At 46.9% G+C, this 143,414-nt stretch overlaps 2 protein-coding genes across 11 annotated transcripts; one reads left to right on the top strand and one right to left on the bottom strand.

Annotated features, from left to right (window-relative positions):
- The first annotated feature begins 56,551 nt into the window (after nucleotides 1-56,551).
- On the top strand, nucleotides 56,552-76,951 carry TUB (TUB bipartite transcription factor). Of its 2 annotated transcripts, XM_081240005.1 has the most exons (12): nucleotides 56,552-56,962; nucleotides 65,973-66,024; nucleotides 66,481-66,643; nucleotides 69,715-69,858; nucleotides 71,038-71,205; nucleotides 72,171-72,298; nucleotides 72,764-72,961; nucleotides 73,232-73,344; nucleotides 74,217-74,334; nucleotides 75,841-75,939; nucleotides 76,163-76,334; nucleotides 76,816-76,951. In XM_081240005.1, exons 1-12 carry the CDS (start codon nucleotides 56,925-56,927, stop codon nucleotides 76,947-76,949), a joined length of 1,527 nt encoding a protein of 508 aa, XP_081096131.1. In that variant the 5' UTR covers nucleotides 56,552-56,924; the 3' UTR covers nucleotides 76,950-76,951. The 2 variants fall into 2 exon arrangements, with proteins under 2 accessions (XP_081096131.1, XP_081096132.1); XM_081240006.1 differs by lacking the exon at nucleotides 71,038-71,205.
- Nucleotides 76,952-81,655: 4,704 nt separating this feature from the next.
- RIC3 (RIC3 acetylcholine receptor chaperone) lies at nucleotides 81,656-141,891 on the bottom strand. 9 transcript variants are annotated; one of them, XM_081240009.1, is made up of 9 exons: nucleotides 141,485-141,891; nucleotides 105,081-105,307; nucleotides 103,565-103,640; nucleotides 101,568-101,661; nucleotides 92,335-92,483; nucleotides 84,184-86,412; nucleotides 83,044-83,256; nucleotides 82,620-82,678; nucleotides 81,656-81,733 (listed from the first exon to the last, which is right to left on the bottom strand). In XM_081240009.1, the coding sequence occupies exons 1-6, from the start codon at nucleotides 141,606-141,608 to the stop codon at nucleotides 85,958-85,960; spliced, it is 1,125 nt and encodes a 374-aa protein (XP_081096135.1). In that variant the 5' UTR covers nucleotides 141,609-141,891; the 3' UTR covers nucleotides 81,656-81,733; nucleotides 82,620-82,678; nucleotides 83,044-83,256; nucleotides 84,184-85,957. The 9 variants fall into 9 exon arrangements, with proteins under 9 accessions (XP_081096135.1, XP_081096136.1, XP_081096138.1 ...); XM_081240010.1 differs by having other exon boundaries at nucleotides 82,620-82,675; XM_081240012.1 differs by having other exon boundaries at nucleotides 82,620-83,256; nucleotides 84,184-85,681; nucleotides 85,962-86,412.
- Between the last annotated feature and the right edge of the window lie 1,523 nt (nucleotides 141,892-143,414).

Genomic DNA, 143,414 nt, shown 5'->3' with positions numbered 1-143,414 from the left:
ATAGGTATGTAGTGGTATCTCATTGTAATTTTAATTTGCATTTCTTTAATGACTAATGATACTGAGCATCTTTCCACGTGCTTATTTGTCATCCATATATCTTCTTTGGTGAAGTGTCTGTTAAAATCTTTTTTCCCATTTTTTAAATTGGGTTGTTTCCTTATTATTGAATTTTGAGAGTTCTTTGCATATTCTGGATACATGTCCTTTATCAGATAAGTCAGTGGTCCCCAACCTTTTTTGTGGAAGACAACTTTTTCACGGGGGGTAGGGGCTTGGGGATGGTTCAGGCGATAATGCGAGTGATGGGGAGCGATGGGGAGCGACGGGGAGCGATGGGGAGCAGCAGATGAAGCTTTGCTCGCTCGCCCGCCGCTCACCTCCTGCTGTGAAGCCCAGTTCCTAACAGGCTTCAGACCAGTACCAGTCTGCAGCCCAGGGGTTGGGAACCCCTGAGATAAGTGACTTGCAAATATTTTCTCCAAGTCTGTGGCTTTTTTTTCCCATTCTTTTACGTATTTTGAAGAGCAAAAGTTTTACCTTCAATGCAGTTCAATTTATCAGTTTCTTCTTTTATGGATTGTGCTTCTGGTGTCATAGCTAAGAAATCATTGCCTAACTAAAGATGCCAGAGGTTTTCTCCTAGGAATTTTCTAATTTTAGGTTTAACATTTTAGGTCTGTGCTCCATCTTGAGTTAACTTTTGTATATGGTATGAAGTTCATTTTTTAAAATGGATATCCAATTGTTCCATCACTATTCGCTGAAAGGACTTTACTCTTTTTGCACCTTTATCACTTGTCCTTATATTTATTTCTATACTCTCTATTCTGTTCCATCGATCTTGTCTTTCTTGATGCCAATATCACACTGTCTTGATTACTACAACTTTATAATAAGTCTTGAAACCAAGTAGTTTAGGACCTTCAACTTTGTTCGTTTTCTTCTTCTTTTTCTTTTTCAAACCGCAGTACTCATTTATTACTCCACAGTTGTGAAGATCCCTTTCCAGTTATTACAGTGTTTGTGGTCCTGCCTGGGGCTCATCCCCAACCCAGAATCAAGCTACATGGCAAATAAAATTAGGAGGTTTCTTGGTGAATGTGGAGTCAAAACAAAATGAAAGGGATGATTTGGAGAGGCCCTTTCACCCAAGCCCTGGAGATACCAGGATGTTCTTCTTTTTCAAAGTTTTGGCTATTCTGGGTCCTTTTAAATTTCACATTAATTTTACAATGAGATTTTCAAGTTCTGCAAAAAACAAAATGAAATGAAACAATACGCCTAATGGGATTTTGATTAGAATTATAGATCAATTGAGGGAGATTTGACTCTTAGTAATACTGGGCCTTCTGATGACCTAGGAAAATGATATATCTTTCTGTTTATTTAGATCATCTTTAATTTCTCTCAGGCATATTTTATAGTTTTCAGAGCGCAAGTCTTTAACCTCTTTTGGAAGATTTATCCCTAAGTATTGTATATTTTTCAATGAAATTGTAAATGACATTTTAAAAATTCAATTCCAAGTTTCATTGTTAGGGTTTAGCAGTACAGTTTTTTTTCTGTGTGGTAAAATATACAGTTTTTTTCTGTGTGGTCACAATTTTGTGTAACCATCACCACTGTAGATTTCTGAAACTTTTCATCACCCCAAACAAAAACTTTGTGCTCATTAACAACAAACTCCTCATTACCTCTCCTCTCAGCATCTGGTAAACACTAATTTACTTTCTGTCTCTATGAATTTGCCTATTCTAGATATTGTATATAAGTGGAACCATACAATATTTTTTCTTTTGTCTCTTGCTTAGTTCACTTAGGATAATGTATCCAAGGTTCATCCATGTTGTAGCATGTATGAGAACTTCATTCCTTTTTTGACTGAACAATATTCCATTGTATGGATATACCACGTTTGTTTATCCATTCATCTGTTGATGGACGCTTGGGCTGTCTCCACATTTTGGCTACTGTGAAAATGCTGCTGTGAACATTTGTGTGCAAGTTTTTGTTTCAGTCCCTGTTTTCAGATCTTTTGGATATATACCTAGGAATGGAATTGCCCAATCATATGATAATTCTATGTTTAGCTTTTTTTTCTATAAATTTATTTATTTTATTTATTTATTTTTGGCCACATTGGGTCTTCGTTGCTGGGTGCGGGCTTTCTCTAGTTGTGGCGAGTGGGAGCTACTCTTCATTGCGATGCACAGGCTTCTCATTGCTGTGGCTTCTCTTGTTGCGGAGCACGGGCTCTAGGCATGCGGGCTTCAGTAGTTGTGGCACGTGGGCTCAGTAGTTGTGGCGCATGGGCTTAGTTGCTCCGTGGCATGTGGGATCTTCCTGGACCAGGGCTCAAACCCATGTCCCGAGCATTGGCAGGCAGATTCTTAACCACTGTGCCACCAGGGAAGCCCTATGTTTAGCTTTTTGAAGAACCACCAAACTGCTTTTCACAGTGACTGCACCATTTTACATTCCCACCAGCAGTATATGAGGATTCCCATTCCTCCAGATCCTCGCCAACACTGGTTATTTTCTGTTTTAAAAAATATTATTATTATAGCCATCCTAGGATGAGTGAAATGGTTTCTTGTTGTGGTTTTGATTTGCATTTTCCTAATGACTAATGACGTTGAGCATCTTTTTATGTGCCTATTGGCCATCTGTATATCTTCTTTGGAGAAATATCTATTCAAGTCATTTGCCATCTTTTTTGTTTGTTTTTCTAATACTTTTTATTGAAGTATAACCTGCATAGGAAAATAATTCACAAGTCATAAGTGAAGAGTTTGGTGAATTTTCACAAAGTGAATGCACTCTTATAATCAGAAACCCTCCTTGCCACCGCCCCTGACACAAGGGTGACCACCATCCTGACTTCCATTGGGCTGACTTCTAATAGAAAAGATTAGTTTTGCTGATTTTTGCCTTAAGAGTACCAGCTATAGTCTTGTGTCTTCCTTCTGTAGTTCAACAGCAGATTCATCTGAGTTTTTGCATCAAGTTGCAGTTTGTTCATTCTCTTGGCTATGCAATATTCTACTGTATGAACTTACCACAATTCTTCCAATGCACTGTGACCAACACTTGAAATGTTTCCAGGTTTTGGCTGTTATTAATAGTGGACATTTTAATGCATGTCTTTTGGTAGATTTTCTTTGGTTGTTTGATTTTTTCAGCTTGAGATATAATTGATGCCTAGGAATTATTTATATTTAACGTGTACAACTTGATGTTTTGATATACATGTTTATTGTGAAATGATGACCACAGTCAAGCTAATTAACAAATCCATCGCCTCACATAGTTACCATTTTCTTTCTTTCTTTCTTTCTTTCTCTCTTTCTTTCTCTCTCTCTCTCTCCCTCCCTCTCTCTCTCTCCCTCCCTCCCTCTCTCTCTCTCTCTCTCTCTCTCTCTCTCTCTCTCTCTCTCTCTCTCTGTCTCTCTCGGTGAGAGCACTTAAGATGTATCCTCGTAGCAAATTCAAGAATACAATACAGTGTTGATAACTGTAGTCCCCATGCTGTATATTAGAGCATCGGCATTTGTTCTTGCATAACTGAAACTTTTTACTCTTTGACCAACATCCTCCCATTTTCCCCCATCCTTCCAGCCCCTGGCAACCACCATTCTACTCTCTGCTTCTATGACTTTGACTATTTTATTTTATTTTTTTGGCTGCACTGCGCTGGCATGCGGGATCTTATTTCCCCAACCAGAGATCAAACCTGTGCCCCCTGCAGTGGATGTACAGAGTTCTAACCACTGGACCACCAGGGAATTCTGACTTTGACCATTTTAGATTCCACATGTAAGTGATACCATACAGTATTTATCTTTCTGTATCTGGCTTATTTCACTTAACATAATGTCCTCCAGGTTCATCCATATTGCCCCAAATGGCAGAATTTTATTCTTTTTTAAGGCTGAATACTCTTCCATTATATTTATGTGTGTGTGTGTATATATATATACACACATACATATATATATACACATATACATATATATAATCTATTTTCTTTATCCATTTATCAGCCAACAGACATTTAGGTTGTTTCCATATCTTGGCTGTTGTGAATAATGCTGCAGTGAACATGGGAGTGGAGATATCCCTTCAAGAGCCAGATTTCATTTTTTTCCTGGGTATACCCTGAAGTGGGATTGCTAGATCATATGATAGTTCTATTTTTAATTTTTTGAGGAACCTCCATACTGTTTTCCTCAATGGCTATACCAATTTATAGTCCCATCAACAGTATACAAAGGTTCATTTTTTTGATAATGTCCTTTGAAGCACATCAGTTTTTAATTTGGACAAAGTTGAATTTATCTTTGTTTTTGTTTATGCTTTAGGTGTCATTATTTATAATCTATTGCCAAATTCAAGGTCATGAAGATTTACCACTGATTCCTTCTAAGTGTTTTGTGGTTTTAGAACTTACATTTAGGTCATTGATTTATTTTGAGTTGCTTTTTGTACATGGTGTGAGGTGGGGGTACAACTTCAATCTATCGAGTGTGGAAACTAAGTTGTCCCAGCACCATTTGTTAAAGAGACTATCCTTTCCCCATTAAATGAACTTAGCGCTCTTGTGAAAAATCAATTGGCCATATCTCAATTTTAAAAATTAAACAATTTAATTGCCCATAGATATATGGATTTATTTCTGGACTTTCAATTCTATTCCATTGGTCTACATGTCTATCCTTATGCCAGTACCTCACTGTTTTGATTACTGCAGCTTTGTAATAAGTTTTGAATAGGAGAGAAAGGCAAGGAAACAAGATGTAACCTGTACTAAACATGTCTAAGGAGGGCTGTGACTTCCAAGAGACTGGGTCACTGGGATGGCACAAAAGGGGCAGTAGAAAGAACTTGAGGTTTAGTATTAAACAGACCTAGTTCAAATCGCAGCTCCACCTCTTACTAGCTGTGTAAATGTAGGACAGTAAGGGAAAATCCTTATTGTTTTGGTTGATTATAGATGTCGTATCTGCCGCTTGTAAAAATAACAGTTCAGAAATGTATCAAGTATCAAGTAATCTCCTTTAGTCTCAGTTTCCCCATCTGTAAAATGGGGTGATGGTTTCCTTATAGGGAAGGGTCATTGTGAGAACTGGATGAGGTAATGCTTGTGTACCCTTTCAAGTGGGCTGTGGATTAACAGAAACAGGCCACACACATATCCACTATAGGACTAGGTAAAGCGAATTTCCTAATTGGCCTGGATCTTATTGGTGACAAGGGACCACACTGGCCAGGGGTCTCTACAACATATTTGGATCCTTGGTTCCCACACAGGGCACAAAGCTTCTGTTGATAATCTTTGCCCAGGTAGGTTTCTGTCAAGTTGAGAAAGTAGCTAAGTTCTTACTGTAAAAGTAACCCTTTCGTATTTAAGGCTTACTAACCATTCCAAGAGAACGTGATACTAACAAAATATGTGCTTCTGTTTTCAAAAAGTAGGTCTCCTGTCACAAGAAAAAAAAAATTAGTCTATCCTGGTTCTTGAATCTAACTTGATGTCAGCAAAACCACAGACTTTTGATGGGTTGGGGGGTGGGGCTCGGGTGGGAGGGGCAGCTAGAGTCATGTCTGGATGTTCCTGAACATTGGATTTGTTCTTTCACAGTATTCAAATCATGCACAGTATGTGTGTGACCTTGGGAAAGCTACTTAACTGCTATGAGCCTCCATTTCCTCATCTTTATAAAGGATGTAATAATAGTATTTATCTCTCATAGGGTTGTTGCGAGGATGAAATGAATTAATATATGTAAAGCTTAATAAATGCTGAGTGCTTGGGATAGTGTCTGGTGCATAACATGTGCTATTTAAGTGTTAGTTGTTGTCGTTATGAACTGGCACATAGCAGGGCTCCTCCAGTAATATTAGGACTTTTCTGTCCAGTGGAATCTGAAAGTTGGGCCATTCCTAGGGAGAGGGACAGGTGTGGTGACCCAGGCAGGAGGAGCTCTGTGAGGAGAGTGGGCAGGAAAGGGGAAGAGGTGGAGATGGGTCAGACCTGCACGGAGGGAGGCTGTCCGGGGGTTGCAGAGGCTAATGAAGACTATCCAGTGGGCACCATTTGGGACCAGTTGAGTGAGAGGGCACGTTCTAGGACCTCTAGGCCAGTGCTGAGAAGCGGAGTAAGATGGAGACTTGAGGGCTGGGGACCTGAGCCAGTGCCTGAGGCGTGGTGGCAAGGTTCAGCTTCCCGGGAAGGACTGGGCCTTTAGCTCCCGTGGAGAATTCACGATTAGCTCAGGACACTGAAACAGACCCCTGTCTTAGGGCTTGGACCCATGCCCCAGCTGGTGAGAGACCACTGCAGAGGGATCTGTAGGGATGAGCCAGCTGACTCCAGTCCCCACTGCTGGTGGGTCAGAATCAGCAGAGAAGCTGGAAGGAACTGGGCGGGAGCAGGGCAGCCCAGGCCCTGGGGCAGCCAGGGCAATCACTGTGGCCTGTAAGTTCACAGGCAGCTTATTCTGAGCTAAGGAAGGGATGCTTTTGCTATCTGTACACTGGGTTTTATGAAGCAGGAAGACGTGTTGCACAGAGCACTGTGAAGGGGCTTGGAGTCCGGGATTTGATTCCGGCTGCCCCCATTCATTCCCATTCTGGCTCTGGGTGAGTCCCTTGGCTCTCGGGGCCTGTTTCCTCTGAAGGTGAAGAGGCTGGACTAGGTGACGAAGCACTCTTGTAGTTCTGTGAATGCATGACCTATGGCCTCAGTGTGTCCTGTGATTGGAAAGGCTGGGATGGAGAGAGGAGAATGGTGTGGGAGGGCTTGGGGGTCCTGGCCATGGCTGTGCCACCTTAGGTGCTGCTGGGCAGGGGAGGCTTCTTGGCCACCAGAGGCAGGTGACTGGAGGCCTGCTTTGTTCTAGAGCTTTGGGAGTATAGCTACTTTTCTTTTGATGGATTTGTGGCAGTACAAGACCTAGACAGCTGGACTGGGTGGGGCAAAGGGGAGAGGTGGTCCAGGGGTCAGTGGAGGGATAGCTCTGGAGGAGGGTGGTGAGTGGGTTGGTATGTCTCCCATGTAGCTGGGATGATGGAGGCTCTGGGTGATTAGTGGATGGGGAAAGGAGCCAGTCATGGTTGTGAGGCAAGCACTTCTGTTTTTGTTTCTTTTTTTAAATTTTTTTTTAAATTGGGATATAGTTATTTTACAATGTTGTGTTAGTTTCTACCGTACAGATAAGTGAAGTAGAGTTCCCTGTGCTGTACAGCAGGTTCTCATTAGTTATCTATACATATTAGTATATGTATGTCAATCCCAATCTCCCAATTCATCCCACCCCAGCTTTCCCCGCTTTGGTGTCCATACATTTGTTCTCTACATCTCTGTCGCTATTTCTGCCTCGGAAACCGGTTCATCTGTACCATTTTTCTAGATTCCACATATATGCATTAATATATGCTATTTCTTTTTCTATTTCTGACTTACTTCTGTATAACAGTCTCTAGATCCATCCACATCTGTACAAATGACCCAATTTTGTTCCTTTTGATGGCTGAGTAATACTCCATTGTATATATGTACCACATCTTCTTTATCCATTCGTCTGTCGATGGGCATTTAGGTTGCTTCCATGTCCTGGCTATTGTAAATAGTGCTGCAATGAACATTGGAGTGCATGTGTCTTTTTGAATTATGGTTTTCTCCAGGTATATGCCCAGTAGTGGGATTGCTGGGTCATATGGTAATTCTATTTTTAGTTCTTTTTTTTTTTTTTTTTTTTTTGCGGTATGCAGGCCTCTCACTGTTGTGGCCTCTCCCGTTGCAGAGCACAGGCTCCGGACACGCAGGGTCAGCGGCCATGGCTCACGGGCCCAGACGCTCCACGGCATATGGGATCCTCCCGGACCGGGGCACGAACCTGTATCCCCTGCATCGGCAGGCGGACTCTCAACCACTGCGCCACCAGGGAGGCCCTATTTTTAGTTCTTTAAGGAACCTCCATACTGTTCTCCATAGTGGCTATATCAATTTACATTCCCACCAACAGTGCAAGAAGTTTCCCTTTTCTCCACACCCTCTCCAGCATTTATTGTTTGTAGATTTTCTGATGATGCCCATTCTAACTGGTGTGAGGTTATACCTGATACCTCATTGTAGTTTTGATTTGCATTTCTCTAATGATTAGTGATGTTGAGCATCCTTTCATGGAGGCAAGCACTCCCTGAGTCCCTTAGGACTTGTCCCCACTGAGGTGTGAAGTCATCAGTCACTGCGGTTTCCCAGGTAGGGTCACTGGATGCATTCAAGCAAAAGCAGAAAGACCCTGGGACAGGGACATCTTATCTGTGACCAAAGGAGAAAGGAAGAACCAGCTATGCCCACAGTCTGGAGAACGATTGCCAAGTAGGGGCTTATGGGCACCTGTTGATATCTAATCCCTTCATCCTGGAGAATCCTGTGGTTTGTCGATAGATAAATGCCAGCTGAGCTTGGGTCCCATCTGGGAGATTCCGGCCCCGCATGTGCTTGGGAGAGATGCCCACCTGTGCTCTCCATCCTGAGCCAGGTGTGTGTTCCGAGTCAGGCCTCCTCTGAGGTCTTGGGCAGATGATCTGGTCTTCTAATCTGAAGATGGACAAAGAAAACCCAGCATGTGTGTGTATGTGTGTGGGTGGGGTGGGGTGGGGGGAGTCAGCAGGCTTTAGGGGACAGGCTGTCCATGCTGTTGCCATGGAGGCATATTTCCACAGGTGGACGATGCTAGAGCACCGTGCCAGCCCGAATGGAAGCCAGGGTCGGAATGAGGGGCAGAGTTCAGGTCAGGGAACCTTGGGAGTCAGGGAGGGCCTGCAGCAGGGTAATGGGGACCTAGGATTATCTTCTAACAAGGGCACATTCCTCGGCAAAGACTTCATCCCAACCTGGCTCTGCCTCCTCTGTGCCCTCTCCAGCACTGCAGACCAACTAAACCAGGAATGCACAGGGCACAGAGAGGGCACTGCCCTCGTGTTGGCCTTTCCCTCCAGTCTGGTTTACCCTGGGTGGGACATTCTGGGTGGGATTCCCTCCTCTCCAACACCAAGTGGCAGAGAGCAGATGCAGTGATGGGTCTGGCTCCTCTGGGAGAAGGCTTCTGTGGGTGTGTGCACCAGTAAGAGTATATCTGGTGGGTGTGCCTGTTGTGCCGGGGAGTGTGTGCACCACTGTGTGTATTGATGAGTTTGTGCATCTTTGCAGGGAGGGGTGTGTGCAGCCACCAGGAGTGGCTCTGTGTGGATGTGCATTTGAGTGGAGGCGGTGTGCTGGACAGAATTGACTCTGTGTGTGCCGGGGGTGGACTGGCCAGCTCCCTCCCTGCCTTCCCTCCTCCCTCACCATCTTTTGTCCCTGCCCCTGGCAGGGAGGTTTGGGAAGTGGAGGGTCCACTGCTCTTTCCCACGGCCCAAGACTAGGCGTGGTTGGGCCAGGAGCCTGCTCTGACAGCCGCCTTGCCTGGGCACTTTCTGGGGGCTGGTGAGCTGTAGAAGTGCCCGGGACCCAGCAAGGCCCCGCGGCGCTGGAGGGGCTCCACTTAGATAGCTGGCCTGAAAGGTGCAGGTGTGACCTTGGGTGGTGAGAGGCGGGGAGGAACCTCTCCCGCCCACCTGGCCCTCCCAAAGGAGTTAGGAGCGGGGACCCTGCATCCCCCACGCCACGAGGGGCTCTGGGGCAATGCGGGGCCGCATCAATGTTGGATGAGGCCGCACTGCCTCTGCGCGGCCTCGATAGCATCTTGCTCGGTCTCACTTTTAGTGTAACTGGAGCGCCTAGGCACCTGCCCGAGCCGGCGATTCGCGATCTTCTCACAACGGCGCCACCTGCGGGGGGACCGGGGCTGGGGTGGGGAGGCTGGCGCAGGCTCCGGTGCTGTGTCCCGGGACCGGGACCGGGTGGGGGCCCGCCCGGCCCGGCCTCTCGGGGCGGGGGTCGGTTCCAGCCTGGCCTCTCCTAGGCCCTTGGGGCCCGGTGCCGGGTTACACCTCCTCCCCGCCTCGGGCCACCTCGCCCTCCCTGGGGTGTCATCTGTCCAGCGGCGGCAGTGTGTCCTTGGGCCGGTTCAGTCCCATCCCCCTGCCTGGCTTTGGGGGTTTCCTGCTCGGGAAGGGGCTGGAGGGACATCAGCTAGACGGAGAGAGATCCCCTAGGGGACGGAGGGGGAGTAGCCGCCACTACGGAGAGCCTCTCCCTGCAGGTGAGTGTCAGGGGCCCTGAGTGCTTGGGGGAAAGGGAGAGGAGGGCAGGACTGAGATCTGGGGGGTCCTGACTGGCCAAGCGTCTCACCACCCTGACCTTTTCTACAGCCCCTGCACTTTAACCTTTCTGACGCCACCCCCAGCCTCACCCTGGGAGGTAGGGGCGAGGTGGACTGGTAGTCCACTGAGCACCTGGTACTTGCTGGCAGCCTTTGGGGTGAATTTATTACTGGGTTGAGTCCTGGGCGGTGGAGAGTGGACAGCCCCTCTGGTGGGCAGCAAGTTTGGATTGGTTGTGCAAACCATGGCTGGCAGACTGGCAGCCTGTTTTTGTAGATAGTAAGATGGTCCCCAGGCACGCCTGTTTGTTTACATATCGGCTGTGGCTGCTTTCACACTACAACCTCAGAGTTGCACACAGCTCGGCTTGCAAGCCTAAAATATTTACTATCTGGCCCTTTAAGAAAAGGTTTACCCACCTGATCTATCCCCCAGTACACACTCCCCTTCACCCTCCACACCTCTCTTCCTCTCCCCCTACACCTGCACGTCCATACTCTGGGGACCGCTCACCTCACGTCTCCTCACTACTAGTTTCTCTGGCAAGAGAGGAAAATGACTGGGGGCAACAGGCATTCCAGAATCAACAGGATATCTGAGAGCTGAGGGTTGAGTGCCTGCAGCACCCTTGCCTGACCCCAAGCAGAAAGTGAGCCCCTTCCTAGGCCACAGGAGCAAGGTGAGTTAGCTGATGATGGACACAGCTTCTCTGGGAGCCCCCCATCTATCACGGCAGCTGAGAGGATGAACAAGCCCGTTCTAGGTGTGGGCTTCCTGTCACCTCTCCCTGTGGGCCAGGCCAGGAGTAGGTGACAGAACTGAGGTCCCAGTGGAGCAGTGGGGAGACACTACTGAGTGAGCAGGTAATTATAGGGCGCAAGTATGCCCTGGAGGGAGACTGGGAGCTCCAGAGTTTCAGCCCCTCCCCTGCCTGCTACCCTATGGCAGACCCTGGGGCCCATTGTTCTCTCTTTTCTCTAAGCCTCAAGCCTTTGAGAACAAAACTAACCCCCTTTCCTTGGTTCCCCTTTGCACACCTGAGTTCAGGGGTCTGTTTTAGGGAAAGGACAGGAGCAGAGGGAAACGCCAGGGCCTGAAGACAGAGCTGCATTCCCGCCGCGCTGCCACTAGGTGGCACCCTTGAGGTGTCGGCTCCCTCTGGGGAGGGCCCTGTGTGTTTTGCCTCTTGCCCCCTGTTCAAGGTCCAGTTCCAACCTGAAAGGCTGTGGTCACACACACTCTGAATCCCACTAGGCCTGACCAGCTCCGTCTGCCCCGTGAGGCAGCTCATCGACACCTCCAGACTGTAGTTCAGGGCATTTTACTTGGGTCATGGGGAGGGACCATCAGGGACAACCTGCAGTTGTGATGATCGGTCATCACCTGCCTTCTTATTCTCCTCTCCGGCAGGGCAACTTGAGGGCAGTTGTTTTATTCTCTGGGCCACGGGGCCTGGCACAGCGGAGGGGGCGGAAGGTGTTTGGTGGTGTATGATGTGCAAACAGGAGGGAGACTTCCTGTCACTCTTTATCACTGTGGTGTGTCTAGCGCTTCTTTAGTATCCAGCTACCCTGCTGAAAAGCTGGGGCAGGGGGAAGGAGCCAGGCACGAGTGCACCCCGGGAGGCAAGCTGGTTCAGCATCAGGGGAGTCTTTCTCCCTCTGTCCTGTTCTGGCTGGTGCCAGCATTCTAGGTGTCCTCTAGATAGGATGAGGGGTGCTAAGGAGACACAGGCTAGGGCTGGAGAGCTGCTTCTTTCCAGGGAGAGCTTCCAGGCATACCTGGCTCTTGCCTGGCACTTGGAGCAAGAACACACTCATCAGGGATGGAGACAGGCTGTGGTGGGCTCTAGCACCTGTGATGGCCTTGCCCTTCTCACTTGGCCCCAGCTCAGCCCATTCCAAGAGCCACCCAGTCTAACAGGGAACAACTGTGTGGCCACCCAGGGGTCCCAGACAGAGGCCTAGAGAGCTGCATCAGTGTTGGGGAGGACTGCCATCCACCAAGCAATTCCTTCTGACAGTTAGGGAAGACGTCCGCAGGGACCGCCACCCAGCCCAAGGGGGCGGACAGTGCCAGTGAGGTCTGAGGTCTGGATTCTGCTTAGAAGCAGTGGATGATGAGTGGGTGTTTCTTGGAAGAAGGGTGGATATTTCTGTTGATTCTGTCCCATTGAGTCAGTGGAGGCCAGGCCAGCCTGTGCTCTTGGGAAAGGGCCACTTGCAGAATCTTCTCCCTGAAGGGCTGACACCGACATGCAGGTGCCATTTCCCTGCCTAGAACCGTCTCCAGAGTGAGACTGGCATCACTCACCAGGGTAATTACTGGTTTGGGTTCAATTTCCATTCAAAACAGTAATCCCAGTCTGAGCTGGTGTCAGATCTGAAGGTTGATTATTAGTAACATTTATCAACAGCCTCTCAGCTTCAGGCAATTACAGCTAATCCGCCGTTCCTGCTCCCAGCCGTGCAAAACTGCCAGCCTCTTCCCTGCCCGCCCCCTCCGTTCCCCTCTCCTCTTCTTCTCCCCTCCTCTCCCCTTAGCAGCCAGCCTGAGGGAGGGCAAGAGATGGGAGCCACCTCCTGAGTCACCGTCCCCCCCGAATGTAGGAGACCCATGTGCCTGCCAGGCACCTGTGATCCCCAGCAGCAATCTTCAGGCTGCAGATTCTTGTAAAAGCTGAATCTGGTTCTATCAGAACTGAGAGGAATCCCCACAGTTTAGTGAACCCGTGTCTCCTGGTGACTTGTCACACAATGGCGTTTTCAACTGCATCCGGGTCCCTCCTGCCCTGACTCAGTCTGTTCTCCCCTCCGGGCCTGAGACTAGGGTGAAGCAAGCGAGGCCTTTACCTCAGGTACAAAATTTAAAGGACCGCCGAAAAGCTTAGTGACCAGATAAATGATATTTTAATGCAATAATTTTTAAAAACCCAAATGAATGCAAAAACATCCATAATGAACAAAATCAAAATTTTAGTAAAGACAGGATTCAACCCTGGATAGCAGGACTTGGCTTCACTTGCCTCGCTGTAATTCCAGCTTTCTAGGACCCTGTCTTTGTTTACAATTTTGATATGTTATCGAGGATATTTTTGCATTCATTTTGACTTAAATATGATTTACCTTGATCACGGTTGTTTTGGTACTTCCGTAAATTTTGCGCCCAGGCGAGTGCCTCCTTCAGCTCACCCCAGTCCCGGCTGTGCTCCCCCACTTCCTGTTGGGCCCTCCGTCCCTGCTCCCTCAGTTCTCACTGTCCACTGCTTCAGGTGCAGGGAATTCAGTTTATCTCTGAGCAGTCCTTCCCGGTGCCCATCCTCCACTCCGTCCCTCTGGACCCTGCCTCAACCTTCAGGCATCTTCAAGACAACCTGCAGGTTGCCATGGTAACTGCTGTGGTAACCGGAGGACAGAGCACGCTGGTCTTGCCCCACTCCTGTAATCACGTCCAGCCAGGACTGGATAGGTGCAGGCGTGCCTGACAGCGTCCCTGGTGCACCAGTCTCAAAAGAAGCTAAAACATTGCTGGACATGTGTGGAGATGGAGAGAATTACATTTACCTGACTCCTTCCGGGGTGGGGTTGGGTTGAGAACGGCATGTGGCTAAAGGAAGACTGTGATGACCTGTTTGTGACAGGGAAGCGTGGATGCTGACTAACCAGCCTTCTGCTGGGGGTAGATCTAATTCACTGAAGGGCTTTTGTTTTGCTGAGCAGGGCCTCTAAGCCGAGGGACACTTGTCCCCACCAGCCCCGCCCTCCAGCAGCTTGTCTAAGGGTTAAACAAACGTTGCAGAAAGGTCGATGTTGAAGCGGTGTCCAGGACACCAAATTATTTCTGGACTTGAGGCACTGTCATGTCCAGGCCTAGGTCACTCAGCCACTCAGTGTCCCAATGCTGCCCCAGTGGGAAATCTGAGGGTCTCAGGTGAAATGCATGGGGAGCACTTCCACCTTTGCTGTTCTGGTGCAGCATGTCCCTGCTGAGGCTCCACAGCCCTGCTGAGCTGCACGCTCTCGAGTCACCCAGCCTGGCAGTAGGTCGCCCAGTGCCTGCTCCGCCACTTACTGGGCAAGTCACTCCCCCTCTGAGCCTCAGTTTCCTCTTCTGGGAAGTAATCAGTAACACCTCCCCCCTTTGAGGGTTGTGCTCACCATTAAAAGAGCTAATGTATGTAAAAGAGATCAGAAATCCAGCCCTGAGGTTCTGTGGCTCCTTTTGTCCGTCCTTCTCCAGTCCTCCCCCAGGGCGTCATGCAGCTGGGCGACACCGCCAGCCTCAAGGTGAGGATGGGCTTCCTTGGAGGAAGCTGGCTTCATCTACAGTTGATGCATTTCTTCCTGGTCCACATTCCTATGGACCAATACATAAACCTGAGAGCCTGGGCAGGAAGGGGACCGGGGGGGATGCTGTGCTTGAGAAAGTGCTGGCCTGAGCGTCAGCTTTGAGATGCCCTTTGACTCTGGCTGCAAAGTTCCATTCTGCCTGAAGCAGGACAGAAGGCACCTGAAAGAAGTTCATGAGATGTGGAGGGATGTGATTTCCGGTTTCAGGTGGCTACACACGTATACTCACCCACGTGGAAGCCGCCGCGTGCAGCATGTCTGCTCACTACACTTTGTGCTGTCTTCCCTGCACTAACTTTGGAGCTTTGAGGCATGTGTCAAAGTAGAGATAACAGCAAACTGAGAGCTGGGGAACTTGGCTCTGACCCCTCCACCTTCTGAGCCATGGGTGACGCAAAGGGCAGGGGCTGAGATGCCCTTTCAGCTGACAATCTGTGTTCCATTCTCTAGAGGCTGCGAAAGTTGACAGAATGGGCTCACCTTTGCACTCTCCTCCCCGGCCACTTACAGTCTCCCCACAAGTCCTTCTCTGTCTGTTTGGCAGACTTAGAGGCCAAGGGCTCGGGGGTGCCGTCAGGGTGGGGTCAGCAATGTCTGGTTTTGTAACTAGGCATCATTTTCCGCTCAGAAATTTGAAACTGAATCCCAAAGATTCCTAATTATTATTCTAAGCTCTCACTGAAAATCTGAGGATAACTTTTAGAAGAGTGTGGCTGAGGATGAGTAAGAAAGGGAACAAGCAGGGCTGGACGGAGGAAAGAGAGAGGCAGAAGCTGACGTGGGAAGGAGCCAGATTGAGACCTGGGAGTGGAGGGCTGGCAGGACTCGGGCAGAGGAAAGCAGCTTAGATTCTGCCCTGAGGCAGCGGGGAGCTTCTGAAGGGTTTAAGCAGGGTCGGGAGGCATGATCAGATTTGCATTTAGAATGCTTAATCTGGTGCCCGTTGGAGGACGGATGGATTTGAGAGGGGCAAGTTGGAAGCAGACACCAACCTGATGCCGAACTCTGGGCAACAGACGAGGAGGCCCCACAGAGGATAGGGGTCCAGGGAAGGGGGAGGGGGCAGCTAAGGGATGCTTGCTTGGTAGATAACCTCAGAACGGCTTGATGGTTGTCTGCATTGGCTGAGGAAGGTGGACAGGGAAAAGAGGGAGCAGTGATGGCACCTGGGGGGCTGTATGTGTCACTCACAGAGACAGGATACATAGAACAAGTGCTCAGAGTCACAGAAAGTCCCAAGCTGTGTACCTCAGTGTGAGGTTTTGCAGGACATCCAGGGGGATGTGTCCAGAGAGCAAGTAGATGGAAGGGGATCTAGAGTTTAGGAGGGGAGTGAGCCCATGATACAAGTATGGATGTTCTCTATGCAAAGGCTCTGGGAGTTGAAGCCCTGTGAGGGGATAAGATCACTCGGGACGCTTGAGGTTGAGTGAGAGGACAAGAGGCTGAGGACACAGACAAGGAAGCACAGTGTGTGTGTCCCCCAGCACAGAGTCTGCCACTGGCCCCTAGCCCAGGGCTGGCCACAGAGAGGGCATCAGTGAATGTGTTTGGCTGTGATTCTTCTAGATGAGGCCTTTGTCCTCAATGTACCTGACTCTGCCAGGGTTGTCATAGTAACCACAGATGCAGGGATACTTGGTCTCTGTGTTGCCATGGAAACAAGCACTTGGGTGTCCCTGAGTGGCATGGCCACTGAGGACTTGGAGATTCACTCTGTACTGAAGGGTTTGGGAGTGAGACTGTGACTGGCAGAGAGGGTTTCCATGTCCTAATGAATCAGTGATGGTGGTGGTTAGTCTGACTGTTGCCACGGAGATGGAGGAAGACACCCAGGTGGCTTGTGCTAGCTTCAGTACTGAGCTGGTGAGACAAGGCATTGCAACGGGCTCCAGGTCTTTGTGTGCAGCCTGAACAGGACCAGCCTCCAAATTCACCCCATCCTCTGGCTGCCATGGGGCCCAGGACCCCTTTGCTTTCTTCTTGGGTTTGCACCCTTTTGCCAAGACAGGGGTTTTGTTCCCAGGAGGCACTCCCCGGCCCATGGGATCTCAGCATTCAAAGCAACACAGGAAACCTGGGCCCCTGAAACGGGGCCACCGAAGAGATCGGTAAGCACTCAACACCCCCGCCTTTAGCCCATGGACCCCACCCTGTGTCCACTGCATTCTCCCTCTGCAGTCCCAAGGCCCTCCCTTCCCCTACCACATGGGGTCCCACTGCGTATCCCTCCCAAAGCCTCAGGCTCTAGACAGGTGAACAGGGGGCCTTTGCTCCCCTGCCTGCCCGGGATCTTGGGGGAACCCTCCACCACGGGAGGGAGGCCTCTGCCCCTGGCGGCTTCTGCCCTCTGCCTCTGCTGGTGGGCTCCTCCTGCAGCCTCCACCCCGCCCCTGTGCTCTGTTCCTCTGGCTTCAGCCATTACTGCCCTCACTCTGAGCTGCCTGCCTGCTGTCCTGCGCCCCACAGAGCCAGCACCTGCGGGAAGTCCCTCACCTGATCCCACTTAACTCCCACTGGAAGTGGCTGGGGCCGAGGCCCTGGAGGAGGCCTTGAGCGGCACGGTCCGGCCAGGCAAGGGGCAGGAATGACAAGGTGAGGCACAAGGCCGTGGAGTCACCCCTGCTTTTTGTCCTCAGGAGAACAACCAGGAGGAAGTACTGGAAGGAAGGAAGGGAGATCGCTCGGTGAGCTGACAGGGGAGGAGGGTGTGCTGCCCGGGGAAGGGCTCTGCACAGGAGCCTGTGGGGGGAGGGTGTGGGCAGGAGAGGGCGGCTCAGCAGCGGTGGACGCGGTTTGCGCTCAGCCGTGTGCATGGGAAGTGGGATCCGCTGGAGTGTGTGACCCCTAAGTGGAGTCTTCCCTCACTGTGGCTGTTGTGGCTGGTGGCCTGGGTTTGTTCCTCCTGGACCCTTCTGTGGTCCTTTTGCCCAACTCCAGCCAGGTGATGCTGCTGAGAGGGCCCAGAGTTCGGGACTCTGCTGCCCAGCCTGTCCTGGGTCCCTCAGCCAGGCCTTCCCAGGCCCACTAAGAGCCTTCAGATCCCCAGACCCACATTCTCCCTGCCCTAGGCTGGCATCCCCAAGGCCTGCTTCTACAGTCAGGAGATGGGTCTTTTCTAGGACTCCTGACCGGAGCCTCATTTGTGCTTTATTGATGGCAGGGTCCCTAGGATATATTTCTTGGCCCAGAGGATGGGCAGGAACAGCTGCCCTCTGAAGGAGTGGGCTTGCCTTATAGATGAGGCAAGATGTCGGACCCCGTTCCCAGGTGCAGTGTGGGCTGAGGGCTCCCAGTACCTGCGGAATCTGCCTCCCCTTTCAGGGACCAGGCAAAAGACATAGGGGGGTATCAGGGGCTCTGGTTTGCGCCCTCAGGGATGTTGGTCCTGGGTTTCTGCTGAGGTCTCTGATGAAGTGTCCTAAAAGGGGGCTCTGTGGAGAACCATGGGTCTCAGGTATGGCCCTGTGTTCTCCTTTTCTACAGCCTCAAACCAGGTTGACTTTTTAGCCTAAAGAAAAGTTCATGAAGAGAAAGATGGGGAGCGGGGGTGGGGAGGTGGTATATATCCCTTGAGGCTACTTCAGAGGCTCTTGGGAAGGAGGAGGAGGGGGAGGGGTGTAAGGATTGAACCCCAGGGGGTGGACTCTGCTGTATGACTCTAATGAGGTTTGAAGACTTCAGCTCATTTGTCCTCTGCAGCTGGTGCATTTTGAGTGATGTGAGCTGATGAGTCTCCTGCTGGCACCTGCCACCCACATGCTGTCAAGGCCGAGAGAATCTCTAAGATCCATCTAACCCTTTGATTAGCAGGCAAAACTGAGGCGTCAGAGCAGGGTCACACTGCAAGTTCACAGCAGAGTCAGGACCAGAACCCAGGCCCCCTGCTCATGGCTCTCTCTATGCACTACAGGCCTGGGAGCCAGCCTCGCTGTGTGGGAGTCACGTTGCCTACTGGGAGTGCACAGTCCTCAGGTTTTGACCCTGCCTCCTGTGAATGGAGGCCCTGAGCATACTGTGGGCTATATACCCACCGCTGATGCCTGGCTGGCAGAGACACCTGGCTATACCAGCTTTCCGGGATGACTCTTTCCGGGATTTGGTGCCTCTCTATTTTACCCAGGGTCCCCCACACCACTCTGGCTCTTCCATGTTGAAAGGCTCTGCCAGTATCCCTTTAAAAGTGTGTAATTCAAGATGGTGCCAACAAGCATGACATTTTCCTCACGGTAGCCAGTCCTGTATGGGCTCACAGGGCTGTGAGTAGAGGGACAAGGGAGTTGAGGGGCCAGGCAGCCTCAGGGTTAAGGCTGAGTTCTAGGGACATATCTCTGTAAGCTGGGAATAGTCATAATTTATGGCAAAGTTACATGGTCCAGCCATGGAAGGACAGAGCCAGAGTAAAAGAATCTTGTCACAGTGTTTTTATTGTAGGTTCTACCAGTCATACTGGCAGCTTCCATGTCCATGAGGACAGTTCCTCTGTACCCTGGCCTCTGAGATTTTTGTCGTCGTCAACTCACTGAATGTCACCTTTACTTCAGTCACCCATTACTGGGATCTTGTCATCGTTTGAAACTGTTCCACCTCTGAAGTCTTAATCTCTCTGTACCTCCTATGCATTCTGTTTCCCTCGGCTCCACTATGTCTGTTCATAGAGACCTTCAGGCCCCTGCCTCCTAGTTTTTCTCCTTGCCCTGAATCAACCCTTGATCCTATGCAGTCTGGACCCCATGACCTGTTACTTCAACTGTTCACCAGTCACCACCTGGCCCCTTAGTCTCCCACACCACCCCTAGAACATGGTAACCACCTGCCTTCTCTAGTCCTTACTTACAGGGATGGGGAGGAGGGTGGGGGATGGGAATCCCTTCACGAATTGACACTAGTCCAGATTCATGGTCCACAGCCTCAGCTGAGCCCCTGGTATGGCCCAGCAGTCCTGCTGCCTAGGCCCACTCCAGTTCTGCTTCAGCTTTTTCAAAGCTCTCACATAATCCCTCTAATTTCTTTCTTTTTTAAAAAAATATTTATTTATTTATTTGGTTGCTCTGGGTCTTAATTGCGGCAGGCAGGCTCCTTAGTTGTGGCACGTGAACTCTTAGTTGAGGCACGCATGTGGGATCTAGTTCCTCGGCCAGGGATCGGACCCAGGCCCCGTGCATTGGGAATGTGGAGTCTTAACCACTGCACCACCAGGGAAGTCCCAATCCCTCTACTTTTCTATTCCACAGTTTCCCTACTCATTCCCAGCAGTCTACCTAGGCTCTCTCTTTATAGAGTAAAGAAAATTTGCCAAGAGGAAATTTCTTTAACCTCTGCCCTGGGCTACATCCATGCCCATCCACGCTTCTGGCCCCCATCATACTGAGAGATAGGTGTTCCTCTTCCAGCTAACCTCTCTACCAGAGATCTGGGGACCCTCCCCTCTGCCCCTCCACCCGAGATCCCCCCTCTGTTGCTTCTCCCCTCTTCATCTTCATCGGCTCCCCTCTCCTGGCTCCTTCATTCGTAAGCCAGTTAAGAAATAAAACAAAAATACCTTGACTTTACAACCTCCTCTCTCTCCTGCCCTTCTCAGCCAAGCCTGTTAAAATCAAAGCCAGTGTTTATTATCTCCATTTCCTCACCTCCTGCTGAGTCCTTAATCCACTATGACCTGGCTGCTGCCCTCACTTTACCACCTGAGCTTCTCATCCTGTGTCTCCAGTGAGGCTTACTGTAAATCCAGCTGAAGCCTTTCAGTTCCCAGTTGACCTCTCAGCAGCATTTGATGCAACTGAGTGCGCTCTGCCTTTCGAAGCCCTCTTCCTTGCATTCCGTGACCCCTCACTCTCCTTTTCCACCTGCCATCCTGATAATTATTTCTCAGTGTTCTTCATGAGATTTTCTTCCTCTGTTCACCCTGGAAGTGCTGATGTGGCCCAGGATTCTGTCCTGGTCTCTTTTCTCCCTTCTTGTTTCTGGTGGTCTCATGGATTACCATGGCTTTAATTTCCATCTCTAATTGATGGCTAGAGCTGTTCCCTAGACCCTTCTCCTTACTTTTACTTTTTCTTTTTAGTTCTATCAGATTTTCCTCATGTGTATTGAAGTTCTGTTCATAGGTACAGAAACATTTAAGACTGTTGTGTCCTCTCAAGAACTTAACCCCTTCATCAACAAGAAATGTCCTTCTTTATCTATGGTAACATTTCTTGTTCTAAAGTCCAATTGGTCTGATAATAATATAATCACTCCAGCTTTCTGTTCATTAGTGTTTGCATGGCATATCTTTTTCCATCCTTTTACTTTTAACCTCTCTGACTTTATTATTTTTTTAAATTAATTAATTTATTCATTCATCTTAGGCCACGCTGGGTCTTCGTTGCTGTGATGGGTTTTCTCTAGTTGCAGCGAGCGGGGGCTACTCTTCGTTGCGGTGCGCGGGCTTTTCATTGCGGTGGCTTCTCTTGTTGCGGAGCATGGGCTCCAGGTGCACACGCTCAGCAGTTGTAGCTCATGGACTCTAGAGCGCAGGCTCAGTAGTTGTGGCACACAGGTTTAGTTGCTTCATGGCATGTGGGATCTTCCTGGACAGGGCTCAAACCTGTGTCCCCTGCATTGGCAGGCGGATTCTTAACCACTGTGCCACCAGGGAAGTCCCTCTGACTTTAAAGTGGGTTTCTTTTAGAAATTGTATCATTGTGATTTAAAAATTTTTATTTATTTATTTATTTATTTTTGGCTGAGTTGGGTCTTCGTTGCTGTGTGTGGGCTTTCACTAGTTGCAGCGAGCAGGGGCTACTCTTCGTTGCGGTGCGTGGACTTCTCATTGCAGTGGCTTCTCGTTGCAGAGCACAGGCTCTAGGTGCGCGGGGCTCAGTAGTTGTGGCACACGGGCTTAGTTGCTCTGAGGCATGTGGGATCTTTCCAGACCAGGGATCGAACCTGTGTCCCCTGCATCAGCAGGGGGATTCCTAACCACTGTGCCACCAGGGAAGTCCCTCATTGTCATTTTTATGCAGTCTGACAAGTATGGCCTTTTTTTTTTTTTTGTGGTACGCTGGCCTCTCACTGTTGTGGCCTCTCCCGGTGAGGAGCACAGGCTCCAGACGCACGGGCTCAGCGGCCATGGCTCACGGGCCCAGCCGCTCTGCAGCATGTGGGATCTTCCCGGACCGGGGCACGAACCCGTGTCCCCTGCAACGGCAGGCGGAGTCTCAACCACTGCGCCACCTGGGAAGCCCGAGTTTGGCTTTTTAATTGGAATGTTTAGACCATTTACATTTAACGTTATCATCAATATGGTTGATTTAAAATCTACCATCTTGCTATTAGTATTCTATTTGTCCCACTTGTTCTTTGTTTTCTTTTTCTTCTTTTCCTACTTTCTTTGAGAGTGGGTGTCCTTTATGATTCTGTTTTATCTCTCTTCTTAGCTTATTAGTTATTAGCTTGTGTGTCTTTTATGATTCTACTTTATCTCTATTCTTACCTTATTTTTGTTTATGTTTTTGTTTTTCTTAGTGGTTACTCTGGGGTTTACAAGGTACATCTTAAACTTACCACAGTCTACCTTAAAACATTATACCACTTCATGAATATCATAAGAAACTTACAACAGTGTACTTCCATTCCCCCTTCTTGTCTTTTAGCTGTTGTCATGCATTTTGCTTTTACTTTTGATATAAACCCAGCTATACATTGTCATTATTTTTGCTTTAAACAGTCAGTTATCTTTAAAAAAAATACCTTTATTGGGATATAATTTATATACCGTGTAATTCACCTATTTATAGTGTACAGTTCAATGTGTTTTAAGTTGTGCAGCCAACACTACAATCAATTTTAGAACATTTTCATTTACCCCACACACCCCCAAAAAAACCCATGCCCATTAGTAGTCACTCCTCTTTCCTCTCCCCACCCCCATCCATACACAACTGCTAATTTACTTTCTGTCTCTGTAGATTTGCCTATTTTGGACATATCATGTAAGTGGAATCACACAATATGTGGTCCTTTGTGACTGAGTTCTTTCCTATCATAATGTTTTCAAGGTTCATTCATGTTGTAGCATGTCTCAATACTTCATTTCTTTTCATTGCCAAATAATATTCAATTATATGGATATATCACATTTGTTTATTCATTCGTCAGTTGATGGACGTTCACATTGTTTCCACTTTTTAGCTATTATAAATGATGCTTCAGTGGTCCCAGCACAATTTGCTGAAAAAAACTGTTTTTTCTACAATCAAATGGTCTTGGCATCCTTGCCAAAAATCAATTGACTGTAAATGTGAGTTTATTTCTGGACTCTCAATTCTACTATGTTGATTTATGAATCTGTCCTTGTACCAGTACCATACTCTCTTGATTACTATAACTGTAGTAAGTTTTGAAATCAGGAAGAGTGAGCTCTCCAAATTTGTCCTTTTTTTTTTTTTTTTTTTTTTGGTACGCGGGCCTCTCACTGTTGTGGCCTCTCCTGTTGCAGAGCACAGGCTCTGGACGTGCAGGCTCAGCGGCCATGGCTCACGGGCCCAGCCGCTCTGTGGCATGTAGGATCTTCCCGGACCGGGGCATGAACCCGTGTCCCCTGCATCGGCAGGCGGACTCTCAACCACTGCGCCACCAGGGAAGCCCCAAATTTGTCCTTTTTCAAGACTGCTTTGGCTATGCTGGGCCCCTTGAATTTCCATATGAATTTTAGGACCAGATTGTCAATTTCTGCAAAGAAACCAGCTGGTATTCTGATGGGGACTGTGTTGAATCTGTAGATCAATTTGAGGAGTATTGCCATCTTAACAACATTTAATCTTCTGATCCATAAACACAGGATATCTTTTAATTTATTTAGGTCTTCTTTAATTTCTTTGAAAGAAGTTTGTCGTTTTCAATGAACAGTCTATACTTCTTTTTAAAAAATTCATTCCGAAGTATTTTTTGATGCTTTTGTAAATTGAATTGTTTTCCTAATTTCATTTTTGGATTGTTCCCTGCAAGTATATAGAAATATAACTGATTTTATATATCGATCTTGTATCCTGCAAGTTTGCTGAACTCGTTCATTAGTTCTAATAGCTTTTAGTGGACACTTAGGTGTAATTTATACAAAATCATGTCATCTATGAATAGAGATCATTTTACTTCTTCCTTTCTAATCTGGATGCCTTTTATTTCATCTTCTTGCCTGTTCCTCTTGGCTAGAACCTCCAGTACAATGTTGAATAGATTTGTTTTGATCCTAATGGGTATGCATTCTGCCTTTCACTTTTACGTATGATGTTAGTTTTTGTTTTTTCATAGATGCCCCTTGTCAGGTTGAGGAAATCCCCTTCTATTTCTAATTTGTTGAATGATTTTATCATGAAGTGGTGTCAAATGCTTTTTCTGCGTTTATTGAGATGATTGTGTGATTTTGTCCTTTATTCTACTGATATTGTGTATTATATTAATTGATTTTTGGATGATAAGCCAACTCTGCACCCCTGGGATAAATCCTACTTGGTCAGGATGTATAATCCTTCTTATATGTTGCTGAATTCAGTTTGTTTGTTTGTTTGTTTAATGAGGAAAAATATTTTACATATACCTACATATTTACCATTTCCAGTGGTTTTTTTGTTTTTTTTTTTTTTTTTCTTTTTGCGGTATGCGGGCCTCTCACTGTTGTGGCCTCTCCCGTTGCGGAGCACAGGCTCCGGACGCGCAGGCCCAGCGGCCATGGCTCACGGGCCCAGCCGCTCCGCGGCATATGGGATCCTCCCAGACCGGGGCACAAACCCGCATCCCCTGCATCGGCAGGCGGACTCTCAACCACTGCGCCACCAGGGAGGCCCCAGTGTTTTTCATATATGTATTCAAATTGTCATCTAGTATCATTTTCCTTTTACTGTAATCATGGGTTACATGTGAATCTGCTACTGGACTGTGACCTCTCTGAGGGTAAAGCCCCATCTTGCTTGGCTCTGTACTCTTGGCGGAGGGCAGGAGTAGGTGCTCAGTGTGAGTGCACTGAATGAATGAAAGCTGGGTATGGAGGCATGGCTGGTGGAAACAAGGAGACCCAAGACCAGCTGCCCTTCACTGGCCTGGTTGTCTCAGAGCAGAAGAGCTCAGTGCAGCAGAGCCTTCCTTCCAGAGCTGGGCAACACTGGGCTTGAGGGTTTGTGCTCTACTGCACAGGGGCTAGACTTGCATGAGCCTTCATGTGGCTGCGTTTATACCTGCTTCAGAGGGAGCCCTGCTGTATCATCATCCTGGCCTGCATGGGCCTGAGCCCCAGGGAGGGTCTTGGGGTAGCTGGGTTTTAGGCTTCTCGGCAGAGCTATCTCCTACACGAAAGTCAGAAACTGTGCCACAAGGAGCCTGATGTGTCACAGGAAATTCTTATTGAAAAGAGATTCTAGAATAGGATGTGGTGAAGGGCTTTGATGATTGGGACATGCCACCATGCAATGGAACTCTGCTAGGAAAGTTCCCATTTGCTCATCCATTTTAAAAGTGGTTTATATATATTACTGTCATTCGATTACAAGCTCCATGAAGGCAGGGGCCATGTCTGTCTTTTTCATTGTTGGGTCCTCAGCCTACAGTTCATGTAAACAGTAAGCACAGAATAAATGTTGAATGGACAATAATAGCCAAAATTTCCTGAGGACTTACAGTGTACCACACAGTGCTAAGCCATTTACACGTATTAACTCATGTAACAGTCACGACCACCATATTCATTCTCAATATGAGATGAAGAAACTGGGACACATAGTGGTTAAGTAAATTGGTCAAAGTCACATTGTCACATAAGTGGTGAGGCAAGCTTTCAAAGGCTTGTGCACTTAACCTTTATTGAATGAATGAATGAATGAATGAATTCGTACATATGAGTATTTTGATATATAGTGTCTACAAAGGGGACCATACCATAATAGATAAAGATATATTTCTTAAAACAATCATCAGAACATCAGACTTTCCATTGTTTGGACTGTCCATACTCAATATCAATTAATGTCTCTCTCTATAATATATATAATGTTAAATACAACATTCAATTAAATGTAGTAATTCTCTAAGTATTAAGTATTAAGTAATGCTCACATATAGTATATATCATCACTATTAACATTGTGATCTTACTGCATGCCAGGCTTTGTGTTAAGTCTTTTACATAAATTGTCTTATTTAACATTCATAATTCTGTGAAATAGGTGTTAGAATCCCTGTGCATTCCTGTGATATAACTAAAGCTCAGAGAGGCTAAGCCCTGAGAGGTCACAGAGCTTATCACAAAGCCGGCTTTGAGCCCATGTCTATTTGACTCCATATCTGTGCTCTTAAGGGCTTTGCTGTACTCCCTCTCCTGTAGTCTGGCTGAAGCAGGGGCTGCCTTGGGTCTTCCAAGCTCTCACTCTCCCAGAAAGCTCCCAAATTCTAGGGCGTGGTCCCCACTTCACAGCCCTACCCAAGGGGGATGATCAGCGCCCCAGGCAGGTTTTCCCAGCCCCTGTCCAGCAGGGAGAGATGAAGCTTCAACAGTTCAGACACTGTGTTGTGTAATCCTAGTATCTTAGAACTTGAGGAATGCCATATTAGAGCCCATCCTAGACCAACTAAATCAGAATCTCTGGGAGTAAGCCCAAGAATCTGAATTTTTAAATAGCTCCCCAGGAGACTCTGATGTCTAGAAAGATTTGGGAACCACTGGCCCAGGCTCAGGAAAGAGGAAATGGATACTCCTCAGGAAAAAAAATAAGGGCTCTTGCCCAGGCCAACTTCACAACACCTTTTAGAAACATGGTGGCATCATGTGGTATGAACATATATTGTAAAATAATATTAAAATTTTTAAAAGAACATATGTTCATTGTGGTAAATTTGGGATACATAAAACAATATAAGGAAGAAACGTAAGATTACCTATAATCCTAACACCCAGAGGCAACTCCTGTTAACATTTTGATTTATTTCTATTTTTTTAACTTTTCTTTATAGTATAGTACACATAAAAATGCACAAATATATATATATATTTTAAATAAATTTATTTATTTATTTTTGGCTGTGTTGGGTCTTCGTTTCTGTGCGTGGGCTTTCTCTAGTTGTGGCAAGCAGGGGCCACTCTACATCGCGGTGCGCGGGCCTCTCACTGTCGCGGCCTCTCTTGTTGCGGAGCACAGGCTCCAGACGCGCAGGCTCGGTAGTTGTGGTGCACGGGCTTAGTTGCTCCGCGGGCATGTGGGATCTTCCCAGACCAGGGCTAGAACCCGTGTCCCCTGCATTGGCAGGCGGATTCTCAACCACTGCGCCACCAGGGAAGCCCCATAAAATGCACAGATATCGAGTACACAGATTATAATGAATTTTCACAGCTGAGCATGGTTATCTTAACAAAACTCAGACCAAGAAACAAAACATTGCCAGCACCCTAGAAACCCTTTGAACTCCTTTCTGGTAACTTCTCCCTCCAAAGCAGTTAAACCGACTTCTAACATATTGGTTAATTTTGCCTGTGTTTGACATTTATATAAATGGAATAATTTGTTATCTCCTCTTGGGGTCTGGCTTATTTTGCCAATATTATATCTGTGAGATTAGGCAAGTACAGTAGTTCATTTACTGTCACTGTATAGTATTTGTGTGACTATAGCATAGTTTATATGTCCATTTTACTGTTGATGGCATTTGGGGAGTTTAAAGTGTTTGGCAACTGTGACTAGTGCCGTTATGAACATTCTTGTACCTGTCTCTTGCTGCATGTGTGTATGCATATCTGCGAGCTACGTACCTAGGAGTGGAATTGCTGAGTTTTATGTTCAGCTCCAGCAGGTGTTGCCAAAGTTCTCCAAAATGGTTCTACAAATGCACTTTTGCCAGCAGTATATGAGTCCTGGTTGTTTCACATCCTCACCAAAAGTGTTTTTATTTTAGCCATCCTGGTGAGTGTGTGGTATTGTTGTTTTGCTTTGCATTTCCCTGATGAATAGTGAAGTTGAGCACCTTTTCCTTCATGTTTTGTTTTGTTTTGTTTTGTTTTTATGGTTCCACCTCACGGATTACTGAATCTTAATTCCCTGACCAGGGATTGAACCCGGGCCCACAGCAATGAAAGCACTGAGTCCTAACCACTGGACCATCAGGGAATTCCCACCCTTCATGTATTATTATATTTTTTTAAATAAATGTATTTATTTTATTTATTTATTTTTGGCTGCGTTGGGTCTTTGTTGCTGTGCGTGGGCTTTTCTCTAGTTGTGGTGAGCGGGGGCTACTCTTCGTTGTGGTGCACAGGCTTTTCATCGTGGTGGCTTCTCTCGTTGCAGAGCACGGACTCTAGGTGCACGGGCTTCAGTAGTTGTGGCACGGGGGCTTAGTTGCTCCGAGGCATGTTGGATCTTCCCGGACCAGGGCTTGAACCCGTGTCCCCTGCATTGGCAGGTGTATTCTTAACCACTGCACCACCAGGGAAGCCCCATGTATTTCTTTTTAATCTTTTGCTAAGTGCCCACTCCTGGCAACCCTTAGTTCATACAAAAAGAAAACAAGAAAGAGAGAGAGGGAGGGAGGGAGGAAGGAAGGAAAGAAGGTCGGCCAAACCATAAAGCAAAAAACATCTGATAAAATAAGAAAAAAAAAATCAGGGTAAAGTCCTATGTTCTTTTTCCCTTCAGTGAAGTCTGTCATCTTAAAAATAAACTGTCTGACTGTAAGACCTTAAAGAAAATACATGGTCTGCTGTTTTTCTGCCTCTTAGCTCTTTCTTCCTGTGCTTTTCTCAACCACTTAATTTTCACTTACCCTACCAACAGCATTTGGACCTTTTGGGGGATGCATTTTTATAAACTTTGCACAATATTCTTCAAAGAAAGGCTGTTGTGACATAGGAAAAGCTTAAACTCAGGGTGAGAGAAGAAGTCTTGTATAGCCAATGCCCAGAACTAGTTACTGTCATGCCCCTGGGAACAGTAAAGCTTTGCAGAGTGGAGTGGAGTCAAGTTGCGGACATTGCAGAGTGAATTCTAAAAATAAGTTTGTTTTGTTTTGTGCTGCTATTGCCGAAAATTGTTTGTTAATCAAGAAAATGGATTTAATTCTCTTTAGGTACTATTTTGGAAAAAAAATCTTCTTAGGCATTATCCAAAAAAATATGCAGTTTAAGTTCATTCATAAAGCAATTATATATGTTTGTGTGTGCATATATCCTTTTTGCAAAGTTGTGTAGACTGTCATCTAAGTTTTTGTTTTTTTTTTTCGGTACGCGGGCCTCTCACTGTTGTGGCGGAGCACAGGCTCCGGATGTGCAGACTCAGCGGCCATGGCTCACAGGCCCAGCCGCTCCGCGGCATGTGGGATCTTCCCAGACCAGGGCACGAACTCGTGTCCCCTGCATTGACAGGCAGACTCTCAACCAGTGCGCCACCAGGGAAGCCCTGTCATCTAAGTTTTTCATGTAACATGTTTTCCCATATCATTTAATATTTAAAACTTTTAGTGGCTCTATAATAGCTCTTTTTATGGACTTACTGAAATTTATTTAATCACTCTCCTATTTTGGTTATTTCAATAATTTCTAAATTCTCAGTGATGAACATCTTTGTGCATAAATTTCCATGCTCACCTGATTACTTTCTTAGAATAGCTTCAGAGAAGTGAAATTAATGGCTCAAAAAGAGTGAATGCCTTTAAAGGTCTTTGATACATTAGTATTAGACATTCCTTGCAGAAAGACCATCATTCAGCACTCTCCCCAGCAACATATGACGTGCCATCCCATTGCACGTTTGCCAACTTTGCACTCACTTCAATTACAGTGTCTGTTGCCATATAGAAGACTGTCGTTTTGAACCTAATAAAATCTGTAGACTTCTGGATTCAGGAGCACGCTTAGAAAACCTCCCCTACTCCCTATGCGTGATTAGAACAGTATTGTCTAATATTTTCTCCTTGTAGAAATGTTTTCTTTTTTACAATAAATCTTAATCCATCTGTTATTTGTTTTTGTGTCTGATATGAAGTAGGGATATAACTTTTTTTCCCCAAATGGATAGCAAGTTGATCTGTAAACCATTTGGTAAATAGTACATTTCTTCAGTCTTTTGAAAGGCCATCTTTATCATAAGCCAATTTCCTCTACAGACATGAGTCCCTTTCCACACTACATTGGTCTGTTTGGGCATTCTCGAGCCAGTTCCACTGTTTTGGTTATTTCAGTCTTAGTACAGTTTGAGAGCTGATGTGGCAAGTGCCTCCTTATCTTTCTCTTTTATAAAATTTTCTTGGCTGTCTTGGAAAATTGGCTTATTTTTCCAGATGAATTTTGGAATAAATTTATCCAGTTAAAAAAATCCTACTGCACTTTTGATTAGAATGGCATCAAATCTATAAATTCATTTGTAGAAATGCATACCAAAATTATAATACCAGATAGGAACAGAGTATGCATCTCCTTAAATAGGGGTGTTTGTATAGGTAAGATTTCTTGAGTTGTTTTTTTAGAATTTTAGTACGTTTTCATGTATGTCTGAGACATTTCTTGTGAAGTTTTTCGGGATATGTTATCTCTTCTATTGCTTTTGTGAAAAAGATAGGATCTCTTGTTTTATATATTTTTTTTTTTTTTTTTTTTTTTTTTGCGGTACGCGGGCCTCTCACTGTTGTGGCCTCTCCCGTGGCGGAGCACAGGCTCTGGATGAGCAGGCTCAGCGGCCATGGCTCATGGGCCCAGCCGTCCGCGGCACATGGGATCTTCCCGGACCGGGGCGTGAACCCGCGTCCCCTGCATCGGCAGGCGGACTCTCAACCACTGCGCCACCAGGGAAGCCCTTGTTTTATATTTTTAACTAGATATTTCTGATATGTAAGAAAATGATTAATTGTACTGTCACCAGCTCATCCTCACTGAGCCCCTGGGACACTGAGGCCTGAGGGTTAGGGACTTGCCTCTGGCCACAAGGTGAGTCTGGAGCCCAGGCCTAGATGCCCAGCCTGGGTCCCCTGGAAGCCTCCTAAGTTAGGCAGACAGAAGGGCTTGTTGTAACTCAGTAGTCAGGGAGCCCAACTACTGTTTCCATGGAAACCTGTAGGCAGCATCTTCTGGGAAGACCAGGATGTGGAGTCCAGAGAGAACAGGCTGCACTAGGGTAGGGCCAGTCTAGGGTGTGTGTGTGTGAGAGAGAGAGATGGGGGCGGGGGAGGGAGGGAGAGAGAGAGAGAGAAACAGTTTCTAAAGAGAGAGGTGGGTACCTCACCATCATCCACTAAGGCCTGGTGCAATATTCTGTATTGATGCTGGGCGATGGCTGTAAGGAGGGGTGATGTGCCATTGAGATGACTTTCCTGTGTCCATCAGACCCAGTCTGAGGCTGCTCTTAGAGTGAGCTGGAGGTGCTCTAGGCAGAAGTGTTGGCATCTGCCCATCATGGGACCTGGAGCCCAGCTGGTATCTGCTGGACACTGAGGCCCAGGAGGGAGGCCCTCACTCAGGCCACACAAATGCTGGGGTGATGGAAGCAGAGATAGTCCTCTCACCCCAGGACCCACCTCCGCCCATAATGGGCCGGGTGTCCAGGACAGTAAAGGAGTACAGGGTGGTGGTCGGGGGGACTGGGCAGGGCCTGGCCTTTAGGTGGGTCTGAGGGTTGGGACTGCCAAGGACAGGGTGTGCCTCTGCCACAGCCTCAGTCTGGCAAGACAGGAAGGGGATGCCCCCTGCGTCCTACGAGCATCTGTGGAGCTTGTAGCTGGGGGCCCTGACTTCCCTGCTCACCTTCCCACCAGCCCAGGAGAGCCTGAGCTCAGCACTCACTGTGCCTGAGCGAGGCCTGCAGACCCCAGGGAGACCTGCTCTGGCCAGGCATGGGAGGACCTTCTGGAAGCAGGTGGGGCATCTTTGTTTGGGGGGTGGGGCGCTGGGGAGAGCAGGAAGGAGGTGGGCTGCTGGAGCCACCCAAGGTGCCTGAGGCTGGGTCCGAAGGACACAAAAGTATCACCCAGCAGTGTTTGTCCCATCCCTTGTCCGATCCTGTGCCATCCTCCCTGGGCCTCAAGCCGGGGCCTGACCTCCAGGAATTGAGCTGTGACCCCAGGGAAGCTCACTCCAGCTTTCTCAGCTCTTGCTGCCAGGATCCCCTCACAGTCCTTGATCCAGGAGGTGGGCTTAGAGTTCTGGAAGGGGGATGGGCGGAGTCTCCTGCCTTGGAAAGGGGGCGTGATACGAAGATGCCTGGAGCGTGAGTTCGCATGCGGGGTGGCACGTGTGAACACCTGTGCTAGGTGAGCGTGGAGAGATGAGGCGGGTGATGGGATACATGCGTGCACGGTGTATGTGGGTACGTGCTGGAGGTGTGTGTGGTACGTCTGGAGTGGGGCAGGTGCGTGGTGGGCAGGGTACGGCACCCACTGATGTGTGAGATGCCTTGAGTCGGGGGTAACAGGTATTTGGTGGGGGAGATGTGCATATGAAGTATGTGAAGGCGTTTCGGGTACACGTGCTTGTGTGTATATTGTGGTGTAGGGTATGCGGATAGTGGTGAGTATAAGATATAGCTGCAGGAAGAATATATATGTGGCGCGTCTGAGGTGATGTCTGGGAGGCAGCTGTACACGTGCTTGCTCGTCTGCACCTGGAGGAGGGGCTGGCACATTACTGTATGTGGTGTGGCTTGGGAGGGGGAGGGCTACATGAAGTTACATGCGTCCAAGGTGTGTCCAAGGTCATGTGTGCGCGCGCGCATGTGTGTGTGTGTGTTGGGGGAGGGATGGAAATGAACTAGCACATGAGTGTGCAGAGTGTGTTTGGAGAAGGGACAGGCATTGGTGGCCGTAGTCTTTCCTCTCCAAGTTGAGGAACCTGAGGCTCATGTGGGGAAACGAGCGTGATCCCATCCCCGGCAGCTCACAACCTAGACTCTAGAGGGTTGGGGAGAGGACCGGCCCCTCTGGTGGCCTGGTGGGTTACAGCCGGTCATGTTCAGTCCCTTAGGATTCCTGTCCTGCAGCCGGCTCCCATCGCCCCACAAGAATCAGTTGCACAATAAAGGAAGAGTTTTGTAAGCCAGTTGCTAAATATAGCCAGTTGCTAAATATAGTTGCTAATATACAAACGTAAAATTAAATAATGTTAAAAACAAAGGTGATAAATACTCAGACTCCCCACCTGTTAATTGTTTTACTACATTGGACCGCATCTGTGCTCTTGAGGTGATGTGTGTCCCTTGTATCCGTGTGGCGGCTGGTCTGTTGTGAGGCACTGCTGTGCATCTGTTCCCGACTCCGCATTCAGTCACGTCTCAAAATCGAAGTATTTCTTCCCTGGAAGTCAGCAGATGCTACAAGTTAAGACTTGATTTATTCTTTTGTTGATGGTCTAGACTTAAGACAGGGATGGAAAACAATTTTAGGAGTGCAGATTAAACTTTCAAGCTTGTCATGTCTGTGGCTGCTTTTTTGTGAATAGCACAAACTATTGAAGAATTATTTTTCCAGTGTTCAAAAACTGTTAACCGATTCAGCAAAGAAGTCACTCAAATCACTGATGAATGAGTGATGTTTTGACACATCATTGTTGTTTCACCTTCATCTTGTTAAATGAAAATATCAACCAACACGCAAGTTAGAACTACACCCATTCGTCACTGCAGCCATAGGTTGGCTCCAGCTAGAGCATAAAGCAAAAATCAATGAATACATTGATTTGGGGGACAATCAACTGGCTATGTGGAATTTTATTTGTAAATTATGTGCTATACAACCTTTACATCAGCAAAATTTATAATAAACTTATGTATATATGCATGCAAACGTTGTTTGGAGACCTGGGTATTAAGCATCGCTGTGTGAAGCTCTCAGGAGGTCCTAGTTACCTACCCCCCACCACACATCTCCTTTATTGTGCATGGGGTGAGGGGAAGGGGGCAGGTGCAACCTCAGAGACACTAGGAGCCGCTTCTCAGATTTCCAGACAAGCTGCAGCGGGTCACCAGCTCAGCTGGGACCTCCTCCCGGTCCTGGGCTTTGGGGCTCACCTGGAGGCCCCATTCATTCAGCACTAGCTACCTAAGCCCCTTCTCTGTGCCAGGTGCTGGGGATTCCCAAGTAGGAGGAAGACAAGGTCCCTGCCTGCATGGAGCTCACAGCCCAGAGGAGGAAACACCCAGTCCCAGCCAGCCACTCCCTTGAGAGCGTGGGGCAGAAAGGAGACCCCTCGCCCAGCTGGAGAAGGAGGGAGGCCAGGACAAGGGCAGCTGGCCTGATACAGTTGTTCCTCAGCACTGGGTGCGCAGAACCCACGGGCTCTCTGTTAAACACGCAGAGACTCTCTTTTGGTCAGTCTGGGCGGTGCATTGCCCAGGAGTCTGCAGTGTGCTTGGGGATAGTGAAGCGGGCGACCCTCAGGCCACCCTTGCAGGAATTGTGATCTGGGGAGAGATGAGGGTGTGTGCAGAGGCAGAGAGATGAGAAAGATGAAGTCGCTTGGGGAGATCTGGAAGGAGACTTGAAGGGGGACTGGAGCAAAGCAGAGGTGGGCCAGCCTGGAGGGGAGGGCAGGGAGAAGCAGGAGACAGAGGGTGGCAGCTCACACAGCCTCATGAGGGGGTTGGGTTCTGTCCTGTGGAATGAGCGGCTGTCGAAAAATCCTTGTTAGCAGAAAGGTGATGTGCTCAGATTGACTTTGGAAAGTGTGATGCTCTTGGAGCGGGCAGAACTGGAGGTCAGGAGACTGGAAGGAGGCTGGAGACACGTGAGGCCTAAACCCAGAGAGAGCCATGGGGGACAGAGGAGAGGGACTGATAGGAGGGCGCTGAAGGTCGAACCCGCAGGGCTAGGTGAAGGACAGAGGAGTTAGGGTGGCATCTGGGTTTCTGGGGTGATTGGGTAGATGTTGCCAGAAAACATAGGAGGAGGGGCAGGTCTGGAGTGAGATGAGTTCAGTTTTGGACCTGGGGAGTCGGGGTTCTTCTGGAGGGACTCTGAGGCATTTGGAGCTCAGGGGAGCCATCAGGAAGTAGAGTTGGGAGTCCCAGCAGGTTGGCAGGGGGTTGGGGGGTGGGAGTGGAGAGGCTCCCCGGGAGAAAAGAATGAGAAGGTTTTCAGAACAGGTGTCCAGATCCGGTCCTGAAGGGCCAGGTACTCAGGTGCCTGACTTGGCCTCATTTCTAGAGAAGTGGCCCAGACGCCAGGTCCCTGCATTTGTGAGAGCCAGATGGTGGGCGGGAGAAGGCTGGAGGAGTTCAGAACCATGGGCCGGGTGGCTGGCTGCCTTCGGTAGGAGCTGGAGGTCACAGTGCTTAGGAGTCTTGGGGCCTCAGTTCTAGCTCCAGTCCTGGCTTTGCTACCAACTTGCTGTGTGACCTTTGGCAGATCACTACCCACTCTGGGCCTCAGCTTCTTTTTTTGAAAATGGGAAGGTTGGACCAGACCAGTGACTTTCAAATGACATTTGGAGCCCCAGGGTCACCCAGAACTAACTCCAGGGAATCATTGGAGGTGGAGGGAGAAGCTGAGGGTGTGGTGCTCCAGTCCCCGCCCTCCCCCAGCTTCGTCCAGAGCCACTTGCTTTTATGTTTTCTATGTTGGTTGCCAACTAGAACCACTGGGTCAGAGAATCCCAAGTCTGTGAAGCCTTGTCCACAAAGGCACTATGGAGACTGAAGGGTAATAAGCCACGATGAGAAAACTGAATATCCTCAGACAGATACTGTGTGAGCCTTGATGCCCATTTCCCATGTAGCACAGTCGCGGTCATGCCCTTGGTTACCCAGGATTTGGCTCTGCCTAGTTGCGGGCTATCTCAGCAGTTGATGCAGCTCAACTTGCTGTCTCCTCCTGGCTGGTGGGTCACCAGCCTCAGCCATCAGTGCACCCTCATGGGGGTCTGTGTGACATCGACCCTTCCCCACGGCTCCCAGGGACAACACAGTGTGAGGTTGGCTGTGAAACAGCAAGGGGCCTCCCTGTCCCTTGATGTTCTCTGTCCATTGTTGCTATAAAAGCAGAACAAAGATTCTCTGAACAGGATGCAAAACACTTGAGTTCTTCCTAAAGTCTGACCTCCGTGATGACGCCCACCGAGTGCTGAGGCCTCAGTCGGTAACCCTGGCTTCCTCCAGCCCCACCGAGCTGCCCCCAAACACCCCTCCTAGTTGGACACTCTCAGCAAACCGGAGGGAGGCTGGGTGTAGACCAGGGTGCGGGAGGGTGATGAGAGGGGGGCCCAAGATGCGAGCGGAAATGTCCTTCCAGTGCCCCCAGGGAAAACTTGGCCCCTTCAAGTCTGTGTGACCTCACGTCCCCGAGAAGCCCAGGCCTGGCTTCCCTCCCTCAGGGCATGGCCCCCGAGCTAGGGAGGGGTGCTGCCCACACCCTTGCTCCAGGATCCTGCCGTGAGGCGGTCAGCTCAGTGGGGCCAGCCATTATACCTGTTTGTCCCGCGCGCCTTCAGCCCAAGCTCATTCCCAGCGTGTACAGCCCTGCCATTGCTGGGAAGGTGGTGCTGCCCCTGCCCCTACCCCCAAAGGCATCCAGATCCCCCAAGTCAGGCCACACAGGCTTGAAGACTGTGCCTTTGGGGAGCTCCGGGGTCCCCAGGTCTCTTGCTACCTCGGGAACAGTTTGGAAGAAGATCTCAGCAGAAGTGGCCTCCGCCCTGTCACTCCTCAACATCCTAGATAGGGCTCAGAAACTTGCTCCGGCACCCCTGGGACGAGCCCCCCAATCCAGAGTCCCTCCCCATCCTTCCCCTTGCTCTCTCAGTTCCCCAGGACCACAGAGGCCACTGCAGCGGTTGTCACGTGGCAGGGTGGTTGGATGGGGGCAGGGGTGATGAATCTCGGTGTTTCCTGACAACAGGCTGGGGGACTCAAGCACCAATGTGAAGCTGAAGAGAGTCCTGGAGACAGGGGGCGGTGAGACCGAGTCTGCCCAGGCCACTCCCGTGGCCGGGGTGTGGCCCTGGGCCTGGGGAGGGTCGCTGTTTGAGAGGAGGACGCAGCTTTATAAAATGACTCCGTAAGTATGGCCTGGGCGGGAGGGGCCGCAGGCCCCGATGCCCTCCCCTGGGACGTGGGCGTGGACTAGGCGCAGCTCCAGCTGGTGGCCCTGCAGCAGGCAGTGGGGGGACCAGACATCTGGGAGGAGGCCTGTGTCAGGGACATACAATGCTGGGGCCAAGGCAGGGGCTGGGAAGCTAGGTCTCTGGGGACCTAAGGAGGCTGGTTCCCATTTCAGGGACCTGTAGAAGACCTTCCCCGATGTTCTAGGCTACTGGGCTGGGGCCTTCCCTTGAGGGTTATGTGTGTATCTGCGTGTGTGTGTGTGTGTGTGTGTGTGTGTGTGTGTGTGTGTGTGTGAGGGGCTATGGTCTCTGCCATGACTGCTGACTGCAAGCTGGCCTTTGGTCCAAATAAGAGCCCTCTGAACCCAGGAACCCAGGAAGACAGACCCATGGCTTCTTTCTTAGGCAAGAGAGGCTCTAGGACAGTGATTTGCCTTGTGCAAACCTCCGGAGATTTGAAAAACACATGTTCCCAGCCCCTACCCCCAAAGAGTTTAGGATGGGGCCCAATAATCTCTATTTTGCAAGCCGCTCAGGTGATTCTGATGGAGCGCTGTAGCTGGGTGAGGACTCATACCCCGGGCTAGTCCTACTGTAGGCATGTGGAAGCCCAGGCCTCTGCCTGCAGTGCCACAAATAGACGCTCATGCTTTGACTCTTGGAGATGTTCTAGTCCCCCAGAATCTCATGTGAGGGGAAGCCCTCTTTAATAACCTCTTCCTGAGACACAGAGGAGAAAGAATGGTGCCCAGGTTGGTCCCTTGAGGGAGAAAGACTCAGGAAGAGAAGAATGAAGCCTGAAAGGATGGGGTTCTTGCACCACCACAGTGTCTGGGGCCTCACGCACAGGCCTGTGGTCATCACAGCCATCTCAGGGCCCAGGGCCCCCAGGTCCACACCAGCCCCTGCACTGCCCCCATCTGGTCCCGCGGGTGAGCCTGGCTCCTTCTGCACAGACACAAGAGAACAGAGGTTCAAGAGAGGACATCTTGGAAGGCAAGCGTGCCCAAGGATCATGACGGAATTTTGTCAATGGAGTTCCTTTTTTTTAAAACATTTTTAATGTCTTTTGAAAAACGACCTTTAAAGCTCTCCTAATTCACACGAAGTTTACTGACTTAACTGAATCAACATGAAGGTAACGTGAACTGACTGAACGTTTACATGGTGGAGCTAGAGTCTGTGGGGCTCTGAGCTGGGTCACTTCCTGTCTGGCCTGCCCAGGGACGCATGTCCATTCCCCCGACCCTGTGCACATCCATACCTCCTGGCTGCAGAGCATCTGAGGTGCTCTCTCGACCCAGTTTGCTGAGTCAGTCCCCAAGTGCTGAACCTTTGGGCCCTTTCCAATTTCTTGCTGTTATAAATATCACTGCTATGAATATCTCTGTAGAAATTACTTTCTTAACATTTCACTGGGAAGCAATCCCCGAGCGGGATCACTGGGTCAAAGGATGTGCACAGTTTTATATTGTCACATATTACTAGATAGTTCTCTGGCAATATTGAACCCATTTACCATGGCACCAATTATGTATGGCCAGTCCACACAGCCCTCCAGTAGTAAGGTTCATCGTTTTTATTTGTTTGGAGCTGTTTTATTTTATTTTATTTTATTTTATTTTTTAAAAGATTATTTTATTGAAGTATAGTTGATTTACAATGTTGTGTTAATTTCTGCTCTACAGCAAAGTGATTCAGTTTTATATATATATATATATATATATATATATACACATATATATATATGTTCTTTTTCATATTCTTTTCCATTATGGTTGACTGCAGGATATTGAATATGGTTCCCTGTGCTCTACAGTAGGACCTTGTTGTTTATCCATCCTATATATAATAGCTTGCATCTGCTAATCCCAAACTCCCAAACCATCCCTCCCCCCTCCCCCTTCCCCTTAGCAACCACAAGTCCGTTTTATTTTGTTTTGATTTTTTTCCTGTCTTGCCATAGTGGTCAGGAGTGGTGCTGTGAAGCTGTTTCAATATGTATTCCCATAATGACTGGTGGAGTTGGGCATTCTCTGAAGGACCCAGAGAACCTGATGGTCAGGGATTATGATGGGACCAGTCCTGAGTCAAAGAGCTAGACCAGGGCTGAGAAGTGGAAAATGTTGGTTTTCTAGACTTAGTCCTTCTGCCCCCAGCAGTAGGGCAGCGTGCACATCAGAACCGCAGTTCTACTTGCTCTGAGGCTGAGCCATGAGTGACTCACAGCCGCCTGTACCAGCTGTGGCCTCCTGGGTGCATATATTACCATGCTGTGCTTGTGGCTGTTGTCATGGGGATAAACCGTGTTTGGGCTTTGTAGTCTACTTGCCTGTTGTTTGACCCTGACCACCACTGGGGAGCTATACCAAGAGTCTGTCCACTGCCTGTCAAGCCAGGGCTTGGACGGTGGCCAGAGAGGCCCTCTGGGTAAGGCCAGGAACATTTATAAGGTCTGGGCTCTCATGTCGTGGCTGAGGTCCAAGCTTGAAGAGCTTGGGACAAGGAGGGCCTTAGGGAACATTGACCCACATCAGGGTCTAGGACTGTGGCCTGCAGATAATGAAGGGAGGGCTCACCAGTGACATGAGGGACTCAAGACAGAGACAGTGAGGTTCGGGGGCATGAAACCCGGTGACGGAAACTGGATGCCTTGGTCATTGCAGGCAGGGCCACGGGGCACCCTGGGATCTCAGAGCAGACAAGCCGTATGAAGGAGGAGAGTAAGTCCAGGCAGCCATGGCTGGTGGGTAGAGGGAACTAAGGTGTGAGGTTGACAGTCACAGTTTCAAAGCAGTCAGAAAATTTGAAAACAAAGAGTCAGATATGGACATTCAAGGATATTCTGGGTAAGATGGAGCCATAGAGCTGTATGTGAGCCAAAGGGGTCTGGGAGTCCCCATACCAAGGGCCTGTCCATGATGAAGCAGGACATTGTGGGAGGGGAGGACACAGGGCCAGTGTGTGATACAGAAAACAGGGACCAGCCTCTTGGAGGGGAACTGACAGAAGCTGGCCAGGGATCGGCATTCCAGCCCAGCACCTGGATTTGGGTCTGTGGAGGGCAGGCCCAGATCATGGACATGGGGCTGAGGGGGCAGCCAGGAGCTGTCCTGGGCTCCAAGGTCCTCCAGCCTTTGAGCAGGAAGCGAATTCCCTTTCCCTCTCATCCCTGGCCTGCTGCTCACGGACCCAGGGCTTGGGTGGGGCAGGGGCAGGTGGTCATGGACAGAGGAGACGTGGCAGGTATGCCAGGACCCTCAAATGGCAGCTAGACAGAGCTGAGGAGTGGTTTGGTGCAGCAGAAGCGTGGATTTAGATTCAGATAACCTGGTCTAATCCTGGCACTGTACGTTACTGTGTGACCTCAGTTTACCATCTCCAAGCCTCCGCTTCCTCTTCTGTAAAATGGGGATATTCACTATAGGGTGGTTGAAGAGATTAAATTAGAAAAGAATATATGAAAGTGCTCAGCACAGGTTGTGGCTCAACGGATGCCAGTTTCCCTCCTTTTACCTCTTTTAGCTCCTAGAGCAGGGTCACGTGTGTCTCAGGTGGGCTTCTGGGGAGTGGGAAGGTGGGGGGCGGGGCCTGGGGGGAGAGGTGGGGGAGGGGTAGCATATGTGTTGGTAAAGGCCAGGAGCAGAGCTGGAATAGAACCTCAGCTTCTGGGTTAATCTGACTTGCACTTCATGGTGAATTTAGCCCAGTGGATGCACAATGTGGGAAGTAGCAAGTGGGAGGGTTAAATCCTGGCAAGTTTCTGAGCCTCTGTTTCCTTGTCTGAAAAACGGGTTTATTAACACCTTACATCCGGAGTTGTGTGAGGAGTAGCGATAATGCATGGAGAGCATTGCACCACTCGTGCACATAGTAGGTCCATTCATATATGACAGTATGGTTGCTGTGGCCGCTGACACCTCTTCTGACCTCAGAATCATATCACCATAAGGGGTTTCTCTCTGTGACCCTGGGGTCACAGAGAGAACGGGGAATATACATGGTAGTTAGTGCTCCGGCGTCCTAGGGTTGGCTGAGGAGGGAGGGTGCAGCGGGAAGCTGCCCTGAGGCCCCGGGACACTGCCAGGGGCAGAACAGGCACTCAGCAGTTCTCTCCCACATGTAGGGTGTTCCCAGGCAGGGGCCAGCCGGTTTGCTCAGGACGGGGCTGAGGTCTTGCTTGGCGTGGGGTGGGCGGCCTTTTCCCTGCAGGAGCATTGCCAGAGGCAGGCAGCACAGAAGTGCAGGGAGTCAGGAGGGGCCCAGCATGGGTCAGGAGTTGGGGGTGATGGGGTGCCAAGCAGCTCTGTGCAGTCCAGAGGGAGCTGGCCCTGGGTTCGGTCCCTGGACAGGTCAGCTGCCTGTTCCCTGGCCCTGATCCCAGGCCTGGTCCATTACTGTGCACAAGGGACCAGGTGATGGACTGCACTCTTCTCTGGAGACAGGAGTACCATGCCGAGGATCCATACATCTGGAGAGAGTCAGGCTGAAGCTGCTTCAGATCCCCCCAGGGCCACCTTGCTCTGGGTACCACAGTTCTGGGGCAAGAGGTTTCCATGGTTCTGAATCCCAATCTGTCACCTGCAAGCTAGAGACTTGGGGCAAGTCTAGCCTATTTGACTCTTTGTGTCCCTTTCTGGAAAATGTCCTCATGCGTCAGGCCCCATGAAGCAGGGGGCAGAATCAGACCTGGTCCCTGGGCCTGGTGCTCTTGGTCTAGGAACTAGACTGTTTATTACTGCTGGTGTTTGGGTACTTCGGCAGTGGTTACAAAAGGGCTCTGAAGGGGTGTGAAGCCACCGCACAAGCTCCGCCCCTGTCAGGTGTGCAGCCCCTGTATTTGGCAAAGGCCCCCAGTCCCCTTCCCCCGGGACACCCCTGGATCTGTCTGGACCTGCCAGAATCCTCTGGGCAACGTGTATAGCCCAGCACCTCTCTGCAATGCACACAACACACACACACACACACACACACACAGCCATCACCGTGTAAAGATGGGCCCCCGCCCTCTCTCTGTTTCTGCCCTCCATCCTGAACCTCTCACGCCAGTGGCTCCACTCCTGCTTCCTGATCTGCTCTCCATCCCCCACTGCCCCCCAGCATCTGGCTGCAAGAGATATCGGTTTGTCAATGGCCTTTCCCCATCAGTCTCACACTAACTAGGTCCTGCATCTCCAGATCATACTTCTGCCTCCCCTTCCAACAACAAGATCTAGGAAATGTCACTCACTCTGTATTGGGCACTTGGGAGCTAGCACAATGGGTTGGTTGATGGGCTGTGTTTTCCCAGTTTCCCGTCCTGGTCAGCCAGTGTCAAGGAGTCATACAACCCTGGGTTTGGACCCTGGTTCTGCTCCTTCCTAGCTGTGTGAACTCAGGCGAGTTGCTTTACCTTTGAAACCTGTTTCCTGGTCTGTAAAATGGAAGCACTAATAGTACCTTCAGTGTAAGGCTGTCATAAAGATTCAGTGAGACCCTGTAGATGCAGCTTTTAGCACAGTGACTAGCACGTAGTAGGTGCTTAATAAATGTTAGCTTCTGTTTCTTCGTGCCTAAGAAAATATTTGGAGTAGTCAGGAAGGATTATCTTCATTTATATACCCACCAAATAAATATTGATCTCCTTTGTTCCAGGCACTGCCCTAGGTACTGGGGATACAGCAGGGAGCAAAGCAGAGAAAATCCCTGCCCTGGGGAGCTTATATTCTGTTCGTTTCCACCCCTACGAACTCACCCTCTGCCGTCAGCCCACCTTTCCTCTCTGCATCTTCCCCTGAGGCAGTCTCTCCACCTTTTCTCCCCCAGCCTCAGCCTCCTTCCTCCAGACTCCCTGAATCTCATCTCCTGGCCCGTCCTCTCGCTAAGCTCTGTATATGCGCCTCACTTACCTGGAATGTGTCCTCTAGACATGCAAACCTAGCATATCCAAACTGGAACTCACACATCCAACTCCCCTCTCAAACCTCTTCTCCCACTGTGTTTCCTGACGGGGGTCCCTGTCCCACCTCTAGCTATTCCTCCATCATCATCATCTTCATCGTCATCATCACCCCTTATGGTGCACTGACTATGTCAGGCACTATTCCAAAGGCTTTTATTTATCAAATCATTTAATCTCTTGAAATCCCTAAGAAATAGTTCTGATTGTTTGCAGATGAGAAGACTGAGACCAGAGTGATTAAATGAAGAGACCAAGGTCCCATGACTCATAAATGGCAGAGCCAGGATTATTAGCAAAAAAAAAAAAACAACCTAGAACATAAAATCTCAAGGCAGCCTGGCCTCAGAAGCTGTCTCCAAAGGCTGTGCTTTTCCTAAGGCTGTGCACCCTGCCCCGGACCCATGGCCTCACCTCAGCCGTGCCACTCACCCAGGTCCCCTTCTCGCCCACAGGCCAAGCCCCTCTGGTCTGGGCCGTTGAAGAGCCCACTCGTCTGTATCTCTGCTTCCCTGTCGCTTCACCCCAGACCCTGTTCCAAGGGCTGCCTGTGATCTTCTCCCTCACAAGGCGGGACCGTGCATTTCCCCAATTTCCTGTTGTTGCTAAGAGATTCAAGACCAAACAGCAAACCATTCGGAGCCTGGCCCTGAATAACTTCCCCATTGATTCCGTATTCCACGCCACCCACCCCAACACTCTCCCGTCTCCCGTGTCTCCCTCACCCCCTCTTCATTAAATATTCATCCAGAGTTCATCCAGTGGTGTGTCTACTGCAAAGCCCTGCCTGACCCTCAGCCAGACTCCACTGCTCTCCCCTGTGCCCTCACAGCACTGGACCCCACTGGTCCAGACCATCGCTGGCTGACTTCACTCTGCTTGGGACTATCGTTTGTTGTTTGTGTCCACCTGTGTCCTCCACTGCCCTGTGATCCTCACAGCCCAGCACCATGTCTTACTCATCTCTGGGTCTCAGGGACTAACAGGGCCAGGTGCAGAGGAAACCTCAATGCTGAGATGAACAGAGCTGGCTTACACTGTCACTCGGTGATTCAGGGCAGGAAAGGTCCAAGTGTCTTTCTGTTTTCCCATCAAGTCCTGCTGTAGAAACCAGAAATGGGGGATGATTTCCCGATTGTCAAATCCCAGAAGGATGGCTGAGCTGGATGGGCCAGTAGAGGTCATCTGTGTTAATCCTTTATCTTTGAATTGTTGGACTGAGGCCTGAAAGGGGAAGACCTAGCCCAAGATCACTCAGCAGGGAGAAGTTGTGACTAGAATTCAGACGCCAGCATACTTTCTGCTTTGCTGAACTGTTCAATCTTTTCTTTGCTCTTTCTGTACATAAACTGCCTACTGTAGTAATCCCAATTACTTCCACTGAAAATCAGCCCAAATCTCAAGGCTCTGGAACGTTCCCCTCTCCCCTTCCAGATAACCACATGCACGCTTCATTTTACACTGTTGTCATCACAATTTTGCATTCCCATTTTCTTATTTAGTACTTTTTTGTAATACTTAAATTAAGTTCTTATAGAGAATGGGGTATATTTCTGGGTTGCTTATTTTTGTCCATTGAAGTTTCATGTGAGATTCATATCCATCAACACACTGTTTTAGTTGTTGTCGCTTTACATTTTAATATCTAGTGGGACTAGTCCTCCTCTCATTAGCCATCATTATCAGAATTTTCTTTGCTTTTCTTAGTTTTCTTTTCCTCCAGATAATTTTTACCTGGGTTATCTAGAGGAATCAAGGGCAGGGAAATAGTTTACCCCAGGCTGCCCTAATCTTGGGCATCGATACAGGTCAATTGAATTGGGTACTCTTTTTTTGTGTGTGGTACACGGGCCTCTCACTGCTGTGGCCTCTCCCGTTGCGGAGCACAGGCTCCGGACGCGCAGGCTCAGTGGCCGTGGCTCACGGGCCCAGCTGCTCCACGGCATGTGGGATCTTCCCGGACCGGGGCACAAACCCGTGTCCCCTGCATCGGCAGGCGGACTCTCAACCACTGTGCCACCAGGGAAGCCCTGAATTGGGTACTCTTAACTCGTGGTTCTGAAAATGGAAAAGAGGCCCATTGATTGGATGAAACAGGAAAAGGAAGTGGTGGCCCCAACTCCCTAACCACCCCCTCCCTTGCCACTGCCCCCTAACCTGCCATCCTGGGACGCAGGGCAGGATGCCTGCACAGTGGTAGGCGTGCTCCCTTGGGATGGATGTAGTTGGTGCTGGTGATCACTCAGTGACTGTGAGTTTGCCTGAAACTGGGAGCCTCTCGGCAGCTGCCTATGTGGGGTGGGGAGCCTGGGGAGCAGGCCTGGCCCACGCATCCTCTGATGTGCACCACCAGCCCTGCAGCCTTCCCGCCTCCCTGGCAAGGGCACAAGCTTCCCGCAGAGTCTGTCTCCACCCTTAGGTCTTTTTGCTTTGGTGCAAGAGTTTGCTTCTCACTGCCCACTCTCCCAAAGTTGTTACCTCAAAAACAACACCTCACCTCTTACTAGCCCATTTACCCCTAAAAACACTCACCTGAGGTACAGAATGGACACCTAATTATATCAGTAACCCAACTGCTTTGTGAGACGAAATTTAGGAACACTGTTTTTTTTTTTTATGTTGGAGTATAGTTGATTTACAATGTTGTGTTAATTTCAGATGTACAGCAAAGTGATTCAGTTATACATATACATATATCTATTCTTTTTCAGATTCTCTTCCCATATAGCTTATTACAGAGTATTTTGTTTGTTTGTTTGTTTGCGGTATGTGGGCCTCTCACTGTTGTGACCTCTCCCGTTACGGAGCACAGGCTCCGGACGCACAGGCTCAGGGGCCATGGCTCACGGGCCCAGCAGCTCTGCGGCATGTGGGATCCTCCCGGACCGGGGCACAAACCCGTGTCCCCTGCATCGGCAGGTGGACTCTCTACCACTGCGCCACCAGGGAAGCCCTATTACAGAGTATTGAGTAGAGTTCCTTGTGCTGTACTGTAGGTCCTTGTTGATTATCTGTTTTTAGGAACACTGCTGATTGACACTAGTCAGCAAGGCAAAACGAACACTTTGCCTTTCTTGTCATAGAACCCGTGTCCACAAACCATCCTGGCCGGTGCCCTCCTGTCCTGAGGTCATCACCTAAGGGATCCTTAAGAAATCCCTGTACATTATCAAGTTTCAGAATCCCCTTCAAATTTTTCTTTGAACTAAGTGAAGTCTAATTTAGGAAAAATTACTATCTTTAAAATAGTCTTCTTATCATGTAGGAATATATTAGGAATCTCCATTCAAGTTCTTTTTATAAGTCTCAATGATATTTTATAATTTTCTTCATGTGGATCACAAATAAGTTTCACTAACATTATTTTAAAACATTTCACACATGATCTTGCCACTGTAAATGAGATCTTTTTTTTTCAGTCTGTAAACGATTATTTTATAATAATAATAGAAGTGTTATTGACTATTTTCTTTTTCTCTTTTTATCTGGTAACTTTATTGAGTTTTCTGATTCTACAGGTTTTCTCATTGATCCACTTAGGTTTTCTCAGGATCCCAGTACAGTGTGCCTTTTGAAATAATATAAATTATGACTCCGCTTCCTAATACGGTAGACTTAATGAGTGTGCATCAATGTCACCCTCAGGAACTTTTGAAAAATTGGGGTAGTTTGTTTGGCTCCATCCCCACTGAACCACCACCCTGGGGCTCAGCAGTGGGGCCTGGGACTGGAAGGGGTGAGGGTGGGAGGTAAATTCCAGACCAAGGAGACAGCCTCTGCTGAGGTTGGGAGAACATGAGCCTGACTTGTCTGAAAGCAGACCAGTATGGCTGGAGAATGGAAACTTGATCGGTTTTGTGGATACTTAAAATTGTTTTTGGTCTGTGAGCAAGGGAAGTCAGTGAAGGATTTAAAGCAGCAGATGCAATGGTAGATTTGCATTATGAAAAGATCACCCTCACTGCCATGTGAGAAGAGACTGCAGGGGAGCCGGAGGGAAAGCGGGTGCAGCTCATTATGTAACAGCAGTTCATACATCTCCTTACTATGTGTCAGGCGCTGTTTGAGGTGGTTTCTGTATATTAACTCTTAAGTCTCCAGGTGCACAGGGAGTTTGTGGCAGAGCTTACTTGAAGCCAGCAGGTCTGGCTCCAGAGTGGACACCTGAAGCATACAGGTGATCCCACAGATGAAATAGCATGGACGAGGGTGGTGGCATTGGAAATGGTGAGAAGATTGAAGAAGGGGACCAACTGAAGAGATACTTAGGGTTTAATATAAGCAGGACCTGGTGATGGATTGGATATGGGGTGGTGGGGGGAGGAAATACCAAGGTACCAGTTTTTCCACATATTTGTGACCATTTGGAGTTTTTCTAGGACTTGTCTATTTACTTTTCCATTGAGTTGTTCATGTGTGCTTATCACCTCTACTCTTCTTCCTGGGGAAGGAAGGAATTCAGACCCATTGCCTGGGTGCATTCTGCATCTCCCATGTGTCTTCTGGGTGTATGGCTGGGTAAGGGATGGTCTCTGCTCACCATACTTTTGCTTAGGGCTATGAGAGCCAGGTGAGCCTAGTCTGAGGGTTCCCTACTCAGCTCTCCCAGGGCCTCTGGAGTGGGAGGTGGGAAATGTGTGTCCTTTTAATGTAAATTGTCAGATGGGGCCCTGGATACTGGAACTCTAGTGATATTGGAGGCCTTAGACACTATCTAATCCAACCCCATCATCTTATAGATGGGTACACCAAGGCCAAGAGAACTGGGAAGAGATTTGTCAATGGTCATGTAGGAGGCCAGGGACTTAGTCAAACCTGGAATTTAGGTCTCCCAACACCCAAGACACTAAAAGCATCTTTGGATCAAGTGAGGACATTGGCCAACAGTATTAGCAAGTGTCTGGTCACCTGCCCTGGTCGGGGTCCAGCGACAGTGTATCAGAGCCAACAGGTGGGATGAGGCAAAGTAACAAATAGGTTGGTTTGAGCCAGAGAAATGGGTTCTAATCACTCATGAAAGCCAGATGGGCTGAGGTGTGAGTAGGGGACCTGGGACCTAGCAGAGGGACGTGGGCAATTTTGGAGTGGATGTTTAGGAGGCCGGGGCAGAGCAGAGGGTGGCATGAGCTAGAGGAACACACAGCACCTCCCAGGGCCCTGCCTGATGGGGAGGGGAGACCTTTGACGTCCCTTTTGAGGGCCAGCCCAGCCTGCCCACCTCCAGGGAGACCACAGAAGTCTCGACGAGCGTGAGGGCCCGGACAGAGCCAAATGGCCTAAGAGGATCCAGCCAAAATCCAGGGCCTCATCCCACTGAGCAGAGCCCTTCACTCCTGCCACCTGCCCCATGCCAGCCTCAGGGTGGTGGGGTCAGGAAGGGGCAGGATCTGCAGCAGCAGGGAGGGTGGTGCCTGCAGAGGAAACGTGAGAGAGGGTGGGCTGTGATGAGGACCAGGAATCAGGGAGAGAGATGCAGAAAGAGGTCCGAAGCAGCCTGGAGTTGGAGAAAGGCAGAGGTGGGTACCTCCCCACCCAGCCCCACCAGCCCTGGGCACTGTCTCACCTGAGGACGTCTAGAAGGGGCTGCCCAGAGCTCAGAGATGCTGAGGCGGAGGGGCCCTCTCCTCGCCCCCAGAGCCCAGGTAGGGCAGCAGCCTCCGGGACTGCCTGTTCTCATCCTCCTCTGAGATGGGCCAGGCCCTGAAGCACAGGCTTTAGCCAAGGCGAGTAAATGCTTGCTGTCGTGACCACCCACAGCGCTTATGCTTCCTTTCGTATAATAGCTCCTCAGGGCTGCTGTGAGCAATCAGTGAGATAATACAGGTAACGCTCAGCACAGTGCTGGCTCCACACCAGGGCTCGATAAGTGGAAGCTCTAATTACTACATGTTGTCACACCTCCGTGGTGCTTTGGACTTTCAACACAGCGATCACAGGTTCACATTCTTTCTCTGCATTCAGCTTCACACACCCTATGCAGTAGGCAAGATGTGCATTGTCCCCACTTAATAGATGAGGAAACTGAGGCGAGCCCAGGCAAGTGGTTCCCTGGCCACCCAATGAGTTAGCGGCGCAGAGAGGACAAGAATTCAGTTCTAAGTCTAGTGTGTTTTCCCTGCTGTGTGTTTTTTCTATAAAATGCAAGACTTTCATCCTTATTTCAGAGTTGAGCAGACTCTAATCACCTTCCTTTGTCTCCTAACAGCCCTGCTGTAAAGAGTTAAAATACCAGAGAAATGTAGTGCTGGAAGGTAGCCTTCGAGGAGAACATCCCACCCCCTGAATTTCATGAGTTACAGAGAGGCCACATACTCAATGTCATATAGCATATCAGCAACAAAGCCGGGACCGGAATCTGGGTCTGGTGTTCTTTCATCTATACCTGCTGCCTCTGTAGGTCTTAGCGACTTTTCTCCCCATTTCAGAGATAAGAAAATCCAGTCTAATCCCCTAGCTCTACCTTAGAGGACATCGCTTCTTCAGTGACCTTAGAATGGCTGGTGGCTTTAGAATCTGATTAGAATCTTATATTTATGAACCATTAGCAGCAAAAGGGAAGGGCCATGGAGCGAAAAGATGATGTGTTAGGGGTAATAAACTCTGCAAATAGTTTAAATTGCATTTCAGGGTCTTATTCCCCTTGCTAGAGAGATGGGTTTGCAAATTCAGCGTAGGGTTGTTTAAAATGTATTTCACATTTTAAATAACCGTGGTTTTCTTAGATGAGGGAAAAAAAACTGGTCAAAACCGCAAACTCATAGGCTTTTCTGAAAGGTTACAAAATAAAATGTTCTTTGCTGGAGGATATAAAGGCAGTGGCTCTCTGTTTGACAAAGGAGAGGGCTCTGCTAGATAAATCGTGGATTATGAACAAATGAGAACTCCCTCCCTCCCTTCCTGATCAGCTTAATTCGTTGTTGCTTATCTGCAAATCCAATAACGCTGGTAAAACAAACCCTTCCTGCAGGCTGAGGACAGGGGCCTGGGCACTTCTCCTCAGAAACCTTTTCCTATTTATAACCTCAGCGCCTGCTCCTTGGAAAGCTGGGCTTAGATGCCCTGTGGGGAAGCAGGCAGGGATGCTGTGCTTCAGCTCTGGGTCTCCCAGCCATACCCCACCCCGTCTGGGTCCTCTGAGCAGAAGAAGCTCAGCAGATCCTCAAAGTGGAGCTGCTAAACTGGGCAAAGACCAGTTTATTAAGTATACTTCCCACACTTACCCATCCCCCTCCAAGATATTGATAAATTTCCCAACTCAAAATTGCTGACGCTTTTAATGCCTCCGTGCGTTGGAGTGTGGCCACCTGGGTGCCACCTTGGTGCCACCTCGGTAATATATCATACTACATGAGGTGACTAAGGATATTTCAATTGCACAGCTTTTAAAATATTATTTATTAATTTACCAGACCCCTTGTGCACTGAGTGTTTGTCTACTGTCTGTCTCCCCACGGCCACGGTGGCGGAGCGTTGTCTGTGCTGTGGAGGGGTCCCCAGGAGGTCTAAGGAGCCGAAAGCTGGAGTTAAGAGGAAGCCAGCACCTGGGAGGAGGGACCACCTGAAAAGGAGGATGTGGTCCTAGGGTGGCCTCACTTATGGACTAGACTGCATCTTTCTCACCCTGGGCAACTTTTCCTGAGACCATTTGTGCATGTGCCAGTGTATGGAGCTTCTTTATAGGACATTAGACTTTCCTACAGTATTGTATCTCATCAACCTGTTCCTCTGTCATTAAATTCCTTGTAAAGGATGCTCAGCGGTCCATCCCGTGAACGTAGAATTATTTACTTAACCAAGTCCCAACTGATAGACGTTTTGTAAACCCCAGCTCCTGCCCATCTCCCCCATTAGAAATAAAGCTGGGATGACTACCTCTGTACATAAACTTTTGATTCCAGTGCATGTTTCCCTTGGCTAGATTTCTAGGACGGGAATTAATGAGTCGAAGGTCTAAGGCCATCATCGTTGGGTTTTCTCTAGAGGATAGCCATTACTCTGTAGGCTCTAGAACTCTTGGCTGCCTGAGTTTGATTTGAACTCTTTCACTTATTTTCTGGGGGACTTTGAGCAGGTTATGTAACCTCCTGTTTCTTCATCTGCAAAATGGGGATAGTAACAGTACCTACCTCATACTGTTGTTGTGAGGATTAGATGAGAGAAGCCATGTGTAGCTGTTGGGTTGAATAGGCATGACTCATGAGATGGAATCATAAAGTCCACCTTATTTTTGTGTCCTGTGGTCTCTTTAATTTTATTCTTTGAGGCTGTTTTTTCCCCCTAAACCTAGATGAAAGTGAGGGTAAGTCCCATGACTTTTCTGGCCGTTTCCAGGTAACCAAAGGTTGTCCTGTCAGTAATTAATATGTCCTGTCTATTGTGATAAAAAACAAACAAACAAACTTTAAACTTCAGAGTTACACCAGCTTCTCTTGCCCATCCCAGTCTACTGCAGGCCAGCTGCTTGTGGGAGAGGGTCCATCCTGCAGTTCTGACCCTCTCCAGGGTCCAAAGTGAAGGCACAAAGCAGAAGAGGAGAGGAGAGGGGCAGGAAAGTTCTTCCCTGACTGATACTGTGATGAGCTGGTGTCACACTCTCTGGGCCGTCTCTATCGTTGGGGTGTTTTGTGGGTTCTTAGGAACCATTCCATCACTGGGATGTCTCCCCAGGCGAAGCTCCCTTGATGCGGGTGACGCTTTCTCACCATGGCTCATCCTGTGGACCCATTCTCAGGCCCTGGGAAAGCTGAATTCATCCCCTCCCGCACTGTGACCTCCCCCCAACAAGGGGGCCCTCTGGGCTGGGATCTAAGACAGTCACACCTGTTCTTCATGCTGGGGCCCACACTGGTCCACAGGAAATACTCCTCTATCCATCACCCCACAAACCTGAGAGCACAGGCTGACCCTGAAGCAGCAGCACCTTCTCAGCCATCAGGACAGGCGTGACTCAGATGCCCCAGCACTGTGGTCCCAAGACTACTGTGGCCACATACTGAGCTCTCCTCAAGCCCTCTCTCCGGATTGGAGGTGAAAGCCATAACCCCTCCACCCTTCCCACTCAGGGCTCACTGGACCCTGGGGGCTTTCTCTAAAACTCCTTTTCAACCTCCAACAACCCTTTTCTCAGCCTCCTATATTTTATATGTACCAGAAATGTGCCAGCTAATGGTACAGCCTCTTCTCCATGTCACATTTGGTGGTATCCCACCTCACTCTGGAATGTGATACCTGTTGCCTCGGAGCCTCACTGAAGAGTTCCATTTCATCACCCTATTGCCCATATTGCTTTTTTTTTTTTTTTTTTGCGGTACGTGGGCCTCTCACTTTTGTGGCCTCTCCCATTGCGGAGCACAGGCTCCGGACGCGCAGGCTCAGCGGCCATGGCTCACAGGCCCAGCCGCTCCGCGGCATGTGGGATCTTCCCAGACCGGGGCACAAACCTGTGTCCCCTGCATCGGCAGGCGGACTCTCAACCACTGCGCCACCAGGGAAGCCCACCCATATTGCTTTTATGAAACATGTAGAGGGTGCCCAGCATAGAGTATGTGCTCCACAAATGATGGTCACATCTGATTCAATCTCATAGGCTCTCCATTTACATTGACTTCATCACCATTACATTTGGTTTTCTTCCTATTACTTTGTTTTATGCTTTCTGAGTCTTATGTTTCCTTTAGACTATGATCATTTTTTTTCTTTTTTCCTTTTTTTTTTCTGGCTGCGCGCTGTGGCGTGTGAGATCCTAGTTCCCCGACCAGGGATTGAACCTACATCCCCTGCATTGGCAGCACGGAGTCTCAACCACTGGACTGTCAGGGAAGTCCCTAGACTAGGGTCACTTTTGTTGTTGCTGTGGAGATTTTTATTTGCTATTCTCTTAGGCAGTGAGACAAAATAGACATATTGTTTTTAATTCTGCTAGTGGTTACTCTACATTTTTCCACAGACATCAGTAAGCCTATTTATCTCACTTTAATCATGTGTAATGGAGCAGTGGTCTTTGTATATTCTGCAGTTTGAAGGGGAATTTCAGAGGGCACTCTCTGGCTGTGCACGCATGAGCCACCATCTTGCCATGACATCTGCCCAACAGCTTTGCAAGGCACTGGGCCCTGGTGTAGGGAGTTTCATCTCTGCCCTGGCCTTTCCCATTTACCATCTAACAGTTTTCAATACCTCTGGTCTTGTCTCCCTTTATCCTCCATTTTGCTCCCAATTCTCTCTTTCTAAAAGGTACATCTGGACAGGTGACCCTTGGCTTAACACCCTTTAGTGGTTCCCCACTGGCTGCAGGATAAAATCCAAGCCCCCCAGCTGAGTGCTCAGGGGACCATGTGACCTGACCCTTGTGCCACACTGAACCACTCACCTACCTGCCACCACATTAGGAGATTTGCACCTAGGTTTTCAAGTGCGTTGGTCACAGACTCTCACATCCGCTGCCTTTGCTCATGTCATCCTCTTTGTCTAGAATGCCCTTTGGTAAAAGAGCCCAGGACCACGCCTGGCCAGCCGGAGCATCTCAGGAACTGTTAAACTTCCCCCCCACTTCCTTTCTCATCTGTCTATCAAAACCCTCCTCGGGACTTCCCTGGCGGTCCAGTAGTTAAGACTCTGTGCTTCTACTTCAGGGGGGGTTGTGGGTTCGATCCCTGGTCAGGGAACTAAGACCCCGCATGCCTTGCAGTGAGGTCAAAAAAAACAAAAAAAACAAAAAAAAACAACCCTCCTCATCCTTCAAGGTCCAATTCAACTGTCATCCTTCCTTATTCTCAGGAAACGCTTGTCCTAACCGGACTCCCCTTCCTTCAGTACAATTGGCTGCTCCCAGCACTTTGTACACCTGGATTGTGACTCCAGAACCTTGGTGCTTTCTGTCTCTCCTGCCAAACTGAAAGCTCCCTGAGAGCAGGGTTGAGCCTGCCGCCTGCCAAAGTGCTGCATGGACCCTTGAGCCCAGTCGGGTTGAGCTGCTGTTTGGTTGATTGCATTGCCTTCCTCAGAATGCAAGGGTACGACGCCAAGCTACGAGGCAGGACACCTTGGGACTTGATACCCAACCTGAATAGACATTCTTTTATTATTTTTATCCTTTTGCTTCCAAAATTGATGAGAGGTGGCCCACACTCAGTAAAACAGTTAAATTAGAGATAGAAATTTTAAGACTCCACATGGAAGTAGCAAGGTGCCAAAATGCTAACCTTTTTCCTTGGATGAACTAGCCTTGCTGAGGGGAGCTTGCACTGGGGTCCTCTCCATCTGGGATGGCAGATGTGAGGGTCTCCTTCGGGTTCTTTCTGTTCCCATGCATTCTTTCACTCCACTCACAAACCATGACTATGTTTGAAAATGCCTAAGATGCAACGAGGAGAATTTAAATTCACAGCAAATACCTCATCCCTGAGGAATTGGACAGGTGGTGAGGAGGCCGTGTGGGGTTGCTATGTTTCAGTAGAGATAACCTTGTTCCTGGGCTAAATTTAGAAAGCTTAGGTGCTTCTTCAAGGGTCAGTGTACAGCAGAGCTGTAGAAAGCTTACTACAATATTCTTCACATTGCTTTCTGGAGTGGCTTTTTGGTAGAAGCCAAGGGCCTAGGCTTAAAATGTCAACCAGGGAAGTCATCTAAAGCAGCAAAGCCCACCACCCGTTCTGAGTTGAGTGTGAACACTCACACATCCCTGTAGAACTCACAGAAGCACATGCTTAGATTCTCCCCATGCACACACATCAACATACCAACTAACAAATGTTCTTGTGCAGACCCATTCTGGCTGCAGGGACACCTTACACACACACACACACACACACATACATGGCACACAGCCCCACTGGCTCCCCCATATCCCATGTGCACACACAGCCTTGGCAGGAAGAGACATGGAGAGCCGTCTTATTTCTGCACCTCACTCTGACTCCAGATCGTGCACCCTTAGGACAGAACTTAAAGCGTCTATTTAATAGATTTAATTACTCCAGGCTCCCAAGACCTTCCAACTTGATTCTGATTGCTTTAAGGTGTCAGATAATTTGGGAATAAAGGGGGAAAGCAGCCTCAGGTTCTTGAAGAGGAAGTCATCTAAGCTCATCTCTGAAGTGGTAGCTGCTGATGGTCTGGAGGGTGGGGCTGACTTCTTGCTTCCATGCAGGGTTCTGTCCATAGGTCCTGACAGACAAGGCCCTCAGGTAGTGATTTGCTGTGCTGCCTTGGTCTCCAAGGCAGGGACCAGTCCCTTTCTGCTGCCCCTCCTGGGAGCCCGACAGGGGTGAAAACGGAGGCCCAGGCCAAGTGTCCCAGCAGGCAAGGAAACAGCCCTACTTTTTGCCCCCTGCACCCTACTCTGGGGTGAATTTTTTTGTCTGCTCTCTGTCCCCATTGACAGTGATAGCTCTTGGAGACTGATAAATAATCAGAGGTCGCAGCCTTTGGCAAGCGTCGATTCTGTGCCAGACAGAGATGGATATGACCTGTCCACTCCAGAAGCCTGAAGAGGGAGGCTGTGTGTGTGTGCGTGCATGCATGTGCACTGCAAGAACTGTGATAGACAGGAGGAAGCTAAGGACAGGGGCTGTGTGTGAATCCTGGCTTCACCATTGACCAGCTGTGTGACTTTGGGCAAGATCTTTGCCTTCTCTGTGCCTTAGTTTCTTCTGCTATAAAATGGGTATGATAATAGCACCTACCTCCTAGGGTGGTTCTGAGGATTACATGAGTTACACCTGAGGATACAGTATATAGCTAGCACCTGATGCTCAGCAAATGCTCCAAATGTCCTGGTTATTGTTTTTATTGGTTATTGTTTTTATTGTTTTTATAGCAAATGTGTCAGGCTGCAAGGCTGGCAAAGTCCTGGGGTGGGGAGTCCCGGCTGTGGACCCAGGGCAGCAGGATGGGGCCCTCCCTCAGCCCATCTGGCTGTCCTTACACTCTCTCCCCACCAGTCAGTCAGTCAAAGGATCCCACATGGACACTCTTATGCCATGGTTGGGGGATGGCACTGCTGAATCCAGGGTACACAGGAGGACACCCACCTGCGGTGTGGACACGGTGCCCCTCAGCAGAGCCCTACAAGGTCACCTGGTCTCTCCTCCCTGCTTCTGCCAGCCCTGCTGTGGACTTGCTATCCTTCACCTCAACATTCCACAGTTTGCTTTAAAGTTGGTGCTCCTCACAGCCAGGACCTCCTCAGTGCTCAGAGACTTTAAGATTATCTTTGTTGAGAGGTTTTTGCCTCCGTTTAAGTGTGGCCCTTAGAAAGGGCTTTGGAGGGCAGAGACCCTGGTTCCTTTTCAGCTCCACGGCTGCCAAGCTTTATGTCCTTGGGCATCTTAGCCTTCTTGAGGCTTTATTCTCTGGGAAACAGGAACAACTACTTGCCCCTCAAGGCTGCTGTGGAGATTAAGTAATATAAATTTACAAGGGCTGGGGATGCAATAGATGGTAAATGTATCCTTGTCTTGACTGCTATAGCTTAGAGGGGAAGGACGCCTCCGCAATGAGGAAACACCTCCTTTACTAAAACCAAAGAAAGAAGGTTCCCCGGGGGGCATGTGAGAACTGGAGGCGGCATGGAGTGGGGAAGCTCAGCCTCCATGCTTCGGACCTGAACGTTCCCCAGGACCTCTTTCGGTCTTTTTTGGTATAATTTCCTTCCTATACAACTGGATCCCACCCCCTACTTCTCCCCTCCCCCTCTATTTGAGCATAGGTTTCCCATCCCTTAGAGGAGATAGGTAGGCCAGGTAGGCAGGTGTTAGAATTATCCCCGTTTCACATAAGGAGAAACTGAGGCTTGAGGTCGGAGACCCGCCCAGTGACAGCGCCTGTTCACCCAAAGTGGGCTCAGGCGCGGTCACGTGTTTGGAGCCTCGGGACCCGGGCTTTCGGTGAGGGGGATGGGGGCGTTTGGGACGCCGGAGCCGTTCTGGGGGTGGGGTCTCTGCCGGGGGCGGGGCGAGGGAGGAGGGGGCGGGCCGCCGCTGCCACCACGCAGAGCTCGGGCTCGGGGCGCGGAACCCAGCCCCTCTGGCGGCGCCGGGCGGTGCGGACGGCCTCTCCCGCCTCCACGCGCGCGCACGCACGCCCTCCCGCCCGCGGCGGCGGCCCAGCGCACTCCGCCGCTTCGCCCAACGCGCCGCGCAGGCATTTGCTCGCCGAGCCCGCGGCCGGGGCCCTGGCGTGCAGCGCGGGCCTCGGCGGGGCCCAGCGCTCCGGCCCGGGAGGATGCGGCCCTGGGCGGCCCGGGAGCTGAGCAGGGCCCCCGCGCCGGCCCCCGCGGGCCCCGGCCTCCGGAGCCGCAGCTGCCGCCCCGCCCCCGAGAGACATGACTTCGAAGCCGCATTCCGACTGGATTCCCTACAGGTACGCGGGCGCCGGCCCCCACCTTCTCTTCGACTCGGGGGCTCGGGCCTGGCCCACCACCCTCCAACGCTGAGGGCTTGGGGCAGGGTCGAGGGTGCCGGGCCAAGGTGCCCACCACCCCGAACTCGGAGCGCAGGGCTGGCTGGGGACACTGGACTGGGGCGCAGGGCAGCTGTACCCTCCTCATCTGGCCCAGTCTCGGGGGCGCTGGTTGGAGGCTCTGGGCCTTCCTGCCCCAACTTTGGGGGCCCCAGTGGACTGAACTAGCCTGCTCCGCTCCCCCACTTATCCGCCGGGGTTGCTGGAAGAGGCCAGTGCTCTGGGCCTGTGTGGGCCTTGGGGCAGTCAGTGCCATGTGGCCGCCTGGGGAGGGAGTGAACGGTGCTGAGCCCCCTCCTAGGCCTAGCACACCGGTCTTAACGCCAGTATAGCAGCGTACACACACCCATATATCTGCAGGCATGCATCCACAGGACCAAAGACTCTCCTGCTGGTCGGTTCACACACTCAGGGCATGAATTCCTGGAGACAGTCATTCCGAACCTAAAGCACAGACTGCTTGTATATACAAGCACCATGTATGTACACACACACACACACACACGCTCGCTCGCTCGCTCGCTCACACAGGTGTACTCCTGCCTATCCGTGCACATACACATCCTATAATTGGGGAATACCTGCCTCCCACTACCCACACACAAGACTACTCATATCTTACAGAGAGTCAGAAATCCACTTGCTAACTGGTTTATACCTGGACACACACCAACTCACAATACATGAGAACTGCCTTCACGTGCACAAGAGCACCTAGGAACCCAGGCACACTCAGGGAAGCATGGCCACCCTGTGTTCCCTGATGCTGTGGCCTGTCCGAAGGACAGCTGGGCTTTCCTGCCTGTTAGGAGGTCGGGGTGGGGGAGGGGCCCCTGGGGCTTGCACAGGTGCAGGCCTTTCTACATCCACTCTACTCCATTACCACTGGAGAAGAGCTCATTGCCATGGCAGCACCAGATCCTTGGCCACCCATTGGCTCCTTGGTTGCCATGGGCTACGGGGCTATCTCCAGGCCTCCCCTGAGAGGCATGTGTGTAAAAGGGGTGCCCACTGCTAAGGCCCACTATGTTCTTGCTGGCCCAGGTGCACATGCTTGTGGCTGGTAGGCACAGACTCTCCAGACCTGCCTTGTAACACAGCCTACCCTCAAAGGGAACTGATTCCAGTCACTGATAGAAAATAATTCTGACAGAGCTCTTCTATGAGTCTGTCCAGACAGCATCCAAAATGGAAACCAGCTGAAACCGCCTGAGGCTTGTTAAAAGCAGATCCTTCTACAAACAAGCACCTGTCACTGGCCTGGGGATTCAGAGTTTCTCTTGAGAATTGTTATTGTCTTTAATCTCAGCACCTTTGGGGGCTTCAGGGCTTCCCAAGTTAGAATTTGTGGCTGCCCCTCCCACCAACACACACACATGTGTGCACACACACGGGTCAACCCAGGGTTTCCGGTAGACGTATACAGTCACACCTCAGAGTCTCACATAGATCAGGAGAGTCTCCCATCAGGGGACTGGGGCTGTGCTGACTCAGGAGGGCTGTCACCCTGCACAGGGCATCCCGGCTGGGGGCACAAGTCCTTTCTGGAGCATCCTGGCCTTCCTGACACATGTGGGCTAAGGACCTTCTAGAAGACAGTGCCGCCACACAGAGAATCATTAACCTTTTCTAATCACCCAGCAGAGGTGCCTGGACAGTGCCTGGGGGCTCAGAGGCCTCTAGTGCTGGGGAAGTAGCTGAATGGGGGTGCTGATGGCAGGGTGGTGGCCACAGACTAACTCAGGAGGCAGGCAGGACAGGGGCAGCACATGGGGCTGGGATACGACGGCGTGTTTAGGATACGGCAAGCTGGGGGCCAGCCCAGATCGGGGTTCAAGGAAGCCTCTCCCAGGAGCCAAGGACCAAAGCAACTTGTAGAGTGAGTACACAGGTCTTAGAGAAAGTCTGCCTCAAACTGGGGAGGCTTAAGCCTGCCTCTGGGAAAGAGGGCCCTAGGGAGGTCGGGTCGTCTCTGGAAAATGGCTCTGTCCTCCGGCGGCAAGTGCCCAGGCACTGGCATCCTGCAGAGAGTGATTTGGCACTTGCCCCAGCCTAGGCCCAGCAATCCCATCCCCTCATTCATTTCTTGAGCCCACACACTCCATCTGGAGCACAGAATCCTGCCACCCCGAAGCCCAGCCCCAGGGAGCAGCTTGGCACCTTTGTGGCCCTGCCCTGTGCACTGTCCCAGCGCTCTGCCACCCTGCCTTCTTGCTCTGTGGCAGGGAGGGTAGGTGTCTAGCTGGGGGCGGGCTGTAGTCAGAAGTTGCCAGACTCTCTCCTGCCTTGCTGGGGTCTTTCTGAGCCTGTACCGTGCCTGGGAAAGCACTGGACTTGGGTGTAGACTTCAGAATGGGGAGATCTGGCTGAGAGGAGATGCACATTGCCTTTTGCACTAGCAGGGCTGCTGATTGCAGTCAAAGCCACATGCCTGCCTGATTACAGAGAAAACTGGGACAGAAGGCGGCAAGGCCGTGCACTCGCAGATGAGGGGGATGGGGACGTGTGCACGTGTTTTCGTGTGGGGTTTCCCTCATGTCACACTGGAATGTGTTATTTGGCTTGGGGACCAGAGGTCGGTCAATATCTCGTTAGCTCTCCTGGTGAGGGTTCTGTTCTCTCTGTGGTGGTTGCACCTGCATCCCCTGGGCCCGGCTCCTTTTCTTTGAAGCACTGACAGCTGGTGATAATCATCTTAAGGGTAATTGTGACTCAGTTTATAATGATCACAGATTAATCTCACATTCTGACTTAGGAGCGAGCCATTTCGTTTGTAAAGTGTAACAATTGGAATAGCTTTTTGCCTTTTTTTCTATTATTACTACCACTGATTTCTATTTCTGCCGTTCTGTCTTCACCTGTGTTCTTGAGGAGCATTAACGGTCCCTGGTTCATGATTTTACACCTGTTTATGGGTTGTAGGTGGAGCGCTGAGTCAGGAAAGCCTGCCGCCCACAGGTGTGTTGGAGGGGGGGCGTGATGGCCAGCCCAGTCCTCAGTGCTCTGTCTGCACGGTCCTGCGGCCGTTGCCCGGTGTCTCCCTCACTGGGCCGTGAACTCCTGGAGACCAGGGACTGCATCTGGAGAGCAACCTGTTTGCCTGGCATGACCCAGCATGGACATCATGCCCACTCCTCTGAATCAAAGTGGCATCCCCAGGTAGATTTTAGGACTTCCTGGCTTTCCTGGCGCCACACCTGTGTTCTCAGCACACCTAAGGGCTGCGGTACTCTCCCCCCACAATGGGGCTTTCTGAGTGCTGCTGGAAAAGCACAGCTGTAGGTCAGAGAATGAGAACCTCGGGCAGGAGTGGCCCTCACAGGCTGTCCAGTCCTCTGTGTGAATGCTCCCTGTAGCATCCCTGCAAACAGCCTCCGTTCAGGTGGACGAGAACGTTAGAAAATCCTCCCTTGCGGTGGTGAGCCTAAGCCCGTCTCTGGGTTTCCCCTCCTCCTGGTCCTCGTTAAGATCCTCCTGGATCCCCCTCCTCTCGCTCTGCTTACCGGGGAGTGGAATGACTACTCATTAAACAAGACTCTGACTCTTTCAGTTCTCCCTCTGGGCGGAGCCTCAGAGGTGCCCAGACTCTGGCCCACGGCTTCCCTTCTGGCAACAGGAAGGAAGAGCAGAATCTCCGCTCCCAGTGCCACAGGGAGTCTGTCTCCTCTCCCACCCTGAGCGTCTTTGGGAAGTCTTCCTGCTGCTGCCTGGGGTGGAAGGAGCAGGACGCACAAGGTTGACAGATGATTCAGGGAGCAGGGATCCTGTGATGCCCTCAGATTGGTCTCTGCCCTCCTCCAGCGCGGATCCTGGAGCCGCAGGCAGGGTCCTGGGTGTGGCCTGTCCAGCACCGAGCAGAGTGAGGCTTTTGTTCCCTCTCTCTGGACCCCTGCTCCTGTCGCTGTCCTCCAGGCCTCAGCACCCCTATGGGATGGCTTTGATACTGATCCGTCCCCTCAAGGCCTCTGTAAACAAGATGGCAAAGTCTTTCATCAGGCTACTGTCAAGCCCTGTCTCCTCCATTCTGCCTACGTGGGAAGACCTAGGTTTGGGGGCCCACCTGTAAGACTTGACCACTTCCTGTTAGGTTTCCAGGGTCTTCTGAATTCATACTCTCTTAGTGAACAGTTAGTATCTCTTCTACTTTGTGTCACCTGTAGGTCTGCTGAGAGGGCTGCCTTGTGTCAGGTCATCGATAAACTTGCTAACCGAGAGAAACATGATGCTAGAAACCTCCTTTGATGATGGCATGACCCAATGTTGCCAGAACCTTTGTCCGTCTGACTGGCCCGGCACACCGCTTACGTGGCTTTGTCTCGCCCACATGGTATCGCTGCCAGTCCCTGCAGCTCCACGCGGAAGCCTGGCTATACTGTCCTCCTGTCTTTTCTGATAGGTCTGTGGACGTGTGCCCTGACTTGCTGGCACACTTGGCCTTGCTCCTAATCCTAACGGTCACGTCCCTTCTAGCTATTCAGTCGACCCCTTGCACAGTCTTACCTGGGGCCACACTGATCTGCACGCTATAATTTCTTCCCCCATCTGAACAGAAGGCTGTGTTTGCATGCTTCCAGCCTTAGAGCAGCTCCTCAGTTTCTTTTTCGTTCTTTAGAGATGCCCAGCTCTGGCTCCTGGTCTCTATTTGCATGGCTGAGCATTAGAATCACCTAAGTCACTTGCTTTAAAAAAGGAGTGTAAGGTGGAGGATTCATTCTGGGGCATCTTCCCCAGCAGGTCTGAATTATCAAGTGAGGCGGAGTGCCCCCAGCAGTTTGGATTCACCTGGTAACTTTGGGAGCCAGTGGCTGGAATGGAGACGCCTCATCTTGGGAGGCTGGAACTCTTGTGAGCAGCATGGTCCTCTCCCTTCTGGAGCTGCCCCACCCCCATCCAGCCTCCACCGTGTGTCTTTCCGGCGATGTTCCAGTTAGCCACTCGGCAACAGAAGCCACAGATCTAGACATGCTGGGTGGGCGGGTGGGGTCTGGCATTCGCCACAGAGTTTGCAGCCAGGCACGTTGGGTGGTCTTTCCTCCCCTGACAGCCTACTTCCCTGGGTGCCTGGATCCAGCAGGGGCAGGTTCCACTGTGACCGAGGGGAAGGGAGGGCAGAGGGCGGGGAGTGGGCATGGAGAGTGGGTCTGCCCTGAGGTTGGCCTGGCCGCCAGGCCTCTGGTCAGCTCTGGTGGATTAGCTGCAGCATGGAGGTGGGGTCTAAGAGAGGGGGCACCTGCTTCCTAACTATGTTGACCAAGTCTGGCTGTTCCAGTCATGGGAGAAATGTCCCTGACTCTTTTGTTGTCACACATGGTTCACTCTTGGGATACCTGTCTGGCGCCTCAGAAGAAGCAAGGGGATGTGGAGGGGCTGTCTCCTGGGAGGTGAGGGGGCCACTTGGTTGGCCTTGGGCAGAGCAAATGGACGGGTGGACACAGCAGACCAGGTTTCTCTGGCCTTCATGAGCCAGTGACCGGTGTTTCCCTGGGCCTCCCTGGTCCGCCCCTCAGCAAGAGGTGACTGTCGTGAAGGAGCCGCCAGGGTCAGCTGGAAGACCCATCCATCAGTGCCCTGTCTCCTGTCTGAGTCTCCTGGCGGGGCTGCAGCTGGCAGCCTCGGCTTGGCAGTGGTTCCATAATAGGAGCCCAAGTCATTAAAAAGCCATTACCGTCTGCTTTCCGGGTTACCGTTTAGTGCTGTCTGGATCAGTGCTGTCAGAAAGAGGCGGCCTGGGTGTGTCCTGAGGAAGGAAGATGCCTAGGACAGATTCCGTCATAGGAGATGGGAAGGCAGGGACATCTGGTGGACGGGGAGGGGAGGGGGCCTGGGCCTGCTGCGGAGGAGAGAGGAGCTTCGGTTCTGCCGTCCCTGGAGATGGCCATCATTGTTGTCATTGTTCAGCTGTGTGCAGGGGATTCTTTGTCATTCACCAGGGACAGATGTTGTGTGCTCCGGATACATTGTTGTCAGGCAGAAACACCACCCGGTACAAGCTTGCCTACGCTGGGTGACTGTGGTCCACCTGGTGCCTTTGCGGCTCTCCTGGAAACGCCGTGCTGTACCAGGAGCCTGCTGTCCTGCACGTGGCGCTGCCCACTCTCGGAGCCTCCTCGTCTGGCTGGATTGTCGGCCCTCCTGGATGGGTCTTGCTCAGCCAGGCATGTCCTTATTCACCAAGCAACGTGTTGCTTCTCCCAGCCTTGCATCCTCCACTCCTGCAGCGTGCCTGGTGGTGAGGGAAGAGGTGGGTGGCTCTCCAGGCACTTCTGGGGTATCAGTTTTTGGAATCTCTTCAGAAGCCTCACCCTTGTGTTCCTCCATCTTTCTTTGAAGGCCAGTGACTAAGTTCGTTCTACCTATAATCGTGCCTGCTGACCAGTGTTACTAAAGCCTGAGGCTCTTTGTCATTCTCCCCCATCAGGGAATGGGGTGGGGACAGAGGAAGAGGAAGTGATGCTTTCATGGAACTGTGTGGAAAGTCCATGGCAGTGGGACAGTGGCCTGTGGTAGGAAGACGTCCTCCCCTCATGGATGAGGACATGAGGGGAGCACTGGCTGGAACCACCTTTTGTCAGTCGAGCAACCACTGTGACCAGCAGTTTGGAGGTGGCATCGCTAATGTGAGCTTACATCTCAGCAGGATGTCGCCCCTTCATATTAGGGGTCAGCGCCTTTCATGGTGTCAGCACCATGGAAATAATCGTCTGTGTCCTGCTCAGCCAAGCCCAGGGCTAGGGACAACCCAGATGACTGCCCCCGGCCCTGCCCTGTGAGAGTGCAGTGGCTTGCGTCATCCCAGTGAGCCAGGGAATGGCCTCTCCTGCTGGCAGTAAGGGGAGGAGCCAGCACTGCCTTGTGGAGGTGACATGGGCTGCTGTGGCCCAACCACCAGGACATGGCTGAGGTGGCAGGCTGCCCCGTGTGGGCCAGGCACAGAGCTGGGCAGGCAGGGCGCAGTTGGATTTCAGGCCCTGTTGCTCCTCTCGGCAGGTGGCAACAGAGCCGGACTGTAGTTGTCACCCATATCCTGGAAGCCACAGACCACAGTGGACAGTGGTGTTTGCACACTCACCCTTCGAAGATGTTTTGCCCTTGCATTCTCCAGTCAGGCCGTCGACTGTAGGTGGAGAGACAGGAGGAAGAGTTGTAACCTCTCGGACCCGACAGGGCTCCCAGGCATCCTGCTCACCCTGGTGCCCCTCTCCAGCCTGTGGTGCGGCCTTCTGTGATGGGATACTCACCACCCCAGCCAGCTGGGATTTTTCAGAGCTGTTCCTGTCCTCTGGGCCTGGCCTTGCCCTCAGGGAGGCCATGTGCAGCTGTGCGCTCTTAGGCAGGTGGGCTACTTTAGGTAGACTGAGGCCTTGACTAGAAGCATGTCTGTTGAGTAGCGTGTTCTCCTGTGCTCTGGCAGCTGAGGGTTTGGTGAATGAGGCTGCTCTGTGCAGGGCCCCAGATCACAGCTGGGGCTCCTCTTGTGTGTAGAGCAGCCCATGGGCATCAGGAAAGTCCTTCCCAGATGTCAAGTAGGTAGGACAGCTGCTGGTTCAAAATATGCAGTCTTCACAGGTTGTGGCCAGGGAGGTGAAGCCAGAGGTGGGTGGTGGGCTGTCTGCAATCCATGGACTTGCTGCCACCCTTTGGCTGGCTTCCGCAGCACAAGTAGTTTGCCTGAGATGACGTTTCAGGTCGATTGTCCCAGTTGGAAAGGGCTCCTGCTGTCAGAAGTAGGTGGAAATGCTTCACCTTGTCTTCAGGGTGTTGTGACCTCATCTTTCCCCCTTACATGTGTACTGTACTCAGCTACACACAAGCACACCCACCTCTTAAATGGGTGTATGTGCTTACACATGTAGATGCCCTCACACATTTGGACATCTCCCAGTGCACACGCATGAGATATTCCTCCAGCCTCACACACAAACCCAACACCCTTGGACATACCTGTGCAGGCATCCACACAAGGTCTGATTCAGGGGCAGGCTCTGGAATAACTGGGCCAGGGCAGCCTGGGGTTCCCAGAGCTCAGATCCTCAGGCTCCAACCCCACCCCATGCAGCTGTCGTGACCTTTGCTTTATAGGTTTGGGCCTCGGTCTCATGCATGTGTCTTAGACTAGAAACAGAGTTAAGTGGTTGGGGTTCCCTACTTGTGCTCTGGCTCACTTGGCAGCAGAGCTGGTCTGTGTGAGATGGTGCTGCCCGTCCCAACACCGTAGGTAGGGACTCAAGGGTTCGATGCCCTGCAGCCGCCCACACTGTGTCTGTGGCCGGTGGACGGGCTGTGCATTGTTGTGTTGTGTCTGCCCTGCGCACATCTGCTCCCAGCCCTAGCCATTTCCCGAGGGACTGGTTGGTGTCATAGTTTCACTCTCCCAAATGAGGAGACCTTCAGTCCTCTTTAAGTGGGGCTGGGGGGGCCAGTGTTAGCATTTCCACTTTACCACCTGGAGAGACAGGATTTGCCTTAAACAGGTGGGGAGAGAGTCTGCTTCAGAAGACCCAACCTCCACCAGAAAGGACGGAAAGATGGAGCTGGAGGGACAGGCCCTCGGGTCTGAAGCCCAGCCTCGGGCCTGGCTTGTGCCTGATGCCTCTGGATCTCAGTCAGGCCTGACCCTGCTCATGGGCCCAAGGGGAATGTCTCCTCTATATTTACTGGGGCAGGGCGGACTGGGAAGTCCTTGGGGAGAAGGCATCCCAGCAGGAGACAAGTCCCCAAAGTGGCAGGAAGATGGCTCATGGCTTCATGTCTCAAGCTGATTCCCAGATAGTAGCTTCACCCTTCCTCCCCCTCCCATGCCCAGCAGCCATGACGGGAGGGGTTTAAAGAGACCAGACATTGCTGGGGGTGGCCTCTGGGCTGTCTTGGCTCCTTGTGGGCAGGCCCTGAATACTCGTCTCTCCGTCTGCAGTGTCTTAGATGATGAGGGCAGCAACCTGAGGCAGCAGAAGCTTGACCGGCAGGTGAGTGAGGCTGGAGCCGGGTGGAAGGGTGGTCAGCACTGGCTATCCCGGCCAGAGTCTGGGCCTGGGGGAGGGCTGTCCTCCTTCCTGGGGTGATCCTGTCTGGTGGGGAGAGGGGCCCCTCCCAGGAGAAGAGAGGCGAGCTCTCTCCTTTGCCAGCTCGCCATTAGCACTGCCCCGGCATCTGGGGCTTCTGCCGGCGGGCAGCTTGGGTGACCTGTGCTGTGATCCTGCCAGGGCAGCTGCCTGGGCTGACACTTGCCGGCTTCCGCTGGACCCCATGTCTTGGGGCACCAAGGAAATGAGGCCAGGGTGGGCTGTGGGCTGCACTGTGACCTCTGGAACCTATCTGAGCGAGCAGGTCCTCTCCGGTCCCAGTCTGGGCGCCTTCCCTGGGCGAGGCGGTCGGCCCTCTCAGGGCCCGCCAAACCCTGTGCTTGTCCGCTGCCTCTGTAGCGGGCCCTGCTGGAGCAGAAGCAGAAGAAGAAGCGCCAGGAGCCCCTGATGGTGCAGGCCAATGCCGACGGGCGGCCCCGGAGCCGGCGGGCCCGGCAGTCGGAGGAGCAGGCCCCCCTGGTGGAGTCCTACCTCAGCAGCGGCGGCAGTGCCAGCTACCAAGGTACACCCCACCCTTGGGACAGCCTGGGGAGGCCCCTGCGCTGCAGCTTTAGACCCTAGCACTGCTTTGGGGAGCCCCTCCGGGACTTCCTGCTGCTCTGGGTAGGTGGGGTGCTCATCCTGTCAGGGGTGCCTAGGCCAAGTATGGCTCCCGGCCCAGGTGGCAGCTGAGTGGGGCAGGCGGAGGGAGGCTGGGACCTGGAGCCTTAGGCTCCTGAGTCCGGTGCTGGGGCCAGAAGGTACAGCTTTATGGACCCTGGAGTTCAAAAGTCCAGGTTTGGGCTTCCCTGGTGGCACAGTGGTTGAGGGCCCGCCTGCCGATGCAGGGGACGCAGGTTCGTGCCCCGGTCTGGGAGGATCCCACATGCCGTGGAGCGGCTGGGCCCATGAGCCATGGCCGCTGAGCCTGCGCGTCCGGAGCCTGTGCTCCGCAACGGGAGAGGCCGCAGCGGTGAGAGGCCCCGCGTACCACACACACACACACACACAAAAAGTCCAGGTTTCTGATCTGAAACATTTCCCTGAGAGCAGGAGGCAGCTCCCAGGAGCAGAACAGTCTGCTCCCCGCCAGCATTCTGCCTCCTGAGAGGAATCCATCTCAGCTTCCTGCCTGCGCAGTGCCTCTTATGACAGACACCTGTTGCCTCCCCGCCCTGGCCTCCCCACACCTTCAGTGTCCTGGCTTCTGGCCTGCAGGTGCCTGCACGGAGCCGTGCTAGCCAGCAGCCTCCAGCTCCCATCTGTGTTTGTATACTCTGGTTCTCGGCGGGGACTCTCGGCAGCTCATCCTGGGGCCGGGGACCGGGTGGCTCCATTGCATCCCAGTGCTCAGCACCCTCCTTCCTGCTCAGGACCCCGGGCTGAGCAGAGGGTTGGTCTCTCTGAGCCTGAAAGGCGGACTCAGACTCAGTCCCCGCTGCCCCCTGCTGGTGCCGGCAACCACGGGGGCTTCTCCACCAGCCAGTGACTCTAAGAAGGTTGCAGGCATCTGGCTTTTGCAGCTGGAAGGAGCCACGGTGTTCCCCTCCTTCTGCGGCTTCCTCGGCGTGCTGCCTCCAGCCACTTCAGTCTACTGGTCGTTGCCTCGCCTCGGGGCCCCTTCACAGCAACGCCCGTGTGCTTCAGTTCAGCAGCTCGGGCCACAGCTGGTGTGTCTGTGCTCCACCTGAGAGGCCCCACCCCAACCTGGCAGCCTTCTCTGCATGCTTCATCTGTGGGTGCCGCCCCAAGGGTGGCGGAAGTGCCTTGCAGAGAAGGCCCCTGCTGTTCTGCATCCAGTGGAGCCTGGCATCACTGCCCCGGCCCTGCCAGGCCTGGCACCTGGCCATCCAAGGCTACCTGTGGGAGGGGAGCCTGCTCCTGGGACTTCGGGCCCTGCCAGTTTGCGCCAGAGCCAACGTCTTGAGGCTTTGAGAGAGTCTGGCAGGTCACAGCTGTGCGGTCACTTTGGCAGGTGTTTCTTGATCACCAACTGTGTGCCAGGTAGGGCCAGCCCCGCAGAAAGACTGCAGCCCCTCTGAGAGCAAACGGCCCAAGTCAGAAGACAGCTTGCTCACTTGTCATCTGCTCGCTGGTCCCCGTGAGCGAGTCACTTACCTTCTCTGGGTCTGTTTCCTGCCCTGTAAAGTGAGGAAAATTGTGTCTCAGGGCTTTGAAAGTTGAAGCAGCCATGGTGTGTTCCAAGAGCCACTCAGCTGAATGCTGTCCCCCGCTGAGACTCCAGACCGGGCTGGGTCTTCTCCACCGGACTGGGCTTCCCCAGCTCTGAGGAGGCCACTCACCCAGCTGGCTGACCTGGGATTCCGGTTTCCAGGAGCCCCGCCCGCCCTGCCCCCTGTAGCCTCCGCTGCTTCCTGCTCTGCCCTCTGCTGGCTCTTGGTGTTAGATACAAGGGGATCATTCTCAGAGGAAGATGAGGAAGTTTGACATAAATCAGAACGGACAGTTTATCCCAGTAATGAGTTTCTGACCTACTGGCCATGCTCATTCGTGTTGTATATTTACCCACTGCTTAAATATTTATTGAGGGTCTATTCGTGTCAGGCTCTGGATTAGAGGCTGGGGGTCCAGGATGAGCACAAACGGATGTGGTCTCTGTTCCCTTACGGACCTTAAGGTCTAGGAGGAGAGAGAGAATGAAATAGATTGTTATAGGTGTGCTCTGCAGAAAGAAGCCGGGCCCAGTGAGTGAATGGCAGAGAGCCTGCTCCCAGGCTAGCGGCCAGAGAAGGGCTTCCCTGAGGAGATGATGTCTGAGCTGGAATCTGCGGGATGAATGGGAGTTGGTGGGAGCGTGGGCGGGAGCAACGAGGGCGGTTCAGGCGGTGAGACCGCAGGAGCAAGGCCCCGTGGCAGGAGGGAGTCCAGGACGTACAAAGCACCAGAAGAGCCTGGCGTGCCTGGGACTTGGGGTGCCCTGGAGCTGAGGAGTGCGCAGTTAGGCCAAAGGGAAGGCCAGACTTGCAGGAGGATGTCGGTGGTCATCTTAAGAGCACTAGGAAACCACCCAGGGACCTGGAACAGATTGGGGTTCTGAAGTGTGGAGAGCGTGGAGACACCCAGCAGTGGCCCCTCCGAGACCTCTCTGTTGGCCTGCGGCTCCTGGTGTCTGTTATTGTCCTGCCTCAGGGGCTCATCCCTTGAGGCCAGTGCAGCTCCCTGGGGTGCTGGCCCTCGCTGTGGTCTCTCCCAGGGGCTGCAGTTTTTCTGTCTTTCACCCACCATTTCGATGGCCCACATTCTCCCAGATGCTCTCCCACTCCCTCCCAGACTGCTCTGCTTCTGGGTTGGCCGTGGTGCAGGCCAGGCCGTTGACTTAGCACCCTGCAGGGGCTGGGGTGGTGCCGCCTCCTTCCCGCTTGGCCTGCCTGGCAGAGGTGGCATGTGGAGGCCCTGGCGGGGCTTGGTCAGTGGTAGGGGAACTGGGAAGTGTTGTGCTGGAGCTCTGGTCTTACCTTGCGCCCGTCTCTCCCTCTCCCTCTCCCTCTCCCTCTCCCTCTCCCTCTCCCTCTCCCTCTCCCTCTCCCTCTCCCTCTCCCTCTCCCTCTCCCTCTCCCTCCCTCTCCTGAGCAGTTCAGGAAGCCGACTCGCTTGCCAGTGTGCCACTGGGAGCTGCCCGCCCCACAGTGCCAGCCTCAGCCAAGAGAACCAAGGCAGCCACCGCAGCGGGGGGCCAGGGCGCGGCCTCTGGGAAGGAGAAGAAGGGGAGGCACAAAGGTTGGCTTGCCCTCACTACCGGCCTCCTCAGGAAGCCCAGGCCCCTCTGTGGGGTTGGCGGGAGGCTTATCTTCCAGACTTCAGGGTGAGGGACCGGGTGGGAGGCCTTGGCGAGGGCCCTACATGGCACTCAGGGCCCCACTCCCCAGCTGGCTCACAGGCCTCCTCTCGCTCCTGCGGCACCGGGCTGGCCTATGGGTGCGGGCAGGCCTCGCATGCGGCCAGGAAGTGAAGTCCAGCTCCCCACCCCGGGGGCCTGAGCGCCTCTACCTCCGCCCTGACCAGGACACTCCCTCCGGGGGGCTCACTGTCTCCCGGCAGCCCGTTCCCACCTTGGGCAGTGTTCAGGCATCTCATGGGCTTCCTCGACTCTTCCCTACTCCCAGTTCCACCCTCTGCGCCCCACAGACCAGTCTGTTCCCTCTGCTCCTGCCTCTCCAGAGAAGATCCCTGGAGATCAAGGAGTTACAGGGACCCCTGCCCCGAGTCCTGTCTCTGCTGGCTAGACACCCTGTCTCCTCAAGCCTTGTACACGGAGTGGCTTCCAGGCCTCTGGGTCATGGTTGGACAGTGGTGTGTCGGGGTCCGTGGGCTTGTGGAGCTGACCGCAGCATTCTGGGTGGAGCCTTGCTTCTGGTCCTGAAGCTTTGGCAACTTGGGCAGGAAGGTTGACGGGGGATGGGAGCCCCTCCATTTGGGAGAGCAAGTGTATGCCGACCTGTCTCTTTTGAGGGGCCCTGTGTGTTTTTACAATGTATGTGAGTCTGTGTGTGTGAGGGAGAGAGATCAGCATTGACGACATGGAGGTGGCCGCGTCCGTGCCGAGTGGTGGCCTTGCTGTGTCGGATCCAGCCTTGCTCTCCCTCTTGTCCTTTTCACCGTGCAGTTGGTTTTGGAGCTGGCTGCTCTCTGCCTGGGATGTGAGGCATTTCAGTCCTACCCTCGGCCACAGGTGTGGGGGAACGGCAGAAACGGAGCCCATGCCCCTTCCTAGCTCACTGATCATTAAGAGGCTGACAGACAGCTGTCATTCATTTTTAAAAAATCGGTTTTGCCAATGAAGTTTTCAGAGGGTCCCCCCATTCCTCCCTCACCCTCTTCCTGGACATTTGAGAATCCAGGCTCTCCCCCTGCCCTCCCCACCCCTGGAGGGGACTCAGGAGTGTCCGTGGCCTGCAGGCACCAGCAGGCCAGCAGCACTGGCAGAAGACAAGTCCGAGGCCCGAGGCCCCATGCAGATCCTGACTGTGGGCCAGTCAGACCACGCCCGGGACGAGGGGGAGACAGCTGCTGGTGGGGGCTCACGGCCCAGCGGGCAGGACATCCGTGCCACGATGCAGAGGAAGGGTGAGCCCCGTGGGGGTCCAGTGACGCCCCCCAAGCCCAGCCCCAGGTTCTCAGATGCACCCTTCTTGGGGAGCGTGACTCTCCTGTGTCTGTTCCAGCCCCTCCCAGGCCCTGGTGTGGGGCACACTTGGAGAGCAATGAGAAACTTGGGCAGAGAGGGGCCCCTGATAAGGCTGAGTTAAGGGAAGAAGTGTGAACTAAGGTAACCAATCAGCTCACAGCCCAGCCCTGTCTCTCCCTATCCCCGTCTGCCCCCAGGGAGGCCCAGGTTTGGGGACAGGTTTCCTTTCCCTTTGGTTCCTTTGAAAAAGCCCCTGCTTGCGAAACGTGCCCCCTCTCTGTCTGCTGAGCTAGGGGGAGCAGGGCCAGGAGGCTGAGAGGCAAGGCAGATCCTCCCAGGAAACCTGCCCGCATCGTTTCCCCACCATGGGATAGCTTCCTGGAGAAAGGGCTGTTGAGGCACCTTGAGGCTGGAGATGGCATCCCAGGTGTGGAGAAGCACGTAGCCAGGGGGCCCAGGCAGGCTTTGGAGAGGAGTTGGTGGGCCCCATGCATCAGGCTGAGTAAGGAGTCAGGCCTTTCCCGAGATTCCACAGCCTGTGCTAGCCAAGGCCTCTAGTAGGCCTGAGGCCAGAAGTGGAGGCTCCCAGTGCAGGGTCAGCTCAACTCAGGACTTGCTACACAGAGACAGGGCACTCTGACCACTAGAGGGAGGGTCTGATGGCTGAAGCTGGGAGGAGGGCTGCACCCGGGGATAGTGACCAGCCCCAGCTCTCGTACGCACCAGAAAGAAAGTGTCCTTGTGTGCATCTGGTTGTATGTGTGGGAGTGTGTGGATGCACATGTGTACATGCAGCTCTGCATGTGTATGTCCGTGTGTGTATGGGTGACTCAGAGCCTGGGAACCGGTGACCGGGTGTGCCTGTGTGACCACTCGTCCTTTCCTGCTCCTCTGCCTGGCCCAGGCGTCTCCAGCAGCATGAGCTTCGAAGAGGAAGAGGAAGAGGAGGATGAGGACGAGAACAGCTCCAGCTCCTCCCAGCTAAACAGCAGCACCCGCCCCAGCTCTGCGACGAGCAGGAAGTCCATCAGGGTGAGTGCGGAGGTTCCTGCTCAGCAGAGGGGCAGATGGCAGTGTCACCCAGGTGGGAGGGGAATGAATGTGAAGTGATGGAGAGTTGGCTTTTCTGGGCCAGGGGCTGGGCCCGGGGCTGGGCCCGGGGCTGGGCCCAGGTGCCTATCAGGAGCTTCTCCGGCCTGGGCTCTTCTGTCCTCCCAGTCTCTTCAGCCAGGCTGGGGGGTGGGGGGAGCTGGAGTTGGACAGGATGGCCCCTGAGAACCTGCCCATTTCCTCCTCCCCCACCCCCAGGGCTGCTGAGGTGAGGGAAGGGCTAGGAAGCTAGCTGCTGGTCCCAGGGCCAGGATAACTGGGTCCACATCCCAGGGGGCCTGCCCTGTCTCCCACCACTACCACGTTGGGGGTAGCTTTGGATCCCAGACCACCAGTTTCAGCCGTTCAGGGTCCCTGGGGCTCAGGCTTCTCCTCTCTCCTCCGTAGGAGGCAGCCTCAGCCCCCAGTCCCCCAGCCCCAGAGCCATCGGTGGATGTTGAGGTCCAGGATCTTGAGGAGTTCGCCCTGAGGCCGGCCCCGCAGGGGATCACCATCAAGTGCCGCATCACACGGGACAAGAAGGGCATGGACCGGGGCATGTACCCCACCTACTTTCTGCACCTGGACCGCGAGGATGGGAAGAAGGTGAGATTGGCTTGGACACAGTTTCACCCTGTGGGCTTGAAGTCCTGGGGGCTGGAATGGGACTGGAAGCCTCAGCTCCAGCACTGACCTGCCAGTTCCCCCAAAGAGACAGAAGCCTCCATGCCTGGTCAGTGTATATGTGTGTGCACACACATATGTTCAAGAGCTGAAGCAAGGGAGTCACTCTCGAGTGCAGGTGTGTGAGTGGCACCCATGATTGTGTGTGGACCGGAGGCCGGGCCTGGAACATGACCCTGCTCCACTCCCAAGGTGTTCCTCCTGGCGGGAAGGAAGAGAAAGAAGAGTAAAACTTCCAATTACCTCATCTCTGTGGACCCAACAGACTTGTCTCGAGGAGGGGACAGCTACATCGGGAAACTGCGGTACGAGCACTCCCCCAGGAGGCAGGCAGGGGCGGGGCAGGCAGGGGCAGGCTCTGTAGAGGGCATCTCCTGTCCCCGAGGGAGATCCAGGCCAGGGGTCGGATCCTCTCCAAAAGTCATCTCTATCAGATCAACCATAGGCCCAGGTCTGTGCCAGCCTAGAGCCGATTTGAAGATGGGCCTCACATGCCCTACCCTAAGCTGCTCCCAGGCAGAGGGGACGCAGGCCCGCTAAGAGGGTTGGATCAAACCCTAGGATGTCAGTGATGACGTAGGCCACCGTGGAAGAGCCGCCTTAGCCCCATGGTCAGTGCCAAGGGGCATGGCTGAGAGTGAGCCCTTGAGGGAAGAGAAAGCAACCTTAGGGTGGGGGAAAGGCTCTGAGCTAGGCCTCAGGTGAGGGAAGGTGTGCTGAGGAAGAGTGCCCGATTTGGGAGCATAAATCAAGCTTAGCAGTCAGGAGCTAAAGCTGGAGATGGGGCTGGACCAAAGCTCACAGGCTGAATGGGACAGAGTAGAACATCTCCACCCTCCACGGGGTGCTGAGTCCCCTCTGCGGTCTTGTCAGATGCCACTCTGGTGGCTCACCTCCCGTGTGGGGGGCCACTCCTCTTCCTCCAGGGAGACTTTCTGTGGAACTCAGATTTCCCTGAACTGAACCGAGATGCTCTTTGATTAAACTCAGAGCAAGTCGAGGCCTTCTGTCTAAGAAGTGCCTTCAAAGATGGGGATTCCGTGAGCAGTGTGTCCCCAGGTCCGCTCCTGGCCCAGCCCAGAATACTTTGCAGGCTCGTCACAGGACAGCCTCTGAACTGCTCCATGCCTTGGGGCACAGGGTGCATGGCCCTATACTGATCGTGCCTGTCCTTCAGGTCCAACCTCATGGGCACAAAGTTCACCGTTTATGACAATGGAGTCAACCCTCAGAAGGCATCATCCTCTACTTTGGAAAGTGGAACCTTACGTCAGGAGCTGGCTGCTGTATGCTACGTGAGTCATGGGCTCCCGGGTCTCTGGTCTCCAAGTTAGATGTGACACTCAGGACTTGCGACCTGTCTGTGGCCTATCCCATCTACCTTTATGGGCAGACAGAGAGGCACAGTGGAGTGACCCCTGCCTGGGACAGGACACAGCTGGCCATCTGCTTGGCGAGTTCTGGGGACTCGGCCTGGCTCTCTGAAGCCCAGCCTGGATGCCTCCTGGAAAGGAGGAGGCAGAAGGCCTGGGTTCCTGTTGGCGCAACCTTCCAATCCTCCCTCCGGTGTTCAGGTCCTGAGTGGACTGTAAGGCCCTTTGCATAATCATCTCACTGAATATTCAACCTAAGAGCTCAATCCTATCTTCTTGATTGTATAGATGAGGAAACCGAAGATCAGAGGTTGAGTCACTTGCCAATGTCACACAGCTCACAGATGACCAAACTGGAATATAAACACAAAGGGTTTCTCCATCTCATTTCAGAATGAGGGACTGGTGCCATCAGCCTGGGAAGGCATAGCTGTTTTGTATGATCCAGTGGTGCCACCTGCTGGTCGGCGTTGGGGAGGCAGTCTGACTCTCTTCAGATACTGAGCCCCAGGTGCTGTTGGAGGCCCTGAAGAGATAGTAGTCAACAAAGAAACAAATGTAGACCCTCATGGGATGTGAGCCCCTGGTGGGGAGATAAGCTATAAAACAGTCATATATGCAAAATAAGTATGTTCTGATAAATGGTAAGAAAAAAATAAAGCAGGGAGGAGGCCTATGAAGGTCTTTTTAGGAAGGGTGGCAGGGAGGGCCCCACCGAGGTAGTGCTTAGGTAAAGGCCAGAAGGAAGTGAGAGCCAGCTGTGCAGGTGTCGGGGAGAACACAGCGAGTGCAAAAATCCTGGATGCCTGGCATGCAGGGGGAATAGCCAGGAGGTCAGAGAATGCAGGGGAGTGGTGAAGAGAGGGGGTAATGGGGCCGTATTACGTGAGGCCTTGCAGGTCGAGGTAAGACCGTCAGCTTTTACTCTGAGTGAACTGAAGGGGAAGATGATCCGACTTACCAGGACCACTCACCGCTGTGTGGAGAACAGATGATGGGGAGGAGGGCGGTGGTGGGGGTGAGGAAACAAGGATTCCAGCTAAAGGCCAGTACTGTGATCTTGGTGAGAGACGGTGGTGGTGAAAAGTGGTTGAATTCTGAATATAATTTGAAGGAAGAGCTGAGAGCGTTTGCTGATGGGTTAGAAGTGGGGTGTGAGGGAGGGGGGGTCACGTATGACCCCAAGTAGTTTGAGCAGATGGAGGAATTGAGATGCTCTTAACTGGGGTGAGGAGGACTGTAAGAGCAGCTCACTTGGGCGGAGTGGAGATTCAGGAGCCCACTTCTGGACGTGGTAAGTTTAGAGATGCCTGTTAGACATGTGAGTGGTGAAAGCTAGCTCATCTTTATTCCCTCCCCCCAGTCTCTCCAGTAGGTAAGTTGAGTCCTCACACGGCCAGTGTTGAGTTCTCTGTCTCTATTTCCTAGGAAACAAATGTTTTAGGTTTCAAGGGGCCGCGGAAGATGAGTGTCATTGTCCCAGGCATGACCATGGTTCACGAGAGAGTCTCTATCCGGCCCCGCAACGTGAGTCTCTACCCCATCCCACCCGCCTTCCCCATTATCCCAGCGTCTGCATGAGCGTCTAAGGGCAGAACTCCAGCTTGTGTGTATGTGTGGAGGAGACACAGTGTGAGAAGCCCTGGAGGTCTAGGGAAATCTAAGGACTCCCACCCCTGGGGCAGATCCCTCTTTGGGGTGGTCACGGTGTCAAGGCCTGGGCCTGGCTCAGCTGAGGCTGCCCTCCCAGGAGCATGAGACGCTGCTAGCACGCTGGCAGGATAAGAACACGGAGAGTATCATCGAGCTGCACAACAAGACGCCTGTCTGGAATGACGACACGCAGTCCTACGTACTCAACTTCCACGGGCGCGTCACTCAGGCCTCCGTGAAGAACTTCCAGATCATCCATGGCAATGACCGTGAGTGTTTCTGCCCTGACTTATTACTGGCCACATGATACCCGGGGCCCTTAGCTCAGGGTTCAGCTCACCTAGCCCTGCCCGTAGAGGTCAGAGTTTAAGGACGCGGATTATACGGCTTAGATTAGATGTAAAGAACTTTCTAACCCTAATGACTGGGAGGCCCTGGAGGAACCTCCTCTGGAGCCCTGACCCTAGATTCTGTGCACGCAGCAGAGTCTCAGGCGTGGGGACACCCTTTGAACGGACTTCCTCTCTTCTTCCCCGTCTCCTGGTGTTTGTATGCATCTTTCTCCTTTGCCACCTGTTCCATCTCTCCTGCCACTTCTCCCAACTGGTCTGTTTCACCTCCTTTGGGATTCTCTTGACTTCTCTGCTTCTCGCTTTCTCTCCCCTCTTGTGATTTGGGTGTCTGTCCTTCCCCACCTCTGCCATCCCTGCTCTGCCCTTCTGTCTCTGTCCACGCCGTGCCTGGCTCCAGCGGACTACATTGTGATGCAGTTTGGCCGTGTAGCAGAGGACGTGTTCACCATGGATTACAACTACCCATTGTGTGCGCTGCAGGCCTTTGCCATTGCCCTGTCGAGCTTCGACAGCAAGCTGGCCTGCGAGTAGAGGCCACCTCGTGCCCTCTGGGGTTGCCCAGCCTGGAGTGGAGCTGCCTGCCTGCGGAGACAGCCCTGCCGAACCCGTGTACATAGGCCTCGTGCCAGGTGACCCTTTGGCTCTCAGTGGGCTCCTGGGCCCAGCCATCCAGGAACTGGCTCCTGCGCCTCCACTGCTGAGGCAGAGGAGTGGGGGATATGAAGGGACCAGCGTGAATTCTTTCTGTGCCCCAAGATCAACACACACACCCCCACCCTTGGGTTAGTATCCTGCTGCAGTCATGTTTGCCAAGCTGAGCAGCCTCTTCAGCCAGGGAGGCAGGAAGAGGTGTAGAGGGAGAGGAAGCACAGTGCAGGGCTGCTGGGGCCCAGCCATGCACTCGGCCCTACTGTGAGGGGCACAGTGAGTGTGTGTGTGTTAGTGTGTTAGGGCACACCTACTTTCCAGAGCAGAGGGCTGGGTAGCTGAGCCTGGCCCTTACAACTACAGAAAGTCCTCCAGCTTCAGAAGGCCTCAGCTGGGCCTGGGAAGAGTTATAGGCACGTGGAAAGGTGAGTGGCAGGACCTTGCCAGGGTTACAGGGACCCGGCTGTGGCTGTGGGAATTGGCTGGTGGCCTAGGGTTTGAGCTCATTTGATTTCTCTCTGTGCACAGAGGCGGCAGGAGGCCAGCCCCCAAGGTCAGATCTCTTATAGAGGATGGGGCCTGCAGGACGCAGGCTCAGCATACAGGCCGCACACGGGACAGGGCTGCCCCAGGAGCTCCCTGCTGAGCAGTCCCTGCACAAACCCCATGAACCCCACCCAGGACACTAGCCCCAGACTGCACACAGGTAGGCGTGCCTGGAGCTGCTGCCTGTGCTTCAGCTCCCACTGCAGTCAGCCTGGGCTGTGGTTGCTGAGGGATTGTGTGTGGTTCTTCTTAGCTGGGAATGGGACAGGGTAAGGAGAGCGGGAAATGTTTTAGAACCACAAAAGATCAGAGGTGGCAGGACCCTGAGAGATCATCTAGAAAACAGGACTTGCCCTGGGTCACCTGGCTGGTTAGGGGCAGAGTTCAGAGTTTCAGCTCCCTTGATTTCCTTGTTTCCACCATCCCCCAAGGAACTGCTCTCTCTGACCTTCCTAGGGCACAGTCCGCATGCCCGTGCACCTGATTCCAGAGACTTAGAAATGTCGAGAGGTTGGTGAAATTGAAACCATTTCAGTGGGAAGTTCCCTGCTGAAAGCTGTCTGGATTTTTGCATGTCCGTCTGATAGGGACTGGCCTGTGCCTGGCTCCTCCCCGAGGGCAGGCCTTAGCAAGGTTGCTGCCCATTTTGCTATCTAGGGGTGACAGGTGGGTTGTGAGTGTTCAGGGCTGCGCCTGATCTCTCCCTCTACTGCCCTCCTCCTTGGATGGCACCATCTACTCTGAAGACTTGGAAAGTCTTGCAGATGTGTCATTTACCCTGACAGAGGCTACTCGCCCAGATGGAGATCAGAAATCTGTGGGAAGCAAGAGTTGTTCCCCACTTCAGAGTAGATAGATGTGCTTGGAAAGACTACATAGAAGTTGGTTTTTTAAAAAGTAAAAATCATACTTTAAACATGTTAGCACAAGGCTCTGAGGTGAAGTTGTTTTGACTTCAGTGGGAGTAGTATGCTCTCATTTCCTGGTAATCTGGGTTTTCCTACGTCGAGTGCTTAAAGCAAGGCATTCTTGTTCTAGCAGGGATCTGCCCCCACCTGGGGCATATGTCTCTGTGAGAGGCCCCTCCAATGATCCAGGTTTTGTTAACATGGTCTAGTTTCTAGACAGCTCTTGACTTGGGCCCATCCTTAGGGCACTAGAACTTTCTATACTGGAGCTGGTCCACTTGCCAATGAAATACTGTCGTGCCGTCCTCCTTTCCGTAGTCCCAGTCTGGCTCTTCCTTTCTTGACTTTGAATAGAGAGACCTGCTGACATTTAGAATGATGGAAAGTAGATGACCTCTAAAGTCTAGTCAAGCTGTTTCTCTGCGTCAGTGATTTTTAAGGTAGAACAGGTTGATTCTGGATCCTCACGAGAGAGGGGATCCTGGTGGCAGAGTGGAAAATTCATCAGAAGCACAATGGAAAACTAGTCCCCTGCTTTCCCCTCTAGTACACAGGGGAGGGGGTTGACATGTTTTGGTAGGGTCAGGAATGTGGCCTGAGAGTTCCAGCCTAGGCATGGAAACGGGTAGCTCAGCAACAAAACCCTCTGTTGGGCATTGAGTGACAAGCAAGAGCACTCGAGTCACCTGCTTAAGACCCCAGCCTCGCAAGGAGACCCCAGCCTCGCAAGGAGGTCTGTTCTTAAGACCCCATTCTTGGTGATGCTGGTTTTCCTTGACCACTGGCCTCACAGCCATGGGCCCAAAGACTCATAAAGCTGCCAGGGCCCCTGGAGACCACTTGGGCTCAGACTCTCCCACAGTATGAGTTCTTGCCCTTCATACCCTCTAACCAGATGGTCCTTGGTTGGGCAGGGAACTTGGTGATGGAATGAGCAGTCCCTATGGGTGTTGGGTAAGCTGGGAGCTTAGGCAGCTCCTCTGTAACTGCTCCTAGCTCTAACTAACTCCTCCTGGGGCCACACCCCCAAACTCTATGGCCTCCGCCCCCACACAGTTCTACAGAGCAGTGAAGTTCACTTCCCTAACTCTTCCCCAATTCTGGCTTTTCTTTCCTTCTGGCTCCAAGGTGCTCTGTGTCTGTCTGTGTGTCTGTGTGTCTCTGTGTGTATTTGGGGCAAAGGGCAATCTGTGAACAATCAATTGAGATTTCCTATTACAATCATATTTCTACAGATGAATAGGAAAGGAATAAGGATGTAGTTACGATCACGGGTGGATTTTGTTCATTTCATGCTCTTTGATCAGAAAGTATACTTGGGAAAGTACCAACTCTTTCTCCCAAGGTTCTGATTGGGAAGACACCATACCAAAAAGTTTAGTTCTTCAGTTCCCACTTTGCATTACCTGAAGAAATTGGTGTGTTACATGTGTGCTTTTGGATGAATTTGAACTTATTCTAGTTGAATGTGCCTTAAAAATCATGACACTAATTCAGAACAAGCATGTAAGGTCCAGACCCATGCTGAGGACAGGTGTTAAAAGCCAGGGGGTGTAATCACAGGCTAGAAGACAACATTTGGGGCCCACCTCCTTCAGTGACAAGGGCAACAAAATTGTAGAAGCAGACATCTTTCTTTGCTCTGGAAACGGTGGGGCATTTACTTCTAAATGAATTTACCATATATTTAGAGGCAGTTCTGAATTTAACAAGCCACAGTGATGACTTCAAACTAAGATGCTTGTGCTTTCCTTACAGTGAGGGGAGAGGCTGGGCGGCTGTGTCCACGGCTTTGCTATGCAAGCACAAATTCCATCTCCTAGATGGAGTCCCTGGCTTTCCCTTCCTGCGGTAACACCGGCCTGTCCCTCTCCACAATTCTTCACCCCAGCTGAGATACCCCTGTGACCTCAGGATGCCAGGTGGCCCTCAGAGCACATTTTTCCAGATAGCTGAATGAGTTTGCTTTCTTCTGGTGCCCAGCACTGAGTGGGGCCTGACTCCCCTGCACTCAGGGCCCAGCGTTGGGACCCTACACTGCCCTGGGCCCTGGCTTGTAGAACTATAGCAGCCCCGGGAACAGGCCAAAGGACGGGCTCTTGTTTGAGTTTAGTGGTCACCTGTCCTTCCATACCTCCTGTTCGTAACTTTCTGTCATCTCAGGATATGGGGGGAAAGGTACAGCAGAAGTATTTGGGACAGGTTTGGCTTTTGAATTTTCCAACCAAGTTGAGAGGCAAGTTGGTCTTACAGAAAGCACTACTGCACTTAGTAACCATGTGATTTTGAGCAAACCACGTGATTTCTCTAGGTCTGTTTTCTCACCTACAAAATAAGGAGGCTGGACTGTCAACAGCTTGCAGTAGGATTCAGGGTGAATGAAAGTTGATCCTTGCTTTCATCACTTTCTAACTCATCACCGTGCCTTTTTTCTTTCCTAAGAAAGACGTCACACCCCTTTCCTCTTCTCTTCTGTTGTCCCTCCCTCCTTCCCTATCAAGGTCCAGGCAGAGCTGGAGATGAGGCCGAGATCCAGAATTTCCTAGAGGGTAACAGAGTGGCTTAGAAAGGGAAGCCCGACTCTGGCCTCTTTAATCCTGCATTTGGTGACTAAGGGGACCTAGGATGGTGACACTTCTCTTGTTGGGAGCATACATTTAGCCAGTTTTCATAATGCCTAGAATATGTATGTCTATTTGCACAAGATTGTCTTTTCCTATTTTGGAGTGGTCAGACATTTTATTTTTGTTCAAAATCAGCAAGTTTTAGACAAACTTGCAAAACTGTGCTTTTATTAAGTGACTTTTTGAATAAACTCTTTGGTATTCTGGAGCAAATGTATTTATTTATTGGTACGTGCAATGACAAAGTTGGTATTTTCCCATGTTGACATTATGTATGTTGTAGAACTTAGTGTTTGTCTAAGTACAGACCACAAACCATATATCAACAAATTAAACTTGAACTGTTTCAACACTGATGTGCACTTTTTTCCCCCTATAAAAGAAAAAACATGTTTCTTACCTAAAAGTTTTTTTCTACATCATTCATTCCTTCTGTCCTAAGAGCCTCAGGGGTGGGCAGGAGGTGGTGGTAACAAGGGGATCATAGCTTGTTTAGAAACCATCACATGTGGGTGGAAACTGTCTTCCCTCTGGCCGTGCTCGTCAAGTTTAAGGATGGTCAGAACAACACACGAAGAGGCTGGATGGGCTAGAAGAAGGGTAAGGACAGAAGGTACTTAAGTTAGAGCATCCTCTGCAGGGTCAGCGGTGCCAGCGGGAAGAATGGGCTGCTGCTTCCTAAGTAAACCCCTGTGGGCCTGGCCCGTACGAACAAAAACAGGGCCACAGAGCTGAAAAAAGGTGAGAAAGGCCCAAGTGGTAGAAATAACATGAAGACCCAGCCACTGGGTTCCTCTGGCCCTATGCAGAGCAGCCTAACCTGTTTAAACAGGACTTGGACATACTGCCCACTTGGGAATTTTCTTTTCGGCCTGTGGCAGATCGGAAGCCAACAGCAAGGGAGGCTGCAGTTGTGGCTGGAAGCAGACATGAAGGCTATGGGTCTGATCCTGAGGGAGGAGGTCAAAACTGAAGTCACCCAGAGATTGCAGGACCTGTGCTCTGGGCCATTCCCAGCAGTCAAGGGCGACAGCACAGGACTTGATGACAGAGTGTGATGCTGTTGATGGCGCTGGCCTGAGCACCTAGCACAGGCTACACCCTGGACAGACACTACACACAGCATTGCGGGGGGGGGGGGGATTAGTCCCAATGCATAGATGAGGAAGTTGGTGCTTAGAGAAGTTAAGTAGTAATCAAGAAAAAGGAGACATTTGGCCTATTTACTTTGTATAAGAAAATGGGAAAGGAAAAACAAGGTTAGGTGCATTTTAGAAACACCTGTGTGAAAACGGTCAAGGCAAAGTCTGTGATACTTCATGTTTTTCTCATTGCTGGGTAGCTGAAGTATTAGATTTTCCTTTGGTATATAAATAGTCTGGGTTGAGGGAATCTAAGAGTGTGGTAAGAAGTAGGGCTGGTTTATTTATTACCCCAGATTTGGAGTTCTTAATGTGGTCAACAGCATCTCCTACCTGAACTGTGGCCTCTCTCCTTGGCTCTGCCTCTGGGAACTAACATTTGCAGGGCACTACTAAAAAGGAAAGAGAGTTTCGTTGTTTAGTGGTCAGGTTAAAGACAAATCTTGTAAATAGCCCCGGACAGGGTCCATGGAGAGTCCTAGTTTACAGCTATTATCCTGGCATAATTAAAGCTCCCTTTTCCCAAAGTGTCCCAGATTGGACCGTAAGTCACTGGATCATCCAGGCCACAGAGGATGCAGAGAGTGGGGTCCTCACAAGCCATCTCTTCTAGAGGCCAAACGTGCCTGCACTCCTCTAGGCAGCTCTCTGGGCCTGGCTCCTGAGCTCACATAGCACTAGTCCTGGAACAAAGGAGGTACTCTCCTCGTGCTCTTATTCTGACCAGGAAAGGGGATATCCTGGCCGTATCACCCACCTGATTTACCAAGCATGGTGCCAGGTGATGCAATTGTTTCCTGGGCCAGCTATCTGCCCCCAGAGGTATGACTGTGCTCTGCCACGGTGCCTACAAGTCACTGCAGACCTAGTGCCAGGGGACTCAGCCCAGATCAGTTCTGGAGAAATGAAGACCAGGAGGAAAGAGACAGCAGGCGTGACAACAAAAGCCAGTCCCATGATTTTGGTCGTCCTGGATTGTATATACAAATACAAGTGTCATCCCTGAAGAATAACATAATTCTGACAAATCCAAAAAGGGCTGCCTCATCTGAAATTATTGAAAAGTACATTAAAAATTTTGAAATATAAATATATTCCTGCTATATAAACCCACCAAGAACCGGGCAGCAAGAGCTATCATGAGGTCTTAGTACTTCCAGCAGGAAGTATTTCCATAAGCCAGTTTCCCCCGAAGATTAACATTCCAAAAAAGAGTTGGTTATGTGACACCTTACATACCAGCCTCATCAAAATACCTGAACATCATCCTTTTACTTTCACACCCCACTGCTCTAACACCACTCTTGCTGCCAAGAATGTCCTTTCTCTTCCTTGCACAGCTGGAGAAGTTCCTAGCATCCCTCAAGACCCACCTCCTCTGTGAAGTTTCTTGAAGTACTTTAGCAAAAATGATCTTTTTTTGTGCTCCTATAGATTTGGGTCCATATCTCAAATACAGCATAAAACCTTGTACAATAAAAGTAAAGTAGCTACCGCTTATTGAGTGGTTATCCTGTCTGAGATAGGATAGTGCTGTTTTATAGGCACTGATGATTTCATTTAATCCTCATAACTACCCTGTGAGACCTGGACTTTGACCCACCAGCTTTAGAATGAGAAAGCCAAGGTTCTTGGGGTTAAGGAGCTGGCCAGATTCTACAACTAGAATAGACAAGGGTGGAATTGTGACCGACATTTCTCTGCCTGCAGAATTCACGATCTTGAGCCCTTTTATAGTTCACAGTTCATTTTTAAAAATAAATTGGATAAGGCTCCCACATTCAACTGAGTTTTTTTAAAGGTAGGAATTGAGCCTTCTGTTCCCACTGCCTAGCTCTGAGCAGTGTCTGCTGAATGAATAAATGAGTGAATAAGCTAGAAGGAAACAAATACATACCTCTAATAAGGGAATCATATCCTAAGGCAAAAAAGAAACTCGAAACAGGGTCCCAGAACTCTTCTCATAAATCAGCCCCTCATTGTGAATGAAGAGAAACAACACGAAAAATAATTTATCGAAACAGTAAAGAGCACCTACATGATTTTTTACCTTCAGCATTACATCTAGACTGTTTTCAGTACATTTTAAACTGTATTCTTTACAAGTGAATCAAATGTTCCACACAGAGATACAGGCAATATGCTTTCTATAGACTCAGTCTTCAGTGACTTTTCTCCGTAGTCATTAACTAACAGGAGATGCACAGCAGTAGCTGATACGTTATCTTAATATGATTCTGTACCTGACAGCAGTGTGTACACTTACGTGGTTTAATAGGGATTAAACTGTTTTCCTGGCCTCTTGCTCATGCCAGGCACAATGGAACTCTAAAAGCCAAGTCTACGTTTACATGATTTCTTAATTTTCGAGTCTTCTGCATTTCATGACTGGGAATATCCTCAGGAATGTGTCCTCTTTAAGCTCTTAGGTCTTACCTGTAAACTGAATTCACCCATCCTTACTAGACAGAATACATCTTACCTCAAGGAGACACATGACGGATGGCAGTCAGAGATGAGGCTTTTGGTCTGGTCACAATCCTCCCAGTCCTAACCTACCTCCCACTTTGCCCAGCTTTCTCAACAGACTCAGATATCCAAATAGGGAACAAATGGTCTCTTCCCGGCACTGCTACATTGGGTCCCGCAACCTCCCTGCTGGGCTGGTACTTGGTCTGTAAGCTCAGTCCTCCTCGTTTCTGTTTCAATTGAATTTGTTGTAAGAACAGATTTCCCAGAGGGTACAACATTCAGAAACAGCATCTAAGCAAGGACTGCCTATAAGCACATGGGTTCTCTCCCCATCACCGGCTCCCTGGCCTCTGAGCACCTCACGGCAGGACCACCACCCTTCGGCAGGCTTTCCTGAAGCCTCAGACCTTGGCTCTGCAGGGCAAAGACTAAAGTCTCTAACTCAAGTTTCCTCTGGCCACTGAAGACCAGAGGTACAAAGGTACTTATGCATTGGGCAGTTCTGTTAAGCAGAACAGGGATAAAGGAAGCTAGAGATCCAGGCAGTATTAGAGCAAAACCACCCCCCAACAAGCCTCTAGGTTCATTCTCAGGTCAGTGGGAGTCTTCTACTCTGGAGAAAAGTGGAGATCTGAGGCAGCCTGGGTGCTCCTAAAAAGGGCCTTGCTGTGAGAAAGGGGCTTCAGTTCAGACAGCCGAGTCTTACCCTGCTCTGGCCCCACCATCCCCACTAACAGGTTTTCTTCTTGAGCTCAGCAGACTACTAACCTGCTCAAGGCCCACAGAATAAGGTATTTTGGACTCTGAAATCTTCACTCTTACAACCTTAAGTCCTCATCATGTATAATCTGATGTTCGTTCACAGGTAAACCATCTGTTACTCCTAACACGAAAGGTCAGACCTCTGCCCTGAGTGGTCCCATCTGTAATTACAATAGATGGAAAATTACTCAGTGGATCAACTCTCTGATGGAGGAAAGGCAGGAAGAGAAAGAGGGAAGCTGTCTTGTGTTCATACTGATTACTGTGATGTTTTACAGGTGACAGGTGTGTAAGCACCAGGAAGGACACATGATATCCATGGCAGTGGCCTGATTGGCTATGATATTTAAACACAGAGAATGAAATACAGGGCACAGGGCCAAGGATGAAATCAGAGAGGAGAGAAAGGTCACCCTGGGACTAGAGTAATGGGCACCTCACCAAACTGGCTGTCTGTACTCTAAACGGTGGGGGTCCCGCTTCCTCAGCATGCCCCCTGGATCTGCTTTATCAGCACTGACGCCTGGCCCTTCATCTCTCAAGTCGCGGGGCCACATTTCTTCGGTGGTCTCCTCTTGCTCACGGTAACTGTCTGCACCAAATCCAGCATTCTCTGCCAAGACAGCAGGATCCTCTTCTTCATGAAAACAGCAGGAACATGTTTCTACCTCTGGGTCACGTGAGGTAACAGAATTATCTTCCTGAGCTCTGGGGTCAGTAGGCATTTCCCACCCCAAATGGCCTGATCCTTCTTCTTCCATCACTCCCACTCTTTCAGCTATTTCCTCGGCAGAGGGCTCTTTTGGGTCAGGGTAATCCACCAGGATTGTTTCTTGCCTACGCTTGATGCAATCTGAAAGGTCATAAATTGGATAGGTCTCTTCAGGGTAACCTAGAGAAAAAAGCAGTACAAAGTCTTACAAAGAATGTCTCTTCCAAATAAAGTGTCAGGCTCAAAAAGGCTTCTCAAGCAGCAGCCATCCTATCCCAACAAATCCATTCAAGAAATCTCTAAGATGATTCTAACGGTTCTCAAGTTTCACTTGAGCAAATTCTTGGTGATCTGGCTGACTGTCACCCAGCTCTTTGAAATACAAATCAATTCAGTTGAAAATCCCTTCTTAAGTGCAGGGTGCTTGGGGCAGAGTGTAAGTCTCACTCCTCAAGCTTCTGCAGTAGTGATGAAGATTAAACAAACAACATGAGCCTCAGTTTTAAAAAAATGTACCAAACACCAGATGGAGAGAGCATAGCTCAAGGCTAATGTTTATAATTTCTATTTGGAACCATTTCCAAATCTTCCCCGGGGTGGGGAGGGAGGAGGGAGGAGGAAAGGAATGCTGAGCTCTTTGAAAAATACAGGACAAAGCCTTCTAATCAAAACAATTGAAATGGCTTGCAATTGTCAGAAAGAGAGAGCATTTTAGCAATACATGCCCAAGATCCCGAAGGACAAGGACTGCATTTTCAGAAGACAGAATTTCCATTGTTGGCTTCTTCCTCTTCACAAAAGGGAACAAAAGAAAACAACAAACTGGTAAACAAAATGAATCCCAGCAATGATAATGAGAAAAGAGAAAATGTTGCCAAATTGAAGAACAAAATGAAATACATCTGTGTCAGCCAAGCCGAGCCTGAGCAGCAGATGGGCCGTGCTGGAGCTCATATGCCAGTGCTGGCAACAGCAGCCATGCTCACCGCACAATGTGAAAGCTGGAGAATTTGAAATCCATTTGCACATTATGATAATTGGCAAATTGAACCCTAACATAAACCATTTTTTTGCCTACAAATTCTGAAAAGCAGGGGTCTTTTTTGGTGCCATGTAGAGTGTGGAGAGACATTTTTACAACATTTATAATTAGGGGAAAAAAACAGTCACACAGACTCATTTGTAGAAAATTGGAAAAACACAGACAAGTTTTAAAAAGAAAACACAAATCACCTAGAATCCCACCACTGATAACAATGTGTTGTGTTACCTCTGGCCTTTTTATCACATATAAACATATATCTTTCTCTTTTTTAACAAAGAGGGATCATACTGTATATAAAATGTTGTACCCAGATTTTTTTCTTTCAACATTGTATCATGAGCCCTTCTCCATGTTATTAGGCATTTTAAAGTTGGCTGCAAAGTATCCCATCACACAGCTACGTAACTGACGTGATTTACCACGCCTCTTCTATAAGACATTTAGATTCTTTCCAATTTTCCATTATAAGTTTCATATTAGTTAAGATCTGTGAATATAAATCTATGTCCACTTCCCTATTTCTTCAAGATAGACTTTTAGAAATATGAAAACGGCCAAAGGGAATGGACATTTTAAAAGCCTTTTTTACACTCTGCCAAATTACTTTCCAGAAAAATGGTATAAATTTTTAGTCCTACCAGTGATGTAAAAAACTGTCCATCTTATCACATCCTCACCAGCACTAACAGTAGTATGTCAAGAATCTTGCCAATGTAGTCTTAGTTCCCAAGCTTATAGGTAAACTGGAGCCCCGCTACCCAAGGCCCTCACAGTCTCCTTGTTCAAGGGCAGAGGCTGGGGAAGTCCATTTGCTAGTTAGCTCCTAGCCACTGCATGCCTAAGAGAAGTCCATTCTCTGGCATGTTCCTGCCTTGTCCCCACCAGGAACAAAGCTTGCCATTGGAATTCCATGACTATCTGCTTTGGTTTACAAGGGGGACGCCTGCTGAGGAGAATCAAATAGTGACTCACATACTACTTAGGTAGCCCATATCAGCCAAGGCACTGGTTACCCAAAACTTCATTAGAAACATGAGCAAGCAACAAAAACTCACTGGTCCTATGAGGAAATCAGCAGCTCACAACAGGAACAAAACTAAGCAAACTATGTAAATAGCCCCTGAAAAAAGTCAATGCAGGAAACGAGTTAATGTCAATCAGCTTATAATTGATGTTCCCAGTAATATTCAACAGGTTATTGAACATATAAAACCAACCAGGCTTCAATGTAAAAAAGGGAGCAAACACAATGTAAGAGAGAGCTGTGAGCAACTCATCATTACAAAAACAATTTAAACTTAATAGAGGAAGAAAAGAGTAGGTTGAAATAAACATGACTGAGAACCAAATTAATATATTAGAAGTTCAAGGTGAGGAATTCTCCCAGGACAAAGATAAATATGGCAAAGAAATGGAAATCATGAGAAAAAAGATAAGCTGCACAGAAGACCCATCCAAGATCCAATCTCAGAATTACTAGAATTCTACAATGAGAGGGCAGAGTAGGTTAAATGGAAGCAATAATCAAAATTATAAGAAAATATTCTTTAGTTGAAAAAATAACTGAAGTCTTCAGATGGATAAACGCTAGGTAAAAATACCTTGAAAAATCCATACGGAGACATATGCTGATGAACCTGTACAAATTCAAATTTTGGAGGCGGGGAGAGATGGGGGAGGGACTTAAGGAAGTATTCTGACAGATACAAAAATTAATCAAAAATTTAAATTCAAGAAAGAAGATACTGTATACAAGAAAGTGGTAAAAAATGAAATCAATAAAAATTATCAATGTAAAATAATCATTGATAATGTGGTTAGAAATTTAATGCCATTGTTAAGAAATACTTAAAAGAGAAAAGGCTAATACCTGTAAAAGCTAACATCACTTGTAGCTAAAATTCTACATAATTTCAACAAAACCTAAGCAGTAGGTAGAAAATAAATATGATAAAAACTTTACCTTATTTGGGAACAAGGTTATATAATGAAGATTTGCAATTTGGAAGAAAAAAAGGAATTCCAATTTTCATTTCATTGATTACTAGTGAGAATGGAATAATTTTTCTTCTGTTTTGTAGCCAGTTGCACTGTTTTCTTTTGTGCACTGCATATCTAGGTGGATATCAGTGTTTTCTAAATTAGTTGTAGAACTTTTTATATATTAAAGATATCAGCTTCTTTGCTGATATCAGTCATATTTGTTACAAATCGTTTTCCAGTTTAGTGCTGGCTTTGAAAACTTTTTGACATTCTCTGATCTACAGAAAAGTTTTATGTACACTATGTAAAACACTATCCTTTCCCTTATAATTTCTTGCATTGCTTTTCTAAACTAATTTTTTATTTTGTATTAATCGTAGATTCACATCTGGTTATAAGAAATAATACAGAAATCCCATGTACCCTTTACCTAGTTTCTTCTAATGGTAACACCTTGCAAAACTATATGCTACAATATCACAACAAGGATATTAATACTGATACAGTCAATATACAGAGGTTTTCTATCACCACAAGGATCCCTTATGTCGCCCTTTTCTGGCCACACCCATTCCCTCCTGCTCCCCACTCCCTCCTTAACCTCTGGCAACTACTAGTTTGTTCTCCATTTCTATAATTTTGCCATTTCAAGAATGTTATATAAATAGAAACACATTATATAACCTTTTGGAATTAGCTTTTTTTCATTCAGCATAATCATCTGGAAATTCATGCAAGTTGCTGCATGTATCAACAGTCCATTCCTTTTTACTGCTGAGTAGTACTTCACAGTATATACGTACCAACACAGTGTTTAACCATTCACCTACTGAAGGACGTTTGGGTTGTTTCCAGTTTGGGGCTATGACAAATAAAGCTGCTAAAAATATTTATGTACAAGTTTTATCTGAACACAAAACTTTCCATTTCCCTGAGATAAATGTCCAGAAGTACAACTGCAAGGCTGTGTAGTAGCTACATATTTAGTTTTTTAAGAAACTGCCAAACTTTCTTCCAGTGTGGGTATATTTTGCATCCCCACCAGCAACATAAGAGTGAATCCAACTTCTTGATCTAAAGATTCAATATAATGCCAATTAAAATCCCATCAGGCTTTTTTTTTTGTAGAAAGTGACACACTGATTCTAAATTTATATGAAAATGTGAAGTGCCTAGAATTACCAAAATAATTTTGGAAAAAAACATAGTTGAAGAGCTTGGGCTACCTGACTTCAAGACAATATAAAGACACAGTGATAAAGACATTATGGCACTGGTGTTAAGTATAGACACATAGATCAGTGAAACAGAATAGTAAGTCCAGGGGCTTCCCTGGTGGCACAGTGGTTAAGAATACGCTTGCCAATGCAGGGGACATGGATTTCAGCCATGGTCCGGGAGATCCCACATGCTGCGGAGCAACGAAGCCTGTGCGCCACAACTGCTGAGCCTGCGCTCTAGAGCCCATGAGCCACAACTACTGAGCCCGTGTGCCACAACTACTTAGGCCCGCGCACCTAGAGCCCGTGCTCCGCAACAGGGGAACCAACCGCAATGAGAAGCCCTCGCACCGCAATGAAGAGTGGCTCCTGCTCGCTGCAACTAGAGAAAGCCCACGCGCAGCAACGAAGACCCAACGCAGACAAAAATAAATAAATAAATAATTAATTAAATTTATATATATATATATACAAAAAAAAAGAATAGTAAGTCCAGAATATACCCACACATACATGGTCAAATGATTTTCCATTTTCCAAAAGGGGAAGGGTTGGTTGATTTCCAACCAACACACCAAGGTAATTAGATGTAACAAAATAAACTGGAACAATAGGCTATCAATATGGAAAAATATTAACCTCAGTCCTGATACCTCACACCATATATAAATAACTAAAAATAGATCACAGGCCTAAATGTAAGAGCTAAAACCATACAATTTCTAGAAGAAAACCGAGGAGTTAGGCCAACTTTGAGTTAGGCAAAGATTTCTTAAATGCACACAAAGAAAGTCATTAAAGAGAAAATGATAAACTGGACTTCAAAATGAAAAAAACTTCTGTTCTTTGAAAAGATGTCACTAAGAAAATAAAAAGGCAAGCCACAGATTAGGAGAAAATATTTGCAAAATTCATAACTGACAACTTATATCCAGACTATAGAAGGAACCCTTGCAACTAGAACACAACCAACTCAATAAAGTGGCAAACAATGTGAACAAACACTTCACCAAAGATATACAGATGGCAAATAAGTGTGTGAAAAAATGTTCAACATCATTAGTCATTGGGGAAATGCATACTAAAGTCACAAGCTAGATACCATTATACACTCACTTGAATAGCTAAAATTAAAAAGACTGACGATACCAAGTGTTACCAAGGATGTGGAGGACTGCAATTCTCATACATTTCAAGCGGGAAGGCAAAATGGCAGAGCCACTTTGAAAAGCAGATTGACAGTTTCTAACAAAGTTGAACATACATGTATAAAACGCCAAAACCTCATTCCTAGATATATACACAAATAGATGTTCCAACAAAAACACGTATGCAAAAGTTCATAGTAGATTACTTCATAATAGATCAAAGCTGGCACCCAAATGTTCCTGAACTGGTGAATGGAGAAACAAACTATATCCAGACAACAGAACACTACTCAGCAATTAAAAGAGAGCGAGAACTACTAATACACTCAACACATGAAGCTCAAAAGCATTATACTAAATCAACAAAGCCAGAAACAAAAGAGCATGTGCAGTACGATCTACTTATATAGAACAGGTAAAACTCTAGAGACAGAAAGCAGTTCAGCTGTTGCCAGAGCGGGAGGGGATTAGCAGCAAAGTGGGTGGGGAACTTTCTGAGATGATGGAAATATCATGACTAAATCATCGCTATAGTATGATTATGTAACTCTACACATTTGTGAAAACTTATCCAACTACACACTTAAAATTGGTGAACTGTATTGTATCTACATTATACCTCAGTAATAAAGCTGACTTTTAAAAATTTTGTAAGATCTCTTTTCTGGGCTGATGGTTAACCAAGAGATAAGAAGACACTGTTTACCTTCCCAGTCCTCCATGTAAGGGGCCTCCTCAGCTTCTTTCTCTGGAGTGGGTCTGTCAATGAATTTTCCTTCTTTCATGACCCTGGTGATTTCTCGGAGCTGATGCAGCAATCGTTTTTCTTGGTCAGAAGTCACGGCCTGTGCTCTGCTTAGAAACAGCAGACAATCCGGCCAGTTAGTGGTAAATACTCCTAGGCAAGGAACATAAACATCACTGTGATCTGTCTGGACTCCAGGAAGTTCAACAGCAACAGATAAATACTCTGGGAACTGATCCTGGAACTGCATAGCTGGGAACTAGAGATGTCAGTTCAATGTTCTGATTTTATAAATGGGAAAACTAAGGCCCAGAATAGATCAAGTGATTGTCCAAGGTCCCAGAATGATTTAATGTCAATACTGGGACAAGACCCCAGATGTCTGAGCCTTCAGTTCAGTGTTCTTTCAGTACACCTCACTGCCCTGATTCTCTAATCTCAAGCAATTTCACCATTATTTATATTATTCCATTTACAAACAAGCCACTTTTCTCTGAAGTAATGTCATCAAAAGAAAATGTGCTGGACCATTTGCCTCAACTAGGGAAAAATATGCTACTAGGCCAACCCTGGAATTACCAGGCTGAATCTGTTTGTGCAGAAATAAAGATATATCCTAAAATTTCAGAGCTGGATCATTCTGACAAATCACCTAAACCAGAGAAATTGGGGAAACTGAGGCCCATGGAGGGGAAACTATACATTATCACACTGTTAGTTAATGTCAGCTCTAAAACTAAAGTCTCCTGACTTCTGACAGCATTCTGGTGCAATTCTTTTTTTTTTTTTTTTTTGCGGTACGCGGGCCTCTCACTGTTGTGGCCTCTCCCGTTGTGGAGCCCAGGCTCCGGACGCGCAGGCTCAGCGGCCATGGCTCATGGGCCCAGCCGCTCCACGGCATGTGGGATCTTCCCGGACTGGGGCACGAACCCGTGTCCCCTGCATCGGCAGGCAGACTCTCAACCACTGCGCCACCAGGGAAGCCCCTGGTGCAATTCTTGAAGCATAATGCTCAAGCTGCACAGTTCAGAAAACCTGGGTGTGACCCCTAACTTAGCTGTGTGGCTCTGGGGAAATGTCTACACAAGTAAGATGAGGCTCAAGGATAATGGTGTGACTCTATGAGAGGGAAGCGCTGCATCGAACTGGCAGGCAAGCAAGGCCCTACTCAGAGACTGAGAACTGTCTGCTTTGGGACCAGTTTTATCTAGTGGCAGGATTTAACAGAGGCTACTTATGCTCCTCTTAAAAACCCAAAGCACCCGAAGTCAGTATAACACTCACGAAGAAGAAATGATATACTCTGTACCAGCCTCACGGAGGTGCCATCAATCTTTCTAATAGTCCAGCCCTGAGCCTACGTTTCTTTTTACATTTAACCTACATTACGTTACCCTTAATGACTAATAGGGAAGAAGAAAAAACTGCTTCTCCCGCCAACATTAAGATGGCAACTGAGGAAAATGGAGATGCAACATTTCTACAGACCTCAGTGGGAGGAAAACAAAAGCCCCATGAGCTCCACTTTTTCTACAATAAATGGCCTCAAAGCCATGAACTGAAGAAGCCTGTCTGTTCTACATGCAGCTGAACAGCTGCTTTACTCTTTCCCATCAGTACAGGGGTGCTGACTCACCCTAACTAGTCATGTATTCTATAATCCCTAATTCTTACTGTTACAACAACTCACTGTGTGGGAGGCTTCTGGGGCAGCTAGGTCACCCCTAGCTAAAAGAGCCTATGTGATTATCACAACATGCTGCACACGTTACTTCTCTGGACTGTACTCAGTACATTCTGATTTTTACTGAAGGAAACGGTCTTAACTTTGTTTCCTAACTCATGGAAAATCGGAACCTTTAAATAAAAGGGGGATGGGTAGGCTAAGAGAAGCAGAAACAGACAAGAGAAGCTTTCTTAGAAAATTCCAAACTAAAGTGCCCTCAGGTGTACTCAGTGTCCATATCATACATTAGGCAATTAATCGTGGTCCACCTTACATCTTCTGAATTTATTGCAATGAAGACTTTCATGGATTTCTCATTGTTTCAACTTGGTTTGATACTCCTGGAGGGCAGTGATAAGTTCACAACAGGCACAGTGTACAGGTACAGTGCCATGAACATTTTAAGCGCTCAATAAATGTGTTAGTTTGATTGGTCCCCATTTCTTCTACCTCCCTGAAATCTGGCTTCCACTCCATCATTTTACCAAAACTTGTGAAAATCAATGATCAGTGACCACTTTACCTTTTTTTTGCTGTGCAGCATGTGGGATCTTAGTTCCCCAACCAGGGATAGAACCCATACCCCCTGCAGTGGAAGCACAGAGTCGTAACCATTGGACTGCCCCGGGAATTCCCCCAATGACCACTTTAAAGTCCAAGTCTTTTTTCTCACATTTCATTCTTCTTGACTTTTCTGTACTAGGGACCATCCTCTCCTTGAAATGTCCTCCTCCCTTGGCATTTGTATTCCTCCCACTTATTTAACCATTCCTTGTATCTTTGATCCTGGCTCACTTTCCTACTCCCACATCCTAAAACATGGTTTTCCTGAAGGCTCAATCCTAGGACTCTTGTTTCTCCACTCCTACAGGCATGCCCTCCGGAAGCTGACCCAATTACACAGATTAAACCATCACCTCTACACAGACGATGCCCAATCTCTACCTCTAATCTTGACTTTTCACACAAAGGCCAGTCTCATAACTCCAGTTACCTCCTGGGCATTTCTACTTGGAGGCCTTGTCACTATAATAAAGTTAAACTTAAATTCACGCTTCAAAACCATGTCCTAGTTGGCCCAGGATCATGAGCAGCTGCATGAACAGGTAAGCTAGGTGAGGTTGGCTATGGCCGATTCCAAGATGTTAGAAAAATAAAACGTCAAGTTGGGAGATAACTCAGACTTCTGAATGCTATTGCTGTAAATCCAGAGGAATCATCAAGTTCTGAGTCCAAGAGTTAAACACAGAGAGAAGAATGAAACAGTTTCTTCCAACACCATTCATGATGAGAACGGAAACCAGACCAGCAAAAGAATGCTGGCGACTGCCACACAGTAATTATATGCCTCGAGGATTTGGTGATCTCATCTTTCCCGCATGGCCCTTACCTCTTACTCCCAGCCAAGTGACTTCCGAACTTGTGTCCTCTGTTCTGACCTCAATACCCAAATTTCCTATTGTTGTTGTCTATCATACATGGATGTTCTGATGGCACTTCAACCATACTCAGAGCTGAACTTATGATCCCTATTCCAAAGCCTTATCTTCATTCTTCTGTGTTTTTATTTTGGTTGATGCCATAATCTTCCTCCCAGTTTGGGCTGTAAGTCTCCAAATCATCCATCTCTTCTCCTTCATTTCTCTTATCTAGTTAGTTTTCCTTTGGAAAACCAATCCCTCTTCTGCTCACAGTGCAGAGGTTGAAGCCATCCACCCCCTCACTTCTCCTTCTAGAGTGGCCACGTGGCCCATGGCCTATCATCACACTCCATCCCCTTGGCTGCAGTGATTGATTCAGTGATATATACAGTTGGGCCAACTATATCTTCTCCTAAAACTGGATCTTGAACACAGTGAAACCTGAACTGAAAATTTTTCATGTTAATTCATCCCGGCAGCAGTCCTTGAAGAGACTATTTGCTCCTGCTCCTAAATCCCTACAGCTGCTCTGGTTCCCACTCTTCCTGAAACTTAGATCTTCAGCTATTCTTTTGATACTGTAAGAGACCCCATACTCTTCCAATAAATTCGGCCGCACCCTCCAAAAAACAAATTTTTGCTACCCAGAGTTGTCTGCTTGCAACCAAGGAATCCTGATACAGCTTGTGATACTTTTTCCCTCCTTGAAGTCCCCTTAATTTGCCCCCCACCTCTTTTCTACTCTCACTGGCCTATGTATCACTTTTGCTAGAACTTTTTCAATATCCTAGCACATAGCCACCCTAAACATGAGTTATTTTTCTAAAGCATGGCAGATCATGCCATTTCTTTTCAAAAGCCTTCAGAGGCACTCCACCGTAAAGACAATAAATTCCAACTTCTCGATGAAAATTCCCTGTCCTCAATAAGGTTACAGGGCATTAGGGAAGACAGAAAAGTTAACAGAAGATAAGGAAGTAATACAATGCTTACATTATCCAGCAAACAGAGGTGGCCAAGGGAGGATATGGGAGGAACACCTAACCAAGTTGTGCGTTCAGGGAAAGACTCTCAGAGGAAATGATGTCTAAGTTGAGACCTCTAAGACAAGCAAGAGTTAAAACAAGGGTGTGTGGGGAGGCGGTCGGGGGCAACATCCAAGCAAAGGCCTTCCAGTTCAGGGCCTTCCAGTCTGCCCCCAGTTTACTTTTCTAGTTTTTTCTCCCATTAGTTACCTCCCTAACCATTTACCACAGCCCTGGTGTACCCTACTCCCGTTATTTTGAACTACTTGCTATTCCAAAAAACATGCCTGACCTCTCACCTTGTTTGCTGCTTGTGCCACCCTCTCCCTCTGGAACATTTTTCCCCCAACTCTGCCAGAGGGAATCCTTCCATCCTGTAAGGCTTATTTAAATTCTCTCTTTTTCTTGAGACCTTCTGTGGTAGGCAGAATAATGTCTCCTCACCACCCCCCAAATATGTCCACATCCTAGTCCCTGGAACCTATAATGATGTTACCTTATACATAAGGGGACTTCAGGTTGCAAATGGAATAAAGGTTGCAAATCAGCTGGCCTTAAAACAGATTATCCTGGATTATCTGGGAGGACACAATGTATTTACGAGGGTCCTTAAAAGTAGAAGGGGGAGGCAGAAGAGGCCAAAGTAATAATGTAACGTACGAAAGTCTCAACCCACTGTTGCTGGCTTTGAAAGTGGAGGAAAGGGTCCATGAGCCAAGGAATGTGGGCAGCTTCTAAAATGTGACAAAGGCAAGGAAACAGATTTTACCCCAGAGCCTCCAGAAGGGAATGCAGTCTGGCAAACACCTTGATTTTAGCCCAGTGTAGGCCTTCTAACATACAGACCTATAAGATAACAACGTGTATTGTTTTAAGACATTAAGTTCGGGATAATGTGTTATAGCAGCCACAGAAAACTAAGACATGTTCCCAGAGCACACTTTTTCTCTCTGAGATGCAGTTCCTTAAAGAGAAAATAATTGCTACTGACAACCATAGAGGGCTGTGCAGACCGAATCAAAATAGGTACCAAAGATATTCTTATTATTGCTGAAAATGCCTGCTTTAAACTACTTTCTTTACATCTATCTCATTCATTCTTTCAACATGTATAGACGCTGTCGATGTACCAGCTCTAGGAATGCAAGTTTGAACAATGAAAACCCCCGTCCTCAGTAAGGTTACAGGGCATTAGGGAAGACAGAAAAGTTAACAGAAGATAAGGAAGTAATACGATGCTTACATTATCCAGCAAACAGAGGTGGCCAAGGGAGGATATGGGAGGAACACCTAACCAAGTTGTGGGTTCAGGGAAAGACTTTCAGAGGAAATGATGTCTAAGTTGAGACCTCTAAGACAAGCAAGAGTTAAAACAAGGGTGTGGGGGGAGGCGGTCGGGGACAACATCCAAGCAAAGGAAAGAAGTATATGCAAAATCCTAGAAGCGAAAGTGCCCAGGTACTTCAGAGGAACAGCAAGCAGTCAGTGTAGCTGGACCACAGACACAGAGAGAGAGAGAGAAACGGAGAAAGATAAAGCAATTGAGGTATGCAGAGTCACGTCACCTAGGACCATGTAAGTCATGTTAAAGATTCTACTCTTTATCAAGAGCAACAGGGACCTACTGAAGGGTTGAAACAGAAGACGTAATCCACTGGTGTGGAAAGCAGAAAGTGAATTGAAAGGAGGCAAATTAGAGGAAAAGAAACCACATGAGATAGTTCTGACCTATGTCAAAAATAAAGGCCTTCTCTACTCACTCACTTACTCATTCTTCCATTTCAATTGATACTTTTCTAAAGCCTCCTACTGGCTTGTGCTAGGCTCTGGGAATAAGGATAATCCCTGCCCTAGCAGAGTTTAGAGTGTTTTACAGGGAAACAGACTTATTAATTAGGAAGAAATGACAAGACATGGTGATTAATGAGATATGGGAAGTGAAGGAAAAGGTGAATCAAAGATGACATCTAATTTCTGCTTTGGGCAACTAAGTAGATGGAGGAGCCATTTGCTGAGATGGGGAACATTAAAGGTAGAATAGGTTCATCTGGGGGTAGATGATGAGTTCCATTTTGGATGTTCATTCACTCAGGGGACATTTACTGTTTGATGAGGATAAGAGTAGCTATCTATGAGACATGTCCAGTAGGACCCTGAATATAGAGGTCAGCAAATGAAGAGAAGGATCTCAACAGGGAATGGCCATGATCTACTCTTCTATCATGGTAATAAGTACAGATGCGTGCATCAAAAGTGAATATCTACTCTTTTTCAATGGTATTTACTTAGTACCTACTATGTGAACATAGTGAACAAAAGAGACTAAGCCTGTCCTCAGACTTTACACCCCCCACAACGCCTGCCAGAAATCTGTGGTCCCACGCACGTGCTCAACATGCCTGCCAAGGTGTTTGCTGCCAGAGGCTGCACCCTCATTTCCCCTCTTGGGCCATTCCACGCTTCTAGGTAAATAATTACAGTGGGACATGCTGCTCCAGGAAGGAAATTTCACTGATCACAAGGACAAAAATGAGGACACCTTGATTCTGATTCCTAGATCCTTTCCTTAGTCTTTGTGTCCCTGGGCTAGAGAGTCTGCTTAATATCAGACATAACATGGCACAATACCAACCTTCCAGGAGGCTTAATTATTTAAAAATGTGTGCAGACTTATATCGCTCACAGGTGAAAGCTGTCTGAAAAGTTTTGTTAGATAGTATTAAAAACCTTTCCCATATTTTGATTCTTACATAAGCATTAAGATGAAGTATCAGAAAGAGCATATTTTGGGAATTTTAAGCAAAATCTTACAGTTATGGAGTGATATTATATAAAAGGACTTAGAAGGCTGCAAATGAACACATCTTCTTTGTCTTAAATCCTCTCCTTGACCTCCAGAAGCCTGGCAATGTGATAAAATCTTATCTGACAGAAAAAATACTGGGGTATTTTGGGCTCTTCTAATAATCCGAGAAGCACAGACTTGTAAAAGAACAAATGCCATGGAAACTAAGGTTAAAGGCTTTAAGTATAAAAAGGAAAAGAATGTAAAACATGCAGCTACCTAGCCCTTGCAGGTTTGAAGGTGGAAGTCCCATAGGGCCTACCTGTAAGGATACAAGGTTTTAGATTAAGGAGTTTCAGAGAGAAGGTCACCTCCTTATAGACTGGAAAATGAGACATCTGGGAAAGAGAGACCAAGCTATGCTCTCTTGAGTGGAAGGAGAGCTGCTCCCTGGCTCCTGAGAGGTACACAATCACTGCCATGTGGCAGTGGCCTCAGCATGTTCTCTAAGAGCCCCCACTCCAGCAGCTTACTAGGAATGTATAATCTGAGCTAGGACCCACTGTCCCAGAAACAATGAGATGGCGCCGTTCCAGGGGCGGTGGCGGTGGTGACACACAGCTCCTCTGCCTTCGCACATAAAACGTGGAGCAGCAACCCTGGCTGGCACAGGAGGACAGACAGTAGTTAGGGGCCACAGTACTGCACCCCTGGCTTCGGCAACAGACAAATGGTATGCGTGGTGGGGTTATCTGGTTTGAGCTAAGGGAGTCTGAACAGCAGTGAAGGATAGTGAGAAGATATCTTCACATGGTTTCTGAGCCCAAAGCCCAGGGTTGGATCTCCCAGGTGGGAGGCCCTGCCCACAGATACTCACCTATAGTTTTCCTGACACTTAGGTGTGGCCTAGGGCTTCAAACAGACCAGGGCCAGGGTACAGATATTTTCTGAGGCACAAGGGTCTATAGAAGTCTGGTACTTCCCCACCCAGACTGTGAATGGTACAGGATAAGGGCAGAAAATGCCAGAAAAGTATAGCTGCACAAATTGGTTTAGTCACACTCATACAAAACAGTCAAACATTAGATAATGTATATAAAGCATTAGCTTAGAGCTTTGTTCTTAGTAAGTGCTCAATAATGCCAAATAGTATTATCCACTCACAGAGATATACTCATGTATAGATAAGTACACCTATCTCTACCACTCTGGAGAAGTCCAGAGAGTCACTCTGCTTTTTGGACCAAAAGAAGGTCAAGGGTCATGGGCCCAGATAGGCAAGGTTCACCCTCATAAATGTCATTTCAGCAGCAATGTAGACTTTGCAGGGAAAAGCCAAGCCAAGGGACTTCAATTCGAGGATGTTTACTCTTCTCCTATCCGGCCAAAGATGGGCAAGACAGGAGCCAGGAAGCAGGGAAAACAGTATTGGGCACTAGTAGCACAAGGAAGGCAAATAGAAGAGGCTAAGGTAGAGCAGTTTTCTGGGGCAAAGACTCCACACTGAGCCCACGGGGCTACAGGAGGGACCTTTCAATACGTCCTCCTGCATGGGATTTTGCCACTCACCCCCAGTGCCTCCTCCATTCTTGTCAGAAGGCATAGCGTGAACCGAATCCCTCTTTGTTCTAAATCTCACATTCTGGTTTCTCCTCCCTGGCCTTCCTACACCCATGTTTTCTTAGTTGATGCCCACTTCCATCAACCCCCTGAGGCCACCTTTTCAGATCCTCAGCCAGCCCTGTAGCAAGAGGAGTGTGTTTTCGCTGCAGAGCATCCTAAAGGGCTAGTTTGGCTCCTGACACCTACTTTACGTGTCTAGTTCTCTTCTGGAATAGTCAACAGAAAACAAATGCGTACTCTGATCATACTTGCTCTCTTCTCTCATTTTGCCTCAAACAGAAACCACAATATTTAATAATCTGGTTTTACTTAAAATTCTGCCTTTTTTTTAGACAGCTAGGATATTGTCTTCCTTAAAACCCAGTTATTTTAGCCTGTAGTATCTGCTCACAAATTTACTCACTCTCACAATAATGTTGCACAACATGGAACATATACTCTTGAAAATGAAACTGCTTGAAAGTGTGAAAATGGAAACGTTCAGTGAAAAATAATATGTAAGTGACAAATATGATAACAATGAAAGCAAGTGGGCCAGAAATCAAAGAAAAAGAAAAATTTGAATTGACTCTCTAAATGGCAAACAGTCTGATCTCTGTTATGCAAAAACGTACCTCTCACCATTAGGCCCCACTCTGTTGATTAGTTTTTCCATGGCTTCCTCTGTCTCCTTCAGTTTTTCTTGTAGTTGAACAAGCTCAAAATTGGCTGAAAAATAAGCATCAATCTAAGAACCATCATGTACGACTCCCTAAGCCCTTTTCTGAAACATGGCTGGCTGTGATGTTCTACAATAATCCAGGCTGGTCCTGAGATTCAGCTAATCCAATCAGGACCCAAAGGGTACTGAGGTCTAGACACCAAGATCTAAAGGATACACGTTTAGAAAGTGATGAATAAATCACTCTCTCACACACAGAAATATAGCAGGACCAGCCAAAGAAAATACCTAGGAGTGAAAAACATAGCCCTACACAGTCAGCCAAGAAGGAATGAAGATAACTCCTTTCTAATTCAAATGATACTTGAGGATAAAGTACCAAATCTGGTAAAGGACTTCAGAAAAGGTGTTAAGACCCTGAAATGAACAATATTTCACCTGTCCCTAGGATCTGAAAACTTATATGGAAGATAACAGTATAAAAGTTACTCTTCTTCAATAGAAGAAGTCTTGAACTAGGGCTGAGACCTTCCTGCCCAAGGTTTTCTACTTCAGTCATCTGGGGTGAGTGGTATAACCCTATCTCCCAGAAGCAGCTTTCTCAACAACGGTCAGACAGGACCACAGCTACTGAAAGTAATGTTAAGACCCTAAAAGTAGAACATAAAAAATCAATCACTCAATCAGTACATGAAATGAACTATAAGGTAATAGGAAAATAAAATGTTGCTCATTATGTAGATAATCTAGTTATTCTGTTTCACACCCGAGTATCATTGTACACAGATATATTTAGAGGGTCACTATAAAATGTAATATTTCAAAGGCTTTTTAGTACTTGTACAACACATTCTTATGCATGCAATTAACATCTGTGCCACATAAATGCTTAGGTTATTTTTATTTTCTGTAGGATTCAAAATTGAAGCACAAGAAGTTGATATAATTGCTACTACATTATAAAACAGCTGCTCTTAGGAATTCATTTTATTTACTTCTTTCTGTTTTAAATGCAGTATGTGACAGGATACAGAATTTGCTACTCTTTAGTTCACAAGTCTTTAAAAACAATTTCATGATGCATTTACAATCACTTTTGGTAAGACACTATTTCAATTAAGAATACAAAAATTCAAAAAAAAAAAGAATAGAGCAGGGATCACAGTTATTTTGCTAATGTCCTTCTTTTAAAAAACTCCAATGAGGCTTCAGTATCCACAGGATAGTTTGGCCTTCAACAACACAGCTTATCCTACCTACTCTTCATGACTTCTTTGCCACAGCTGCCCTCTGTCAGACTGCGTCTTACTCAAGCACCCTATCTAATAGGCCCTCCTTCATACACAGATAGGTGCGATTTCCCAGAAGGCTTTCGCCAAGTCCCTTCTTTCTAGGTAGTAAACTTTTCACAAGTTATTTTTCCCTGACATTCATCCTAGACTACAAATTCTCAGAGGGGAGAGCCATGCCATATATATTTCATTTTTCCAGAGAGCACTGAATATTTTAATTGGTCGGTAAATATTTGATGATCATGTTTCAAGAGTCAGAAGTGTTAAACTCTGTCCCTGTATCTAATAACTGACTTTGAAAATGACTTGATCTCACTGCCTCAGTTTTCCTCTATGTGAAATAAAGAAATTTGCTACCAATATTCTGAAGTCTAGAAATGAGAAGTAGTAACCCATTCCGAGTGTAAAATGTTAATCTGCAAATGTATAAAACAGTGAACTTGTGGTTGTGTACTTTTTATAACTATCTTTCCCTCAAAAGCCGAACATCAACATGGAAACTTGAGAATTCCCAGAGCTAAGGTAAAAATCGGCATCAGATTAATCTGGGACAACTTTGGAGAAATGCTTTTAAGACATATCCACAGATTGTCCCTCTGGCTGTATTACAGCTGTCTGACTCAATGAAACTTATAAATATACTGAAAGGGGCACTTACTAATTTTCCTGTGGGTGCTTCCAGGTGTGGCAGTAGAGCACTTCTGATCCTCTGCAGTACTTTTCCCCTTTGAGAGCTGAGAATTGAAGGAGGTACAGTACATCAACAGCAGCTCAGAACCTCAAAGTCATGGAACCCCTCATATTAGATGGGAAAAAAAAAAGGTTGGGAGAAAATCAAATCAAATAGCAACATTAGAAAAAATCTCAAAAAAAAAAAAAGCCAACAGAAGGTTTCCAAGTAAAAAATTATCAAGGTCAAGGCACAAGAAAAAAAATCTCTTCACAAGCCATCTGCCTTGCCCATGCTCATCCAAGACTCAACCTGGGCTGCCTGCAGAATTCCTAGGCAAGAACGAAGTCAGCTCTTACTCTAGCTAGGAGGGCAGCCTCCTGCTTCTACTTACAGTGCCCAGGCCCAGGCCCATGGCTGCCCAAAGCCTGCCTGGAGGTAGAACTTAACTGAGAGTCTACTTTTTTTTTTTTTGCAGTACGCGGGCCTCTCACTGTTGTGGCCTCTCCCGTTGCGGAGCACAGGCTCCGGACGCGCAGGCTCAGCGGCCATGGCTCACGGGCCCAGCCACTCCGCGGCATGTGGGATCCTCCCGGACCGGGGCACGAACCCGTGTTCCCTGCATCGGCAGGCGGACCCTCAACCACTGCGCCACCAGGGAAGCCCTGGGAGTCTACTTTTAAAAGGACACAAATTGGGCTTCCCTGGTGGCGCGGTGGTTGAGAGTACGCCTGCTGATGCAAGGGACACAGGTTTGTGCCCCAGTCCGGGAAGATCTCACATGCCGCGGAGTGGCTGGGCCCGTGAGCCATGGCCCCTGAGCCTGCGCGTCCGGAGCCTGTGCTCCGCAACGGGAGAGGCCACAACAGTGAGAGGCCCATGTACCGCAAAATAAAATAAAATAAAAGGACCCAAATCATATCTCCCCAGAGCTGGGAAATATCAGGCTTAGTTTCAGGACGCGGCAGTTCTGTTTCAGGAGAATTAATAAAACTGATGTTAAAAACAGCACCTCATACTCCTGGGGGTAAAAGGAGGAAAAAGTGGTGTTGGTACAGTCATTATTTGGCCTCACAGTGGCTACCTCGAAATCATTATGCCAATCCTCATGATAAAGTTCTTCTTAGAACACCTTTATGCCTTTACAGTTTGCAAAGATGCACAATCAAGAAAAAATTGGGGCAGGGTCGGGGGAGGGTTGGCTTTGAACTTTATTGCCCAGTGGATTAGGAACTAGAAGATTCAGGTTCAAGTCCTGGTTCTGCATTTTTAGTTGTGAATTCTGGGCAAACTGTTTAGGTTCTGAGTGAAGATTTTCTCATCTGTAAAACTGAGGTATGTGACAGCTATCCTAGGTACCTCATAAAGAGGAGGCAAGATTTAAAGAGATGAAAGATTTGAAAAAGGGTTATGAACTATAAAGGGTTTTAATGCTGACAATGATTTTTATTATGATGATACTGGATTTTCATTGATGTAATATGATCAGGATGACTCCACTTACCTTAAATAAAATGTATAGTATATATAAAAAAATCCCAAAACCGTAGATTGGAATAATCTGCCCCATCAGGCCTCTTCCACTCCCTCCTCCTCCAGTGCCTCCACCTGGTCCTTTAGCCTTTGCAAAGGCCTCTGCAAGGTGAGACCTCTGGAAGCGAGCCCCAGAGGTCTGGCCATCTGAGGGTGCCTGGTGATGATGCATCATAGGTGGAAATCGACGCAACTTCCCTGAGAAAATAAATTAATCAGTCATTATTACTTCTACTATTTTAAATATGGCTATTAGGAAAACACCTCACGCACTGAGATACACAACAGAAGTCAACTCAAACAAGTTTAAGAAAAAATGGGAAGTTGATTATAAGGATATAGAGGCATCACAAGAGTATCACACATATAATAAATATGATGTGGCAATCTCTAGCTGTTCACCAAACCCATTTTCTCTTCCTTTTGGGTCCACAGGTGGATAACATTTTTCAGCTTCCTATACACTTAAATGTGGCCGTGTGACTGAGTTCCAGACAAAGCAATGTGAATGACAGGTGCTAGTTCAAGGCCTGGCCTATACAACGTCCCATGTATTGAACTCCATGTTCATTTCCTTTCTGCAGGCTGGATGCTAACACCTACGGAGACATTGGAAGTCATGTGTTGAAAATGGCAGAGCCTCCATCAACCCGAGTTCCTGAGTACCTGTGTGGCACAGAGCCGTCCACTGCCACCACCTCACCAACTTAAAGCCATCTGGACCTGTTTATGTGAGTGAGAAATAAACTTCTGTTGTGTTAGGGCCATTGTACACTTTGGAGTTTATCTGTTAGAGTAGTTAGCCATCCCTAACTAATACACATAAGGAAATGCAATCTGATCTCAGAAGAGAACACAATCAGAAACTGGAAAGCCATCAGGATACAAGACAGCTACTCTCACATTCTACTTCAATCGTGCTCCCTCTCTGTGGGGCCAGAGGGCTTTTTTCTCTGTTCCTCTGTGCATATCTTCCTCATTCTCATTTCTCCACCAGCATTTCTCTAGCTTCTCTGTGAACATAAAGGAAGGTGTTCACCCCCAAACCCCTCAATTTGCATGTCCTTCAAGGGGCCAGCAGAGACTGGTCATAATTCCAAATTCCCTGCATACCTACTCAGCTTGGGTGGGTATGCAGCACTTTCTAATCAGCTGTAGCTGAGCAGACAAGATTCATGTAGTACAAACAGGGTCACAGGGGCTCAGTCCTGTGAGTGGAAGTGCAGGGCTTAGAGAAAGGAGCGTGCATCAGTTTTCTCACATTTTTTTCCTCCATCATTTTTTTTCCATTTGGGCAGCCAAACATTAACAGCGCCAAGTCTCCTCCAAGTCACAGGTGAGAAAGAAAGGAAAGATTTCTCTTCAAAAGGCCATGTAAACAGGCTTGTGTGGATAATCCATTGACAGAAAACACTAAGGAGCAGAAAGACTTCCCGACTCAGGCTCTAAAAATACAAACTACACAGTAAAAATTGTTGGATTTGACTTCAATAAAATTATGGATTTCTGTTCAATAAAGAATACCATAACAGGGTTAAGATAGATGACAGGCAAGGAAAAGCTTCTGCAACGTCTAAAACTGACAACGGATTAAATCTCTAGCATAGACAAGGAATTCCTGCAATGTGATATGAACATCAGAGGAAACCCAATAGAAAAATGGCCAAAAGATATGAGTAGGAAACTCACAGAAAGAGAAGTTCAAATGGTTAACAAGTACATAAAGAGATGATCAAAATAAAACCAATGAGAAAAATACTAATTAAAACAATGAGCTAGGACTTATACCTATCAGAAGGGCAAAAATTAGAATGGTGGGTAATAGTAGGTACTGTCAAAGATGTGGGGAGGCAAGAACTCTCATGCATTATGGGTAAGAGTGTAAACGGAAACAGCCATTCTGCTAAGTGATCCGGCTGCACTTAGTGACATTAAACTACGTCCTATTATCCAGTGATCCTATACTGGTGGATAAATTCCAGAGAAATTCTCAAATAAGGCTGTCTGTATCCGAATTCAAACTATAGACTCTATAGACCTGTGCGAGAACGTTCACTGTGGTGACGTTGCAGCAGGGAGCCTGAAGTAACTCTGATCTCTGTAACTGTTAGAATGTAGAATCAAAATGGAGTAGATACAAATATGAAATTCCACGCAGCTTTTAGAAAACACTTTAGATATACCTACAGCAATATGAACATATCTTAAAAAGCACAGCATTGAGAAAAATAAGCAAATACCATATGTAAGCTAAAGACACACTATAATTATACTACATATCTTTCAAGCAAATATGTAGGTATAAGGACATAAAACAAACACATTAGAGTGGGTGCACATGAACGGAGAAAGGAATGGGCATGTGGAGTGAAGGTAAAGGGTTAAAAAGAAAGTAACGAAATAAGAAAGCAACCTTGCACTGGTGATGTTAATCAGGGGCTATGAACTAAGGACTATCTTCAAGTCAACTCTCTGCTCCTGAGGTGAGAGAGATGGTGGGTGGGCAGGCAAGGAGTGAGACAGCCAGCCACTGGGCCTGGGAGCTGCCCTCTGCCTGTATCCTCTCTCAGCCGAGCTCCACCCCAACAATCCTTCTTTCCCTCTTGATACTGACTTTGGGTGACATGGAAGTTAGAAGAAAAGCTTCTTTTTAAGAGGAGGCCAGCAACAGAAGCACAACTTCAGACAGTAGAAGAAAGCAAGCAGGTCACTACTCCTTATTCCGGGTGCTGGTGGCTATTTTGCTACTAAACTGTCAAGGATCTTAATATCTTAAATGGTCCTAGCTTTAAGGCTATAATGCACTTTGAACAAATGCCTAGCCAGCATCTAAGAAGCTAACCTTTCCCTTGAGAGAATCTGATATATCGGGTGGTTACCGCTCAATAAACTAGATTTAATATCTGTAGTAATACGTTGTTGAACTTCATTTAACTGTACTGAGAAGACTGTTCTCGAAACTTGGCATAAAACAAAATATGAAAAATTAAAACCAAATAATGGCACAAAAGGCATTATTTTGCATTTCTAAAATCGAAAAATGATGATGCTAAACATCACACATCTGCCCCCCAAACTTTTATAGATCTGTCAGCCAAGAAGATTTATTGGACCACTATTATGTTCAGGACTCTGTGCTGTAGGTAGGAAAGGAAGAGAACTATAAATGAAACGGAAACAATGGTTCCCACATGAAACAATGCTTTTAAAAAGTAGCATATCCAGCAAAAAAGGAAGAGGGTACTGTGGATCTTATTACTAGACAAACTAAATGTTTAAGTATTGAAAGAATGCAAAAAAAAAAAAGGGAGAGGAACCAGATGGGATCAATCATTGAAGGGAGTGAGATTCAGAATAGAAGAGAAGCAAAGGCACACTAGGAGAAAAGAGGACTGTGTGCAATGAGAAAAAGATGAGAACAAAGAAATAAGAACAAAGAATAAATAAGGTTAACTACCAAATCCATTAAGGAAAGTAACAAGAGATAAGGAGAGGAAAGTAGTGGTGGGTTAAATGTTAACTTGTGTCATATAAATTTAATATTGTGGATCTAGGATCAGGGCAATGATTTAATCAGAAGGGTGTCTGAGGAGGATTATTCCAGCAGTTGAGTAAGGACCTAAAAGAGAGAAACTAGGGTCTGGGAAATCAGCCAGAAGACAGCTATAGCTATAGAAAGGAAAGGATGGGTCCAAGGGTTTTTACCATGTAATGATCAGCAACATTTAATAATGAATGGGGAGTGGGGGGTTGGAAAACTCAAAGGTTGGTTTAAGATACTAAGAGAAGACAATGAGGAAAACTGGGAGGGCTTATGGTTAGGGGAAGACTGAACACCTATTTTTCACATGTTAAATTCTAGGTGTTGTTGGCATATTCAGAGGAAATTTTTATTAGACTGTAGTTAGGCTTGAGAAGAAACTCTGAGCTACCTAAATGACAAAGCTAATTAAAATTGCATGAACAGTTCCCATACCAAAAAAACTGGAGGGGTATGTGTACTTATGTGCAAAAATAGGAAGAAAAGAAAACTGCGCTGGTCAAAGAAGACCAGAAGCAAACCAGTATCATAAAAGTCAAAGGAGGACAGACTTTAAAGCAACTGAGAAATCTAGAACAAACTGATAAAAGACTAATGGCTATCCCTGTTTTTAGACACAATGTATTCTTGGGAAAAGGATGGCCATCATATGTAATCTTGACTGTCCACCTATCTGGACAATAACAGAAACCAATATACCACAAAGCATCATAGAATCTTCAGAGTCAGAAGGAGCCTTAAAAGTCATCCAGCCTCTCAACAAATGCTATAGGGACAAGACATTCACATGCAAAAGAATGAAGTTAGACCCCTACCTCACACCATATTAAATTTCTAAAAATTAACTGAAAATAGATTAGAGACCTAAATATAAGAGCCAAAACCATAAAAGTCTTAGAAAAAAAATAAACATAAATCCTTGTGACCTTAGATTAGGCACTGTTTTCTTAGATATGACACCAAAAGCACAAGCAACCAAAGGAAAAATAAGTGGACTTCATCAAATTTTAAAACTTTTGTGTTGCAAAGACACCATCAAGAAAGTGAAGACAACCCACTGAATGAAAGAAAATATCATATATCTGATAAAGGTCGAGTATTCAAAATATATAAAGAACTCTTACCACTCAACAAAAAGACAATCCAATTAAAAATGAACAAAATATCTTAATAGACATTTTTCCAAAGAAGATATATAATGGCCAACATGCACATGAAAAGATGTTCAACATCGCTAGTGATCAAAGAAATGTAAATTAAACCCACAATGAGATAGAATTTTACACCCATAGGATGCTATAATCAAAAAGACATAATCGATGGGACATCCCTGGTGGCGCAGTGGTTAAGAATCCGCCTGCCAATGCAGGGGACACGAGTTCAAGCCCTTGCCCGGGAAGATCCCACATGCCACGGAGCAACTAAGCCCGTATGCCACTACTGAGCCTGCACTCCAGAGCCCGAGCTCTAGAGCACACGAGCCACAACTACTGAGCCCACGTGCCACAACTACTGAAGCCTAGAGACCATGCTCTGCAACAAGAGAAGTCACCAAAAAGAGAAGCCCACGCACTGCATCAAAGAGTAGCCCCCACTTGCCACAACTAGAGAAAGCCCGTGTGCAGCAATGAAGACCCAACACAGCCAAAAAATAAATTAATTAAAAAAAAAGACATAATCAAAAGTGTTGGTGAGGATGTGGAGAAAATGGAACTACTGTACTCTGCTGGGTGGGAATGTAAAATAGTGCAGTTGCTTTGAAAAACAGTCTGGCAGTTCCTCAAAAAGGTAAACAAAGTTTCCATATGACCCAGCAATTCTGCCCTTGGGTATATACCCAAGAAGAATATGCTCACACAAAAACTTATGTACAAAAAAGATCTTGCTGTGATTTTTGTCAAAGAGCGTTCTTCCTATGTTTTCCTGTAACAGTTTTATAGTGTTCGGTCTTACATTTAGGTTTTATTTATCTATCTATCTATCTATCTATTTATTTTTGCTGTACGCAGGCCTCTCACCGTTGTGGCCTCTCCCGTTGTGGAGCACAGGCTCCAGACGCGCAGGCTCAGAGGCCATGGCTCACGGGCCCAGTCGCTCCGTGGCATGTGGGATCCTCCCAGACCGGGGCACGAACCTGTGTCCCCTGCATCGGCAGGCAGGCTCTCAACCACTGCGCCACCAGGGAAGTCCCTTACATTTAGGTCTTTAATCCATTTTAAGTTTGTTTTTGTGTATGGTGTCATATATACATATATATATATATATATATATACACACACACACATATACACACATGCACGTATGTGGAATCTAGAAAAATGGTACAGATGAACCTATTTACAGGGCAGGAATAGAGATGCAGACATAGGGAACAGATGTGTGGACATGGTGGGGGTTGGGGAGGGAGGGTGGGATGAACTGGGAGACTGGGATTGACGTCTGTGCATTGCCATGTGTAAAACAGATAGCTAGTGGGAACCTGCGGTATAGCGCAGGGAGCTCAGCTCGGTGCTCTGTGGTGATCTAGATGGGTGCGATGGGGGGGTGGGGTGGGAGAGAGGTCCAAGAGGGAGGGGATATATGTATACATATAGCTGATTCACTTCGTTGTACAGCAGAAACTAACACAACATTGTAAAGCAACTATACCCCAATTAAAAAAACAAAAACTTTTGTACAAATGTTTAAAGCAGCATTATTCATGATGGCCAGATGTTCATTAGCTGACAAATAAAAATGTGCTATATCCATACAATGGAACAGTATTTGGCCATAAAAGAGGAAGAAGTGCAGACACATGCTACAGTATGGATGAACTTCAAAATCATAATCCTAAGTGAAGAAAAGCCAGTCATGCAAGACTACATATTATATGATTCCATTAATATGAAGTGTTCAGAATAGGCAAATCCATAGAGACAGAGAGTAGATTTGTGGTTGCTTGCTGGGGGGAGATAGGGAGGGTGGAGAGGGGGCAGAGGAGAGTGACTGCTAAGGGGTATGGGTTTTTTTTCTTGAGGGGTGACGATTCTGATGATGGTTGTACAACTTCGTGACTATATTAAAAGCCACTGACTGTGCACTTTAAACAGGTAAATCGCACGATATGTTATTTATCTCTCAATAAATTGGAAATTTTTTTTTTTTTTTACTTTTTATTTTATATTGGAGTATAGCCGATTAACAATGTTGTGATAGTTTCAGATGCACAGCAAAGGGACTCGGCTATACATATGCATGTACCCATTCTCCCCCAAACTCCCCTCCCATCCAGGCTGCCACATAACATTGAGCAGAGTCCCCTGTGCTATATAGTAGGTCCACTGGTTATCCATTTTTTTTTTAAGTTTATTTATTTATTTTTTTAATTAGTTTCTGCTTTATAACAAAGTGAATCAGTCATACATATACATCTGTTCCCACATCCCTTCCCTCATGCATCTCCCTCCCTCCCACCCTCCCCATCCCACCCCTCCAGGCGGTCACAAAGCACCGAGCTGATCTCCCTGTGCTCTGCGGCTGCTTCCCACTATCTATCTACCTTACGTTTGGTAGTGTATACACGTCCATGCCTCTCTTTCGCCTTGTCACAGCCCACCCTTCCCCCTCCCCATATCCTCAAGTCCATTCTCAAGTAGGTCTGTGTCTTCATTCCCGTTTTGCCCCTAGGTTCTTCATGACATTTTTTTTTAAATTCCGTATATATGTGTTAGCATACGGTATTTGTCTTTCTCTTTCTGACTAACTTCACTCTGTATGACAGACTCTAGGTCTATCCACCTCATTACAAATAGCTCAGTTTCGTTTCTTTTTATGGCTGAGTAATATTCCATTGTATATATGTGCCACATCTTCTTTATCCATTCATCCGATGATGGACACTTAGGTTGTTTCCAGCTCCGGGCTATTGTGAATAGAGCTGCAATGAACATTTTGGTACATGTCTCTTTTTGAATTATGGTTTTCTCAGGGTATATGCCCAGTAGTGGGATTGCTGGGTCATATGGTAGTTCTAGTTGTAGTTTTTTAAGGAACCTCCATACCGTTCTCCATAGTGGCTGTACCAATTCACATTCCCACCAGCAGTGCAAGAGTGTTCCCTTTTCTCCACACCCTCTCCAGCATTTATTGTTTCTAGATTTCTTGATGATGGCCATTCTGACTGGTGTGAGATGATATCTCATTGTAGTTTTGATTTGCATTTCTCTAATGATTAATGATGTTGAGCATTCTTTCATGTGTTTGTTGGCAGTCTGTATATCTTGTTTGGAGAAATGCCTATTTAAGTCTTCTGCCCATTTTTGGATTGGGTTGTCTGTTTTTTTGCTATTGAGCTGCATGAGCTGTTTATAAATTTTGGAGATTAATCCTTTGTCAGTTGCTTCATTTGCAAATATTTTCTCCCATTCTGAGGGTTGTCTTTTGGTCTTCTTTATGGTTTCCTTTGCTGTGCAAAAGCTTTGAAGTTTCATTAGGTCCCATTTGTTTATCTTTGTTTTTATTTCCATTTCTCTAGGAGGTGGGTCCAAAAGGATCTTGCTGTGATTTATGTCATAGAGTGTTCTACCTATGTTTTCCTCTAAGAGTTTGATAGTTTCTGGCCTTACATTTAAGTCTTTAATCCATTTTGAGCTTATTTTTGTGTATGGTGCTAGGGAATGATCTAATCTCAAACTTTTACATGTCCCTGTCCAGTTTTCCCAGCACCACTTATTGAAGAGGCTGTCCTTTCTCCACTGTACATTCCTGCCTCCTTTATCAAAGATAAGTTGGCCATATGTGCGTGGGTTTATCTCTGGGCTTTCTATCCTGATCCACTGATCTATCTTTCTGTTTTTATGCCAGTACCAGACTGTCTTAATTACTGTAGCTTTGTAGTATAGTCTGAAGTCAGGGAGCCTGATTCCTCCAGCTCCGTTTTTCGTTCTCAAGATTGCTTTAGCTATTCGGGGCCTTTTGTTTTTCCAAACAAATTTTGAAATTTTTTGTTCTAGTTCTGTGAAAAATGCCATTGGTAGTTTGATAGGGATTGCATTGAATCTGTAGATTGCTTTCGGTAGTAGAGTCATTTTCACAATATTGATTCTTCCAATCCAGGAGCATGGTATATCTCTCCATCTATTTGTATCATCTTTAATTTCTTTCATCAGTGTCTTATAGTTTTCTGCATACAGGTCTTTTGTCTCCTTAGGTAGGTTTATTCCTAGATATTTTATTCTTTTTGTTGCGATGGTAAATGGGAGTGTTTTCTTGATTTCATTTTCAGATTTTTCATCATTAGTGTACAGGAATGCCAGAGATTTCTGTACATTAATTTTATATCCTGCTACTTTACCAAATTCATTGATTAGCTCTAGTAGTTTTTCGGTAGCATCTTTAGGATTCTCTATGTATAGTATCATGTCATCTGCAAACAGTGACAGCTTTACTTCTTCTTTTCCAATTTGGATTCCTTTTATTTCCTTTTCTTCTCTGATTGCTGTGGCTAAAACTTCCAAAACTATGTTGAATAAGAGTGGTGAGAGTGGGCAGCCTTGTCTTGTTCCTGATCTTAGTGGAAATGGTTTCAGTTTTTCACCATTGAGGACAATGTTGGCTGTGGGTTTGTCATATATGGCCTTTATTATGTTGAGGAAAGATCCCTCTATACCTACTTTCTGCAGGGTTTTTATCATAAATGGGTGTTGAATTTTGTCGAAAGCTTTCTCTGCATCTATTGAGATGATCATATGGTTTTTCTCCTTCAACTTGTTAATATGGTGTATTACATTGATTGATTTGCGTATATTGAAGAATCCTTGCATTCCTGGGATAAACCCCACTTGATCATGGTGTATGATCCTTTTAATGTGCTCTTGGATTCTGTTTGCTAGTATTTTGTTGAGGATTTTTGCATCTATGTTCATCAGTGATATTGGCCTGTAGTTTTCTTTCTTTGTGACATCCTTGCCTGGTTTTGGTATCAAGGTGATGTCGGCCTCGTAGAATGAGTTTGGGAGTGTTCCTCCCTCTGCTATATTTTGGAAGAGTTTGAGAAGGATAGGTGTTAGCTCTTCTCTAAATGTTTGATAGAATTCACCTGTGAAGCCATCTGGTCCTGGGCTTTTGTTTGATGGAAGATTTTTAATCACAGTTTCAATTTCAGTGCTTGTGATTGGTCTATTCATATTTTCTATTTCTTCCTGAGTCAGTCTTGGCAGGTTGTGCATTTCTAAGAATGTGTCCATTTCTTCCAGGTTGTCCATTTTATTGGAATAGAGTTGCTTATAGTAATCTCTCATAATCTTTTGTATTTCTGCAGTGTCAGCTGTTACTTCTCCTTTTTCATTTCTAATTCTATTGATTTGAGTCTTCTCCCTTTTTTTCTTGATGAGTCTGGCTAATGGTTTGTCAATTTTGTTTATCTTCTCAAAGAACCAGCTTTTAGTTTGGTTGATCTTTGCTATCGTTTCCTTCATTTCTTTTTCATTTATTTCTGATCTGATCTTTATGATTTCTTTCCTTCTGCTAGCTTTGGGGTATTTTTGTTCTTCTTTCTCTAATTGCTTTAGGTGCAGGGTCAGGTTGTTTACTCGAAATGCTTCCTGTTTCTTAAGGTGGGATTGTATTGCTATAAACTTCCCCCTTAGAACTGCTTTTGCTGCGTCCCATAGGTTTTGGGTCGTCGTGTCTCCATTGTCATTTGTTTCTAGGTATTTTTTAATTTCCTCTTTGATTTCTTCAGTGATCACTTCGTTATTGAGTAGTGTATTGTTTAGCCTCCATGTGTTTGTATTTTTTACACATCTTTTCCTGTAATTGATGTCTAGTCTCATAGCATTGTGGTCGGAGAAGATACTTGATACAATTTCAATTTTCTTAAAATTACCGAGGCTTGATTTGTGACCCAAGATATGATCTATCCTGGAGAATGTTCCATGAGCACTTGAGAAAAATGTGTATTCTGTTGTTTTTGGATGGAATGTCCTATAAATATCAACTAAGTCCATCTCGTTTAATGTATCATTTAAAGCTTGTGTTTCCTTATTTATTTTCATTTTGGATGATCTGTCCATTGGTGAAAGTGGGGTGTTAAAGTCCCCTACTATGATTGTGTTACTGTCGATTTCCCCTTTTATGGCTGTTAGTATTTGCCTTATGTATTGAGGTGCTCCTATGTTGGGTGCATAAATATTTACAATTGTTATATCTTCTTCTTGGATCGATCCCTTTATCGTTATGTAGTGTCCTTCCTTGTCTCTTCTAATAGTCTTTATTTTAAAGTCTATTTTGTCTGATATAAGAATTGCTACTCCAGCTTTCTTTTGATTTCCATTTGCATGGAATATCTTTTTCCATCCCTTTACTTTCAATCTGTATGTGTCTCTAGGTCTGAAGTGGGTCTCTTGTAGACAGCATATATATGGGTCTTGTTTTTGTATCCATTCAGCCACTCTGTGTCTTTTGGTGGGAGCATTTAGTCCATTTACATTTAAGGTAATTATTGATATGTATGTTCCTATTCCCATTTCCTTAATTGCTTTGGGTTCGTTATTGTAGGTATATTCCTTCTGTTGTGTTTCTTGCCTAGAGAAGTTCCTTTAGCATTTGTTGTAAAGCTGGTTTGGTGGTGCTGAACTCTCTCAGCTTTTGCTTGTCTGTAAAGGTTTTAATTTCTCCATCAAATCTGAATGAGATCCTTGCTGGGTAGAGTAATCTAGGTTGCAGGTTTCTCTCCTTCATCACTTTAATTATGTCCTGCCACTCCCTTCTGGCTTGTAGGGTTTCTGCTGAGAGATCAGCTGTTAACCTTATGGGGATTCCCTTGTGTGTTATTTGTTGTTTTTGCCTTGCTGCTTTTAATATGATTTCTTTGTGTTTAATTTTTGACAGTTTGATTAATATGTGTCTTGGTGTATTTCTCCTTGGATTTATTCTGTATGGGACTCTCTGTGCCTCCTGGACTTGATTAACTATTTCCTTTCCCATATTGGGGAAGTTTTCAACTATAATCTCTTCAAATATTTTCTCAGTCCCTTTCTTTTTCTCTTCTTCTTCTGGAACCCCTATAATTCGAATGTTGGTGCGTTTAATGTTGTCCCAGAGATCTCTGAGACTCTCCTCTGTTCTTTTCATTCTTTTTTCTTTATTTTGCTCTGCATCAGTTATTTCCACTATTTTATCTTCCACCTCACTTATCCGTTCTTCTGCCTCAGTTATTCTGCTATTGATCCCATCTAGAGTATTTTTCATTTCATTTATTGTGTTTTTAATCGATGCTTGATTCATCTTTAGTTCTTCTAGGTCCTTGTTAACTGTTTCTTGCATGTTGTCTATTCTATTTCCAAGATTATGGATCATGGAAATAGAATCTTGGATCAGCTTTACTATCATTATTCTGAATTCTTTTTCAGGTAGACTGCCTATTACCTCTTCATTTGTTAGGTCTGGTAGGTGTTTATCTTGCTCCTTCACCTGCTGTGTGTTTTTCTGCCTTCTCATTTTGCTTATGTTACTGTGTTTGGGGTCTCCTTTTTGCCAGCTGCAGATTCGTAGTTCCCGTTGTTTTTGGTGTCTGACCCCAGTGGCTAAGGTTGTTTCAGTAGGTTGTGTAGGCTTCCTGGTGGGGGGGACTAATTCCTGTGCTCTGGTGGTTGAGGCTCGATCTTGTCTTTCTGGTGGACAGGTCCACGTCTGGTGGTGTGTTTTGGGGTGCCTATGGCCTTATTATGTTTTTAGGTAGCCTCTCTGCTAATGGGTGGGGTTGTGTTCCTGCCTTGCTAGTTGCTTGGCATAGGGTGACCTGCACTGTAGCTTGCTGGTCGTTGACTGAAGCTGGGTGCTGGTGTTGGGATGGAGATCTCTGGGAGATTTTCGCTGCTTGATATTATGTGGAGCTGGGAGGTCTCTTGTGGACCCGTGTCCTGAAGTTGGCTCTCCCACTTCAGAGGCACAGCACTGGCTCCTGGCTGCAGCACCAAGAGCCTTTCATCCACCCGGCTCAGAGTAACAGGGAGAAAAAGTAGAAAGAAAGAATTAGTAGAAGAAAGAAAGAGAGAGGGAAAGAAAGGAAGAAGGGAAGGAAGGAAGGAAGGAAGGAAGAAAGAAAGGAGGGAGGGAGGGAGGAAGGATGGAAAGAAAGAAGGAAAGAAAGGAGGGAGGGAGGGAGGAAGGAAAGGAAGAAAGACAGGAGGGAGGGAGGAAGGAAAGAAAAAGAAAGTGGAAAGAAGAAGGGTGGGAGGGAGGAAAGAAAAACAAAGAAGGAAAGGAGGAGCGGAGGGAGGAAGGGAGAGTAGGAAAAAAAGAAAGAGCAGGTAAAGTAAAATAGAATAAAGTATGAAATATAGTAGCGTTATTAAAATTAGAAAGTAATTATTGAAAAAAAAAAAAAAAACCGGACCGATAGAACCCTGAGACATATGGTGGAAGCAAAGCTATACAGAGAGAATCTTACACAGAAGATTACACATACACATTCACAAAAAGAGAGCAGGGGGAAAAATCAAAAATCTTGCTCTCCAAGTCCACCTCCTCAATTTGGGATAATTCGTTGTAAAAAGAGGAAAAGGGCGAGAAGTCTGAAATCTTGCTCTCTAAGTCCACCTCCTTAATTTGGAATAATTCGTTGTAAAAAGAGGAAAAGGGGGGAAAGTCTTAAATCTTGTCCTCAAAGTCCACTTCCTCAATTTGGGATGATTCGCTGTCCATTCATGCACTCCACAGACGCAGGGCACATCAAATGGACCGTGGAGCTTTAATCCGCTGCCTCCGAGGCTGCACAGAGAGATTTCCCTGCCTCTGCTCTCACAGCTCCCGGGTCTCAGCCTTGGACCTGGCCCCGCCTCTGCGCGTAGGTCGCCGGAGGGCGTCCGTTCTTCGCTCAGACAGGACGGGTTTAAAGGAGCCGCTGATTCGGGGGCTCTGGCTCACTCAGGCAGAGGGGAGGGAGGGGCGCGCAGTGTGGGGCGGGCCTGCGGCGGCAGAGGCCGGCGTGACGTTGCAGCAGCCCGTGGCGCTCCGTGCGCTTTCCCGGGAAAGCCGTCCCCGGGTCTCGGGGACCCCGGCAGTGGCGGGGTGCACAGGCCCCCCGGAAGGCGGGGCGGACAGTGACCCGCGCTCGCACACAGGCCCCGCGGCGGCGGCGGCGGGCCGCGGCGGCGGCGGCGGCGGCGGCGGGCGGCGGTGGCGGCGGCGGCGGCCCACGCCCGTCTCCGAGGTCCGTGCCTTACCCGCGGCTCGTGCCTGTCTCCGGCGCTTCCCCAAGCAGCCCTCTTAATGCCCTCTCCTCGCGCACCAGGAAACAAAAGGGAAAAAAGTCTCTTGCCTCTTCAGCAGCTCCAGACCCTTTCCCCGGACTCCCTCCGGGCTAGCCGTGGTGCACTAATCCCTTCAGGCTCTCTTCCTGCCGCCAGCCCCAGTCCTCTCCCTGCGCTCCGACTGAAAGCCGATACCTGAGCCTCAGCTCCCAGCCCCGCCCGCCACGGCGGCCGAGCAGACAAGCCTCTCGGGCTGGTGTGTGCCTGAGGGCACCGGTCCTCTGTGCCAGAATCTCTCCGCTTTGCCCTCCGCACCCGTTGCTGTGCTCTCCTCCGCTACTCCGAAGCTTTCCCCCTCCGCCACCTACAGTCTCCGCCCGCGAAGGGGCTTGTAGTGTGTAGAAACCTTCCCCCCTTCACGGCTCCCTCCCACTGGTGCAGGTCCCGTCCCTATCCTATTGTCTCTGTTTATTCTTTTTTTCTTTTGCCCTACCCAGGTATGTGGGGAGCTTCTTGCCTTTTGGGGGGTCTGAGGTCTTCTGTCAGCGTTCAGTAGGTGTTCTGTAGGAGTTGTTCCACGTGTAGATGAATTTCTGATGTATCTGTGGGGAGGAAGGTGATCTCCGCGTCTTACTCTTCCGCCATCTTCCTCCGGGGTCCTGAAGCATGTCCTTGCCTCCTATCACACTGGAATCCCATCAAGCCTTCAGGCTTCCTACCAGCTTACAGGATGGAATCTGCTGGCGTCTCCCCGCTTTTCCCCTCCATTAATGGCAGGGTCCCAATGTGTACTTGCGACCCATGCTTTTCTCAAACCAGTGCTTCTCCCGTTTAGCGCTTGGAAATTTTTTAAAAGAGTCATCTAGTGGTGGTCTTGACTCTGCTGAATACCATCAAACAGGAAACTCAGTATTTCCCCCCACAGGAAGCCCATGCCACCTCTGTACAGCTCTGATTGTTAGAACTGTCTTCTTTATACTGAGTTAATGGGTGAGCAATGGGAGTGAGAAAGGAAGTGTGATATAGGGGTTCAAAAAGCAATACTAAATGAATGGTGATGTGGCAAGAAGTAGAGAAACATTGAAACTGATTTTAAAAGACATTACTGATAAAGAGATTGTAGACTAGAATCAAAGAAGCACTGAAAAAGTAGAGAATACTGTTTTCAAAGGTAGGAGGGGGAACTGAGAGCAATGGAAGAGACAGGCTAGATGGTAAAAATATGTTTTATATCCTAGGAGAAATCTGTGCATTTTATATTCAATGTAATAGTTCACATATTTACTACTGAACACTTAACAACATGCCAGGTACTGTGCCAGACACTGAGATTAAAATGATAAATAAAACAATTCCTGTATTTAAAGAGTTTATGAATAAGAAGTATAGTTACAACATGGTAACTGTACTGTAACCATCAAATCCAATGGCTTTTACTCAGCTCTCACTCTTAAGACTCCTCTGCTACACAAGAAAGTGATTACCACAAGTCATTCAATAAATATTGGATTAGTCTGAACACATTCTTGTCAAACTTTCCGGCCTTAATATCTGTGGCACATCACTCTCCTGATTTCTTCCTTCCCCACTGACTAGTCCTTCAACCTATTTCTTCCCATCTCTTTTACTGGTTCTTCTTTAATCCTCTCTCCCCAACGTTTTGTTTCAACCTTTGTTCTTTCCTCATTCTTCTTCCTTTGGTAAACTCATTCATTCGCAAGGCATACACTGTAATGTCCAAAATGTATAGCTCTAGTTCTGACCTTTCCTCCAAGCACTTATCTCTTAACTCTAAATCCCACTAATATATATGTCCTTTTGTGTGTCTATCAACTCAAACCTAAAAGTGAAACTAATTTTCACCTTCCAAAACCTGCTCTCCTCCTGTATTTCTTTTCTTTGTAGAGTCACTCTCTTAGACCTTTAGGCTTCAGACCTATAACTTCTGCCACCTGTAACCAAGGGTACACTTGAGATGGCAGGCTAGGGTCAGAATGCTGAATTTGGAACAGATTTTTCTCTTCATAAAGTTAACTGTTCTCAATAGGGAGCAACCTCACCTCTTGGATCTTGGTATCACCATGTTTCTTAGAACTGAACAGCCCAGAATGCCTAAAAAGTCAATGGCTAGCAAACACTTGGAGATGTCTAGCTGAAATGATTTTTTAAGAAAAAAATTTTAAAGAAAATACTCCAAGTGTACAAAAAACCACAGATGATAATATACCTGTATACCTGTATACCTACCTACCACACAGATATAACTGGAGCCCCTTATGTCTCTTCCTCCCACCCTCACTGAAATAGCCACAACTCCGAATTTGGTTATTATTAGAATATGTGCTTTTAGACTTTACTATGTAAGTATACATCCATGAACAATATACAATATTGACTGAGTATTTTAAAACTTTATATTATGAATGGATGGTGGTGATGGTTGTACACCAGTGTGAACGTACTTAATGCCTCTGAACTGTATATCTAATGGTTGTAATGATAAATGTTATGTATATTTTAAACACAATTTTAAAAAAACTTTATATTACAGTATCACACTGTACTGATGTTTCTGCAACTTCCTTTTTGCCTTTTTCTGGCAAAATGTATCCAGTTAATGCATGCAACTCTAGTTCATTCACTCAAACTGCTATATAACATCTCCTTGTATATCTATATCACACTTTTTCACTATTACAAATGTTCTACTTTATAGCTACATTACAAAAAGGATTTGTGGGGTTTTAATTGAAGTATAGTTGGTTTACAATGTCATGTTAGTTTCAGGTATACAGCACAGTGACTCAGTTTTTTTTGGCTGCGTTGGGTCTTTGTTGCTGCGCACAGCAGCTACTCTTTGTTGTGGTGCGCAGGCTTCTCACTGCGGTGGCTTCTCTTGTAGCAGAGCATGGGCTCTAGGCACACGGGCTTCAGTAGTTGTGGCTCATGAGCTCAGTAGTTGTGGCTTGTGGGCTCTAGAGCGCAGGCTCAGTAGTTGTGGCACACAGGCTTAGTTGCTCTGCAGTATGTGGGATCTTCCTGGACCAGGGCTCAAACCCGTGTCCCCTGCACTGGTAGGCGGATTCTTAACCACTGCACCACCACGCGAAGTCCCAAGTGATTCAGTTTTATATGTATACATACATACACACATACATATACACACACACACTTTTTCAGATTCTTTGCCCTTAGAGGTTATTACAAAATATTGAGTATAGATCTCTGTGCTACACAGTAGGTCCTCGTTGGTTAATCTGTTTTCTATATAGTAGTGTGTATATGTTAATCCCATACATATGGTAATATATACACAATGAAATATTACTCAGCCATAAAAAAAATAAAATAAGGGCTTCCCTGGTGGCGCAGTGGTTGAGAGTCCGCCTGCCGATGCAGGGGACACGGGTTCATGCCCCGGTCCGGGAAGATCCCACATGCCGCGGAGCGGCTGGGCCCGTGAGCCATGGCCGCTGAGCCTGTGCATCCGGAGCCTGTGCTCCGCAACGGGAGAGGCCACAACAGTGAGAGGCCCGCGTATCGCAAAAAAAAAAAAATAAATAAAAAATAAAAAATAAAAAGAATAAAATAATGCCATCTGCAGCAACATGGACAGCCCTAGAGATTATCATAGTAAGTGAAGTAAGCTAGACAGAGAAAGACAAATATCATAGGATATCATTTATATGTAGAATTTTAAAAAAAGATACAAATGAACTTATTTACAGAACAGAAACTCACAGACATAGAAAAATTTATGGTTACCAAAGGGGAAAGCGGGGAGGGGTGGGATAAATTAGGAGGTTGGGATTTGTGATTTTGTTTTTTAATTGCTTTAAAACAAACAACTAAAGAGATCAGAACATTAAAGATATTAGAACATTAAAACTGCAGACCTTCCAAAATAGAAAACAGCTGTGTTCCCTATCTCTATATGTACTTAGGTATTCTATTAAATGGACTTGACTAAATCCCAATTGTTTATTGAAAGCTTTCCCCATATTTAGGTTTATTTAATTATTAAAATTTCACTTAGCAAATCATTTAAGCTTGACTAAAAACTTAATGGATTTTACAGAGTGCAGTTCTACTTTCCCGTGTTAATAACCATCCCTATTGCTAAAAACAAAAACAGAAACTCTAGCACTGTTAACAAAAGAGCTTTCTGAAAGCAACGTTAAACCATTTGCAGCATTTCATTCTTAGGGCAAATAAATCAATAAAGAACTGGATTACCACAGAGCAAGAAAGGTCTTAATGTAGCCAGTCCTTTAAGATACAAAAGCTTCTTCCTAAATACTGAGGAAGTTCTTGAGGTCATATTTAATTCAGCATTACTTAAAGTGGAGGCTCAACAACAGCTGACTGTTTCTTCCTCACCAGTCTCCTCCAAGGGCCCATCTTATTGCATTCCCCTCCTACCTAACTCTACTTTGCTGACCACTGCTTTGATGTTTTCTGCTTGTCTCATCAGATTTTTTTTTCATCTTTTACCAACCTCCCCACTCCCAATTCACCCTACATATTATTATTATTATTATTATTATTTGCAATACGTGGGCCTCTCACTGTTGTGGCCTCTCCCGTTGCGGAGCACAGGCTCCGGACGCACAAGCTCAGCGGCCATGGCTCACGTGTCCAGCCGCTCCGCGGCACGTGGGATCCTCCCGGACCGGGGCACGAACCCGTGTCCCCTGCATCGGCAGGCGGGCTCTCAACCACTGTGCCACCAGGGAAGCCCCCTACATATTATTAAAAGAGATATTTGTGTGTCTAAGTTGCTTAGCACAGGGCCTAGTCCATATATTCAACACATGTTAACTATTACTGTTTGTTACCAGAGTAATCTTCCTAAAGCATAATTCTAACTGGTCTTGCCATTCCTTTGATCAAAAGCTTTCAACGGTTCCCATAATGACAAGAGACTGCATCACACAGGAGACAGCAGAGGGAAGTATCAATAAAGTGAGTACCACCTTTTCAGTCAGAGGTATTAAGATCCTTGCTGTGTGTCCAACTATTTAAGTGGAGGTTAAATTAACCTTACTAGAGCTCATTTTCATCATCTATAAAATGGTTATCATGAGACCTACTTCTCAGGGTTGTTACAAGGGTTACAGATTAAATAAGATAACATATACAAAGCTCCCAGCACACACAGTAGGTATTTAGCAAATTCTGATTTTTCCCTCCCTAGAAAGAGAACTCCTGAACAACTGAATTCCATAATCTAGCCCAAAAGTATCTCTTCACGCTTTCCCATTTACATACTCCTGATTCAGCCAAACTAGACTTCTCACCATGCTTTGAGCCTGCCTTGTGATTTCTTACCTCTCAGGCCTTTGCTTACTCCAATGGTTTTGCTTTTCCCTCCAACTCCACATATCTAAATCCAGCCTATCCTAAGCCCAGGCCAAATACTGCCCTTGTCCCTGAAGCATTTTCTCTTATCATCCCGGTTGCTTAGAATACACTGTCTGAACCTCTTTAGTTGCACTTATCACACCTGGCCTTATTCAAGAGTTCTATTTATGTGTCTTACATCCTCTATTTGAATGGATTGGAACAGAAATGGGTAACATCTTCCACTAAGTACCATTTCTACCCAATTTTAGCTACTGCTGATTAAAACCTACAAATCACACCTGAGAATAAGAAAAGCAGCCTCTGATACCCAGGAGCTGGTCTGGTGTTGCTATGAGCTAGCCTGGCACTCACAGTTAGGTCCTGGTGTTCTCCTCTTACACATAAGCAATTTCAGACATGAACATCAGACAAGACCATTCTGTGACCATGATGGATCAAGACAAAAAAAATAAGAACACTGTGTAATCTGTCTGAGCACACACAAAACATGAACATTGCCCAAATCAAAAAAATATCAAATAGCCCCTATTCCTGGATGATGAGTGACTGCTGCTTCTTTGCCAATTATAGCTATAGCTTTTCTTTAGACTGCTCTCTCTTGACATAAACTCTACTAAGATACCCAGTAATAGAATGTGCCCCACTTTCTGACAGCACCCGATCCACAGCAAAGCCTGACGTCCTTAAACCTTCCTCAAAATCACCTAACACAAGCCTAAATCCTATAGTAAGACTTTTCTAACACTCTTACTGAGATGCTGTGTGCTTCCTCATGGTGTGCATCCTGCTTTGCCGCAACAAGCAATAAACCCAATTTATTCAACTGCAGGTGCATTCCTGGTGCTCTGTGGCTGAAGGACAAACTATGAACTTCTTTAATAGAAGTCTAGTATTTTCTTTATGCTTACAGGGCATGCTCTGGGTCTTGCATGCTATACACTTTGTTAAACTGATCTGAATGACTTACACTAGGCCTGTTGGCCTTGCTGTAATCTCAAGACCCAGCCCAGTCACTCTCAGAGCTAAAAATAGTTTTTTACTTCATTATCCTGAGTGTTTTCAATTTCAGTTTTGAGAATAGAAAATGGCAGTCAGACTGATCGAGGTGCTCCACACCCACCCACCTCTGAGTTTCTGAAATTGAAAATGTGTCTAATTTACATTCATTCACAGACTCTCAAATTGTCTCTGCTCCTCTTTGCACACTTTCAGAGTAGATGTCTGATGTTTCATTAAGAGAAAAGGTAAAGGACCAAAATAATCCATTTGTCTCAGGCACCTACATACCAACACATAAAGAGCTAATTTAAGATAACAAAGAATTATGTATATGTGTGTGTTATCTATGTATGTATAAATATGTATAAATATATGTATAAATATGTATACACACGTATACATATATGTGTGTGTATGTATTTTCACATCTTGGAGAGCTTTAGACTCAGTGAGCAGGACTCACTTGAGGACAACATGGTGACAAAAAGAGTCTGAACTATTCCAGAGGAACAGGGTCACTGGGGAGGGGCTGGTAAGGAACCCTGTTTACAGGCATTCAAAGTGAGACGCTCAATGGAAAACACAGGTGGGCAGTGTCAGCAGGAGAGATGTCAAACGTAACATTACGGTAGGAGCCCCCCAGGTCCCAGCCAACGGAGGTGGAAGGTAGGACTCTCTTGAAGCCAATTCTAGCATAGAAGCAGCACACTGTCACCTTGGAGGGCTTCAACTACTCTGGAACCTGTTCAAAGTCCCAGTCAGCTAACCAGGAACAACTGACAAGTTCCTGACCTAGTATGCTGACATCTTCGTGTTCCACAGGTACATAAGGTGAGTCAGGGAATGGTTACTCTGGCCAAAGAAGAAACCTGTTGGTGAAATGAAAGGAGAACCATAGGAGAAAGAGGTCATGCCATCTTAGAATTTGTGGCAAAAAGGTAGGGGTTGTGTGGCACAGGCTCCAGGAAGGCAGAATTAAGAAGTCCTGAGAACAGAGACATGTGGTTCCATTGCATGAGACTCTAAGAAGAAAGCTCTTAAAATGCATTTTTGCTTGGGCATTTAGAAAATTCTTAAGCAGGTGGGGAAGGCAGAGGAAAACAGTAGATGTACTGGTAACTATTCTAAAAGAACAGACAAAAAATGAACAGAAGAGCACATCAGCAATCAGCATGAAAGAGTAGCAAGACTTGGAAGAACCACATGAGGATGCCAAGGTCCAAAACAAATTAAGGTTTACAAAAAGGCTAGCAAAAGCAAGAAGGGTATTTTTAGAGTGAAAGGGCAATTTGCTTGATGATAAAATGTAATGCTGAGAAAGCAGAATTTCTCAACCTCTATTTTGCTTCCATATTCTCTATCAAAGGCTATCAATTTGGGGTTAAATGGGAGAGAATTAACAATCCTAGAGGGAAAAAAAGTCCCAGATGGGTGAGGAGGATAAGATCAAGTCTGTTCACTAAATAATTTCTACCAGGAAAACTGGTAAAACTTGCATATAAGGTCACTGAACTAAAGAAAATTTTAAGAAATTATATTGATAAAAAGAGAAATCTTGAACGAATGGAGACAGATAATTATTGTTCCAGTTTGCAAAAAGCAAAAGGGGGATAGTGGACTTTTCAACTATAGAGATGTGAACACTTCTTGGACTCAATTCTAAAAAGGATTCTTCCTTTTTTTTTTTTTTTTGATGGAGTGGACATGGAAGGGAAGAAACTTTTTTTCTGGTTATATAAGAAAAAAAAACACATACCTATAGAAAATTGAGAAAGTAGAGAAAAGTATAAATAACAACCACCCATGTTTCCATGACCCAGAAATAACCACTGTTAAGATGTTGACCTACTTCTTCCTAGCGAATACATACAGTGAATATATCTTTACTTTTCATTTATAGTATACAATTTTCCCATATTATTTGGAACTCTTCATGAAGAGAAGAAAGAGAAAAGGAGATCCAAAATGTATTAAAAGAGATTATGGCTGAAAAATTCCCAAACCTAAAGAAGGGAACAGATATCTAGATACAGAAAGCACAGAGGGTCCCAAACAGGTAAACCCAAATAGACCTACACCAGGACATATTATAATAAAAATGGCAGAAGTTAAAGAGAGGATTCTAAAGGCAGCAAGAGAAAAACAAAGAGTTAATTACATAGGTTCCCCCATAAGGCTATCAGCTGATTTCTCTACAGAAACGCTGCAGGCCAGAAGGGAGTGGCAAGATATAGTCAAAGTCCTGAAAGGGAAAAATCTGCAACCTAAGGTACTCTACCAAGCAAAATTATCATTTAGAATAGACGGAGAGACAAAGAATTTTTCAGACAAGCAAAAACTAAAAGAACACAGCAATACTAAAACTATCCCCTAAAAGGAAATATTGAAAGATCTTCTCTAAATAGAAGTATAGAAAAGAGAAAATCACAATTGGAAAGCAAATCACCTAAATAAACCAGTACACAGATTAAAAAAAAATCAGAAAATTTCTGTGAAAGTGATGATAACCACAATGAACAGCAAAACGATGAATGTGAAGATGTAAAAGAGGACATCAAAATCATAAAATGTGACAGAGGAGAGTAAGAAAATGTAGATTTTTAAAATTTCCTTGAATGTGTTTGAGCCTATATGACTACCAGTCTAAGGCAAGTAGATATACAATGGGGTTAACATACTTGAAAAACAGGGTTACCACAAATCAAAAACATAAGATAGATTCACAAAAACCAAAAAGAAGAGAAAATACAAAAGAAAATCATCAAACCACAAAAGGAAAAACAACAAGAAAAAGGGACAAAGAAGAAATATAAAATCAACAGGAAAATAATGTTTAAAATGGCAATAAATACATATCTATCAACAATTACCTTAAACGTCAATGGACTAAATGCTCCAATAAAAAGACAGAGTGGCAGATTAGATTAAAAAACAAAAGCCTACAAGATGCTGCCTACAAGAGACCCACTTTAGGGCAAAGGACACACACAGACTGAAAGTGAGGGGATGGAAAAAGATATTTCACGCAAATGGAAATGACAAGAAAGTGGGGGTCACAATACTCATATCAGACAAAATAGACTTAAAACGAAGGCCATAAAGAAAGATAAAGGACACTATATAATGATAAAAGGATCAATACAAGAAGAGGATTTTACGCTCATCAACATATATGCACCTAATATAGGAGCATCCAAATACATAAAACAAATACTAACAGACATAAAGGGAGAAAATGACAGGAATACAATAATAGTATGAGACTTTAACGTCCCATTCACATCAATGGACAGATCTTCTCTGGACAGATCTTCTAGACAGAAAATCAGTAAGGCAATAGAGATCCTAGATGATACAATAGAACAGTTCACATTTTCAGGAAATTACATCCAAAGAACCAGAATACACATTCTTTTCAAGTGCACATGGAACATTCTTTAGGACTGACCACATACTAGTACACAAAACCAGCCTCAACAAATTTAAGAGTATAGAAATTATCAAAAGCATCTTTTCTGACCACAATGGCATGAAACTAGAAATCAACCACAGAAAAAAGAAATGAGAAAAAAGCAATTATATGGAGACTAAATACGCTACTAAAAAACCAAACAATGGGTCAATGATGAAATCAAACAGGAAATTTAAAAATACCTTGAGACAAATGACAATGAAAACACAACCATACAAAATTTATGCAATGCAGCAAAAGCAGTTGTTAGAGGGAAGTTCATAGTGATACAGGCCTTCCTTGAAAAGCAAGAAAAACTTCAAATAAACAACCTAACCTACCACTTAAGAGAATCAGAAAAAGAACAAACAAAGCCTAGAGTCAGCAGAAGGAAGAAAACAATAAAGATCAGAGAGGAAATAAATAAAATAGAGACTTAAAAACAATAGAGGGCTTCCCTGGTGGCAAGGTGGTTAAGAATCTGCCTGCCAATGCAGGGGACACCAGGGTTCGAGCCCTGGTCTGGGAAGATCCCCCATGCAGCAGAACAACTAAGCCTGTGTGCCACAACCACTGAGCCTGCGCTCTAGAGCCTGTAAGCCACAACTACTGAGCTCATGAGCCACAACTACTGAAGTCCATGTGCCTAGAGACCATGATCCGCAACAAGAGAAGCCACCACAATGAGAAGCCTGTGCACTGCAACAAAGAGGAGCCCCCATTCGCTGCAACTAGAGAAAGCCCACGTGCAGCACAAAGACCCAACGCAACCAAAAATAAACTAAATTAAAAAAAAACAATAGAAAGAAAAATCAATAAAACCAAGAGCTGGTTCTTTGAAAGGGTAAACAAGATTGACAAACCTCTGGCCAGGCTCACCAAGAACAAAATAAACAAAATAAGAATTGAAAAAGGAGACATAACAACCGATACCTGCAGAAATACAGGAAACCATAAGGGAATATGAACAATTATATGCCAACAAATTTGATAACCTAGAAGAAATGGACAAGTTTCTAGAAACATATAGCCCACCAAAATTGAATCAAGAAGAAATAGCTAATTTGAACAGACCAATCACTAGAAGTGAAATAGAATTTGTAATCTTAAAACCCCCTACAAACAAAATTATAGGACCAGATGGCTTCACAGGCTAATTTTACCAAACATACAAAGAGGAACTTATACTGATCCTTCTCAAACCCTTCCAAAAAACTGAAGAGGAAGGAACATTCCCAAAGACATTCTATGAAGCCACCATCACCCTGATACCCAAACCAGACAAAGACACCACCAAAAAAGAAAATTACAGGCCAATATCTTTGATAAATATAAATGCAAAAATTCTCAACAAAATATTAGCAAACCAAATTCAACAACACATAAAAAAATCATATGCCACAACCAAGTGGGATACATCCCAAGTTCACAAGGATTGTTCAACACATGCAAATCAATCAATGTGATATACTACATAAACAAAAAAAGACAAAAACCACACGGTCATCTCAGTAGATGCAAAAGAAGCATTTCACAAAATTTAACATCCATTCATGATAAAAACTCTTACCAAAGTGGGTATAGAGAGAACATATCTCAACATAATAAAAGCTATTTATGACAAACCCACAGCCAACATAATGTTCAATGGTGAAAAGCTGAAAGCCTTCCCACTAAATTCTGGAACAAGACAAGGATGCCCACTCTTACCACTTCTATTCAACATGATATTGGAAGTTCTACCCACAGCAATCAGACAAGAAAAAGAAATAAAAGGTATCCAAATGAAGGGAAGAGGTAAAATTGTCATTATATGCAGATGACATGGTACTATATACATAGAAAACCCTAAGGACTCCACACAAAAACTACTAGAACTGATAAGTGAATTCATCAAGATAGCAGGATATAAGATTAACATACAGAAATTGGTTGCATTTCTTTACACTAATAATGAAATATCAGAAAGGGAATGTAAAAAACAATACCTTTCAAAAATCACATGCCCCAAAATAAAATACTTAAGAATAAACCTAACCAATGAGGTGAGAGAGTTATATGCTAAAAATTATAAAACATTAATAAAAGAAATTGAAGAAGACTCAAAGAAATAGAAAGATATCCCATGCTCTTGGATTGGAAGAATTAATATTGTTAAAATGAGCATACTACCCAAAGCAATCTACAGATTTAATGTTATCCCTATCAAATTATCCATGACATTTTTCACAGAACTAGAATAAATAATCCTAAAATTTATTTATTTATAAATAATCCTAAATTCTGGGTCCATAAAGGATCCAGAATTGCCAAAGCAATCTCAAAGAAAAAGAACAAAGAAGGAGGCATACGCCTCCCAGACTTCAAACAATACTACAAAGCTAAAGTAATCAAAACAGCATGATACAGGCACAAAAACAGACACATGGATCAATGGAACAGAACAGAGAACCCAGAAATAAACCCACACACCTATGGTCAATTAATCTTCGATAAAGGAGGCAAGAATATACAATGGGGAAAAGACAGTCTCTTCAGCAAGTGGTGTTGGGAAAGTTGGACAGCTTTCACCATACACAAAAATAAACTCCAAATGGCTAAAGACTTAAACATAAGACATGACACCATAAAGCTCCTAAAAGAGATCACAGGCAAAACATTCTCTGACATAAATAGTACCATTGTTTTCTTAGGTCAGTCTCCTAAGGCAATATAAATAAAAACAAAAATAAACAAATGGGACCTAATCAAATTTACAAGCTTTTGCACATCAAAGGAAACCATAAACAAAACAAAAAGACAACCTACAGAATGGGAGAAAATATCTGCAAATGATGCTACTGACAAGGGTTTAATTTCCAAAATATACAAACAGCTCATACAACTTAAACAAAAAAGCAAACAACCCAATTGAAAAATGGGCAAAGACCTAGACATTTCTCCAAAGAAGACATACAAATGGCCAACAGGCACATGAAAAGATGCTTAACATCGCTAATTATTAGAGAAATGCAAATCAAAACTACGATGAGGTACCACCTCACACTGGTCAGAATGGCCGTCATTAAAAAGTATACAAATAACAAATGCTGGAGAGGATGTGGAGAAAAGGGAACCCTCCTACATTGCTGGTGGGAATGTAAGTTGGTGTAGCCACTATGGAAAACAGTATGGAGGTTCCTCAGAAAACTAAAAATAGAATTACCATATGATCCAGAAATCCTACTCCTGGGCACATATCCAGATAAAACTATAATCCAAAAAAGATACATGCACCCCTATGTTCATAGCAGCACTATTCACAATAGCCAAGACATGGAAACAACCTAAATGTCCATCAACAGATGGATGGATAAAGAAGATGTGCTACATTTAAGCAATGGAATACTACTCAGCCACAAAAAAGAATGAAATAATGCCATTTGCAACAACATGGATGCAACTAGAGATTACCATACTAAGTGAAGTAAGTCAGAAAGAAAGACAAATATCATATGATATCACTTATATGTGGAATCTAAAAAATAGGACACAAATGAACTTATCTACAAAACAGAAATAGACTCACAGATATAGAGAACAGACCTGTGGTTGTTGGGGGGGCGTGTTGTGGGAGGGATGGACTGGGAGTGTGGGGTTAGCAGATGCAAACTAGTATATATAGAATGGATAAACAAGGTCCTACTGTATAGCATAGGGAACTATATTCAATCTTCTGTGATACACCGTAATGGAAAAGAATATGAAAAAGAACGTATATATATGTATAACTGAATCACTTTGCTATACAGCAGAAATTAACACAGCATTGTAAATCAACTACAATTAAAAAAAAGAAGTCCCTCAAAAAAAATAGGTATGGGGCTTCCCTGGTGGCGCAGTGGTTGAGAGTCCGCCTGCCGATGCAGGGGACACGGGTTTGTGCCCCAGACCGGGAAGATCCCACATGCCACGGAGCGGCTGGGCCTGTGAGCCATGGCCGCTGAGCCTGCACGTCCGGAGCCTGTGCTCTGCAACGGGAGAGGCCACAACAGTGAGAGGCCCGTGTACCGCAAAAAAAAAAAAAAAAAAAAAAAAAAAAATAGGTATGGTACACAGTATCAGATTTCAAGTTCAGGTATAATTAATTCTGTATTTGTATTGTCTACCCTGTTTATAAATCCACAGTGATCCCAGACAAACTGGTATTTTTTCCCCTTTGATTTCAAAGAAAAAGAAAACTGGCCACCAAAACAGACAAAAAACAAAAAAACTCCAACCCCTCATGAATATAATTTACTAGATTCATAATAGTCTATCATATGGATGCACAATAATTTATGTAACCATAAATAACAGTAATAATAATAAAGCAATGGCTTATAAATGCTAATAGAAGAAACCATGATCCCTGGGAGCCAGCATTCATTAATTCACTCAATTCACTAATTCCTTTACTCATGAATACTGATTTTCTACAATGTGCAGGCCTGGTCTAAAGTTGGAGATACAGCAGTGAACAAAACAAACAAAAATCCTTACCCTCATGGAACCTCCTTTCTAAATGGGAAAAGAGATAACACAAAAGATAATGATAAATACTAAAGAGAAAAAATAAAGCAGGCAAAGAGGATAGGATGTGTTGGGGGGAAATAAAGATTTTAGCTGGAGTATCCAGAGAAGGCTCAGGAGATGAAGACCTAAAGAAGATAAAGGAAAGGCACATGGCTATCCACGGAAGAGCATTTTAAGCAGGGGAAACAACAAATGCAAAGGCCCTGAGATGGGAGCACACCTGGCATGTTCAAGCAACAGTAAGAAGGCCAGCGTGGTCAAAGCAAAATGAGAAAGAGGGAAAAGGAGAAGGAAATGGGGAAGAGGATTAAGTAGGGCCTTGTAGGTCATGTACAGACTTTGTCTTTTCATCTGAGTGAGTCAGGAAGCCACTGAAGGGTTTTATGGAGGGAGAAACTTATGCTTTAAAAGGATCAGTATGGATGCTATGTTGAGAATAGACTGAAGGGAGAAGGGAGGAAGAAGGTGGACCACAGCCTAAGACAGACAGAATAAGATGGAGTAAAGCAATCAAATGACCAACTGGTTTAATGACTCTACACAAAAGGTTTCAATGAATAGACTGGGGTGACCCGAAGAGCAGTTTCACATGACTGATAGATTTTAAAAAATAATTTGAATGATCTATCAAGAAGACATGCTAATCAAAAGCAAGGGTGGGGCCTCCCTGGTGGCGCAGTGGTTGAGAGTCCGCCTGCCGATGCAGGGGATACGGGTTCGTGCCCCGGTCTGGGAGGATCCCATATGCCGCGGAGCGGCTGGGCCCGTGAGCCATGGCCGCTGGGCCTGCGCATCCGGAGCCTGTGCTCCGCAACGGGAGAGGCCACAACAGTGAGAGGCCCGCATACCGCAAAAAAAAAAAAAAAAAAAAAAAAAAAAAGCAAGGGTGAAATTGTGAAAAAAAATTATGAGGCAGTCAGAGACATCTGAATGCTGATTGGATATTTAATGACATTAAGGAATTATTGATTTTTTAGGTGTGATAATGATATTGCAGCTATGTTTTAAGAAGAATTCTTATTTTTTAGAGTTGTATACAAAATTATTTACGGATGAAACTGACCCAACGTCTGGGATTTGCTTCAAAATAATTGAGTGTATGGGGGGAAAAGTAAGTGGGGATATACCTGATACAAGATGATGGTTGTTGAAGCAGGGTGATGTGGATTCATCTTACTACTCTCTCTAATTTTGCTTATGTTTGAAAATGTCTAACAAAAAAGTTTTTTTAAAAAATCAAGAATGGCATATAGCTGAGAGAGATGGTAAAACAAATACACTGAATGGAACAATAAATATTCTGAAAAAATGTCAAGAGGCTAGAATTCTGGACCAATAGATAAAATGCAACAGGGAAGGCTAGAAACTGCTATATTTGGTTCCAAAACATCAAGTGAATGTACAAAATGGACAAAACCTAGATGAGTAGCTCCTATTTAAAAAAAAAAAGTTTAAGATTCTAATATACAGCAAGGTTAGCAAGTAAAATGCCAAAAATCTAAAGCAATCCCCAAGATGCATTAATAGAAGAATTTTTAAAAGGGGGGTGGGGGCGTTGCTCTTCCATGAGCTAACTGGCTTACACTTGCTATTGTTTGCCATCTAAGAGGGCTATGTTTAGATACTTGCAACTATGTCATATGAGGAATGGATGAGGCAGCTAGGGATGTCAACTTAGGAAAAAAGATGGAGGAAGGGGACGTGATACTAGTCTGCAAATTCCTGAACTCATCATCTTTCCCCTTTAATCTACTTTGCTTCATTATTATTTTGGTAAAGGGTGTTACCATCTATGTATTCACCTAAGCCAATAAACTGAGAATAATTCAAGATGCCTCCCTCTCTCTCACACTCCACGTCTAATTTAAAAATGTCTCTTAAAACTGTTCTCTTCCCTCCTATCCAACGTTGATGCCTCCCCTGCTCCATTTACTCCTTCTTCTTCCTGTACCCCTATTTCCCTCTGGGAATCACTCTCAACTCCACAGTGGTCAATCAGCATATTCTTTCTACCCACAGCACTGCAAATAGCTTAACTCAAGCTATTAAGATGGGAGGATGTGTTAGCTGGAACTACTGGGAAAGAATAGGTGTGGGAGGAGGGGGAGGGGATAAGAGTAAGATGGGAGTGAAGGAAGAGTTCAAAAGAACAGAAACATTCTTTCTCTGGACAATTAAGTGTGAGGAGGTGACATCTGGAACTGTTGCAACTATTGTTGCTACCCTGAGAGAGAAGTCAACAGATAGAGTCAACTTGAGAAGGAACCCAGAAGTGAAAAGGACACAGAAAATCAGATTGTGAATCTCTAGATCAAACCACACAGGAGGCCAATTCTAATACAGGGTCTTTTCATTTGCACTAGTCAATACATTCTCTTTTTGACTTAAGACAGTTCAGCTGAATTTCCTGTGACTTATCATGAGAATCCTAACTGGTGAGCCCAAAGACACTGGCTTAATGATGCTCATGTCTCAACTGGACTACTGCAACAATATTCTCCCTGAAAAAATCCTCATGATACAGACTTTATACTGTTGCCAAGGTGTCCTTTCAGACTGTATGTTTCTCTTCTACTCATAAACTTACAATGCCCTCCTCTACCTTTAGAATAATATCCAAGCTCCTTAAGTATGGCAGGAAAAAAAATCTTTACAACTTGGTCCCAAGTCTCATCTCTTACAACTCTAAAGCTATTTCAAGGCTCTGGGTGTTGTTTTTGCTCTGTGTTCCCTCTGCCTGGAGTGTTCTTCTTAATCTGGCTAATAAATGCTGGAGAGGTTGTGGAGAAAAGGGAACACTCTTGCACTGCTGGTGGGAATGTGAATTGGTACAGCCACTATGGAGAACAGTATGGAGGTTCCTTAAAAAACTAAAAATAGAACTACCATATGACCCAGCAATCCCACTACTAGGCAACCCTGAGAAAACCATAATTTAAAAAGAAACATGTACCAAAATGTTCATTGCAGCTCTATTCACAATAGCCCAGAGATGGAAAAACCTAAGCGTCCATCATCAGATGAATGGATAAAGAAGATGTGGCACATATATACAATGGAATATTATGCAGCCATAAAAAGAAACGAAACTGAGCTATTTGTAATGAGGTGGATAGACCTAGAGTCTGTCACACAGAGTGAAGTAAGTCAGAAAGAGAAAGACAAATACCGTATGCTAACACATATATATGGAATTTAAGAAAAAAAAATGTCATGAAGAACCTAGGGGCAAAACGGGAATAAAGACACAGACCTACTTGAGAATGGACTTGAGGATATGGGGAGGGGGAAGGGTAAGCTGTGACAAAGCGAAAGAGAGGCATGGACATATATACAGTACCAAACGTAAGGTAGATAGATAGTGGGAAGCAGCCGCATAGCACAGGGAGATCAGCTCGGTGCTTTGTGACCGCCTGGAGGGGTGGGACAGGGAGGGTGGGAGGGAGGGAGACGCAAGAGGGAAGGGATGTGGGAACAGATGTATATGTATGACTGATTCACTTTGTTATAAAGCAGAAACTAAAAAAAAAAAAAACCCAACAAAAAAAAAACACTTTAGAATTACCTCCTCAATTTAGCCAAGGAATGCAAGGTTGGTTTAACACCCCCAAATCAATTATGTAATGCATCATATCCACAGAATGTAGGACAAAAACCCCATGATCGCTTCACTAGACACAGAAAAAGCATTTGACAAAATTCAACACCCCTTCATAACAAAAATACTCAACAAACTAGGAATAGAAGGGAATTCCCTCAAAAGGAGTCTTTAAAAAAAATCCACGGCTAGCATTACCCTTAATGGTATGAAAGCTTTCTTAAGATTAGGAACAATCAAGGATGTTCCCTCTTCACTGCTTCTATTCAACATTGTACTAGAGGTTCTAGCCCAGGCAGTTAGGAAAAAAAAAAAAAAAGAACGAAAAAGAAAAGGCATGTAGATTGGAAAGAAAGAAGTAAAACAATCTCTGTTCGCAGAGAACAAGATCATGTATTGGAGCTAATAAACAATTCAGGAAGTTTGCAGAATACAATATTAATACACAAAAACTGTGTTTCTAAAAATAGTAGTGAACAATTTGAAAATAAAATTAATAAAATAATTCAATTTACAATAACATCAAAAAGAATAAAATACTTAGGAATATACTTAACAAAACTTGTATACTGAAACTTGTATACTGAAAACTACAAAGTTCTTTGAAATCAATTAAAGACCTAAATAAATAAAAAGAAATCCTGTGTTCATAGATTGAAAGACTTAATATTGTTAAGATGGCAATACTCTCCAAATTGGTCTACAGATTCCACGCAATCAAAATCCCAGCTGGCTTCTGCAGAAATTGATAAGCTGATCCTAAAATGTGCATGGAAATGCTGGGCCACAGGACTCAGAAATTAATCTTGAAAAAAGAACACAGTTGGAAGACTTAAAGCTTCATGACCTCAAAACTTAACTACAAAGCTTCAGTAATCAAGACAGTGTGGTACTGGCATAAGGACGGGTACATATGACATTTATATCAATGGACCAGAATTGAGAGTCCAGAAATAAACTCTCACACTTACAGTCAACTGAATTTCAACAAGGGTGTCAAAACAATTCAATGTAAACAGAATAGTGTTTTCAAAACTAATGCTGGGATAAATGTATATCCACATGAAGTTGGACTTCTACCTCACACCATATATAAAAATTTACTCGGGCTTCCCTGGTGGCACAGTGGTTGGGAGTCTGCCTGCCGATGCAGGGGACACGGGTTCGTGCCCCGGTCCGGAAGGATCCCACATGCCGCGGAGCAGCTAGGCCCATGAGCCACAGCCACTGAGCCTGCACGTCCGGAGCCTGTGCTCCGTAACGGGAGAGGCCACAACAGTGAGAGGCCCGCGTACCGCAAAAAAAAAAAAAAAAAAGGACACCATCGAGAAAGTGAAGACAACTTACTAAGTGGAAGAAAATATTTGCAAATCATATATCTGATAATGGACTTGTACCTAAAATACATAAAGAACTCTTACAACAATAAGAAACCCAATTTAAAGATGCACAAAAGTCTGAATAGACATTTCTCCAAAGAAGATACACAAATAGCCTATAAAAGATGTCAATGTTGTTAGTCATCATGGAAATACAAAAAAAAAATCACAATAAGATACCACTTCACACCCATTAGGATGGCTATAATCAAAAAGGCAAGCAATAACAAATATCGGTGAGGATATGGAGAAAGTGGAACCCTCACACTAATGGTGGGAATGTAAAATGATGCAGCCGCTTTGGAAAACAATCTAGCAGTTCCTCAAAACTGCTCATAGAGTAATCATATGAGCCAGAAATTTCACTCTTAGTTCCATCCACACTAAAATGCTTACATTTCCCAAATGCATATACCCAAGAGAAACCAAAGCATGTATCCATACAGAAATGTGTACACAGATGTTAACAGCAGTGTTATTCTTAATAGTCAAAACCCAAGATGCCCCTCAACTGATGAATGAATAAAATGTGGATGGAATATTCCACACAATGTAAAATTATTCAGCCATAAAAAGTAATGAAGTACTGATAAATGCTACAACATGGATGAACCCTGAAAACATGCTATGTGAAAGAAACCAGTCACAAAAGATCACATACTGTATGATTCCATTTATATGAAATGCTCATAACAGGCAAATCTATAAAGACAGACAGTAGATTAATGGTTGCCTAGGGCTGAAGGGGTTGGGGAGTGTTGAAGGGTGATGGCTAAACAGTATGGGTTTTGGGGGGGGTGAAAATGATGAAATGTTCTAAAAATTGATTGTGCTAATGGTTGCACAACTCTGTGACCATGCTAAAAACCATTCAACCACACACTTTAAATGGATGAATTGCATAGTATGTGATTTATATCTCAAGAAAGCTATTACCAAAACAAACAAACAAACAAACAAAACGGCTCTCCTTCTCCATGACACCTTTCTTGAGCCACCAATAAAACTGACCATTCTAACATGTGTCTCCCCACTTCCCTGCAAGGATCTGAGTACCTGTAATTAACACTTTTTTGCACTTATTTAATGTCTGTTTCCCTCTACTAAACTGTGGATTCCTCAAGGCAGGGATTTGGCTCATTTTTTCATGGAATTAACAATATTTATACGTTGTGTGTAAACTATGTAAAAGTGTACATCACAAATATTTGCTAAAAGACTATCCTAACAGTTGTTATGTGGAAAAGGGACCGTGCTTGTTTCACATATATGCCAATGGGCAGAAATGGAAGCTGTTGATAAAATGGCATGAATTTTAGGCATTTTCAAATAATCAGGGCTGTCCCTTTATTCAAAACAGGGGTTTCTGGGTTCTGTGGATTCTCTGAGTTGATTCTCAAATTCTGAATGTATGTATAAAAAGCATGTGCATTCTTCCTGGGAAAAAAATCCATAACTTTCATCAGATTCTCAAAGGGGTATATAACCCAATAATGGTTAGGATTCACTGTTTTTAAAATGTCAGTGTACCAGGGCAGGGATTTTAGTTAGCAAATTTCAGTTACTGGAATACATCATTCAAGGTAGGTTTTTGCCTAGATTATACTACTTTGGTAATTAATGCAAAAAGAGAACTCACAATATTAATATCTTCATAATCTTATTCATTTAAAAGTATTTATTGACTGTCCATTATATGCCAACTGCTAAAGAAATAATAGTAAACAAGACAAAGTGCCTGCCCTCAGGAGCTTACATTCTAGAAGGTGGAGACAAAAAAAAGAGTAAATAAATAAGAAAATGTCGTACCATATAGTAATGCCTTCAACAGAGAAAATAAAACATGATGAAATAGGGAATGAGGGGAGTGTAAAGAGTTATTTTAGCTAGGGTCATCAGGGAAAGTCTCTCTGAGGAGATCACATTTGAGCTGAAATGTGAGCAATGAGAAGGAAGCTGAGGAAAGAACACTTCAAGAATGAAGAGAACAGAAAGTGCAAAGATTCTAATATGAGAACATTGATTATTACCACCTGCATTCTTAAGAGAAAAAGCCATGTCTAAATGCCTCTCTATACATTCAGAAGAGTGTCTCCCACTCACAATGAATAGAACTTATTCAAGATAATTCAGCATAACGAAAATTCACTGTGATAGGAGACTATTCTAGACAAATCTTTACTGCTTAGGGTCATCGCAAATTTACTCTTCTTCAATGCAGACAATATCATTAGACAAAGTGAGTAAAACCTTTGGGGTTTTGTAATAAAATAGAAAGAAGAAAAAAAAACCATGTACTTTTTTTTTTTTTAAAGAAGTATCTCCCAGGTAGATTATCAAGCAAACTCTATCAAAGATTATCAATCAAACTCTATAAACAATTCTGGGTTCGGTCTGCTCTCCATCCCTAAAGCTTGGTGCTTTGCATTTGTAGTATTTATTATCTGTGAGGTAGAAGAGGGTGGAGTTACAGCCAGTGTATACAAATTAGAGGGAAATGAGTTTCAGTTCAAAAGCAGCTGTCCAACAATCAACAGGTTGAATATTAGTGAAAGTGTGGAGACTGTAAAACCATGACTCAAGTTACCGTAACTTCATGACCTACAAAGAACTGTTCCAGTTCCTTCTCCCAGCCTTGGCATCCCTGTCTTGTTACACTCACCCATAAAGCCCCAGAATGCAAACCAAAGAGTAGATTTTTAACCACCACACACATCATGCCAATAACAAAAGATTAACGAATACTTGTTCAGGCAAGGGGAACGCAGAGCTTTGTTCATCTCAGCAATTGAAATTCGTATTATTAAAATCTTCAAGTTATATTTACAAAGGCACAAAAAGAGCATGAAGCAGTGAGCACCCAACACCAAACTCAAAGTACACAATGAATTAAGGTTAACAGTACCAATTCCAACTATTTCATTCAAATGCACGACAGAAAGCATACGGAAGCCCTGAAGAGGGGAATCCAAGAGGGAGCCCTCCTGACTCAGAGCACCTGAGCAGACGGTGACTAGCTGCGTTAGGCCAGTGAGGGGAAGGGGCTGCCAGCAACCGGGGAGTGTGCCCAGGCTTGTCTGCGTGCGCTCCTAGTCCTGCCTGCGGCGGAAGGTCAGGAGGGACCCGCTCGGGCAGCTGCCCGCTGGTGTCAAAAGAACCCAGGGGCTTGGCACCTCCCACACGCCGCCGGGTCCGCCTGCTCTAGAGGGGACGGAGATTCCCGGAGCCGCCCTCCCTGGATCATCGCTTACCTTCGGTGAGCGGCGGTGGCTCCTGCCGCTTTCCGCGGGACAAAAAGGCCTTGGGCAGAAGCAGCGACAAAGCCAGGACGAGCCCCGAGGCCAGGGCCACCCTCTGCACGGTGGAGTACGCCATGGCCACCCGCCCTCGCCGCAGGTGAGCTCCAACCGGAACCGGAACTGGACCCGCAAAGCCCGCGGCCTCCTTCGACCCTACCGAGGGCTGCGCGGACGGCGCAGCGCGAGGGACAAGTGACCAGGCGCCTCCGGCTCCGCGGCGGGGAGCTGACCCGCTCCTCCCGCGTGGTCACCTGGTGCGATGAGTGGTACCCGCGCCCTCTCATTTGTACCGACTAGACACGCCTTCCACGCCCCACGCCCCACGCCCACGTGGGCGTTCTACCACCGAAACAGCTGATGGTCGTCCCTCCTCTCCATCCCGCTCACCACACTGCTCTCTCCCCGCCCCAGACCGCCCATTAATTTCCTCGTTAAGGCCCCACCCAGGCCCCGCACCTCCCATGTCCATCTCCAGACCAAGGTGATGATACCACAACGCAGCTGTAATGCGTTTTAAGCTCTCCATAGCTTCAAATCTTTCAAAAACTCCTCTTTATCCTCATAGAAAGGTCAAACTGCTTTCTATGACCTCAAGGCCCTGCGTGGTCCGGTCTTACCAACGCTCCGTCCAAACTAGATCATTTGCTATTTCCCCAGCATATTTCTTGCCTTCAGGGAATCTTTGCTTATCGTGTTACCTCTGCCTGGAAAATTACTAACGCATCTCCACCTGTTAAAAACTTCTCTGAAGAACAGCTGAAAAGTACTACCCTCATGAAACTTTTTTAGTCAGCCTCTCCTTCCTCTGTATCCCCACAGTTCTTCGTTACTGTCTTTATGGGTTTATTTAACACACATTCTTTTGGTTCTTACGATGTATCAGACCCTGAAATGGCACTACAGAATCTGATGAATAAGATGGCTTCCGTATGGGGTAGATAGTTACAGAAACAAGAAAATGCAGGAAAAATTATGGACTCTGGAGCACTCAGCTCAACGGAAGGAGGAGGAATGAGGAGAAAACTCCTGAGAGTAGGTGAAATCTGAGTATTTGAAGAATGAGTAAGTTACTAGGCAGACAGGTGGGAGGAGTTAGAAGGGTATACCAGGGAAAGGATGCAAAGAAAGCAAAAGCGCAAAATCGAAGCTTCCTTACATGTTCTGAAAACTGTTAGTAATTCGTTTTGGCTGGGCCATGGGATTGGTGACAGGACATAAAGTGATAAGGCAATATAAGCAGGAACTAGGTTATGAGAAACTTGGATATAATTACCAGTTAAACATGGCAGACGGAGCACACCCACTTATCTTTGCTTTCCCCAGACACCTCACAATAATGAAAATAAAAAGAGTGTATCAACTAAAAGACTAAAGAGTATGGGAGAAAACATGACAGCAGACAACAAATGTCAAAATTTTATAAGATGCAACATTATCCAATAGAAATACAAGGCCAGTCACATATGAATTTAAAATTTTCTAGTAGCCTCATTTAAAAAGTGAAAATAAACAGGTGAAGTTAATGATATATTTATTTAACCCCAAATACCCCAAATATTATCATTTCCACATGTGTAGCACTAGTCAGTCACATTTCAATGGCTGAATAACCATGTGCCTAGTGGCTACCATATCGGACAGTGCAGGTTTAGAGCATAAAAAGTGAAGTGCCTACAGAGAGAAAGACTGTACGAAGCAAACAAATTTGGCCTTCAGAACCTATAAAGTATTAGGAATTGGAAGCACTGAGTTCCTTTAAAGGCAGAAATGTGGAGTGGGACTGAATAAAGAAGGATTGGTTGAAAGTCTGTCAAGAAGCAGTTGATATCCTCCAAATCTGGCTCCTCAATTATTGCAGCCAGGTGGTTGCCCCTGCTGGCAT

Source organism: Mesoplodon bidens (assembly GCF_964165515.1).
Source record: "Mesoplodon bidens genome assembly, chromosome: 7".
Lineage (NCBI taxonomy): Eukaryota > Metazoa > Chordata > Mammalia > Artiodactyla > Ziphiidae > Mesoplodon > Mesoplodon bidens.
The sequence above is the reverse complement of the archived record's forward strand: the minus strand, read 5'-3'. Positions and strand labels throughout refer to the sequence as shown.

What these genes read in the sequence shown, in the direction of transcription:
- TUB (XM_081240005.1), top strand. Translation starts at nt 56,925, where the DNA reads ATGACTTCGAAGCCGCATTCCGACTGGATTCCCTACAG. An exon ending in CGGCAGTGCCAGCTACCAAG is followed by an intron (nt 66,644 to 69,714) that starts GTACACCCCACC and finishes TCTCCTGAGCAG; the next exon opens with TTCAGGAAGCCGACTCGCTT. An exon ending in GATCATCCATGGCAATGACC is followed by an intron (nt 76,335 to 76,815) that starts GTGAGTGTTTCT and finishes GCCTGGCTCCAG; the next exon opens with CGGACTACATTGTGATGCAG.
- RIC3 (XM_081240008.1), bottom strand. Translation starts at nt 141,608, where the DNA reads ATGGCGTACTCCACCGTGCAGAGGGTGGCCCTGGCCTCGGGGCTCGTC. An exon ending in GCCACCGCCGCTCACCGAAG is followed by an intron (nt 105,308 to 141,484) that starts GTAAGCGATGAT and finishes TTATTTTCTCAG; the next exon opens with GGAAGTTGCGTCGATTTCCA. An exon ending in TTACATGGAGGACTGGGAAG is followed by an intron (nt 86,413 to 92,334) that starts GTAAACAGTGTC and finishes TTTTTTCTCTAG; the next exon opens with GTTACCCTGAAGAGACCTAT.